The sequence below is a fragment of the Pelobates fuscus genome, chromosome 3 (assembly GCF_036172605.1).
Source record: "Pelobates fuscus isolate aPelFus1 chromosome 3, aPelFus1.pri, whole genome shotgun sequence".
Lineage (NCBI taxonomy): Eukaryota > Metazoa > Chordata > Amphibia > Anura > Pelobatidae > Pelobates > Pelobates fuscus.
Window position 1 is genome coordinate 98,226,687 of NC_086319.1, and position 144,179 is coordinate 98,370,865.

The 144,179-nt window shown below is 42.2% G+C and overlaps 1 pseudogene; it reads left to right on the forward strand.

The window, feature by feature from the left end:
- Nucleotides 1-3,770, forward strand: part of LOC134601642 (persulfide dioxygenase ETHE1, mitochondrial-like) — a 22,018-nt pseudogene extending 18,248 nt beyond the window's left edge.
- The last annotated feature ends 140,409 nt before the right edge of the window (nt 3,771-144,179 follow it).

Here is a 144,179-nt window from a genome sequence, read left to right on the forward strand (position 1 = left end):
ACACCCTGCCCTTGGGAGGTATAGTGCCAGGCAACAAGTCAATAGTACAATCGTAGGGTCTGTGAGGCGGTAATTTGTCAGCCTCTCTTTTATCAAAAACAGTCTTTAAAGATAAATACTGAGAGGGTATAGCCGTAGACAAAGGAGAAATGGTAGGAACATTAATAGAATTCACAGGCGTGACTTCAATAGTACATGACTCATGGCAGGCTTCACTCCATGATTTTATCTGCCCTGTCTCCCAGTCAAAAATGGGATTGTGGGCACGTAACCATGGATACCCTAACACCAACTGTGAAGAGGGAGAGGTGATGACCTGGAACCGAATGGTTTCATAGTGTAGAACCCCTGTGTACATGTGTAGTGGTGCAGTCTCGTGAGTAACAACTGGAGATATCAATGGTCTACCATCTATGGCCTCAACGGCCAAGGGTATCTCCTTCTCCCTGATGGGAATATTGTTTTTCTTTACAAAACCAGAGTCTATAAAATTCTCAGCTGCCCCAGAGTCAACCAGGGCGTATATATTTTCAACTATACAACTCTCTCCCATATGTAAAGAAACAGGGAGAAGCAGTCGGTTAGGAGGCAATGTAGGAGACTTAGAAATCACACCCAAGGCCAGTCCCCTATAAGGTCTTAGGTGCGAGAGTTTTCCGGGAGCAAAGGACACTCCTTTACCATATGGTCTCTCTTACCACAATATAGGCAGAGTCCCTCCCTTCTCCTATGTAATTTTTCATTATCAGAGAGTTTGGCAACCCCTAATTGCATGGGTTCCTCTTCAGATACTTTTACACTCTCCGGTGTATAAACTCTGGGGTGAATAGGTGTAACAAAACGTCTATTCCTGTTCTTGGTATAGAGCCTATCACGAATCCTATTATCTATATTGATTAGGTAGTCAATAAGGTCCTCTAAGGCAACAGGAAGCTCCTTAGCTGCTACCTCATCCAATATAGAGTCTGATAAGCCTTCCATGAAGGCAGTAGTTAACCCATTATTGGTCCAATCTACCTGTGAGGCAAGGGTACGAAACTGAATAGCGTAATCAGCCACAGATCTAGAACCCTGTTTAACCCTCATTAATGCTCTTGCGGCATTCTTAGACCTTTTCATAGTGTCAAAAGTTCTGCGAAAAGCTGTAAGGAAACTGTGACCATAGGTCCATTAGCCTCCCAAATAGGGTTTGCCCATTCAAGTGCTTTGTCGGTAAGTTGGTGCATAAAGAACCCAACTTTAGACCTCTCTGTGGGAAATGAACGTGGATACATCTCAAAATGAAACTCTATTTGGTTAATGAACCCTCTGCATGTCTTAGAATCCCCTCCATACCTAGGAGGAGGCGTTAAATGGGCCGTAGCATTAGGCACAGTCGATACTTCAGGAAGCAGAGGTGTAGGAGGGTTAGGTGCGGTTGCTGGAATGGTTCTAGCTAAGAGCGTCTGGAGAGCCTGAGCTATCTGATCCATACGGTGATCCTGCTCTACAAATCTAGCCTCATGGGATGCCATCTGTTGAACTAAATCTGCGGGGTCCATGGCCCTATCGTAATGTAACGAGTATATACCCCTACACGCAGGATCCAGCCAAACAGAAGACAGCACAGAGGAAAGATACGTCTACCGGACCTTAGAGTGGCCGGACTCGACGTAATAGGAGAAGTACAGAGTCAGGAACGATCCGAGGTCAAGGGCACAAAGAGACAGCGTAAACGAGAACTAGCCGGGGTCTGGTACACAGGAATCAGCAAGCCGGCAAACAGTACAGACAAGGATAAAGCGAAAACGAAGTCAGAATACAAAGCCAAGGTCAAATACGGAGAAACACAACTGAACACAACAAGCACTAAAGGGAACTGTAGCAGAAACCACGATAGGGCAAGGAACTAAGGGAAAAGGGTGAGTATAAGTAGCCTTCAAACTAATGTGATTGGCTCCTGTCACTTCCACACCCCCAACATGTAAGTGTATGGGGTGATTGGCATGACAGGAGCCAATGGGAGCTTTTTTGCAATTTAGGCTCCCACTGTCTCTTTAAGAGCGTGCCGAGACTCGCGGCGCGCTCTTAGCTGCAGGCGGGACACGTGACCGCATCTCGCGGTCACTGCCCGTCTTCCCGCTAGGAGAGTCGGATGAGCCGCGCGCGGCTCGTGCAGCCGCAGGCCCGCGCGCGGCTTGAAGAGAGGACCGCGGCCGGCCCCCGGATAAGGTAAGTAACGCTACAGAGGGTGACTGTCCATGGCAGGGTATGTGGAAGACCCAATTTGTTTTGTAATAGTTAAAATCGTGTATACACAATAACATGGTATTGACATATAAAAATAAAAAGGCAAAACAATATTTTAGTGACCATCTAATATGTAAGCAACAATGTCATATGAAGTAAACCATGGTTTTATTCATTTTTGTTGATTTGGGTACAGGTACATTATTCATTTTTTACAAATTAATCTCGAGATCTATATTAACATTTATAGGCTTGCTCAGGAAGCATTTTTATCTTTATACTAATACTTGTAATGTTTGTATTTTTGACTTTACCTGCTTAAATCCACTGCATTACATACACAGAAACAATGGTTATATGCACACAGTTTAAAAAGACGTAGCCGATTTGAATATTTTTTGTTGCCTTACAATTGACCAATGTATGATAAAGAGATAATTTTTTTTATCTATACATAATTTTAGCAGAATTGCTAGCAAATATTGACCGAGAGAATCATTCACAGCTGGACATTCCATCCATGACAGAGATGCATTATATTTGCAATTTTAATGGAAAAGTGTAAAAGGAAAGTGAACATGCAGTGTGCCTGCCTTTGATGTCTTGCATGACCTCGAGCATAGCAGAATGTGTAATGAACAAAAAACACATCTATAGTATATACAATGAATAAATATTTCAGAAAATTCTAAAGTTGTATATACTTTCATTATATTTGTTCTTGTTTAACCTTTTAAAGACAGAGGCAGTTGTCCAACTTCTGAACCAAAACAAAGCTTAGACTTTGTGCTCTATGTTTGCTCCACCAAAATGTAAAGAGTTGTATTCCTGATGCTGGGAGCAGGGCTAAGCTGGCTAGGACAGGTCAGGGCATACGCTGCAGGGGAAAAAAAAAAAAACCCTCCTCTTTAGACAGTTATTTGTGAACCTGTCAGTTGTACATACACTTGTCTTCTTGCTGACGAACAGACTAAAGAGGCCGTTCTGTCAGATCCAGTGCTGGAAACTGCATAACTAATCCAAGATCTAGGTCTAAAAATGATCTATGCAGCTAATACACATTGTCATGCAGATCACATCACATGGACCGGGTTATTGAAGAAGCTACTACCAGGGAGCATAAGCATAGCGGGACTATAGTGGACATCTACATACAGTAGGGTGACTAAATCAAGTTCTTGAATTTTTCCCTGGATGCACGAAACCCCCCCGATACACAGACGGCTACCTTACTTATGAGCTGATTGATAAGACTATGGCTTTCACCGGAGATGTACTCTTGATTTTAGGCTGCTGATGCGCATATTTCCAGAAGGACTGTCCAAATACTCTGTCACTCTATGCACAGCACTGTCTTCAATTTGCCTGCTCACGGCTATACAGGTCAAACAGTGACAACTATGGAGGAGAAGAGACTCAAACCCCGACTGACCAAGAGTGAGGCAAAGTTTGTGAATATTAGGAATAACCTGAATTAAAAGAAGACTGCACAGATAGATATTGCGGTGCCCGCACATTTGAAATGTGGCATTCACGCCTAGTGATGACATCACTACTTCAAGACGAAGTCACTGAAATTCTGTATGTAAAATAACATTACTGTGGCCTTCTGAATTTTACTGCAAAACATGAAGCATTTTAAATCTTTTATGATTTTTTTAAATGTCTTTAGTGGGTGGAGGGGGTAATTGAATTTGCTGCAGTACATTTTGGAAAAGTTGTATTTTAACTGTAACTTGGAGGACTGTAGCTAAAAAAACAAAAAAACCTTTATTAACTCAGTTGATTACAGTGTTGAAATCACTAGGTGCTGGGCCAGCTCTCCGCCTCCTCTGATCATCCGATGGGGTGACCTAATGCGCATTCGTGGTCAGCATTAAGCCCTCCCCATAAAAAGCATTGAATTAATGCTTTCCTGTGGTGATTTCACTGAAGCTGGATAACCTCATGCAAAGCGTAAGGACGTTCTGTATAATTTAGGGGACCCAGAGTCTGATAAACTCCTGAAAGCCTCTAGTGGCTGTCTGTTAAAACTAAAATTACAATGTTTTACATTGCAGGGCCAAGGGGCACAGAGATACTGCACCTAGACCACTTCAATGAGATGAAGTGGTCTGAGTGCTCATAAGGTCCCTTTAACCCCTTCCCGACCGCGGGCGTATCAGGTATGTCCAGCAAAAAACAGTCCTTAAGGACCATGGACGTACTGATACATCTGCGGCTAATGCTTCCAGCAGGTCTAATGGTATTGCAGCGATGCCTCGATGTCGAGGCATTGTGCAATACCTCTCCTTACTGCCGGGTGATCGGCAGTTAAGCAGAGCATCGGAAGCCATCAGGCAGGCTTCCGATGCTCTGCCTGTGTGCTGAGTGCCTTGAGGGGTCGAGGCACTCAGTGACGAAAGAAGAAAATAAAAAAAAATGTAATTAAATATTTTTATTAAACCTTATACCCCCTGTCCCCCCAAAGGCAGTTCATCATGGGGCTTCTGGGGGTTTCCCTAGCCTGCATCATCATAGAGGCAGGCTAGGGACATCCAATCAGAGCTTGCCCAATAATATTTATTATAACTATGATCCCCATTTGTCTGATCATGTCAATATTATTAAATATTGACTCTAATCATTGTGGATCTCCCTCCCTCTCTTCACTTGTGTTTTAGTGAGAGATGGAAAGAGATCTGTGTTTTAGGTAGAGAGATTTAGGTCGTTTTAGGTAGGGATTTGTAAAATTGTGAGACCCAAAGGCTCTTTTCAGAGCCATTAACCCCTATTTTGCCAGTGATCACTATAATCACTGGGTCTTGCAGAGCAGCACTTTTTTGCTGTCTGTGCATTTATTTATTTTTTAGGAGTTCATTTTTTTGTGTTTTTTTTTGACAGATCCCTAAGTAAAGTGATTGTGATCATGTCACACAGATCAGAGGTCATATAGAGCTGAAGAGGCGTATGCCATCCGGGTGTTAGAGTCTGACGTGTCTATGTCTGACTCCGATCCTGATTTTGACCTTGTCAGGTGTTCAGATACATCATCACTAGATACAGTGTCTGCTGCTAGTGATGTATCTGTGGCTGCTGTTCCTCCTGCCAGAAGGAGCTGGCAGTACTGCTGAGGAGTGCTTAGTGCCTCATCGCCAGAGGCCAGATATCCCACCCTTCACTGAAAATCCTGGCATCAATGTGAATGTCGCAGGATTCAGCCCTCAGCAGTTTATAGAGGTGTTTCTGGGCAATGATGTATTGGCGAACATTGTTGCCCAAACTAATTTATATGTCCATCAGTTCCGTGCTGCAAAGCAGCAAATGCTGAAGAAGCCCTCCATCTGCTCCTTCTGGAGCAGTAACCCCATCTGCTCTACCCGCATTTTCTCCCAATGAATGTTGAGGAAGAAGTATGAAATGATTCTACATTTCATATACTTTAGCGACAACAGCCTGTGCCCCCCCAGGGGGCATCCCCAGTTTGACAGGCTATATAAAATCTGCCCCCTGATTACCCACTTCGCTGCCAGGTTTGCAGAGGCTTATACACCTGGAAGTAATATCTGCGTGGATGAATCCCTGATGAAGTGTAAGGGAAGGCTGGAATTCAAGCAGTATATTCCTTCAAAGCGCTCCAGGTATGGTGTAAAGGTGTATAAGCTCTGTGATAACGTGACTGGGTATATTCAGGCCTTCCGGGTGTACGATGGGAAAGGATAGCCACCTTAACCTCCAAGTTGCCCAGAATATATGGGAACCAGTGGCAAGATTGTCTGGGACCTGATATTCCATGCCTAAAGTACAATGTGAGAGAAACTTACAAAAAAAATGACTACTCAAAAGTTTGACAAAGACTGGTGGTAGAATTAGTGCATGGGAAGTGTTAAAATACTACAATTTTAAATACCCTGGGGTGTCTACTTTTCAAAAATATATGGTTTGATGGGGATAAATTACATCGGCCAGCTTCAAAAATGTCCCAAATAGGACATGGGTGCTTGATGACCAGCTGTGAAAATTCCAAGTTGGAAAACTGGAATGCGCATGCTCCAAATAAGGTATTTTAGCCCCCAGAGTACTGACACACCTGTACATGGGTGGTGTCACTGTACTCAGGAGATGTTGCAGAACACATATTGGGGTGTCTTTTGGCAGTAAGCCTTAAAGTTCTCAGTACATGTATTCTTAAATTGTTATGCGTGTCAAAAAAAAAAAAATTGCCAATCATTATTTTTTTACATTTGGCATAGATTTGTGGTAAAATGGTTGCATAAAAAGAGCACGAAAAGAGTCAGAATACCCCAAGTTGTCTTCTTTTAAAAAATATATACATGTGAAGGGTTATTCAGGGATTCTTGACATATATCAGTGTTACTGTCATGACTACTAATGTGATCCAACACGCAAAACTATGTACCATCTACATAGAACAGAAAAATAGACAGAATGTAAACCGGTCCTTAGAATCGCAGGATTAATACGTTGAAAGACAGAATGATCAAGGGAAAGCAGAGGTCAAGGAAACCAGAAATACACAAGATCAATAAGAAAGCCAAGTCAGGGGAACCAGAGATTAGAATAGCCAAGGTCAGAATACTGGGAAATCTATAACAAGGACAAGAAAATGCGGTATCAGGAACCAGGAACGGAAACCACGACAGGGCAATGAGCTAGGGAAATTCAGGGGTTTGTGCTGGGATTGGTCAGAGCTTGACCCCATAACGTGCTTCGATGCCGCGACATCACAGGCACGTTTGCATGACCTTTGGAGTCGGAGCTATAAACATTGATTTATAGAAAAAAATAATTATTATACATCTACTGCTATATACAAGAGTTCCCAATTTTCAATAATTTGGACAGTTTCTTGCATCTGTACTTTTACCTTTTCTCTATGTTTTAAGTATTTTTATAGTTTGATCTGTTCTAAATGATAGTAAGATATTAATAATATATATATTTTTTTTGTCTTCTTCACTTAAGATAGATTTTGATGTATAGAATTATTTACTGTTGGCTATTGCATTTAGATGGATATGTAGGGTTTTTTTGCCTACTCTATATATCCTGTCAGTGAGGTACTATTTTTGGTCCTTTTTTGTACCTTAGATCAGTGTTTCCCAACCCAGTCCTCAAGGCACACCTACCAGTCCAGGATTTAAGGATTACCCAGTTTTGTCTAAGGTGTTTTTAGAAAAAAAAGAAAAAACACCTTAGACAAAACTTGGTAATCCTTAAATCCTGGACTGGTAGGTGTACCTTGAGGACTGGGTTGGGAAACACTGCCTTAGATTGTAAGGTTTGCCATAAATTGACTGGTACATACAACACTTAGATTTTTTTAATTTTTTTAAATATACATATAAAAATCCTCTCTTTCCATATAATATTTTTATTTTCACATATATTCAATGTTTGTGGCAAACTGAAGGTTATATATACAGATTGTAAGCATCTACTGTAACGAACAGATTGACACATGTAACTGCTATCAATATAGCTTTGGTGTTACAATGTGTCTCTGTTTCGGATGCTAATAAAGTTTTACACGCATCAATTCAGCCACGCATGCGCATCGTCATTTCCCGATAGATATTGGGGGCGGGCACATCTATATTGTGTTCCGGCAACAATTCTGACGGAAGCCGGTGTCCGTTGTGCGCATGCGCAAAAGCTGATTTGAGCGCGAAATTCAGAAGATAAGAAGAGACCCCGGAAGGAACAGAGGTTATCCACAGCTCCTGAGGAAGTCCCGAACAAAGCGGGACGAAATGCGTTGAGCCCTATTTACCATCCAGTCGACATCCAGAGACCACAACACCATCACCACTGACCAAGTTGCAAGTATATTTCCGCCCTGGAAGTTGCGACCAGGGGCTGTCTAGTCTATCTTTTACTGAGTTACTGGTCTATCTAGTGGTTGATGCAGGGCATTTGTTCCCAGGTCTTACAATAGGACTGTATATTGCTACCATCTCTGTACTGGATGTTATGTATCTTGTTTTTATATTATTCTTTTACATGGATTAATTGCACTGTGATGCATAATTTTAAACAAAAGTTTTAGACTTTAGAAAAACAGACTTTTCTAAAATTAGAATATGTGTAAAGGAGTCATTATCAGACTGGAGCAACTTAAATGCAATTTATATGGAGTCCAAAATAAATGGGATTATTTAAAAGCTGCACTACTGAAGGCAACAGAAAATTGCATTAGGCTTGTCAGTAAAAGCAAAAATTCAAGAAACCACTGTGGTACTCCACAGATGTGGCCAAAATAGTAAAAAACAAAACGTTAGCATTTAGTAATTGTAAAAAAACCCAGAGTGAGGAAGACAGAATGACCTATAAGATTAGGCAGAAAGAGGCCTAGCAAGTTATAAGAGCTTCCAAATCACACACAGAAGAGAAAATAGCACAGTCAGTAAAAAAGGGGGACAAAACTTTTTTTAGATACATAAATGAGAAAAGAAAAGTAAAACAAGGATTAGTTAGATTAAAAACAAAAGAAGGAAGGTATGTAGATGAGGATAAAGGTCTAGCTGACTGCCTCAATGAATATTTTTGTTCGGTATTTACAGCTGAAAATGAAGGAAAGGGATCTCTGTTAAAAATAGGGTAAATGAGTAATTTATTACACGTGAGTTTACAGAGGAAGAGGTTCTATTTCAACTGTCAAAAGTAAAGACAAATAAGTCAATGGGACCTGATGGAATACACCCAAAGCTATTAAAAGAGCTTAGTGGTGTACTAGCAAGACCATTAACAGATTTATTTAACCAATCATTGTTAACAGGAGTAGTCCCAGAAGATTGGAAGTTAGCGAATGTTGTGCCCATTCACAAGAAAGGTAATAGGGAGGAGTCGGGCAACTATAGGCCAGTAAGCCTTACTTCAGTAGTGGGGAAAGTGATGGAAACCATGTTAAAGGATAGGATTGTTGAACATCTAAAAACACATGGATTTCAAGATCAGAGACAACATGGGTTTACTTCAGGGAGATCATGCCAAACTAATCTTATTGATTTTTTTGATTGGGTAACTAAAATTATAGATCAGGGTGGTGCAGTAGACATTGCTTACCTAGATTTCAGTAAGGCTTTTGACACTGTTGCACATAGAAGGCTTATCAATAAACTGCAATCTTTGAGTTTGGATTCCAATATTGTTGAATGGGTAAGGCAGTGGCTGAGTGACAGGCAACAGAGGGTTGTAGTCAATGGAGTATATTCGAAGCTTGGGCTTGTCACCAGTGGGGTACCTCAGGGATCTGTACTTGGACCCATTCTCTTTAATATTTTTATTAGTGATATTGCAGAATGTCTTGATGGTAAGGTGTGTCTTTTTGCGGATGATACTAAGATATGTAACAGGGTTGATGTTCCAGGAGGGATAAGCCAAATGGCAAATGATTTAGGTAAACTAGAAAAATGGTCAGAGTTGTGGCAACTGACATTTAATGTGGATAAGTGCAAGATAATGCATCTTGGACGTAAAAACCCAAGGGCAGAGTACAGAATATTTGATAGAGTCCTAACCTCAACATCTGAGGAAAGGGATTTAGGGGTGATTATTTCTGATGACTTAAAGGTAGGCAGACAATGTAATAGAGCAGCAGGAAATGCTAGCAGAATGCTTGGTTGTATAGGGAGAGGTATTAGTAGTAGAAAGAGGGAAGTGCTCATGCCATTGTACAGAACACTGGTGAGACCTCACTTGGAGTACTGTACACAGTACTGGAGACCATATCTTCAGAAGGATATTGATACCTTAGAGAGAGTTCAAAGAAGGGCTACTAAACTGGTTCATGGATTGCAGGATAAAACTTACCAGGAAAGGTTAAAGGATCTTAACATGTATAGCTTGGTGGAAAGACGAGACAGGGGGATATGATAGAAACATTTAAATACATAAAGGGAATCAACACAGTAAAGGAGGAGACTATATTTAAAAGAAGAAAAACGACCAGAACCAGAGGACATAGTCTAAAATTAGAAGGACAAAGGTTTAAAAATAATATCAGGAAGTATTACTTTACTGAGAGGGTAGTGGATACATGGAATAGCCTTCCAGCTGAAGTGGTAGAGGTTAACACAGTAAAGGAGTTTAAGCATGCGTGGGATAGGCATAAGGCTATCCTAACTATAAGATAATGCCAGGGACTAATGAAAGTATTTAGAAAACTGGGCAGACTAGATGGGCCGAATGGTTCTTATCTGCCGTCACATTCTATGTTTATATGTTTCTATGTTTCTATAATACATTTCACTTTTTTAAAGAGATCTCTCTAGTTTATACTATTTCTGATTACCTACAGGACACTGTTTATCTCTTACGTTTAGCGCCCCCATTAGGTGGGATTTATTCCACCTTCTCCTTCTTTTCTACATGTTAACATTGGGCATTTCTAAACTCAAAATTTGTAAACTATTTAGCATGGGTGTTTTCCGGCGGTTGTAGATGTGTAACAGATTTTGGGGGTCAAAGTTCGAAAAAGTAGGCTTTTTAAATTTTTTTCATCATATTGTATAATTTTTTTTTTAGTAAATTATATGATATTATGAAAATAATGGTATCTTTAGAAAGACCATTTAATGTCGAGAAAAACAGTATATAATATGTGTGGGTACATTAAATGAGTAAGAGGAAAATTACAGCTAAACACAAACACTGCAGAAATGTAAAAAGAGCCCTGGTCCTTAACGCTAAGAAAAATTGAAAAGGGGTTAATTATATTCATACATATTATATATTTATTTTTAATGAACATAAATGTCCTTTTTTTTCCCATATCCTTAATTTATACTTAACAAAACATTCATTATAAATATAGTAATTATTTCACAGTAGGTTTTTAAACCCCTGCTATCGTATTCACTTGGGATTGAATTGAAACTTGATATGGATAATGTATATTTCTAGAATAGCAGACTCAATTAACTTCAATTAAGTTTATGTATAAGCTGAAGGTATTTATTTAGGACCTATACTTTTAATAATTTAGAAACGGCATTCTCTCAGGTTGGCAGTGAATGGATCACTAAATGCACCCAGACAATGTCATCTCAACAAAGTGGTCTGGGTGTAATGACCCTGTAGTTTTAACCCTTCAATGTAAAATATTGCAATTTTGTAGACAGTGCACTGTTTACAATGACAGGGTTGTCAGGGCTTACCTGAGTTGGGACTCCGGCAGGCAGAGATATATGCGCACCCTTGCAAGTAAACACAGGCAGAGGTGGTCAGGTCGGTGCACGGGGGCTGTGCAGGGTAAACTCCAAGTCGCGGTACAGGAACGGATAAAGCAGGAGAATAGTCGTGGGAAGCTAAAGGTCAGAGGATGCCAGAAATCAGAATAAATGAAACAACAAGCCAAGGTCAAGAGTAAACTGGAGAACACGAAACAGCAGTATGATCACCAGAGTCAAGGAACTGACATTGCCTTCTGGGAGATGTAGTGTTTTATACCTGGCTAACGAGACTATCCACAACAGGTGTACCAGGAGTAATTCCAATTTATGTCCAGCCCCCAGTGCTGGATACTTGACAGGGCAGGAATGAACTTCAAGGCTGAAAGCAAGAACCGAATGTGGTTTAGAGGCAGAGTACAATACCACAGGTTCAAGTCCCCTGTTGGGCTCTTCCAGGGCGACCATGTCTCGCTGTCTGTATGTTGTACCCCCTCTTTAAGAACGACCTCCGGGCATGACTAGGTTGTTTATCATTGTTTTCCAGATTGGAAGTACCTTCCTCCTCCGAGAGATCATTTTGTTCATTACACATTCTGCTATGCTCAAGGTCATGCAAGACATCAAAGGCAGGCACACTGCATGTTCACTTTCATCTGGCAGGGGGTACGTATTTCCATAGTCATCCAAACCATACGTACGGCCCTCCTCCAGAATAGAAGGAAACAGCACCAACTGCAACTTTTGCTATAACGGTTCTCACAGGAGAGGCATTCGCAGCTTTCAATGCTTTCTCAAACACTTTTAGATCCTGTTTGCATACAACTGTGCCATTTGAGGCATACGTGCAGTCAGGTGGTAGAACTTTCTTGGCCAGGCAGGAAGTGGTGATGGTGCTTGCTTGAACAGTAGTGTCTTCAGGAAGAGGTACAGATGTTTCTGGAGCAGGAGGTGGAGATTCTTCAGGGGTACTGGTAGCTGATTCTAGAGGAACACAGGTTATATCTACTACAGTAGTTTGGGTACCTTTTTGTGTCACAGAACGTGGCCTGGGCTGGCAGTAACCTTGGCGGATTCTTCGCTGTGTCGTCAGGATGACAGGATGGGAGCAGGCAGTGCCTACTTGAACAGTTTGAGGCAGAGGTGGGCAAGTGGGACAGAGGGAGATAAAGTGCCCTCTTTCTCCACAGTAGAAACAAAGCCCACAACCCCTCCTTCGGTCTCTCTTTGGATGACAATATAGTACGGATGAAGCTTATCTCCATGTGCTTCCCTTTTTCCTCTGGAGTCTCCCTCGAGACCGGATCATAAGGAGGCCTGACGTTGGCACAGGGTCTTGCTCTTCCTTGGAACCTGGGGTTTTCTGGGACACGGAACAGGCTTAGTACCAGTAGTCTTGCACTGCGAGTCCATAGCTGTCATGAATTACCCCTAGCTGTCAAGGACAGGACTATTAGGCAGTATCATCTGGTGTGCCCATGACTTGATCCCTCCAGACAGCAGGTTGATAGCCGCACGTACCATAATAAAGTCACTGGCATAGGTACGCGGCTTTAAGACAAATAATATTTCACAGACCTCCTTAAAGCACTGGAAGGATGTACGGCTACCGTCAAATCTTTCTGGCATAATGAGGAATGGTTCAGGATAACCAGGTTCCGGGGCTGGGTGTACTGCCCCTTTAAGAAACACTAATTCTCGCTGTAAGTCTGAAACAGTCTGGACCAGACTGTGCTGGGACAGGGGTGAGCACATCTCTGCGGACTCCATTGGTCAGTTCCTTATGTCAGGGCTTTCCTGAATTTGGAGTCCGGCAGGCAGATATATATATATACTCACCCTAGCAAGTAAACACAAGCAAAGGTGGTCAGGTAAGAATTCACCTGGCCTGTGAGTCGGTGCAAGGGGGCTGTGCAGGGTAAACTCGGATAAACTCGGATAAAGGGTAAACTCGGATAAAGCAGGAGAATAGTCGTGGGAAGCCAAAGGTCAGAGGATGCCAGAAATCAGAATAAACGAAACAACAAGCCAAGGTCAAGAGTAAACTGGAGAACACGAAACAGCAGTACGATCACCAGAGTCAAGGAACTGACATTGCCTTCTGGGAGATGCGGTGTTTTATACCTGGCTAACAAGTCTATCCACAACAGGTGTACCAGGAGTAATTGCAATTAATGTCCAGCCCCCAGTGCTGGATACTAGACAGGCTAGGAATGAACTTCCTGTTTGAAAGCAAGAGCTGAATGTGGTTCAGAGGCAGAGACACAAGACCTCAGGTTCAAGTCCCCTGTTGGGCTGTTCCAGGGTGACCACGTCTCGCTGTCTGTATGTTGCGGTGATAACTGTGACAAGGGTAAAGACACCTCTAGTGACTGTCTTCCAGCAAGCAATACTCTGTCATGTGACCAAATGCTGTTCAGAAGCATTGCATTTAATGCTTTCATTATAGAAGCTTTTGGTTGTAGGCGTGTGTAGCACTTGTGTCACCTGGATTGGAGAAGAGGCAGAGAGAGCTAAATCTGCTGAATAAGGTTGCGGGAGGCAGAGTGGAGAGTGGCACCAAGGGGGGAAAAGGGGTTTCTGCACTATGGGGAAAAAATACCTATTTTAAAAAATATATTTTTATTGGGGGCCCCAAATCTAACTATGGACTAGAACAGTGTAGCATTAGGAATATAGGTTTGTAGTCCTAATGCTAAAGTTTTTCTTTTAATAACTACAAGTGTCGTTTGCTATGTCCTATTTTAATGGATACATAGCTGGAATTTGCTGTTTCAATTAGGACATATTTCTGAACTGATAGTAATAGGAACATTATTTTTTAACAGTCTGTTCTGTGTGTGCTGTTTTTTTTTTATGTGTATCTCCCTTCCCACCCTCCTTGGCACCACGATACAAGCAGACATGTTACCTGGAGGGGGTCTTTGTAAAAATAATAATAAGACTCCAAATGTGACTGTAGCATGCATGCTTTAACTCTAACTTAAATAATTTACTAAAGCATTCCTCTCTTGCCCTTTGTTGTTCGTAAGCTATTTGTGTACAGTGCATATGACACATTGTGAAAAGTATTACCTTGGCACTCGCAGAATCCTTTGAATTCTACTGTTGACATGATCTGACATGTGTTTGAGTTAATGTGTTAAGATAATATCAGGTTAAATTGCTAGATGTGAGGATGAAAGTAAACTCTTATAACACTCTTTCCATATCCACGGAAACTAACTCTGTAGGGATTGTATTTCTCTATCGCGTATCTGATGGTGACTAATATGGTCGGGATGACCTGCACTAGAAAAAAAAAACAATTTCTTCTTTTTAAGACTAAAAATAAATTATAGATGACTAATTCCCAAATGATCGAAATGTAGTGGTAGGAAAGCTGTAAACATACCAGTTCTTTACAGTGTTACACAAAGTAAAAAAAAAAAAAAGTTGCCAGACATACTGAAAGGACACGCACAAGTGATAGCTAAATAATGGAAACACCATATGAAAAGTACTTTAACTCTGTGAGTAAATCACAGTTATACATATAGTTTGAAAGGTGATCCATATTAGCTTGATTGCCAATTAGCAGTATATGTCACCTATACAAGAACTCTGGCAATTAGGACTTTGAGTTCCATAGAGTCCAAATATTCTTTGTAGTTGTAACACCACATATACTGCAAAAGTATTTATTATGTCAAAGAGAATATTCACAAAAAATGCTAATACAATATGATTTACTTCATAATAATAAGAAAGAGTGAAGGGCATCTGGCCTATGTTTTCCCAATACTTTATGGCTTCTAAATCTATATGATATGCTGAGGAAATCCAGGCAGTCATATACTAATATCTCATTACAACAAATGCTTTTTCTTTAAATTTTATTTTTATTGCATTATAAAAAAATAAAAAATAAAAAACTTTTTTTTTGCCTAGAAAAATCTAAGAATATATAAACATATTTAGAAACATATTAGTGCAGTAACTTTAAGTTTACTTGAGGTCAAGGATCTTTGAGTCTTCGTCACCCAGGACATACTTGCAAACAAGAGAAATCTCAATGTATCTTTCCTGGTAAAATATTTTATAAATAAATAAATACATTTGTGAAGAAGTAGATACATATATTGCACATATTTATGTATGCGTAATACCTGGTGAATAATGCTATTTGATTTAGTATTTTTTAGTGTTTTACAAAAAAAATCTTGCTGTATAAAATGTGCTATAACATAAAGTAAAAATAATATAAGATTTATTATGCATGTCATACAGCAAGATTTATTTTATAAAACATTTAAATTACAGGATCAAAGGCAAGTTTTCTCCTATTGTATTTCTTGTCATGTCAGTTTTTAATAAAACACTGTTTTTTGGTTGGAGTAACTTTAAACATGCTAGCAGAACGTCAGCCATTTTGGCTTAATGTTGTTAAATATTGTTCTCTTTAGATTGTATATGCTATTGTCAGTATTGCCTGATGAGATAATAGACAAGTATATGTAAACCAATGTGACAATTTGAGGATGTTTCAATATGAGGGTAATAAGGTGCTGGATAATTGCTTAGGCGAATAGAAACACATAAGATAATTCTAGCATACATGGGGAGAAAATCGGTACAATAGTACATAGAATTTTCTTTTCAAAATGTACACATCAATATATGTTATTTATCTAAACTGATTTTCTGATATTTCAATTAATTATTCTGTAAATGCAGAGAAGGATTCAGATCCCATGGGGCCCCAGGTTACCAGTTTGGGGCCCTATCATCATTCCTCCCATAGGGATGGTTAATGGGGTCAAACAAATACATCTGTTCCGGGATCCTGTCTAAACCCTGGAACAAAGCAGCTGCCTAGGTTTAACTTATGCTCTGTATAAATGCATTTTGAGGGCTTATTTTCTGTCTGTAGACAACAATTAACCAATATTTTAATTTTGTTTTTCAATTATTTTTTTTCAAATTATGGTATCTGTCCATACTGACCTGAAAAATAAATGTAAAAACTATTATCCAGAATACAAAAAAATTCCAGATTCTAGTGGTTCCATTGGCTGTGAAGGAGTTAAAAATATGTTACTGTGAGCAAATAAAGCTAATTATTTTCATGTCATCTATTTCATGACTATAAACTATACATTTTTTGCCATGACTTTGCTTCCTGTGTATAGCATGTTGAAGTATTTTGGAGTTTCCAGGCAACTGAAGTTATAAGGCTTGGTAAAAACTACTGTTTGCCAACTGTTTCTGTTGCAGTATGAAATCTAATCCAAAAAGCCTCACTCACCCTCATTTATACTCTAGGAATGATAACATGCCCGTTGAGGAATATATTTCTCTGCCAGAAATCAATAGTCACTGATAAAATGCATGCACTTTTACTGAAAAGGTGAACTGACTGCTTGCAAACAGTAAAGTAAGTTTTAATGTGTCACATCATACCTACAGTAAGGAAGGTAATGGAGTGAATTGACTCCACCATTGCACTTTTAGCATTACATTATATTACATACATTATATTTGTATCTTTGTCCGAAATGCATGTTATATCTAATAACATTTACCAGAGGGGACTGAAATAACTTCCTGCTTATGAGCAGTGCTGTGGAGAGAAATAAAAAAATGGTATCGCCTTATACTTTTTTTCTACCCTGTGATCTGTGGTGTAGAGGGAAACACTCCAAAAGATAATGATATTCTAAGGACCAAAGAAATGTCTTGTCTTGGTTTTAACAGTAATTGACCAGAGTTTTCCCAAGCTCACAAAGGGTTGAACTTGAACAAGAAGGAACACAGATATATCAACAAACTGCATATTCACATCTTTCAAAGCTGATTTATTACTGCATTTGCACTGTCTAGCACTGTGTTTAGTTTCATACTCAGATATTGTAACAGCTTCCTTTAAACCAATAGTCATTGTTTCTATTATGCAGAGTGATTGCAGGTGTGCCTTGATATCTGAATGCCCCACAAAGTATAAGTAGAATTCGTTACAAAACTATAGCATTTTTATGAATGGTAAATGGGGTGATTGGCTGCAGCTGAAAATTAATATATACTACTCTCATCTTCTTCAAGGATGTCTCATTTATTTGCATTGATCAAGCCTATTTCAGGTGTTTGCCTTCACTACATGATACAGTGATAGTGTAGGCTAACTAGTGACTTAAAGGGGAACCGATACGTCCCTGGATTTTTAAAATTATGCTGACATATCCTTTATATTAAACAAATATGTATTTGTGAGTTGTGAAAAATAAAAGTAAATGTTGAAATACAAAACTCTTTTTCCTGAAACTGGGTGCCACCATCTTCGCTCCCTTTCGAACCTTGCTATTAGATCTATAAGTATATAGAAAGCATAAAGAAAAATGTCTCATTTTTATTTGCAATGGTTTTGTCTTATCTGAATAGGATTGTGATATAATTTGCTAAAATTAAAAGAAAATGGGATATCATCATCATGTAAAAAAAAAAAAAAAAGTTAATGGTAATTTTCTCTGTTTTATTCAATGGTGTATATTCCAGAAAAGTAACAATTCCTGTTGCTGGTGCAGGTAGAGATATTCATTTACTTTCATTACCCCAGGAAACGTTCATATCAATGAAGACAGATGGTTTGTATTACTGTGTTCTTATATGTTTATTTCTGGTCACTGACCATCCAGACAGAATAAATATAATATTTCAGAATGGTTTTGTTTTTTCTATCTAGTCTCTCCTTACAAGTCTCATTATCATCTCTTTTTCTGAAATATAGAGATGACTGCAGTAATAAAATGCCTACCACCAAAGTCTCAATCTTTTACATCTACAGAAGAATGTGTCTTAGTGCACTCTTTCAATTAAAGTGATGAATGACTGACCCATTAACATTTAATCATCTCACAGGCATCACTTTGAATAAACTATGATATTATCTTAGTAATGTCTCTACAGCAAGTTAAGCATGAATTATTTTATGGGTTTTCTCTTTTTTTCTTCAAACCCCAGAGGAGTTACAAAGATGCAAAATCCCAGTGCTAATAATTGATATAACTAGAAGGATTTGATGCCCAGAATAAGCTTCAGAGAGTTTGATTTATCTCTTTGATTGCCAATGCCATCTAAAGACGTTTAATGATAAAATTGGATGTTCTTAACCCTAAAGTGTTTAAGGAGCATTACAGCTAAAAGCCACTGGCCCCTCATGTATTCTACTCCGGAACAGTACATTCCAGCATGCGGGTGGACTAGGAGTTGTGTTCATGTGTCCCTTTGGTTTCCCTGGACCACAAGCATTCTGAAGTTGTGGGATGCAGCATTATACTATTACTACTGTTGGCTAAAAGCAGTGGAAAGTGCAATGGGATGTCTATCAACGGAGACTGCAGGAGTGAAGCAGCAGGTAAAAATTGTGTGGCCTTTGCACAGCAGTTTGTGGGTTTGTAGTTGCACCTTAGTAAATTATCTCATAGTTACATAGTTACATAGCTATACACTTGCGTCCAGCAAGTTCAGCCTTCCTCACATTTGTTTTTTGCTGTTGATCCAAAAGAAGGCAAAAAAGCCCAGTTTGAAGCACTTCCAATTTTGAAACAAACTAGGGAAAAAATTCCTTCTTGACCCCAGAATGGCAGTCAGATTTATCCTTGGAACAAGCAGCTATCACCCTACATTGAAAAATTATATCCTTGAATATTCTGTTTTTGCAAGTATGCATCTAGTTGCTGTTTGAACATCAGTATGGACTCTGATAAAACTACTTCTTCAGGCAGATAATTCACATCCTTATTGTTCTTACAGTAAAAAAACCTTTCCTTTGCCTTAGATGAAATCTTCTTTCTTCCAGTCTAAATGCATGACCTCGTGTCCTATGTAAAGTCCAGTTTGTGAATAGATTTCCACACAATGGTTTGTATTGGCCCTTAATATATTTGTATAATGTTATCATAACTCCTCTAAGTTTTTGAAGGCTTGCCTTGCTTTTCATTGATATTACATGTAGCTCCTGGCAAGGCCGGTGTCTATGAGCCCTGGGCATTTAGTTGTGTCCCTATTCATTTGTCTAATGAAACTCTTATAAAGGCTGCAGATAGGTTGCAGATAGATTGCAAGACATTTTATTTCATATTACCTCAAATATGCAGAAAAAAATACATCCATGTTTTATTCGGTGGTATATCTACTATAATGGTAAAGAGAAATCAGTGATAATAGAGCAGGGGTACCAAAAAAGGTAGATGCTCAGATTGTGTAGAAAAACTCCCATGATGTTTTGACATTCTAAAGACAGTCTAAATGCATGCAAAACATAGGAGTTGTAGTTCTACAACATCTGGGGATCTACCTATTGGGCACCCCTGACTGGGCAGTTCACTTTTTACAATAATGCATCGGATATTTTCAGCAGTTGTGTACCTTGATATGCAGTACTTTAACCCCTAAGGACACATGACATGTGTGACATGTCATGATTCCCTTTTATTCCAGAAGTTTGGTCCTTAAGGGGTTAAGTTCTGGCAACTGCATAGAAGAAAATATAATTATTAACCTTTTTAACATGAAGTCCTTGCCAGAAATGAACAAAAAGTTTCTACACTGAAAGAAACTTAATATGTTGTAAAAAAAAATAGCATGAACTCCTGCTGAATTTTAACATTTACCTTTCCTTTCTATTAAAGTGCTAGACAGTTTAAATCATGGTTCGTCAACCTGGTCCCTACCGCCCACTAGTGGGCGTTTCAGGATTCCAGGTAGGCGGTAGGGATTTCCAGGTTGATAGTGCGGGCGGGTGCGAGCCGGCGGTACCCGTGCGACTGGGTACCGCTGTGACCATTTGCGGCGCGGTAAACCGCCGGGGCCGCCTTCCAAAGTGTCCATCGGGTGGCCCATGCTGTCAGGGCCACCCGATGGATGCGGATTGTAAGGGGGCCCGGTCAGCGCTGGGCGCTTTAACAGCGCGACCGGGCCCCCTGTGATGACATCACAGAGCTGGGAGGAAGTGATTCCCCGGTCACTCCTCCCAGCTAAAATTGAGAGCCGCGCGGGAGGAAGCCAGAGTGGGAACTCTGACTCCCATCCACCTGAGCCACCACTGGACCCCAGGAAAAGTCACCCTCCTGCACCTTAAAGGTAGGAAACAGGAGGGTGACTTAAATATAATGTGTGTGTGCGCGCCTGTCCTGTGTGTGTGCGCGCCTGTCCTGTGTGTGTGCGCGCCTGTCCTGTGTGTGCGCGCCTGTCCTGTGTGTGTGCGCGCCTGTCCTGTGTGTGTGCGCACCTGTCCGTGTGTGTGTGTACGTGTGTGTACGTGTGTGTGTGCCTGTCTGTTATAGTGGACTATAGTAAGTGGGCTACCTAGCTCAGCCTTCCTACTGGGCATTGCTATAAGGAAGGTTAAAAAATAGAAAAAAAAGGGGAAAAAAAAGGTGGGGAGGGGAATTGAGGAGGGAGAGGAGATGAGCTGACGCACAAATGAGAAATCATATTATGCGCAAACAGAGAAGTAGTCTGAATATCACTGAAAGAGACTTTCGTTTGTTCCTTACGAAAATTGAACCAGATCTCATTAATCACTAGTAAAGGTAATTTCAATTTACTTTATTGTTTTCTCATTAAACTTTATAAAGTTAAAAACCTTATAAACCTGCATTAAGTAGAAATAAAAAGATAAATGTATGTACATTTATTTTTTTTAAAAAACACCCTCCTTTCTTAAAAATATTCTGCATTTGCGCGAAAACTGGTGGGCGGTAAGGAAATGTTTTCAACCAAAAAGATGCATTAGTGGGCGGTAGGTAGAAAAAGGTTGACTACCACTGGTTTAAATATTTAAGTACCTATTGATGCACACTGATTTTGCACACTGATTTTGCTTTTGCAGGACAAAAGAAGTGGAACTGTGTTTCAGAACTAAGGTCATGAATTCTGCAGAACACAAACTGAGACAATTTACTTTTATAGTCAGCCCAGGGCCGGATTAAGAGCCCAGTGGGCCTGGTGCTGATAATTATGATGGGCCTAATTACAAAATCTTATTGACCAAAAACACTAAAACAGTCCTACCTCCTAAGCGTCATGTATCTGATGGAGAAGATGCTGTAGGGAAACTCATAGGATGCAACTATGAGAAAACACATACCCTTTGCTAATCTCATGCTTTCATCTTTCAAGTAAACCCATACCCCCTAACAGCAGTGTCCAGTAAAGCAGGAAGTCTATGGATGCGGTAAAATGGTGGGCTACTGACACAAATCACCTAACCAGAATGGCTGAAAGGGCGAACATACACAAAAAGGGGGAATGTCTGTGTCCCTATGTCTCCCAGTCCCTTAGTGTTTGTGTCCTCATGTCTCCCAGTGTCCCTATGTCACTAGGGGACATTGAGAGACATTGGGACACTGGGAGACATGGGGACACAGATACTAGGGAACACTGGGAGACCTGGGAAATCTGAGACTCTTGGGGACACTGGGTGACAGACACGAGGGGACACGGGGAGACATGGGGCACTGAGCCACTGTGATATATAGGGGACACTGGAGACTTGATAAAAACCTGGGTACAGGTCAAAATGTTGCGGTGTCCAATAAACCTGCTTAAAGCTATCACAGTGAGTGCCTGAGATTTTTTTCTTTTATACTAGGGGAAACAGACACTACGGGCACAGAGACACTACGGGCACAGAGACACTATGGGCACAGAGACACTACGGGCACAGAGACACTACGGGCACATAGAGACATGGGGCACTGAGACACTGACATAGGGGACACTGATACATAGGGGACATTGGAGACTTGATAAAGACCTGGGTACAGGTCGAAACGTTGCGGTGTCCAATAAACCTGCCTAAATCTATCACAGTGAGTGCCTGAGATTTTTTCTTTTATACTAGGGGACACTGAGACACTAGGAGACATGGGGACACAGAGACATTGGGAGATTAGGGGACTTTGGGAGTCTAGGGAACACTGAGACACACTTAGAGACATGGGGACACTGGGAGACATGGGGCCACTGAGCCACTAGGGACAGTGGCTGGGAGACATGGGGACACAGACTAGGGGCCACTGGGAGACATGGGGTCACTGTGTCCCTAGTGTCTCAGGGTCATGGGCGTCCGAATGGGGGGGTAAAGGGGGGTACTTGCCCCCCCCCCCCCCCCCGGATTTTTCAGCTTGTGCTGCTATTTTTCATTTTAGTGTGAGAATACATTGCAATACCAGCGCTGGCCAGTAGGTGGCGCTGTGAATTGAGAAAGGCAAAAAGCTACAGCTAATCCCTGCCTCTCTCTCATGACTGAAACCGCAGGGGAGCAGCACAAAGGCAGCCTACAGAGCAGGTAAGTGAGGGATGGGGGGGTGGGGGAGACCGCATAGAGGAAGGTAAAGTAGAAGGAGCAGAAAGGTTCTGCAAGGGGCAGGAGGGGTCAGCAAGGAATAGAAAGGGGCAGCAAGAAGCAATAAGGGGTCGAAAGGTTTTCATGGAGCAGGAGGGTAAAGTAGAAGGAGCAGCAAGGAGCAGGAGGGGTCAGCAAGGAGCAGGAGGGGTCAGCAAGGAGTAGAAAGGGTCTGCAAGAGGCAGGAGGGGTCAGCAAGGAATAGGAAGGGGATGCAGGAAGGGGTAGGGACAGTCTGCAAGGAGCAGGAGGGGTCACCAAGGAGTAGGAAGAGGCAGCAAGGAGTAGGAAGAGGCAGCAAGGAGTAGGAAGAGGCAGTATGGAGCAGGAAGGGGCAGCAAGGAGTAGGAAGGGGCAGCAAGGAGTAGGAAGAGGCAGCAAGGAGTAGGAAGAGGGAACAGGAAACAATATCAGTGTTAATGTGTTCACTTTTATTTACTGAGTGTCAGGAAACACAGAGGGCCGCTGGGCAGGGGTGCCGCTGATTGGCTAAAACATTGTTGGCTAAAACATTTTTATGAATCGGGAACTAGCGATTGGCTTAGAGTGTCAGCTGACCACTCTAGCCAATCAGCGGCACCCATGCCCAACGTCAATCTGCACTTCCTGACACTCTGTTTCAGAAGTCGAATACCACTGAGCGACCTGGAGATCTGGAGCTGAAGGAAGCCTTTGGGGGTAAACCATTTGAGAGCAGTTTCACCCCTTCAAAGAAAGAGCACGCAGGGGCCTCTTTGCATCACAGCATTTTCATTTAGATAAAGTTGTTATGGTGACCAGAATGTTCCTTAATTTGATGAAAGGAACACTATAGTGTCAGGAATACAAACATATATTCCTGACACCATAGTTGTGAAAACGCTATTCATCCTTGCTTTATGTGAAAATGACTATGCTCCTTCCCTTTCATGACACTGTCAAAAAGGGGCCAAGCATGGATGTCATTACAATTATGCCCCCCCCCCCCCCCACGGAAAAATTCCTGCGGACGTCCATGCTCAGGGTCCCCATGTTCCCCAGTGTCCCAATGTATCAGCGTCCCCATGTCTCGGAGCTGCTGTCTGGACACTCTGTGCAGAGCTGCTCCCCCGCGGATCAGTGAGTAGAGAGAGGCAGGGAGGGAGATGCCGTAACTTCTTATCACTGCCTCTCTCCACACAAACAGCGACCCCTACTGGCCGGCGCTGGTATTGCAGAATAATCTATGTTTATACTGAGACAGACATTTGTGTTGCCGGTATTACTGCAATACCGGCACCAGCTAGGCAGCCTCAAATACCTGAGAAATACTTCTGAGAAATACCTGGAAACCCTAAGAAATACATGAGAAATATCTGGCAACCCTAAGAGTAGTGTGTAAAAAAAAAAAAAAAATGTAAAAAAAAAAAATTTTTTTTTTTTTTTTTTAAACCAATGGGCCTATTCCATGGGCCTGGGCCTGGAGCTGCAGCTCCATCAGCCCCTATGTTAATCCGGCCCTGAGTCAGCCACATATAATTTTGTGGAGTATCCCCTAGCTCAGGAAGTATCTGCAAGGTGAAGAGAAATTGCAAGTAATGTGACTTTTCTTAGTATAACTTCAGGTGGCACATGTTTTGTATTTTCATTTATTCTATTGTATTTCTTTTAACAAAGATTCTACAAATTTTTTTTTACAAGTAAACAGCTGTTTTATTTAATATTATTGATATAATACACAGGCATAATTATATTTAAATTCACTGACTGATAAATCCATTTATACTCAGTGATGTCATCAAGACTGATGTCATCACAACATGATCAGTCAGTTAACTGTAACATGTAACTTTTTTTAACCTCCTAAAATTGTATTACATTCTAATTAAATTAATGGCTGGATAAACATAAAATATGAAAAGAAAACAGGTTTGTACTTTTAATAGCATGGAAGTTTAGTAGATGCTGGAACTGAGGAGAACAAAATAGACAAAACAGATATTAAAACATGACACTCACGTGTTTGATTGATGAAAGTATCATTGTTTGTATTTTTTTTAACTTTAGATGGGAATCATTTTTGCCTCCTACAAACGCGGTATGTATGGGATGAATAGGGTGAGGCCAAGTGTTCGAATGAAAAAGAAATGTTGGTTTTGTCTAGTGATGGGTTTACAGTTTCTAGATAACTGACTTACAAAATCTCCATCTCTGCTATATCACCCTTAACCCCTTAAGGACCAAACTTCTGGAATAAAAGGGAATCATGACATGTCACACATGTCATGTGTCCTTAAGGGGTTAAAGGACCACTATGTTCAGACTGACGACTTCATCTTAATAACGTGGTCTGGGTGTAGTGACCCTGCCATTTTTCTCCCACAATGTAAAACTTTATTGTTTTGGAGTTACGGTATTGTGGAGTTAAACACACCTAGAGGTTGTCTTCCTTACTGTTACAATGTGGTGCTGCTTCCGGAACTAAAACTTAGTCAGGCTCTGGTCTTGGAAAATTGAATGTCCTCTGATGTTTCTCATGGAGAAGTAGTGGATTCAGTTCTTCTCCTAGAGAAGCATTTGATTGGCATAGCGCAGCGAATGCCCACATGCACATGTCGTCACATGCACATGTGTGATGACATTAAAAAGGTGTACCTGGCTGTTCAAGAGAGTCTGTCTTGGCTCTGGATTTCACATCAGCAGGGGCGGACTGAGAACCCTCAGGGCCCCCGGGCAAAATAAATCAAGGGCCCCCTTACAGGCCCCACCCATACTCCGCAGCAAGCGCCACCCATGTCCCGCCTCCATGCACCGCCTCCAGCCACACCCTACACAATCTTTAGACACAAGGAACAAAAGTGCAATAATCCCTTCAAGGCCCCAGTAGAGACTACAATTGAGGGCTAATGGGCCATGGAGGGGGGTCTTTCTAGCAGAGGCTATCTCAGTGTCCTTTAGAGAGTGTGTTAGAAAGAATCCCCTCCAGGCCCTATTAGAGACTACAATGGAGTCTAACAGGCTTGGAAGGGGGTCTTTCTAACAGAGGCCATCTCAGTGTCCCTGCTGGAAACAGTCGCCTCCAGGCCCCAGTAGAGACTACAATTGAGGGCTAATGGGCCATGGAGGGGGGGAGCATTCTAGCAGAGGCTATCTCAGTGTCCTTTAGAGAGTGTGTTAGAAAGAATTTCCTCCAGGTCCCATTAGAGACTACAATGGAGTCTAATGGGGCCTGGAGGGGGGTCTCTCCAACACTCTGGTTCCTATTCACAATATAGCAACACAACATAGCTGATACCTAGGCCAAGTTGGCTCCTCTTACCTTAATTACTGTTGCTGGCTGGCAGTCTGTGGGCTTGCTGGAAGGCTGTGGGCTTACTGGCTGCGGCTGGCAGGCTGTGGGCTTGCTGGCAGGCTGTGGGCTTGCTGGCTACTGCCGGCAGGCTGTGGGCTTGCTGGCTGCGGCTGTGGGCTTGCTGGAAGGCTGTGGGCTTACTGGCTGCGGCTGGCAGGCTGTGGCTTGCTGGCTGGCAGGCTGTGGCTTGCTGGCTGCGGTTGGCAGGCTGTGGGGTTGCTGGCTTTAAGCCTTACTGGTGGCCTGTAGGCTGGCTGGCTGTCTACTGGCCAGCCTGTGGGCTGGCTGGCCTGTGGGTTGGCTGGCTTGCTGGCTACTGGGGCACTCGTAGATTATTTAAAGAAATAATCCATGCACAATAACCACTACTACTCTGTGTAGTCGTTATGGTGCCAGGAGGGCCGGGCCCCCCTCCCAGAGTAAGTAGTCAAACCGTTTAAGAACAGTTTGACAACTTACCTGGGGTCTGCTGGGATATGAGGCTGTAGTAGGGTATAGGAGCAGTGGTGCAATGTGTAAGGGGTGCAGTCTGTGTGAAAGGTTCAGTGTGTGTGAGGGGGTGTAGTGTGTGAATGTGTAGGGTGTGTGGGGCAATGTGTGTACGAGGGGGCTGTGTATGTGTGTGGCAATGTTAGTATGGGGGGCTGTGTGTGTATGGGTGGGCAGTGTATGTGTGTGTGTGTGAGGCAATGTGTGTAAATGTGTATGGTGTGTGTGGGGGCAGTGTGTGTGTATGGTGTGTGTGGGGGCAGTGTGTGTGTATGGGGGGCAGTGTGTGAATGTGTATGGTGTGGGGGCAGTGTGTTTATGGGGCTAAAGTTCACTCTCACCACTGCGACCACCAGGAATACCTGGTGGTCACAGTGTTGAGAGTGAACTCTAGCCCGTAGCTCCAGGGCTAGAGTTTACTCTTGCAAGAGCCGTAACGTTGCCGTGGTAACCGCGGCAACGATCTGTGCTCGCGCAAGAAGGACCCAGAGGAGCTGCAGGCTGAGCTCCCGGGTCCTCTCTTCCTCCCTCCCCTGCCGGCTGCCCGCACGGTGCCTGCGGACAGGGGAGGGGGCAATTGCCCTCCTCTTACTCCCCCCTCCCCCTCTTTTTACCCCCCTCCCCCTCTTCTTACCCCCCTCCCCCTCTTCTTACCCCCTTCTTACTCCCACTCTCTTCTTACCCCCATTCTTACTCTCCCCTCTTCTTACTCCCCCCTCCCCCTCTCCTTACTCCCCCTTCTTACTCTCCCCATCTTCTTACTCCCCCTCCCCCTCTTCTTACTCCTCCCTCTTCTTACTCCCCCCTCCCCTCTTCTTACCCCCTTTACTCCCCCCCTCTCTTCTTAATCTCCCCTCTTCTTACCCCCTCCCCCTCTTCTTACTCCCCCCTTCCTCTTTTACTCCCCCTCCCCCTCTTCTTACTCCCCCCTCCCTTCTTACCCCCTCTCTCTCTTCTTACCCCTCCCTCTTCTTACCCCCCCCTCTCTTCTTACTCCTCCCTCTTCTTACTCCCCCTCTTCTTACTCCCCCTCTTCTTACTCCCCCTCTTCTTACCCCCTCCCCGCTCTTCTTACCCCCTCCCCGCTCTTCTTACCCCCTCCCCGCTCTTCTTACCCCCTCCCCGCTCTTCTTACCCCCTCCCCGCTCTTCTTACCCCCCTCCCCCCTCTTCTTACTCCCCCTTCCTCTTTTTACTCCCCCCTCCCCTCTTCTTACCCCCTTTACTCCCCCCCTCTCTTCTTAATCTCCCCTCTTCTTACCCCCTCCCCCTCTTCTTACTCTCCCCTCCCCCTCTTCTTACTCCCCCCTTCCTCTTTTACTCCCCCTCCCCTTACTCCCCCCTCCCTTCTTACCCCCTCTCTCTCTTCTTACCCCTCCCTCTTCTTACCCCCCCTCTCTTCTTACCCCCTCCCTCTCTCTTTAACAACCCCCCCTCTCTTTTAACCCCCCCTCCCTCTCTCTTTTTACCCCCCTCCCTCTCTCTTTTTACCCCCCCTCCCTCTCTCTTTTTACCCCCCCTCCCTCTCTCTTTTAACCCCCCCTCCCTCTCTCTTTTTACCCCCTCCCTCTCTCTTTTTACCCCCCCTCCCTCTCTCTTTTAACCCCCCCTCTCTCTTTTAACTCCCCCCTCTCTGTTTTAACTCCCCCCTCTCTCTTTTAACTCCCCCCCTCTCTCTTTTAACCTCCCCCCCCTCTCTCTTTTAACCTCCACCCCCCCCTTCTCTCTTTTAACTCCCCCCCCTCTCTCTTTTAACTACCCCCTCCCCGTAGCGTGGCCGAGAGGCTCTGCGTCCGCGGTGCCGACCTGATTGATAGGAAGGTGCACACACACTGAGTGTGCACCTTCCTGTCAGTCCGGCCGGGTACAGGAAACAGAAACTCCTGTTCCGCGCGGAACAGGAGTTTCTGTTTCCTGTACCCGGCCGGACTGACAGGAAGGTGCACACTCAGTGTGTGTGCACCTTCCTGTAACTCCGGCCGGCACCGCGGACGCAGAGCAGCTCGGCCACGCTACGGGGAGGGGAGGTGAGAAGCTGCAGCCGCCTGAGCGCTCTTAAGAGAGCGCTCAGGCGGCTGCAGCATTTAAAGGGGCGGCCGGGCCCCCTGAGGGCGGGCCCCCCTCCCGGCCGGGCCCTCGGACCATGTCCGAAGTGCCCGACCGGTCAGTCCGCCCCTGCACATCAGTAAAGCATTATCTTTTTTATAAATTAAATAAAGGTGATTCTGCAATCTAAATCACACTGCCCTGCTATTTGAGCCACATTTTTTGTTTCTTAAATTAGGATACTATAATGTTCCATTAATTGGCAGTAAATGGCATAAACAACTAGGACATATGTAAATTGCATCTGATTTCATTTAGTTTAGTTTTTTTCCACAATGACGTTAATTCAAGCTCTAATAGGCAATATTATGCAAATAAACCGCAACATGTTGATCAGAATATAATATTATCATTACATTAGAAGATAAGGTTATTTATAATTCTTAGGATTAATATCATGATCTTCTATTCCTTATGACGTCCAACCACATAATTGCTGTACAATATTCATGTTTTTCATAAAGATTATTTTCCACACTATTGTCAAATTTAATTTGGTACATGCTGCTTATTTTTATCTTGAAAGAAAAATATAAAATGTTATAATATTTTAATTAGACGCGTCTGATAAAAGAATGTAAACAATGGCCATAGCGCAGATTCAATTCTGAATAAATGCAAATGGCAATCTTAAGCTTTCAACACAATACTATTGTTTGCAAAATCCTAAGCATAGAAAAAAGAAAAAGTAATTTGCTGTTACTGCATCTGTAATATTTCAGCTTTAACCCCTTAAGGACACATGCCATGTGTGACATGTCATGATTCCCTTTTATTCCAGAAGTTTGGTCCTTAAGGGGTTAAAGTAATGTTCTAACGTTAGAAATACAAAAATGGGGGGGGGGGGGGAGACATGGCTTGGAGCCCGACAGCGGTGGTCGCATGTAAAATCGTCTCTGATACCTAAATCTGAGTCTTTAGACCCATGACGGTCCACACAAACACACATTTCAGGAGCCATGGAACAGCCTAAACCCAAGTGGCACGTGGAGAAGTCCAAAAAATCCCAATTCTTCGCTCCACGGGTGAGACAGAGCAAAGGTCCGACAGGCCACGATGCAAGCCAAGATGGTGCTGAAGAAGAGCTAGAAAACCAGCAGTCATCGATGGGCCCAGACACACAGCTCACGCAAGGGATAATGCAAACTATGTTGGATGAAATGTCCACAAAGCTGCTCCACAAGTTACAGTCCTCTATTAGCGATCTTAGAAAAGGTATGCAGGAGCTGGGGTCGAGAACTTCAAATGTGGGAGAAAAAAATGGCAGAATTTACAGACGCCCATAATGATTTAGCCACAGCAGTGGAAGAACTCAAAGCCCAAGTGGACACTTATTAAACCAAATTGTCTGACATTGAAGATAGGGCAAGACGGAATAACCTCCGAATCAGAGGTGTAGCCGAGACGGTAACCACGTCTGAGTTACAGGCCTACATCACCGATCTTCTCCAAACACTAACACCAGACCTGCCACGGGACCTACTCCTGCTAGATAGACTGCACAGAACAGTGAAACCAACATTTCTGCCACCTGAAACCCCAAGAGACGTATTGCTACGTATGCATTACTACCAGGAATAATTATTAAAGGGGTGCAAAGCCATAAAGCTCTGGCCAGAGAAGTACCATGGGATCAACATATTCTCAGGCCTCTCTGCGTACAACCTGAAGAGGCGCAGGGAATTCCAGCATATCACCTCACTACTCAGAGAACACCGCATCACTTACAGCTGGGGCTACCCAGTGAAATTACTTGTGCACCAAGAGGGGAAGATTGAAGTTATCCTTACACCAGCAGAGGGCCAGCGCACCCTAATAGAATGGAATATTGCCAAACTGCAAGGAACGGACCTACCAGAGGAACGGGCGAGAATCCCCACAGAATGGAAAAGGGCAAGATGGCATTAAGGACTGCACCGAGCGCCTCCTGTGTCATTGCAACTGGAGAGCAAGTATATCAGGGGTGTTTAGGAGGGCCACACTCTCCCTCACTAAGATCTCATGTTGAAAGCTTAGCTAGTGCTTATGATTACTGATGTACAAGTTAACAGTTACCATGACACGTTACTGCCACATTCTGCCTCACTAAGTATTCCAAAGAGCAAATTAGATTGTGGCTATAGCTAACACCAATTCAGTAGCAAAAATGAGCACATGTTACACTGGGTGTATTGAACGCACCGCTTTAGGCCAAACAATATAAAACATTTTATTTTTTTAAATGAATTAAAAAAAAAAAATCAACACATTATGTTGCCCCGTTGGCAACGAGATGCAGTTTGTACACCCTGCTACCCTTAGAGCACACAAGAAGAGAATATATGGCAGGTAGGACATAGTTGCAGAGTGGAAGGGTCTTATTGCCTTACCTGATCTTGATTTAATACAAGCCAAGCTTATCATACCTCTCACACTGATCACAATCTGTATTCCCATGTATCAATGTATAATTTTGTGTACCGCGATGCTATCTCTAACGGAAAAGGAAAATGAAGGACAGGCAAACCTTCCCCACCCATTCTAAACTGAAGACATAATCTGCTATACTTCAGAAGTGGGCTCTAGCCATAGACCCCTGGTTGCTCGCTCTTCAGAGAGAGGGTCTAACAGAGGGAGCCGAACCAGGCCAAAAAAACATCCGCTTCAACCAGGACGGTGCTGCTAGACAGTGCCCCACCACTCAAATGGCATATTTTTTAGATCCTTTGTTTCCCATTTCCCTTTTATGTTTATTCTTGTTCAAATGTTAGTAGGGTTATTGTGTATCCATGTTTATATTGTGCCAATATCCACTAACTCCTTGTGCACTGATGTGGGCATAGTGGGTAGCCCTTACCTGCACGGAGAGATGCACTCTTGGGTGCAAAGTACTGCACATACACACCATAACACAGCTGTAAGCTCACCGGTGGTCCTTATACCACACACACAGGGGGAAATCTCGCCTGGCTTGAAAAAACAAACTACTATTTCTAACCCATATGAACCCATACGACCCACATGAAAATATGCATACTTAACGCAAGACGCTTAAATATGCCTGTTAAGAGACACCTCTTATATAGAGAACTCAAATCATTGAATGTTGATGTGCTATGTTTATAAGAAACACATTTTAGAACTAACGACCACCCCCCTATCTTGCAAGTCGACTTTCCATTCCAATACCACGCAACATCCTCTGCAAAGTCTAAGGGTGCTTCTATCCTCATTAGCAAAAATGTAACCTTTCACCTCCATACCCAAGGAATAGACACATATGGGAGATATGTCATTGTGATTGGATCTATTAATGATATGCTATACGCAATAGCGAACATATATGTCCCTATCACTAACCAAATAAACTTCATCCATATGATTCTCGAGAGACTGACCTCTATTCAACAGGGAATAACTCTTCTCTGTGGTGACTTCAACCATGTCCTAGATCCAAAAATAGATATGACTCTCCCTAACACTAGCCCCAGATACAGGCCACTAAGGCAACAGTGTAGGGTACTGCAAAAACTCCTCATGGAACACCCTTATTATGAATACCACACATGTCAACCAAATCCTATATGCACTTTTCTCCCATACATAATACCTTCTCTCTTATTGACAGTTTCTTTATGCATGGCACGAACTTAAACCAATTAGACAAGTGCAAAATCCAACCTATCACATGGTCAGACCATGTGCCAGTGATGCTAAAATTAAAAAACCTATACGGCTACAAACACCGAAGCCCATGGAGAATCAGTGATTCTCTGCTCCAAGACCCCTCCTTCGTGAAACAATTGGAGGAGATGCTGCACCAATATTTCCGAGGTGACCAAACACAATCTGGCAGGTACACAAACCCGTCATAAGAGGGTTGCTCATACAGAGAGCTTCTATGCTCTGTAAAAAAGCACAAGCACAACTGACACAATGGCAGCAGGAACTGTACAATTTTAATGCACAGATCCAAATAAACCTATCTCTGACTTTGAAAGAACAGATATTGCAAACCACTAGAAATATACGTCAACTTGCCATAGACAAAATGGGTTGTCATCTGAAAAAACTGAAGGCTACGCAATATGCGCAGGGTAACAGGGCTAGCAGACTCTTCGCAACTAGACTAAAAACGAGACAACACACACAAAAGATAGCATCCCTCACGACGCAGGAAGGAACAAAAGTCTCTATACCAAGTGAAATTAGCAACAAATTCGCTAAATATTACTCAGACCTGTACAACCTGAAACACAACAAAGACACACACCAACCCAATGAGACAGATATCAATACATACTTACAGGACATACACTTACCAAGCTTAATGATGGAGAAACAGAGCGACCTCATGAGCCCTATAACGAACACATTTAAGTGGCTAGTGCTATTAAAGCACTGCCAACCGGCAAATCACCCGACCCTGATGGATTGGACAACTTTTATTATAAAAAATATCACACAGTTCTGGTGCCACACTTAGTTCAAGCTTTCACAGAAGCTACCACCTCAGAAAAGCTACACAGAGATATGCTGGTAGCACACATAGTCACGTTGCCAAAACTCGGCAAACCCCCCACATGCCCATAAAATTTCAGACCCTTATCACTACTGAATACAGATGCTAAATTATTAGCAAAAATTTACGCAACAAGATCCTACCACACATCATACATACTGACCAGATCGGCTTTGTGGTTGGAAGGCAGGGATCCGACAACATCTGCAGAGTCCTGGACATAATCTACAGCCTACAAAAAGAAAAAACGAGTGGCCTAGTACTCTCAATGGACGTGGAAAAGGCTTTTGACCACCTCCACTGGGGCTTCTTGGAGGCGGTACTGTCCAAATTTGGCATCCCAAGGAGATTCCAGGCAGCGGTTAAAGCATTATACAGCCAACCTACAGCACAAGTGCTAAATTCTGTTTGTTTGTCAGACCCGTTCCACTTAACCAGTAGGCCTCTCCTATATGTTATGGCACTGGAACCACTTGGGCAAAAAATAAAGTGTGACAATAGGCAACAAAGAGTACAAAGCAAATATGTTTGCGGATGACGTGTTGCTCACACTCACAAGTCTCCCTGCCAAATCAAAAGAAATCATGACATATGGAACACACTCCTATTACAAATTATATCTAACAAAGACACAAGCCATGTGGTTAGGACTACCTAACAGTACATTAGAATTATTACAGACTGACACCAGGTAGCATGACACTCAGAGCTGAACACGACCTTTACCAACGACCAATGGACCAGAGCATTTGTAGCACACAAATGTAGAATGAGCTGTGCTTCCCATCTAGAGACCAATGCGCACACTTCAATACAGATGGTAGATGGTGCCTGCCAGACTGTCTCGTATCTACCCAAATACCTCCAACCCATGCTTGAGATGCAACACCGGAACTGGCACTATGGACCATATATGGTGGGCATGTGAAAAAATACAGCCTTACTGGTGCATGATAGAGGAATTAGCACACATGATCACACCTACAATAAAAATAACACCGGAGGTGGGCTTGTTTTTCATATCATTCAACCGATTCCCCATTCCCTAAATCTTCTAATAGCTAGAGCTTGGAAAACAGACACGACACCTACGAAAGAGAGTGATAATTAAGGGAGAGAAAGTGGTGTGAAAAAGGCAACCGGATATACATAAAGTCACCTAAAATCCTACAGCACGTACAAATGTTTACTGTGCCTCTACCAAAACACATGTCAAGCTGTATATGTCAGACATGCCAAACCACTATATTGTTACCCTGGAAAATGTATTAGCATATGATGTTGTATGATGTTTCTGCTTCACCCTCTTCCTTTCTTTACCCCTGTATCAATAAAATTGTCAAAGAAAAAAAAACGAAAAAAAAGAAAGAAATACAAAATGTGTTCCCCTACCTTTTTAGATGATTAATTAGTGAGATAATTGGTGCGCAGTGCACCAAATGCACTTTCCCATAAAATTCAAAGCAGAGTTACTTACCTTAGTCCCACGACACATCTGTCTCTCCATGGCCACTACTCCTCATCAATGATGATGATCTCAACAAATCCATGGCTTCCCTATAGGAAATCAATTAATATTTACTGCATATGCAGGGCAATTGCCACAGTACACCAAATATGCATCTCTCTGTATTAGCACAATGCAGCTCTATGAGGACCATTCAGCCAATTCATGCAGAGCTTGAAAAGAAAAAAATTTTTAGGTTGGTAGAATTTCATGCATGTAGTAATTTTGTCCTCCAAAAAAAGATTTGGTGAAACAAATCAGATTAACAAAAAGGGCACAGAAATAGGTCAATCATAAATGTGATTGGCCAATCATTATAAGTGAATAAAATCAACATTTAGTGGGGCAAAGGTTTAGAGGTGCAAAGGTTTAAAAATAATATCCAGGAGTATTACTTTACTGAGATGGTAGTTGATGCATGGAATAGCCTTCCAGCTGAAATGGTAGTGTCATGCCTTAAGCCTCCCGATGTCTCCTCATGCTTCCGGGTTTGACGGAGCTTAGCCACACCCCCTTTGACGCGGTCTGCTACATAATGCAACCGCACCAGCTGATAGACGCTGGATTAGTGAAACGTGTACCGCGCCAAACTCACCGGCTCACATACCTCGCTGAGACGACCACTCGCTACTAGACCGGACTGGAGGAATATTCAAGTCCCCAACATCTCTCCTCATCACAGACAGATACCAGCACTCTCGGCAATCATTAACTGGCAGACAGCCACACACACAGGCAGACAGCCACACACACACACACACAAACATACACAGGCAGACAGTCACACACACAGGATGGCAGTCACACACAAACACACAGAGGCAAACAGCCACACACACACAGTCACACACACACTGGCAGACAGCCACACACACACAGACAGCCAGACACACACACACACACACAGACAGTCACACACACAGGCAGACAGCCACACACACAGTCAGACACACACTAACAGACACACACTAACAGACACAGACACACACTAACAGACACAGACACACACTAACAGACACACACACACTCACCCACCCACATTAACACATTTTTTAAAATTTATTTAAACACCGCACCCCCCCTCAGCCCCCTTACCTTTGCCGTGTGAGCTATGCGGGCGCAGGGCGCCCCCTGCTCCATGGCGCCCTGTGCGGCCGCACAGCTCGCACACCCCTAAGGCTGGCCCTGAGTGGGAGACACACTGGTGTGAAAAAAATCTACCATAGGCAACTGAACCAAAAAAGAGGAAAATAGTTGGGGAGCAAATAAGGTTTGATCAAACAGTGCTTTTTAATGAGTTACAGCATTTATGCCAAAATAGCCAAGTACAAAATAAATAAATAAATAAATGCAGCAGACATTTTTTTTTTTTTTGTTCAAACTTGTTATTTTTGCCTACACTTTGGCCTAAAGTTGATTCTGAACACAACTGAATAAATATAGACATAGCAAAATATTCATCATCCCAGAGTCATAATTTCTTGGGTTCTCAGGGATTGTCTGAGCCTAACATTGTTATTGCAAATACATCAATGGAAAAAGCTGGTGGTGCGATAAGCAAATTAGCCATTAAAAGAAAAGGCTAGATGCCTACTAAAATATTAAAACTCTTTAACTGCAAGAGGAAAGTGGCACGATGTTTTATTTTGAAATAATACCTTAAAGTGCTTAAGGAAGTAGCCCTAAATATTTAATACAGATGTTTTATGAAGATGTTACTTCACAGAAAAGCTCAAATGAAACATTTTGCAGCTCGATTCAATCACATATTAGGAAAGCTATTAAGTATCAGTAAGAACAGAATGATACATGGTGTGATATATGTCAGACAGTGGCGTACATACCGGGGTCGCAGGGGTCGCGGCTGCGACCGGGCCCGGCCCACCAGGGGGCCCGGCCGCCCTGCGACCCAGGTATGTACCCACAGGGCCAGCCTCTTCTCCTGGGGGCCCCAAGAGCCGGCCACCTCAGGGCCCCCCGAGGCTGGCCCTGCTGTCACCAGGCTGGCGGGCGCGCGAGGGAGCACTCTCCCCTGGGTGCTCCCTCTTCAGCTCCCTCGCGCGCCGCACTGAAACCGGAGCCGGAAAATGACGTCATCTTCCGTCTCCGGCTTCAGTACGCGGCGCGCGAGGGAGCTGAAGAGGGAGCACCCAGGGGAGAGTGCTCCCTCGCGCGCCCGCCAGCCTGGTGATAGCAGGACCAGCCAGCCGGGTGACACCACTGGACCCCAGGGAATCCCCTCAGCTCTCCCACAGGTAAGGAGGCTGAGGGGATTAAAAATAAACATTAGTGAGTGTGTGTTAGTGTGTATGTTAGTGAGTGTGTGTTAGTGTGAGTGTATCTTAGTGTGAGTGTATGTTAGTGAGTGTGTGAGTGTATGTTAGTGAGTGTGTGTTAGTGTGTGTGTGTGTGTGTGTGTGTGTGTTTGTGTGTGAGTGTATGTTAGTGTGTGTGTGAGTGTGTTAGTGTATGTTAGTGTGAGTGTATGTTAGTGAGTGTGTGTGAGTGTATGTTAGTGAGTGTGTGAGTGTATGTTAGTGAGTGTGTGTGTGTTAATGAGTGTGTGAGCGTGTGTTAGAGTGTGTGTGTGTGTTAGTGTTAGAGTGTGTGTGTTAGTATTAGAGTGTGTGTGTTAGTGTTAGTGTGTGTGTGTGTTAGTGTGCGTGTTAGTGTGTGTGTCTGTGTGCGTCTGTTAGTGAGTGTGTATGTATGTTTGTCACTGAGTGTGTGTCTGTCAGTTAATGTGTGTGTGTGTCTTAAGCACTTACCTTTCTCCAGCGCCGGACTCCCTTGGCGCTGGGGATCTCTCCGCCCCGATCCGCTTCTCAGCTCTGAATGCGCATTCGTGGCAAGAGCCACGCGCGCATTCAAACCGCCCCTAGGAAAGCATTACTCAATGCTTTCCTATGGACGTTCAGCGTCTTCTCACTGTGATTTTCACAGTGAGAATCGCAGAAAATCCTCTAGCGGCTGTCAATGAGAGCCTCTAGACTCTAGAGGCTGGATTAACCCTCAGTGAAACATAGCAGTTTCTCTGAAACTGCTATGTTTTCAGCTGCAGGGTTAAAACTAGAGAGACCTGGCACCCAGACCACTTCATTGAGCTGATGTGATCTGGGTGTCTGTAGTGGTCCTTTAAGTGTATGTGTTTATGCATGCACTGGCGTACATAACGTGGTCGCAGGGGTCGCAGCCCTGCGACCAGGTGCCCGCCGCCATGTGTTGCGGCCCCAGCCCGCGCAGAGTGGGGGGGGGGGGCCACGGATCAGTTTTCACACCGGGGCCCCATGGGTTGTGTGTACGCCACTGATCACTGATGTCAGATGTATAGGGAATATGCTGTATTTCGTAACACATGAGGGACTTGTGGTAAAATTTGAATACACACTAACATGTTGCAGTTCATTCCACAAACAGTACATTTCGGTAAATTGGTAAATACAATGAAACATATAACCAAATCAGGTAGGTTAAAATTGGTGAGATTAAGAATTGTTAATTCACTGCTACATGAGGTAAACATACTTGTTGATTAGGAGGGCAAAAAGTAGTTCTCGTTTTATACTTCCACCATTATGAAGTTGACCATGTTAAGTTGAACATCTACGAATCCACAGTCTAATTAAAGTCGGTATATTGTATATTATTGTATTACATGATAATATATTATTCAAGGTTAGTTTTCTACTTTGGATTATCTTAATACATTTTCAAATATTCAAAAATGTGTATACTTTTTAGCAAAGTTCATAACCTCTGTATGGTACATTAAACATATTATTATTTTCGATTCCGTGAGCAGAGGTACTATGCAACTAAGGCTAGCCTCAATCCGGATCCCTATGTACTGCATGCCAGAAGCTTGTCTCCACAAGAATGGAGATGAATAAGAAACTGCCAATCCTTCAATGGCTGTGTCACAAAGCAGATATATATATAATTGATTATTATCTCTTGTGAAATGTAAGGATCTGAAAGTAAAAGTCTCAAGGTGAATTTTGTGTCTTAGGTTAAAATAGCCAGATTGAAAATATAGCGGACATTAGGCCTAAAATGAGAAATTCACTATGAATTCCTAATAATTCAAACGGTAATGAATAACCCTGACGAGTATCTACTTAGTGTTTAGTAAAAATAACTAAAACGAAATGGTATAGTATTCATATAAGTATGCTGACCTGCAAAATTACAGCAAATATTTTAAGATATGAGTAAAAATTGTTATAATCGATTATTACAGTATAAGGCTGAGTACACCTTGACATATGATTCCTTATATAATATCATCATCACTTATAGTTAGTGAAATGTGTTTATGACATCAGTTATTCATTAATTACGTAGAGTATGTACAAATATATACGGTACATAAAAAATACATCAGTGTAATTGATGACACATGAAAAAAGTAAGTACATATGGGTTTATTTATTAAACCGTGAATTGCAATGACTGGAAACCTGAATTTGAAAATATTAAGTCGAAATAGCTTATCTGGAAAAAAAAATCTCCAACTGTTCTTCTTTCAGTCCAAATCCTACAGTCTCAGTTTGGCTATTTTGGTTTACATATGGTAAATTCAATTTTCACTTCAACACATTTCACTGCAAAGCAAATAAGACCCACTGGATTTTTACATGGTGTTTTTTTTTTTTTGTTTTTTGCACTTAATTGTGCACTTCTTTTTATACTGTTATTTTTTACATTCTCATATATGTTATATTTGGACTATAAAAAAAAATTGTCATCTGCTTTATCTGACTACACTTACATCACTTGCTATGACAATAGAGACAATCTGTATTATGACATTCAGATATAAATATATATAATGCGGACACAGTATGGGATTTAACAACACACTGCACATTTATTCAGCTCAGCCATCACACATAGAAGCTTGTGTGTGTGTCTGTGTGGCTCAGTCATTTCGGATTCTGAACTGACCTGATTACACTGACATTTTTAGACAGGGGAGAAAATTAAAGAAATGAGTTTTCATTATTTTGATTGCTACTGTAGAAACAGAATGGCAACATCTGTTAGTTCAGTTTCAGACGATTTAAGGTGGATCATATCACAGAGCAGGTTTCTCTATTTGTGATTAAATCTGTCAGGTAATGAGACCTGGACTATGATAATCTCCTTTTTTTTTATTTACTACAATGCAGTGTTTTCATTTTTTTATTTTTTTTTTGAGGGCAGTGGGAAGAGGTAGAGCAATGGGGATTAGATCCATCTGTCAAATACATGTTACAAGAGGCTTAACATGTCTGTAATCCTTCCAAATGAAAGGGATGATCTGAAGTGCCCAGTGAACATTAGCTCTAAAAGTAGATTTAAATTAAGGCTTCCATTGAATGTTGTGGAATGTTTTGAAGGAAAAGAAAATGAATCCGAACTTTTGATCAAACTCTAGCCTTTTAGGCATATTGTTGGCAGATCTGACATCCACACCTGACAGGTCTGCTTCGACTTGCATGATAAAAATAATAATGTAATTAAACTTATGTGTTATTGTATCAGATTTTGTCAGGGCTCAAAAAGATCCACGCAAAGGTAGAATCTTGGTTTCCTAGTCCAATCAGGATTAGATGGCTACATTGCAAGGTCTCTAAGATACAATTTGGCAGTGGTACACAAAGGAGTATATGTGTGAGAAAATTAGGGCACAGGCTAGGACTCTACATATACATAAAAAGATATCAGGACCAGTCACAGGAACAGAAGAAAAAAAATAGTTCATTTCAGATACGTTGATATGAATCCGACCTGAGTCAAAGGGAGTTAAAAGAGTAACAAGATCAGAAGATATGAATCAGATTAGGACCACTAATCTATGGACAAAATACTAGAGCCATTAAAAATCCATGAGCTCAAGTAAATGGAATATATACACAATGTCTGATCTCAAAGCATTTCAGGGAATAGTGTATTTCAGGAATATACAATGTGATGGGAGAGAGAAGTTGCCAACCAGCTATGCCAGCTTCATCTACAGTTATTCCAGCAGTACATTTACAAACAAATAAATGTAATGAAACAATAAATTTAAAACTAAATTTGTGCACATCAAAAGAAATTCGGTTTTTTTTTCAAATTGATACTGTTTGAATTTTCTCAGTTCTCAAAAATGACAAGGAAAGCCCTAAAATAAAGGGGAAAATGCAGATAGTGTCCATTTGACAAAAAAAAACAAACAAAAAAAAACAAAAAAAAAAATCCCAAACAAGTAATTAGTGATTCAAAGCTGGTATTAAGCGGCAGTAGTTTTACGAGCAGATTCAATTTGGTGATGACTTAGAGTATTAATGACAGCGGTCTAAATACAAGGCATAGAACAGTCACAGAAAAAGCGGACATCTCCGAGAAAGTACCCCTAAAGTTCCACAGATACAAAAAAAGAACCTGAGGAGCAGAAGACTCATGAAAGAGTCCCATCATCCAGTGCTGTAGTCAGATAGGCAACCGCAGTTAACATTTAGATTATCATCTAATTAAATAAATCCTACTTTGTTTTCTGAAGCATAAATAGAAACCACATCAACACATTACTCACAACCCACCATTGTTAGAGTCTATAAAGGGAGAGACATGACGAGTCAGACAAAATGTTACATTTAGCAACTGATTTGGAATATAAAGTTAAAGGACCACTCTAGGCACCCAGACCACTTCAGCTTAATGAAGTGGTCTGGGTGCCAGGTACCTCTAGGATTAACCCTTTTTTTTATAAACATAGCAGTTTCAGAGAAACTGCTATGTTTATAATGAGGGTTAATCCAGCCTCCAAATCCTCTAGTGGCTGTCTCACTGACAGCCGCTAGAGGCGCTTGCGTGATTCTCACTGTGAAAATCACAGTGAGAGCACGCAAGCGTCCATAGGAAAGCATTGTAAATGCTTTCCTATGCGACCGGCTGAATGCGAGTGCGGCTCCTGCCGCACATGCGCATTCAGCCGATGACGTCGCGATCAAGATGGAGAGGAGGAGGAAAGCTCCCCGCCCGGCGCTGGAAAAAGAGGTAAGTTTAACCCCTTCCTCTCTCCAGAGCCCGGCGGGAGGGGGTCCCTGAGGGTGGGGGCACCCTCAGGGTACTCTAGTGCCAGTAAAACGAGTATGTTTTCCTGGCACTAGAGTGGTCCTTTAAGAATGTTAAGACTGAATTTGAAATACAGTACTGAGTAGAATGTGACCAAGATTAATATTTGGGAACTGCCTGCTCCATATCTTTTAGGAGAGGAATACTCTAAATTTAAGACAAAGACTTTATAATGTAAAAGTTTAGTGTGCAAGCCACTGAAAATGTATGAAAATGCTGCCTAGGGATGCCCTTACACTTATTAATATTTTTTTTGCTTTTGTGTAAAGCCAGCTTAGTCCACAGTGCTTCACAATGTTATAAATCTGGAAATTTAACAATAAGTGAGACAATTACAAAATGTTACAAGAACAATATGTAAATGAAGTCCAGGCTCTAAAGAACTTCAATCTGATACAGACTAATTCCTTATGATACTCTAGTAATGAACTGCACATGGACTTTGAAAAATAAATACTTTGGAATGTACACGTTATGTTAATGTATTTTTTGTGAAAATTAATATTGTGCATTTGTAGCTCTAGACTTCTTTTAAATTGTGATTTGTTTCACTGATCCCGAAACTGTTAAACATAAATATAACGTGAAAATATTCAGCAGTGGTGTGATGAGTAAACTTAATGTGTTCTGGCAGTCATTATATACAACAGGTGAAAAAAATACCAAATGATATTGTCACACCAAGACATTTTGTCAGCTCTGCAAACTGCGTAAATATAAAGAAAATCAATAGTGGTGGATATTTTATTCTGCGAACCTGAGGGCAGTAACACTCACCTTGTAACCTTTGCTAAACAATTCAAAGAGAAAAACTACAATAACTGTCAGAACAACAACCAAGTAAATTGTATTACAGTTGCAACTGACAAAAGAACACCAGCTAGTACATAGTAAAAGAAAATATATCATTAAACATTATACAATGCAAATAAAATATACTGTGAAATATGGCATAGAGCTAGGAAGAAGCACATAAATAGTATCTCAAAACACAAAAATGAACACAATAAAATATTTTACTACTGAGCGTAAGAATGTGACGTTTCTTTGTGTAAATAGCAGAGAGGAGCAAAAGTAGAAAACTCAATGAAAGCACCTGGCGAAGGAATTAGAGTGCTACTGGGTCCAATATTTTTATATTGCATACAATTTCTTCAATTGCTGATAATTATAGGAAAAATAGTAACGTGTTGCCTTTTTAGTGGAGCAATGGAAGGAAACAAAGTATATATACAGGGTTGTTCACTTCTGTGTGAAGTATAGGGAAAAGTGGACTTACCTTGATAATTCAGTATGTAAAAGAATGAAATGACATGGCTTTTCACTAAAGTGATAAATCTTAAATAAATTCAAGGTGAATTGTTAATTACCAAAATAGCCAAATTGCAAAAAGTCAGCTAGACTTCTAGTTTGGCTATTTTGGCCATTTAACCTAAAATTCACTTTGAATTCAATTTAAATTCCCCTCACTTTAGTTTATACCTGTTGGACTTCCTTCCTCACACACTGCTGAAAGAATTGATTCCGCTGGAAACCTTAAAGTGATACTTTACGCACCCAGACCAGTGTTCATTTTGTTGACTAACAATTTGAGTCAGATTTTAGTCGACTAAACGTTGAGATTTAATCGACTAAAACTAGATTAAAACCAAAAAATTCAAATGAGTAAAATACAACTAAAACTAAAATGGCTTTTCAGTCAAAAGACTACACTGAACAAAATTATAAATGCAACACTTTTGTTTTTGCTCCCATTTTTCATGAGCTGAACTTGCTCCCATTTTTCATGAGCTGAACTTAAAGATCTCAGACTTTTTCTATGTAAACAAAAGGCCTATTTCTCTCAAATTTTCCGAGATAATCCATCCACCTCATAGGTGTGGCATATCAAGATACTGATTAGACCGCATGATTATTACACAGATGTGCCTTAGGCTGGCCACAATAAAAGGCCACTCTAAAATGTGCAGTTTTACTGTATTGGGCGGCCTGGGGAGTTCGGGGGGATCCGAAAAACAGTCAGTATCTGGTGTGACCACCATTTGCCTAACGCAGTGCAACACATCTTGCTTAGAGTTGATCAAGTTGTTGATTGTTGCCTGTCGAATGTTGGTCTGTTCCTCTTTAATGTCTGTGCAAAGTTGTTAGATATTGGCAGGACCTCAAACACGCTGTTGTATACGCTGATCCAGAGCATCCCAAACATGCTCAATGGGTGAAATGTCAGGTGAGTATCCTGGCCATGCAAGAACTGGGATGTTTTCAGCTTCCAGGAATTATGTACAGATCCTTGCAACATGGGGACGTGCATTATAATCATGGATGAATGGCCCAGCAATGGGTCTCAGGATCTCATCACAGTATCTTTGTTTTGGATTGAACAAAACCTACTTTTTGCTCTCAAAAAAGTATTGATCTATCTATATGTGGTGGATACACAGGGCACGCTACCTTTGGACACTTTTGGAATACATAAGGATACATATCCCCATCCTCCCAGACTCATACTGCACTATACTGAATGTGAACTCTAAACATATAAGCTTTACTTTACATTGTCTATGGTACCCTAGATTATTTATCCAAGGGGATTATCACAAAGCGCTGGCACTTTTTCTGTATAAACTTTTGGGGAATTTGGGGAAATTCTTTGCATGTTCAGCTGCTAGCATATGTAAACACAGTTTTAACTATTTATAGATAGTATCGTATTGAATGTGTGTTGGCGCTCTCTTGATTTTCTATATTTCTTCAAAAAAAAACCTGTTGCTTCACTTTTGATGCAGTATATCAAAAAGTCAGAGGTGTATTTGGAAAAACCCTAAACCAAAATAAATTCATAATTTTCTCCTTACTTAGGAATCAACATATAATTATGAGAATAAACTAATATGCCCAATACGCAAAAGTAAAAATAAAGAAAACCCTAAGGCATATTACCAGGCCTTAGAACAACCAAATTTAACTTATAAAAAGAAAAGTACAAGACAGGCTGAGGTCAAGAATACAGATATTATGTAAATGGTATGTAAGCCAAAGGTCAAGGAATATAGAAGTCAGAATAGTCAGGAGCCAAGCCAAAGTTCAAGGGATGCAGAGATCAGAATAGTCAGTAAGAAAGCCAAGATCAAAATACACACGCTCTCAAATAACCAGAATGGAAACAATGACAGGGCACAGAGAAATAAAGAAAAGTTTAAATAGCCTAAGGTGCTCCTTGATTGGCTGCAGGGAGAGCATGTGACAGTGAAAGTGTGTGTGACGTCATACACACGTTCCCATAGTTAGGCACTCAAAGGGTTAAGTAAGAATCTTAGAAGGTTCTTACGTGCAGCGACCGGCGTCTCTAATGATTACAGACCCGGCCGCTGTGTGAGGGGAGGACTGCCTGTCAGTGGACAGCAGGCATCGCAGGAGGTGGTAAGTGATCGGCGGTATTCCCGTTACCACGTGGGAATGCCGCCGCAAAGAGATGTGCCCGCTGGGTCCCAGTCCTCTCCGGGGCAGGAGCGGACCCGCTGGCGCTTTAAGACAGGGTAAGTATTCAGCGGCATTCCCCTTGCGATGTGGGAATGCCGCTGTGACGAGACGAGCCCGCTGGGACCCATACCGCTCTCTGGCAGGAGCAGACCCGTTGGGTAGCGCGACAATAATGTTCCATACATCCGGCAAGGGTAGGCAACCTTTGGCACTCCAGATGTTGTCCCATAATGCTCTTACAGCCAAAATGCTGGCAATGCATCTGGGGAGATGTAGTCCACAACATCTGGAGTGCCAAAGGTTGATATAAATAGGAGCAATTAATCCAGAACATAAGATAACTTAGCAACTTACAAAATTACTTACATGTTGGCAATTGACACTGCCAACATGCAAGAGCAGTTGAGTAAAAAAAGCAGCTGTATTTTAAACACATACACCTCCACACATTCCAGAAATAGGCTTTACCATACCAATACAAATAAAAAAATAGTGTGCTATCTCCTCCTTCTGTGTTTTCAATGTAGGTACTACCAATACAGGACATTGATAGACAAGGTAAGCATTTCATGTATTGTCAATAAAAATATATTTTTGTAATGCCAAGCATCATTGAGCAAAACTGTAATTGTGCTTTTAGGTGTCTTAGAGACAAAGAGGAAAAAAGGACACAGCTTGAATATGATCCCAGGCAGATTTATTAAGGTATGCAAGGCACTATATCCCTCAATGTATTTTCCTGAGATTATATGCAATTGATACCCCTCCAAAATAAGCGATAAAACAGAAAAAGACTGGGCATTAATTGCATATAATCTCAGGAAAATACATTGAGGGATATAGTGCCCTGTATACCTTAATAAATCTGCCTGGGATCTTATCCAAGTTGTGCCCTTTTTCCTCCTTGACACTAAGACACCTGTTTTTCTGTTTTATCGATTACCTTGGAGTGGAGCCTCTCTAGACTGGTACAAATCAGATTTCTCTTATGTTGATGTGTGCCTTCTCATTCCTATAGAATTAGTGACAGTGAGGTTCATGATTGAGGGATAAAGTCTACTTGCTGAGGAACATTGCCAGCTTAGGACTTGCAATAGCATTAGAAGTCATAGCCACCTTTAATAGATAAGAAAAATTGTTATAATGTGTAGTACTTGGGCTTAATGAAAAAAACAAAAGAATATCATCGACCAGATGTGCAAAATGCAGCAGCCACACTTTAAACCAAACGGTATTATTCAGAGCATATAGTGCATATTTAACATTCTCTCCATGGACTGCCTCTGAAATGATCTCTTAAAAATCTATTTTCAGAAAGGTTTGTTGACCTTCAAAGCCTTTTATAATTAGGTTCTATATACTTAAAAGAGCTTCTGTCACCCTGCATTTCTTTTTTCGGCAGTAAAACTAGTTTCCTTCAGTGCCCTGAGTACAAAACTAGAATCCCATGCTATTATCCATGTTTCAAATTTTTATTCTCTGGCCAATTCAGGCAGAGGATTTCAAAATATTATATAGTATAACCCATGTCCTCATGGAGCCAGTTATTTATATATATCTGGATTTAATATCTATGTTCACCCTTTAGATAACTATTCATTTCTTTTATAATCTCTCACATTTCCATATACTTATATACGAAACTGTGCTGTAGAAATTTCTATTTTAAATATTAATATATTGCTACCTAGTTTGACACATCTGGAAGAAGGTCAATGCAATTGTACATTGTTTCCTCAAGATTGGTGCCCAATGTAAAACTTAAATGTAAAATGAGTTGAATTACAAAATATGTTGTCTAGCAAGCCTGAAATGTAAATTGTCCACTTAATTCAGCTATCTACTAATGGAAATTTGAATACAAATCCAGAAATGTGATCATCCTTCACCAAGTTTTTTGCCCTTAACCCTATCTCCATTATGATTTACCCCAAAACAGTGCCTCTAAATGTCAGCTACCCAATCCCATGCTTCCAGTATATGGCCCAGCCTCAAGTGCATAATATTTAAGAAAATATATCATTTATAAATATTTATAATATTTAAATAACACTATATTTGCTTTCATTCCTTCCACGAGCCCACATTCAAAGAAGCATTACTATGCCACAGGGTCCTAGGATTGAAACCCTTTGTTCATTCTTCACATACGAGTGGTGAATGGGGCTGAGCAAATACTTGGTTCCAGGACCTTTGTTTTATCCCTGGACCCATACAGCTGCCTAACGCCAGTTTGTGGTTAATCATGCTCAGCCCATATTCTCTTTTTTTGTTTTATACCTTATGCCATATATTTCTGCATTTCATTCCATATTTCATATAATTCCAAATTGCATTTCATAATTCTATTTGCCATGTCATTTCATTCCACGTTCAAATATGCAAAGTTATTATATCCCATAATTAGGTATGCTGTTATTTTCATTTCACCCCATGATCTTGTATGCCGTATCATTCTAATTTCCCATAACAAGTACACAGGGATATGAAGAAATAAAAAAAATTAAAAAAAGATGATAAATTAAGAAAATCAGAAATAGGTCAGAGGTGAAGATGACTCTTCTCAGCAATCTATGAAGTTTAATATATAGAAAAACATAACCACAATGTGTTGGAGGTGTCAGAAGTTATGATTGATAACCATAAATTAACTGACTACCCCGGATTCCTGATTGATGCTAATTTAGATGCGCAATAGCAAGGAATATTGTAAACAAATACATATATATATATATATATATATATATATATATATATTCATTAACTATAAAATTCACCGCAAAGACTTAAAAAAATAATAATATCAGTGATCAATAAGGCAACTAGTATAATAACATGCAGTAAACATCCATAGGCAATCCTTCACATCAGGCAGCTAAACAAGTGTACATTTCACAAGCATCTCATTAAAACAGGCAACACATGATTTCTCTCAGCAGATGTTTAAAACTTAATTCTGTACTAAGCATTAGTCATGATGAAATGATACACTGTTACACACTGGGCAGATGACGATGATTGTTCTAAAGAAGTAAGAAAACCTCATCCTTATCTCCCTGCCAAACATTGTTTCCATATATGAGGCAAAATCATGAAATTAGTATATTCGCTCTAGTCATGACAAAATTGGAATTAGAGACTGTATATACTATTGTTAGGAGACTCTCTTTAATCACATTTTGAGTAATCAAATTAATGATTTAGTCTGATATATGCTTTGAATTAACTAATTATGGATTGGAAGTAAATTAATACTTTTAAAATTAAATTTAAAGTTAAGATTTCTTCATCACCACTTGCTATGGAAAAGCAGTAGCAACCGGTGAGGTTTTAAGATGGTGATTCCACCAGAATTTTAATCCTCCTTAAACAGTATAGAGATATTCATACAATACACAGAGCTTAACATAATACTGTGTAGCTCATACAATAAAACAAGTTGGGCACAAAATAAAGATAAAAATAAAATATAAAGAGCTGAGCACAGTACAGAGATAACCATACTACGAACAGAGCTGAGATTATAATATACAGATATGGCCACAATACAAAGATACCAATACAAGACACAGAGCTGGGTAGACCAATACTACAAATAGAGCTAAAATACAGAGAAATAACAAACAGAGATGGACACAATAAAGAAATTATCATAACTATCCCAGGATCACTATGATGGATTGCACAGGGCTGCAATACAGAAATCACCTGTACATGTCTCTGTAAAATGCTTTAGTTAGAACTCTCTTTCTCTCTCTCTCTCTCTCTCTCTCTCTCAGTTCTCCTGCTATGATAACTTTAGCTTTCTATTCAATTCTGTTGCTGTCATTAAAGGGACACTATAGTCACCAGAACAACTACAGCCTTCTGGCATTTGTATGCGGGACACAGTCACCTCCAAGTGGACTCTCCTCTTGCAGTGTTGCAAAGTAGGCAGCAGATTCAGCGTCTCCATGCTCTGCATGGGGACACAGAATTTTCCTCATATAGATGCATTGATTCAATGCATCTCTATGAGGAGGTGCTGATTGGCCAAAACGGCATTTGCCCCCCCCCCCCCCCCCCTTGCCGATTTTAGCTGATCCAATGCTTTAACCATGGGAAAGCATTGAATTGTCTAAAAATTGGCAATTGTGATAATGTCACCAAGGGGGCGGGGCCAGTGCCAGGGCCAGTGCCGGTGGACCCGTGCGGCCCTGGAAATAAGGTGAGTTTTATTAACGTTTAAGGGGCTAAGGGGGGGGGGCACCTAAATGGTGGGTTTTGCACTATAGGGTCAGGAATACAGATTTGTGTTCCTGACCCTATAGTGTTCCTTTAAATATGTCAGCTACATGTTAACTCTCAGCACACAGTGTACATAAGGTTAAATCAACACTATACTGATACACTCCAACCATTTTAGATTTTCCTGATTTACAGTGTGCACAGAGTTAAAGCAGCATGATACTGACTGACTACATGTTACCTTTGCAGCAGGCAATATAATTAATATGCAGTGGTAATACAGAGCGAAACAGTAGCTGTCATGGTTAACAAAATCTAAATGTTTAAAGATCAAAAGAGATTGACATCAGATCAGTCCTCAGAGTCACAGCCCCAGTCCTGTACCTCCACAGCTTTTCAACTAGTGACAGTTTAAGTGACAGTTTAAGTGTCTAGGGTCTAAGCTAAAGAGTGACTAAGCACTTTAACAAAGTGTGTGTATATATATATATTAAAGGAACACTATAGTTTCCTGAATACAAACATGTATTCCTGATTCTATAGTGCTAAAAATCTAATTTAACCCCTTAAGGACACATGACATGTCTGACACGTCATGATTCCCTTTTATTCCAGAAGTTTGGTCCTTAAGGGGTTAAAGAAAAATATCCATTACCAAACATAGATTGGGTGTTAGTTTAAAAAGTCATCTCCTCAATTTAATACTAAGGTTTCACAGACCCAATACATATTTTATTTCTGCTTCTTTAAACCCTTAAGGACAGACGGCGGATATATTCTGTCATGATTCCCTTTTATTCCAGAAGTTGTGTCATTAAGGGGTTAATATATTTTACCTTGCTATCTGCAAAAAAACAAAGCTGAAACTTAAATGTCTCTTTACTCTGGCACCAATACAGTTTTTGTTTTTTTTCTTACCTGGCAAACATCGAAAATGGCCTGCCTGGCAGCATATGGCTAGTGGGATCTCATGCATAGTCCACCTAGCCATAGAAGATTGTTTTGTTTTACTCACACAAAATACAATATTTCAGCGGACATTCCTTCTGGCAATAAATATGTATATAAATGAAGTAAATAAAGTCCTGATCTCTTCCACATTCTTCCTAAATATGTTTAGGAATGACATTGGTTTGCTAAATCATGTAGAATCGTTCTTTCAATGACTCACAGTTATAAGGCTGGGCAGATTACTTATGTTTTTTTTTTTATCATTTTTATTTAGTATTTACAGATAATAGGAATGCATGACATTGACTAAGGTGAATGAATGAAACATTTCACAAGGTTTTTTTTTTTGTTTTTAATGGAAACAATTACATTCTCCTTAAGACTATATTCTGGATTTTTATCTCTATTACTCTGAGTCATTATTAGACTCTCCATTGGATTTAAAGAACTGAATTGCATTGGAATACACTATACAAGTCAATGCCAGACCAATCACAGAACTCAAATCCTTCACTGGATCATCAAGGAGAAAAATCCCACCCAATCAGGAATGACAGACAAGAGGAACGAGGATTTTATATATTTAAATATATTTTTCATGTAAAAAATAAAAAATTATGTGCATAACAGTGGTTTGTATGTTTCTACACCCGTTTTATGTATATACTGCACTTGCAGTTTAAATGAATGCCTACTATTTATGAAGATTACTAATCAGATATAACTGTTATCTGTGATTGCAGCTACAGAAACATTAGATGGCCACCTAATTCATGCATCTCCAAATGACATGGATCAGTATAATGAGGCAAATGAAAAACTGCCCTATAAATGTAAAATAGTTATTTTTTCCTCAGCAATTCTTCTTGACAGGTTTTTGACACATCTGTAACAGAATAGTTGAAGTGACTGCAAGATACTCCTAGAGATGAGAGAAACACAAATATTAATGAGGCATTTTACGGTAATTCACTCGACACTCAGAAATGTTCCAAATGTATTTTATTAATACTAAATAATTCAGATTCCCAAATGAGTGTTTTCAAAATCCCATTTCATAGAAAATTGGCCCATGCTTTGATTGACCTGATCTCACACGCAGATTTATCTTGTTCTCTTAACACGGAATTATTCTTTGAATATGATCCCATATATATATATATATATATATATATATGTACAGACGCATGTATGTGCAAAATGCCAGGAACCAAATACACATTTAGAAAAAAATGGACATTGCAACATTCACAAATATGGTAGATATGAACCCAGAATATTCCAATCAACGTTTACTTTAATGCAAAGCCTAATCTAATATGTGAGACACTTCAAGCCAAACAATTATTTCTCTCTCCTTTTTATGTTGCTTTATTATTGTATATTATATTCCTTTTTTATATTTTTCAATTTTCACTTTCAATTTTCAAGATTAGAAGAACTATTTATTGTTAAATGCTGTGTCACGTTTTTGGTTATGGGGCTGTAGTTTTCAGTGATGTAATGACACAATAACTTTTTGTAATTATTATTATTATTATAACTAAATCATATGTCCTTATTGTACAGTATATATATATATATATATATATATATATATATATATATATATATATATATATATATCTTTTCACAGGCTGTAAAATGGCATAATTGAGAGGTTTGTGCAGTAGATAAATGGAAAACAAAATGAGGGTGTGAAGATAGGATTAAAAAATAAAAGTACATCACAATAACAATAACAATAACATCAGGAGGGTTTAGGACATAACATCATTTTGTTCAAGAAAAACAGTGCTTTCATTTCACATCAAATATTTATATATGGAACACAATTTAATATGTATAAAATCTAAAAAGTGTGAGAATTAAGACATTGTTATTTTCTGAATAGCCTTTTAACTGTAAATTCCATAATAATGTTAGCTTCCCCTGCAATTAGACATACATATTTGTTTGCTGTGATATCCCACAAGTACAACAATGCCCCATGTTTCATGGTGTTTCGCAAAGTTACTGGGTCAAAAAACGAGCTTTTAAGTTTCAGTTATTACACATTTGCCAGAGTGGTTTGCTGGGCCTATGCTGTCTTTGAGACCGTATTGGCAGCCCAGAAATGAAATTTATCCCCATCATGGCGTACCATTTACAAAAGTAGACACCCAGGGTATTAAAAATGGGGTATGTCCAGTCTTTTTTAATCTTAGTCACAAACCCTGGCCAAAGTTATAATAAAAAAAACTCATATTTGTTTTCAAAAAGTATTAAAAAGAAAGAAGGAATACAGCACTCTTGCTGGCGTCCTGGTGCTACCAGGCCTAGGGCTGGCTATTCCCATTGTAATAGTAGAAAAAGTTGTGGTCCAGGCACTCGAGGCTTAATTTTGCAGCAGATTATTATTGGAAAAAGTGCAACAGTTCGATCTCCAAGAGATCTTTCTCAAGCTTTTTGTTGCACTTTTTCCAATAAAATCTGCTGCAAAATTAACCCTTGAGTGCCTGGACCACAACTTTTTCTACTATATTTGTGTTCAGTGATGTTGTGATGGAATTCCAGTAAAAGAAAAGTTTAGTAGGCCAAGATTGACATGTGGCATATGTAGGTACATGTGTTTGTAGTATCAGTTAGTTAGTTACAAGTAGCTAAGATACTGTCATCAATGTACTGAGCATGTGCAGGAATGCAGGAACGGAAATCACACTCCCTTCTCCTTTCTTCGGGTGAGCCACGTGGTTAGACCGGATGAGCAAGTCTAGACTCTGTCCATTGATTGGTTAAGGGTATGTGTGGGTGTAGCTATTTGTGGGAGCAGCTATAGTGCTATATAAGGAATGTACTCCATGTGTTCAGGGCTCAGATCTGTTGTGGAACATTAGTCCATCTGAGACCCGATCGGTACGTGAATAAAGGCCTCTTACTTCCTGAATACCTGTGTCCATCTCTCTGTGTTTGGCTTCTGCACGCTTCCACGGTTACAATGTCTCATGAGTACAAGAGTATCCTTGTGTTTTTTTATGGTGTTTTGGAGACCTACAGGGTCAAATATAGGGCTTGCAAATTAAATGCTCTGAAGATTATGCATGTCTCTCAAATTATAATTAATAAATTCACATAATTATGTAAACATAATACTTAAATATACATGTGGGGTTACAATTATGTATAAACTACATATAATATATATATATATAGTGTATGTCAGGATACACTTATATGCCCAACATGCAGAACTTGATGAAATGAAAGAAAACCTTTAAGGAGTATTACCGGGCCTTAGAACGGCCGGATTTAACTTATAAAAAGACAGGCTGAGGTCAGGAATACAGAGTATATGTAAACAGTAGGTAAGCCAAAGGTCAAGGAATACACAAGTCAGAATAGTCAGTAAGAAAGCGATGGTCAAACTACACAAGAAACAATACCAGAAACGCTCTCTCTGATAACCAGAATGGAAACCACTACAGGGCACTGAGAAATGAACAAAAAAGGTTTAAATAGCCTAAGATACTCCTTGATTGGCTGCAGAGGAGCATGTGACAGTGGAACTTGTGTGTGTGATGTCACACACACACTATCCCAGTAGTTACGCACTAATGGGGTTAATTAAGAACCTTAAGAGGTCTCTAATGTTTTCAGACCCGGCCGCTGTGAGAGGAGAGGAGTGCCTGTCAGAGGCCAGCGGGCACTGCAGGAGAAGGTAAGTACTCGGCAGCATTCACATTGCCATGTGGGAAATGCTGCTGCAACAGAATGCAGTCTGGGTCTGGCAGGAGCTGACCCAGCGGGTGCTGTGTCTAGGGGTAAATACTCTGTGTCTTTCCCCTTGCAATGTGGGAATGCCTCCACAATGAGACAAGCCCGCCAGGTCCAAGACCACTCGCTGGCAGGAGCGGACCCAGCAGGCGGTGTGACAATGTAAAATTACAGATGATTATATCAGCATCACTGGACCAATACGGCTACAATCTCTACTACAATATACACACACACATATATATTATATATAACCTCATCATCAGTGTGTATTATGATATGCATCTTGACTCCTCCAGGAATCTTCTTTACTGGAGCACTGAAGAAGATTCCTAAAGGTGTCGAAATGCGTATGCTGTATCGTTTTTTACTGTGGAACTATTTTCTCTCCTTTGTTGTTTTATTTTTGCGTTGCTTACTATGTCCCTATAGATTCTATTTGTAATAACATTTTTTAGACTTACTTTGGAGCTTCGTTTCTTAGTTTCTACTTTTTAACCATAGCCTTTATAGGCAGCCTGGAGCTTCTAATAGAGAGCCTGACACGGCTCTACACTGTGTGAGTTGTATGGGGACACACACACACACACACACACTATGTATTGGTTTTATATTTTGCAGATTATTCTGCTTAGCCTGAGTACCATCATAAGTATATGTGTGCATTCACCTGGAGTATACCACTTTGTTTGTCTTCTCCTAATTAAAACATAGTATAGGAATCAAAAACTATGTACATACATATATTAATACATAAAAAAATATTTATACTAAAAGTATGAAATAATTATATATTTCTTTATTGCATTACTCGTATTTTCCTCTTCCTTAACACACTGGAAAAAATTAATAAAGTGAAGAAAAAAAAAAATATTAAAAAAAAAAATTATAAAGCATTGCAATCTAATTCTTAATTTAATCCATTAGGATTTAAGGTGTCTTAAATACTTCTAGATCCAACAGTGCCATTTGAGGCATACGTGCAGTCACGTGGTAGAACTTTTTTGGCAAGGCAGGAAGTGGTGCTTGCTTGAACAGAAGTGTCATTAAGAGGAGGTACAGATGTTTCTGGAGCAGGAGGTGGAGATTCCTCAGGGGTACTGGTTGCAGGTTCTTGAGGGACACTGGTAACATTGACTGTAGTAGTTTGGGTACCCTTTTGTGTCACAGGACTGGCAGTTTCCAGGCTGTCTTGCCCGGATGACAGGATAAGTCCATATGGTACCAGACAAAAGTGATCTTGGCCTAGGTGGACGAGTTGGGCAGAGAGAGATGAAATGCCCTCTTTTCCCCACAGTATAGGCATAGGCCATGGGCTCTCCTGCGGTCTTTTTCCTTAGGAGGCAATCTAGTTCTAGTAAATCCAATCTCCATGGGTTCCTCCATGTCCAGTGGAGTTTCATGGCTAGCTTGAGTATAAACAGGGTCACAAGGCGGGTCCCTGAAGGTGGGTTTATGCTGCAACATGATGGGGACTTGGTAGGAGTCCTTTTCTTTAGGTAACCGAGATCTGCGGGTATAAGGAGCAGGCTTGGGGGTAGCTTTCCTGGAGGTAACGCACTGAGAGTCCATTGCCGTCATGAATGACTCCCAGCTGTCCAAGACAGTGCTTTGTTCCTGCAGCTTCTGGTGTGCCCACACCTTAATCCGCCCGGTACACAGGTTAATAGCAGAGAGGACTTTGATAGGGTCAGTGGCGTAGGTTCTAGGCTTAAGGGCAAAAAGGAGTTCACAATCCAGTCTGAATGCTGTGTAGGAGGAACGGGAACCATCAAATCTGTCAGGCATCACAACAAACGGCTCTGGAAAAGCAGGTTCTGGGACTAGGCGTACTGTGCCTTTAAGAAATAAAACTTCTTGCTGCAGCTCCAAAACAGTCTGGGTCAGGCTGGACACTTGCTGAGCAAGGCAGGGGAGCATTTTACATATCTCTGCGGACTCCATAATGGTCAGTTCATTCTGTAACAGCTTACCTTTGTTGGGAGTCTGTAGCGCAGATATATGCTCACCCTTGCAATTAAACACAGGCCAAGGTGGTCAGGTAAGAACTCACCTGGCCTGTGAGTCTGTGCACAGGGGCTGTGCAGGTTAATGCTCCAAGTCGCAGTACAGAAACGGATAAACCAGGAGAATAGTCGTGGGTAAGCCAGAGGTCAGTGGGTGCCAGAAATCAGGATAAGCGAGTAGAGAGCCGAGGTCAGAGGATGCCAGAAGTCAGGGTACAACGAAATAACAATCCAAGGTCAGGAGCACACTGGAACACAAAACAGCAATACTTGAACCAGAGTCAATGAACTGACACTGCCCTCAGGGAGAGGCAGTGTCTTATACCTGGCTGATTAGTGATTAGCCACAGGTGTGCTGAGAATGTTGGAGCAGCCACAGAATAATGTCCAGCCCCCAGTGCTGGATACAAGGCAATATTAACTTCAGGCAATTTCTAGAGCTGTGTAGTGGCTCAGAGGCAGGAGAGCAGGTCCAGGATTGCAGAGTACCCAGGTTCAAGTCCCTCATCGGGCACTTCTGGAGTGACCTCGTCTGGATGTTGCGGTGAGAACCGTGACACCCAGCAACCTCCTGAATTTATCTTGGGTTCTAAAATACTCTCCCTCCAATCCTTTGGGGTCTGAATGATTTACTCCTTGCACACGATCAATAACTGGAACATCCAATCCAAGGAGCCTTGTCTTGTATATATGCACTGAGATAATTTCGTTAGGTTGTCCATATAGTGGTTTGAATGCTTCCATACAGCAGAAGTCCAGTAAGCAATATGCCAGTATAATAGCGGAGGAAGATAGTTACAGAGTTTATCAAGGACAATGTTGAATACTGGGAGATCTGTCTAAAATAGGGTAGAAACACAGCAGAGCCACAGCTAATCTATGTATGTTTTTGGCATGCAAGCCATGAAGTCTGTCTTAGAAGAATGTCAGCAACCCAAGTCAAAGTCAGGCACCAGTAAAACACAGTAACAGTTCGCCTTGGAGAAAATGAAGTTGAAAGACAATGAGAATGCACAGATGAAACAAAAACAAAAACAAAACAGATTTAGACTCAGTAATCAAGCAATAATTAGATGGAGATCTACAGTAAAATAGGGGAATGATGGGTGTGTTTGTCGAATAAGATGAACTCTTACTTATGTAGACTGTCTGACACGCTGTTAGACATTTGTATTTTGTTCGACTCAATTTTCATAATCTAGGCATTGTATTATTAAAATTTGCAATGACATTTTGTGGATTATTTCTTAAGAAATAACTTGCTGTTGTAAATGTATTTTATTATATTGTGCAGGCTGTGTTTTCATTTTTATTTTAATAACTTTTTAAGAATAAAAAAATCTAAAATGCTGTAGAAAAAAACAAATTATAAAATACTAAGAGTAACAGTATTTCTTACATGTCTACCATGGCATGCCATTTTTAAGCCTTATATACTTAAGACATGTATATAGTACTTGATTACATATTTTTACGTGAAGCATTGACGCATTGATCATATTTTTCAAAAACATATATGTAAATTTGTCATCTAGCATTACTATATATAGGATTATATTTCAATTAAATATATATATAAATTATATTTAATTTAAATAAAAGATTGCGGATAAACAAAACAAACATGGCCACAATAGAAATGTCTTCCTTTTGACTACTTTAAGGAATAAAGACATTTTCTTACTTACACACTAGAGAAAAAGGGAGGAATATGTATCAAGCATCCCATTTAATGTATTTATTATTTAATAAAAACAATCACAAACTGTGAAGGTTTCAAAATGCCCAACAGACAAGCTGTGTATGAGAGGCCTCACCAAACACAGTCCAGATTTCAATAAATTTACAATGCAGTCAAAATTAATATTTAATTTTTTTTTCTTTTATAAAATAATGAAAAGTGACAGTGCTGCTTTAACCCGTTAAGGACCAAACTTCTGGAATCAAAGGGAACCATGACATGTCACACATGTCATGTGTCCTTAAGGGGTTAAAAAGAGGATAATGCTACATATACTTTACCGCAAAAATGTACAGCTGTGAAACCCAATCAAGAGAATGAAGCATCTTCCAGTTTCCATTATCGTTCTACTGATAGAACAATGCCACGTCAACATCACATATAGCCACACGCACTCTTGAAAATCTATGTACATGATGTTTGATGTATACGTATAAAAAATTAAATGGAATAGTAGCACTACTGATTAATAGCTATACAATAAAAAATGTGTAACTTTTGATTAATATTTATTTTTTTGCCGCCTTCTCCATTTTAACTGTTCATAAAAGGGAATATCCTGTCCCATGTCACATTCTATAAAACATAATCTATGAAACTCTCAAAGGGAAGAGATTATGGATTTGAAAGATTGTTTTATTTGTTTTTGGTTTTTTTTATGTAAAGTTCCTGTTCAGTAAGATATTTAACATTTGTTATACTTAGAATGAACACCTTGGCATTTACATCAATTATTGAAACTGGTTTTAAGGATAAATATGTACCGTATTTTTCGCTCCATAAGACGCACCTGACCATAAGACGCACCTAGTTTTTTTGAGGAGGAAAACAAGAAAAAAAATATTCTGAATCAAATGTTGTACTAAACTATTTAATAAACTACCAGTATAAACTACCAGTATATCAGAATAATATTTCAACCATGTAAAGTGAACAGTGGCATTAAGAACCATCATCACTGTCATTAACAAATGAAGAGAGACTTTAAGGTTTGAGTACTCTTCTAGTCTTCTGTGAACCCCAAGAACTCATCATTGCTAGAGTCAGAATTTAGGAAGCTCAGTTGCTCACAATCACTGACATCACTTTCTTCGCTATCTTCATATAAGATATCATCTTCATTTCCATCCAAAGCATTGCTAATGCCACATTTTTTGAATGACTGGACAACGATTTCCTCCTTCACAGAGTGCCATGAAGTTTTCACCCATTCACAAACTTGAGTGATAGTGGGCCTCTTCATTCATCCAGCAGGTGTCAGATCATGATTGCCAGCAGCCATCCATTTGTTCCACTCTTCTCGCATAAAGACCTTAAATGGTTTGTTGATGGAAACGTCGAGAGGTTGCAACTGGCTGGTAAGACCTCCAGGAATTACAGCTAGATGAGTCTTCACTTCTTTAAAGCACTTTTTTGTAGTTTCACTAATATGTGCTCTAAACTGGTCAAGTACTAATAAGGCAGTTTTTTTCAGAAGCCCTCCAGGACGTTTGGACCACACTTTTTCAATCCATACTCTCATTCCATTTTCGTCCATCCATCCTTTCTCATGAACATGAACAACAACTCTTGGAATCGCTTCTTTTGGAAACGTTTTCCTTTTGAAAATCAACATGGGTGGCAATTTGGTGCCATCTGGACAGCAAGACAACACAACCGTGTAATGGGTTTTCTCATGTCCGGAGGTTTTCACGGTGATTGTTTTGGCACCTTTCAGATCAACAGTCCTATTAGATGGCACATCAAAGGTTAGCGGGACTTCATCCATATTCCCAATCTGGCCAATTTCATACCCATTTTTCTTCCTAGCATCAATGACAAATTTATGAAAAGAAAGAATCTTAGATTCATATTCTTTTGGCATTTTTTGCGCAATTCTGGTTTTGGTGCGCATAGCAAGGCCACATCGCTTCATAAATCTGTAGCATCACGATAGTGATCCAATAAAATCGTGAATGCCTTTCTCCACAGCAATGCGTTTGCCTTCATATATTATCATTTTTGTAGAGACTGAGAAGCCATTATTCCGGTGATTTGTGATCCATTCTTTCATGGCCACGTCTAACTGTGGCCACTTTGCAGCATGTACACGAAGAGTGTGCTTACATTTATCCACTTTTTGCAGCTGATCCTCCTGTTTCCTCCACTCTCTTATCATTTTTTCAGTTGGAGGTGGCCCAAAATGTCTCTCCGCTGCTCTGTTTCCATGCTCCTTAGCATACTTTACTACCTCTAGTTTAAAAGGAATCTTATATGCTAGTCTTTTTCTGCTTGATCATCCTTGTATGTAGAATGGGGGAAGGTTTCTGCAAGAAAATACAGTGATGAAGGAACTGTCAGTAATGTACCGTATCTCCAATGTGTACCACTGAGCGCTGACCGTACCTTTAAATAATGGCATCATAGCAAACATATGTAGTACCGTAAGTGATATCAGTACCCATCATCCATCACATGCTTTGCCTAATGACTTCAGAATGTACCCGGTAACATGGTCTACATATAATGCTCAGCTCATTACCATTTTAAATCAAGAAATATTCCGTTTAATGGGAACGGGAACACATAATGTCTGTCATTCATTCCTTACACACATGAAAGATCTATAAAATTCCACAAGGAAAATAAATGTGCAAATTCAACTTGCACTTTTCAGAGAACTGCCCCATTAATCTGATCCCTGACAATTTAAATAAAATGAATATTATATTCAATATATATTAATAATGTACGGTAATTACCGTACATGTTGTAATATGTTGTAATATATTACAACATTTTGTGGGAATATAATTAGCCATAGCTGATTAAACATACAGTGGGTTTTGATCACTGCTAACAGTGCTGTTGAAGTGTGGAAAGCTAGGTGGCGATAGATCTCTTACCTCAAATTCCAGCAAGACCACTGCTGTTGAAGTGAGGGAAGCTAGGTGGCGATAGATCCCGGCAAGACCACTGCTGTTGAAGTGAGGGAAGCTAGGTGGCGATAGATCCCGGCAAGACCACTGCTGTTGAAGTGAGGTAAGCTAGGTGGCGGTAGATCCCGGCTACGAGCGAGTGGGGAAGAAGCACGGCGCCGGACAGACGCAATACCGGAACCCCAGGAGCCTCCTCTCTGCCGCACGGAACCCCAGGAGCCTCCTCTCTGCCGCACGGAACCCCAGGAGCCTCCTCTCTGCCGCACGGAACCCCAGGAGCCTCCTCTCTGCCGCACGATCCACTTTTCATCCCTGCACTCCAGCGTTTTGACTCAAGGTACCACACATTCGCTCCATAAGACGCACATACATTTCCCCTCACTTTTGAGGGGAAAAAATTGCGTGTTATGGAGCGAAAAATACGGTAATTGTTTGCAAATATTGCTTTACAATGCAGATGGTAAAAGTGCATTTTTTTAATTCTGCAAGACTTCTTGAACATGACAACATACAAGCTTTTCTTCTTTTCAGTTTAATGGATTGCTGTACTGAATTTCCTGTTTAGAATTTAGAATATGACAAACGTAATTGTGACCCAACCATACACATGCTGTTACACTTGAGACATCAAGTACATATCAAGAAGGCTGTTTCTATTTCTGGAAACAAACCTCATTCCTCCTAGGACGCTTACATGTTTTCATTTTGTGCTTACCATTTGCAATTTTATTTCTTCATTCCCTCCTCAGAGTAAATGTAATGGGTATTCTTTATACTCTAATCATTCTACATATTTAGCATGAAGCTACAATGGAAAGACCATTAAATCCATAACATTATCGTTCATATGTATATTTATTTCTACTTTTATACCTCTACAAGTAAATCTTTAAATGGTGCCATTACATTTTTTTGCCATTTTATTGTCATTGTCAGGTCAGACCATGTGTATACTTTACATGTGTAATGCCCTATTTGACTTACTTTTCAACATTTTATTTCAACATTACTCCCATATGTCTAGTCTCCATTAAGTTTCCTTTCTCAATTACACCTAAATTAAAGTGTCCCTCTTTGTCCATGTTGGGAGGAATGTGTACCACGGTACTTTGTTCTAAAAGCATTGTTTGCACTTTAAGAGGGAGTGTAAATGGTACGAGCTTGCATTAATGAATTCACAAGTTTTTCACTTGCAGTGAATAGCGCAAGGTGGGAGGCACAGTGACAAACTGCATAGGCTCAGAACTGTCTCTAAAATTCATACATTAACATTAACATGATCATATCATTAACATTTTTATTGCTACAAATGTGACCAGGCCAGCACACTATAAACTCTGCTATCAGAGTTAACACCACTGATAGCAGAGGAAGCTCCACTCACTAACAGTATCTCTCCATCTGTGCATAGTATAAGGAGGACTGATCAAGGAAAGTTGCATGGACACAGGCCATCACTGCTCTAACATCATCACCACCAATGATGGAGGGGGAAATGTAGAAATTACATAGAGATGCTTTGCAAATACTGATGGTGTTAATTCACCAATACTTGTTGCCATGTCAGATCATTAACAATAAAAATAAAACAGCTGGTTAGTCACTGTCTGCAAACAGGAGTCTGTAGGATACCACTGCTGTATTTGAAGCTTAACATAGAGTGCTACAAAATGGTCTTTAAAATGATATGAATTCCAATTCGTCCTTTGGCATTATGGCACTCTAACCTGCAACATCCAACTGGTTAAGTAAATTGTATCCAGAGATATTATGCATGTATAGTGAAGGTTTAATACCTAGATAAAAACATTATTAATGTGTTTGGTTTTTTTTTTCTACTTTTTAGAGAGTTTATACAAAGTTAGTTGCCTTTTTTTCACAATTATGTAAAAGTTTTATATTTTGCAGGGCCTTACAACTGCAGATACCGAGTTACTTTGATTTCCATTTTAGTGTTTACGTGAGTGGTCAAACATGTTTTTGACTTTTTTTTCATTTAATTTTTTTAAATGAGTTAGAGCACAGTAAAAGTAACTGTTAGGGCGCGGAGCGAGTTGGATGCATTCTGCTCGAGCTCTGGTCTGAACTGCTGAATTTGGAAAATATCTGCACATTCTATCATACCCATGAACCAAGATAGGGTAGAAGTCTAAAAAGTAACCTGATATATTGGGATATATACATTTCTGCATCAGTCCACAAGGCCCGAGGAAAGCCTGCCTGCTGATTTATCCACATTTGTACAGATACCTAAAGTTACTCAGAAGCCATCTACACTAGGGAATACTGCCCCTTCAAGTAAAGTTGATATTATGGCTTTTCTGCATGATATTAGGGCAATGTTCCAAGAAGACATGGTGGTGGTGTGCGAGGAGATGTCCATTTTTACTGGCATAATTGTTGTAGTGGATGAAGATTTGGTAACTACAAGGGTGGTGCAGACAACTACTGATGCAGCTCTTAAATCCATACAGAAAAACGGTAATCAGTCAGACGGCAAACAAGGCAGGAAAGTGTTAAAGATAAACTCAGAGTCAGGAATGAAGCCAAGGTCAATACCAGAATAAACACAATAGATCAAGGAACACACTAAAGTGTACTGAAACAGAAACCACGATAGGGCAAAGTGGATAGGGCTAGGGAAGTTAAATATCCTTTAATTAATATTTGATTGGCCCTCGTCATGCCTATGCCTCCAAAACGTGCATGTGTGGGGGTGCCGGAATGATGTTGGCCAATGGGTGCCTGAACCCCCTTGTGGCTCCCACTGACCCTTTAAGAGCGTGCTCGTGAAGCGAGCCTCGCTCCTAGTGCCAGGAGGGCCACATGGCGGCTCACTGTGGTCAGTGCACGCAGCCCGTTCAGAAGAGGAGATCGATTGTGTGGAGGCAGGAGCTGAGGACCCTGGCTATCCCCTGGATAAGGTAAGTACCGAAACAATGGCTAATTTGGATGACAGGCCCCATTTAAGAAATGTGCAGGGGGGGTCCCTGAATCCATTACAGCAGAAGAACTACCTCAAAAAAAACAGATGGATCCTCTCTTCCCTGTTGCCACTGAAACGGGAAAACATAGTTATGTTGGATTATTGGTTTTGTCTGCCAAATACCTTCAGGGTGAAACGTTAATACCCAATATGCAGAGTGAAAATCACAAGTACAATAGAGACAGGTAGAAAGTCCCTAAACCGGTCCTTAGAATGGCCAGAATAATAGAAACTACAAGAAATGCCAGAAACAAGCCAAGGTCAAAGGAAGCTAGAAATACACAATAGCGAGGAACGTAGCCGAGTCAGGGAAACCAGAAATCAGAATAGTCAAGAGCAAGCCGGGTCTTCTGGTGGAATCAATTAATCATCTACTGGAGACGTCTTCACTACTTGAAAAAAATAGGGCTACCAGAGGATCAATGTCAGCAGTGACCCATCCGTTGTGGTCTGTAAACTGAATTAGATCCTTTGTGCCCAGAACAGCCACACCAAGATCCACTGAACCAAAACATGAACGGCACAATGATTGCTTTAAAAGTACTTTAATAACAGTGATACTTAGATCTTTTACTTTATAGTGAAATATCTTTTAATTTAAGTTTTGTTTTACTTTATGCCTAGCTCTGTACACTGAAACTTAGTTTGGAATATGCAGTGCGATTCTCTCTATAAACTAAACATGCCAATAGATGTATACATGCCTACATATTTAATATAGCATGTGTTACTAGCAGATTGTACCCATTGAAGTTTGTCGACTTCTTGTTTGCTTACCTATAGACCCCACTGGCAAGGATTATCATTTTTATTACCAACATAGTGGCACATTTAAGCATTCTATATATTTTTTTTATCAAAAATGTGCAGTTAGTTGATACTTGTATTTGATACACAATGTGCGGCATACTGTCTGTATGTACAATTGATTTATTTCTTTGTCTAGAGATTTCATTCGTCTCTGTGGAACCTTTCTATGCATGTTCATGAATATTTAAGTCTGTAAGTCTCAAAATCTATGCAAAAAAAAAAAAAATACAACTGAAATTCCTATTAGAAATAAAAAAGTAACTGTTAATACATATTCATCTAAGGTATTTTTCTTTCTTTTTTTTTTTTGGTCAAAAAGTACAGTTCAGATCCCAAGCTACCCCTTTACTTTTTATATTGTGTTTCATGCTATTTTTTCAGCTTCACAATTATTTAAAGTTTTCCAAATGCCATGATACAATAAAAGAAAAAGTTATGTTCATCAATAAAGCAAAGAAGTCAGTAAAACATTATATTCAGAGAATAACGAAAAGGGGGGGAAAGGAAGACAACATGTAAACGTATAAATACTTTTATAATATTATTTTATGCTACATCTAAATTGCAGGGAAACCCTGAACCATATAGCACACTAATACCATTTAAAGATGTGTGTGAAACAAATTCCATTGCGTATTCTGTTTAATTACATTTTATAAGACATAAAATGTACTTAGAAGTTGGGTAGAGCTGGAGTGTTTGAGTCAGGAGATGAAGGAGCTGATTAATCACAATCCATTTTTATAGCTCTGATTTATCACTTTCATTGGTTGTACTAGTTAAAAATCCTATGAGAAGCAAATCTCGTTGGACTCATAAACAGCTCATTGCTTCAGCTCCGTGGAACACATGGAATCTAGAAGTATTTCACAAATAGACGACTTCAGTACTTAAAAATTAAGGGATGAGTCACTCCTTGGAATAATGAAAAAAGTTCCAAGCACAGCAACATTTCGACCATTAATGTCAAGATGTCCTAAAGCTTGTGATTAATTATTACCATTTAGTGTTCTCCTTCTGTGCTTATTTCTGCCTGTTTTATGTCCATATCCCATTGTTTTCGTTGAAATAGCACATCTAGACTTGGCTGTATAGTAATAATATGATCAAGGACAGTTACAAGTGTATTGCCATAGGGGATAATAGTCAATGCCATTTATTTACCTTATGTGACAAAGGGCAGTGTTTTTTTTTCCCTTGGCAGGAAATTGACTTGAGTTGTGTACTTAACATTTCTATATTACTCTCACAGCTGTAGTGTTGGATTTGGCATACATTCAATGTGCTATAAAAAGCAAACGGGGAGCAATTATTTAGTTTTATCTTTTACTGCAGCATCTTGTAAATATAAAGAGGGTCCAAATTAAACATGTATAAACTATTTTAAGAATGTGCAATACAATAGAGCATATCCCAGTTTAGAAATGGAAAATGTGTTATAATTTGGCAACATAATCTACATTATTTCATGTATCACACATAGGCATTTATTTACAGTATGTAAAGCTTAAATTGCAGGGAAAATGAAAAAAAAATGACACACACACACACACACACACACACACACATATATATATATATGTATATATATATATATATATATATATATATATATATATATATATAGGTCATTCTGGTTTTCTGAGTTTAGCTAAAATCCAATATTTCTCCTGAGGTACTATAATGGAAAATAAAACATATGACCCATCCACTTGAACCTATCAGTCTTTTGTCATGTCCCCTTTTGGGATTGCAAATGACACTTTTGGGATTGCTTAAAGAGACACTCTATGCAATGTAGTCGCTTCAACTCATTAAAGTGGTTATAGTATCTGAAGTCCCCTAGCACCAATCTTCTGTTCAGTGTTAAACTGCATTTACATTGGTTTAACTCTAAACAAATGTCACTGCAGTCTATCCTCTCTTTGCTGTTCTATGTCATGAGGCAGCATAAGAACAAGCATTACAGGCAGTGTCAATTGACCCCTCTCAGCCTATCACAGCTGTCCATTGCTGATATAAATAGGTATGGCTTAAAATCTCTGCCTTAGCCATACTTCTAGCAGGTGGCCAGGGACCCTTATTAAGCATTAAACTGTTCAATAATGGTTTAACAATGAATGTGGGAGACGCACCAGGGATGCCCAGGCACTGTAAACAGTTATATGAGAAGAAATGGTTATAATGCCTAGTGTGTGTTCAGGCAACACAGTAAAGGAGGAGATAATGTTTAAAAGAAGAAAAACTATCACAACAAGAGGATATAGTCTTAAATTAGAGGGGCAAAGATGTAAAAATATCAGGAAGTATTACTTTACTTAGAGCGTAGTGGATGCAGAAAATAGCCTTCCAGCTGAAATGGTAGAGGTTAACACAGTGAAGGAGTTTAAGCATGCGTGGCATAGGCAGAAGGCTATCCTAGATATAAGATAAGACCAGGGACTAATGAAAGTATTTAGAAAATTGGGCAGACTAGATGGGCCGAATGGTTCTTATCTGCCGTCACATTCTACTTTTCTGTGTTTCTATGCGATGCAGAGGGATGGAATGTTTATTTATTTTTTTTGCCAGGTGAAAACCAAACTGCAGCAGGGATGATAATAGTTCAAGTAATTTGACAAGTAACTTGCAGTATTGATAGCTTATCGTGATTTGCAAAACTATATATTTTTTTATTTATTTTATATTATTTATATTTTTGCAAATATTTATTTACTGTAAATTTTGAGGGTAATGACTATGTCCAGTTGACAATTTTCTTGGTGTTTTTTATTTTAATACCAAGAACAGATATTTAAACTACAAGCACTGTTGTGCATTTTATATTTGCAGTATTTATTCTATGCATAGAAAATATATCCGAAGTTTACGCTCTGACTGAAGATAGCTATTGAGTAATTTATACATGATTATGAGTACCTGTGGCTTTAGAAGATCTGTGTTGGGATAACCTTTATATACATATATAAATCAGCTAATTTTCTGCACTATTAAAAAGGATCATGCTATGCTTATCCCATTAAGCCTTTGAGAAAGTGTGACTTTATCTAGGACACCGCTCAATGTCATGACAAATGCATAAAGCTTACCCCAGCTCTACTCAGAGCAATTGATTTTCTACAAATATTCTAAACGTCCCTCACGTTTAGCTTCTCTTTTCAAAAGTGTTTAGGGGACTTATACATGTTCTAAGGACTTTTTTTCCCACTGCTGCACTCTTACTGTCCTCATAGTATTAAGGATTTAATTCTGTGATTACATACCTTTACTGTACTATTGAATGTGTTATAATTGATTAAATGATCTATAATGGTCATGTCTTCATCACTGTGTTTGTATAGATTTTGTATATCGATTTTAACCACGTTCTTAACCCCTTCACTACAGAGTGCTGTTTGATTGGAAAAAATATTAGCATAACATGTATTTGAACTAAGGGATACATATCATAATACAGCAAATTTGTATATAAATTGCTTTGCACAAAAACTTAAAAATGTAAATCATATACATTTACACATTTTTTTATTTTTCTATTGTTTATTCATCCTTCATAAACTTATTTGGAAATGAAAAGCTTAGACATTATACAGGGTAATTAAATTTGTCATTACTTGATGTTGGCAGGCAGGCATTCCCTCCAGTGGCCATTGGAGTAACTAACCTCCTTTTGTTTAAATATACATCGGGATTAAGGAGAGAGCACAGGTAACTTTTATTTTTTTCTTTGGTTTTTACTAATACTTCACCCAGGGTCAGAAATGCTACTATGAAAGACAAAACACAGTTTTTTGTTTTTTTTTTACATACAGTAGATTTGACAAATATAAATAGAATGGTAAAATACCTTGCTTATAGGTATTTGCCAGGATCCGAAAGGTATTACTGATAGTACATTTTACGAAAAATAATGTCTGCATTTGAGCATAATGCCCACATGCAGCAAATACAGCTAAATAATACATTTCCTTTTTTTTTTTTTTATAAATTCTTTATTTATTTCCATGTTTTGTTTTTTTTCCCCCCGGTTTCGAGGTGTGGGTAGGGGTACATAAAATAAATGGTGTCAGTTGGGGAGTACAACATATTTACATTGCGAGTCAGAATTGTTCAGAAATGTGTTTTTCTCATAGCAATAACAATGCGGAGAAAATTGTTATATACATAGATTAGAATAATTTATGTGGGGGGGGGGCGTGGCCAGCGACCACATGAAGTAGTCGCACGGGAAGAGAGCTCCGCAACCACCGAGCCCATAGCAACATTAAATGAACTGTAACCGCAAAGAAAAACATACCTACCGGGAGCTGCAACCTCTCTGACACCCATGGCACCGTCAAACAACTTAAAATAACGGATCCGATCCGTCCTAACAAAAAAGAGCGCCCGCGGCAAAAACAAAATGGTGCCGAACCGCACACATACACGCCAGACACAGATAATACAACGGACGGGGAAACCATTCAAATGCACCAAGATGAAGCCCCTGTCACCAACAACAGCCTGCATATTATGCTGCAAGTATTAAAGGAGTCTCTGAGGACGGATTTCAGACAAATCACCAAGGAAATCCAAGGGGATATACAGGAATTAGGAGATCGCACAAACCGATTGGAAAATAAAATGGAGGAACTCTGCTCAGCCCATAACGACGTAGTAGACCAACTGCAAAAGATAGAAGAAGAAGAAGAAGAACAAGCAAATATGAAATTAAAAGTATCTGATATGGAAGACAAGGCACGGAGAAACAACCGCCGTTTCCGGGGCATAACGGACACGATTTCCACAGAAGCCCTTCCATAATACCTACTAACCATGTGCGCCACTTTAGCACCACAGCTTGAGGCCGCGGCCTGGACATTAGATAGAGTGCATAGGCTCCCCAGACCGGCCAGATTTACGGCAGACAAGCCAAAAGATGTGATAGCCCGCTTCCACTACTATAAATCAAAGGAGACAATTCTAACCTCAACAAGGAAAATGGACCAACTACCAGATCCGTATCACAGAATCAGTATATACGCCGATCTATCTGCAACAACCATGGCAAAATGAAGAGAGTTTATAAACGTCACTAAGACTCTACGTAACCACCAAGTTCCATACAGATGGGGATATCCAACCAAACTGCTGACATTGTACAGAGGCAGAACAGAAGCGATCCTGGAACCAGAAGTCGGTATGGCGAAACTCAAGGAATGGGGACTACACCACAACATGGGTCACAACTCCCCTCAGAAAACACAGCCGAAAAAGATGAGAGCTGAATGGTCCATGATAGGATCCTCTCGGAGGTCGAACGCGCAACCCGAGGACTGAATGCATAGGCCTAACACAGCTCTCCGGAACCACTAGAGCCACTTAAGTATCACCCATAAATGTTTAAACCCTGTTACATTTGACTTTACCATGTGCGTTAGAGAAAGTAGAATAAATTGATAAATGTTACTGGCAAAAAGAGCTAATAACCAATGATTACTTAAAGGTTTTAAGGGCTGTAAAGGTGGCATTGTGATGCATATGATTGCATGGGAACACGAAAATAATCATAGCTTAGTTGTCTGATATCGCCAGCTAACATCACTGCATTATGTAGAATTATTATAAAAGGCGAATAGCAAATAATTGTTTAACTGTTTTAAACGCTCTGAATGTTGTATTATGATGCACGCAACCGCCTGTGTACACGAGGCCACCCATAGCCTAGAAGCCTGATACGCATTATTGGCAACAAAGGCAAATAGCAAATAATTACTCAAATGTTTAAATGCTATTAATGCTGTACTGCGTGGCACATAGCCGCATGCGAAAGCGAAAGCTAACTATAAATTAAGCACATGACACTGTCAGCTAGCACTCACGCTCTACATAGAGTTAATGGGACAGGTCTACCGAACAGTATGTAGCTGTCTGATAGATGGAACACTCACACGCAACACCCAGGTCCGGTCTTTGAATTGTCTATGTAACACTAGCAATACCGCCAAACACAGATGAAAATCCAAAGGCTACGATATGACACACACTATCTCAGGGCAACGTAAGCATTCCAGGACGACATCAGTGTGCTAGTGTCGCCTATCAATAATGACAAATGCTAGGACAGTGACATAAGCTCCCGGAGATACTTGGTTTCTACGTGATGGTTCTGCGGGCTGTGAACGGGCTGACGAATGCCAAAACACTCTTATAGAAGGAAATCAGACTCCCACAGATTAGGAAGGCTCAATAGAGTGACTTTTTAATAAAGGCTAAAAGTCGGTGGTTACTCACACCCCACCCCCCACTGCCCAAATTATGAGAGAGAAAGTCTCCCACACGAGGCAGACTTCACCCCTGCAGTGTATGCAGGACTGTTTAAGTTTCTCCCCCCCCCAAGTTTACCCTATATGTTTAATTTTATGTTAATAAGTATGATGATACTCTTAAAAGCCAGGAAAAACATTATGTCCCAACCGCATAAATTATGTGACACGCGAGTCCGCAAGGTAATGCCCAATACCACCCAACCACGAGTTAACAGCACCAATTTATTAGAGCCGCAGAAACCCGCATTTTGTTGCACACATTCTGCCAAGAGGATATGTAACACCACAACCATGCTGCGGGTAAGGTGGTGGCGGAATTTACATAGGCAAATCACTCACTCCATCCACAATGACGGGAGTGACATTTAAAATATTTCCTCTAAATGTAAAGGGACTGAATAGCCCACATAAGAGACACCTAGCGGTCCAAACTATGAATAAATAAAAGGCTGCTATTATATGTCTCCAAGAAACTCATTTCTGTGTTCGCAAACCTCCCCAACTCCACTCAAATCAATAACCCCAGGCATGCCATGCATACTCACCTCACAGGTCCAGGAGAGTTGCCATCTTCTTTCATAGGGATTGGGTGTTCCAGGAAACTAGGAGACATACAGACACAACAGGACGACTTCTAATTTTAGTTGGAAGCCTCAACGGCATGCAGGTTACAATAGTGTCACTCTATGCACCAAACGAAGCCCAAATCCCATTCATTCGAAAAGCCATGAAACAAATAGACACCATAAAACAAGGCCATACAATAATTTGCGGGGACTTTAACTGCACACTTGATCCGGATTTAGATATCAAAAGGGAACACAACAAGCCACCTACCTCACACGCCATCTCTAATTGCACTGAATTCAGCAAAGTCCTATTTACTACCAATCTCTATGATGCCTGGAGATCCATATATCCAAAAGAGAAAGATTATACATACCTGTCGCAAGTACATAGAACTTACACTAGAATCGATCTCTGCCTGGTTGACAAAGCCACCCTGGCCAATATTGATGAGGCACAGATAGGACAGAGAACATGGTCAGACCATGCCCAGCTGACTATCACCTTTCGGACTCTATATCAGGCAAGGGGCAGAGGCAAATGGAGACTCAATGAGGACATACTTGACAATACACAGGTACTAGATATAATACTAAAGGAAGCACCTGAATATTTTACAAATAACATGACAGACTCCATTCCAATCCAAACTATATGGACGGCACATAAAGCAACTATGCGTGGTGTATTTATTAGAGAAGGGTCAAAACGAAAAAAGCAAGTAAATGAAACCTATAGAACATTACAGCAAGAATTACAGACTCTAGAAACACTAAATAAATTCAACCCGACTAAAACGATAACCACACAAATTAATGAGATTCAGAAAAAAATAAAAGCCCTATATCTTGTAACCACTGAGAGATGGATAAGAACTCTTAAAATTAGGCACTACACGTATGGCAATAAAGCAGGCAAAGTATTAGCCAATAGACTCAAAACTAAACAATTAAAATCTAAAATTCCGTACATAGACTCCCCCACGAAGGGCAAACTGTACAACCCCATCAGATATTGTTAACACATTAACTACAATAAGCTGTACAATCTGAAAAATGATCCCGATCTACCACAACCAAACGTTACAGACATTGAGGCCTGTTTAAAAGATTTATCCCTGCCCCGACTAATGCCACAAGCGAGCGAACAACTAGATAACCCATTTACAGAGGATGAAATCCGCAAGGCCATACTATCCCTGCCCAAACATAAAGCACCTGGACCAGACGGTTACCTAACTACTATTACTACAAATTAGAGGCATCACTAACACCCCATCTCACCGCACTATTCAACGCAATAAAACAATCAGGAGACCTCCCAATGGAGATGTTAGAGGCCCATGTAGTTACTCTTCCCAAACCAGGCAAACCGCCCACACAATGCGAAAATCTCTGACCCATTTCCCTGCTTAACGCAGATATAAAACTTTATGCTAAAATCTGGGCAACAAGGCTAAAGATTAATTTGCCGGAACTGGTTTCAGAAGAACAGGCGGGATTTGTCCCGGGTAGGAAAGCTGGTGATAACACCAGACACTTCATAAATCTAATTAATTGGGCCAAAACAAGCTGCCAAGCAGGCACAGTTCTGGTGCTCGATGCCGAAAAGGCGTTTGACTGCCTGAGCTGGGACTATATGGGAACAACACTGCTCAAAATGGGTTTCACGCGACAAACCCTAAGGGGCATAATGGCACTATACAAATCCCCATCAGCGAGAGTCTTTAAAGCGGCACTGTCATGCCGAATTCCGTTTTTTTTTTAACCCCCCTCCCGCCTCAACTACATCCAATCGACCCCCTAGTCATCCCCAAATGCCCCTATGCCCCCCACATTACCTATTTTTTATTCTTTATTTTCTGCCCCGATCTATATTCAGGGCGCCGCCATCTTTGTGTGGGTAGGTGAAGTCCCTGTGGGACACGTCATCTACCCACACTACACAGACTGTGAGATTCCCGCACATGCCCAGTGAAACACCTGGACATGCGAACGGGAATTTCACCTATTCATTCATTCATCAGACAGACGAATGAATGAATAGAAAAAATCAGACGAACAAACTAACACTGTGTATCAGTGTTAGTTTGTTCGTTCGGTTTATTACAAGGAGGGAGCTACCGGCGTGCAGCTCCCTCCTTGCATTATGTAAAGACAGAAGCGGCAGGGAGCAGTGCTCCCCACCACTTCATTAGCCCCCCAGGTCCTCCCCTCACTCTATGGGGGTCAATATGACCCCCATAATAGCACAAGGGAGATTCAAATCTCCCCAATGCCCCTACTCGCTATATCGCGAGTAGGGGCATGTCCACTAAACAGTGAGCAGCCTGTGGCTGCTCACTGTAAAAAAAAAAAAAAAGGGTAATAAGGGGGGGACGGGGGACCTACTGTCCTCCCCCGCCGGCCCCCACCCCTGGACGGCGGGTGGGGGCCATAATGGGAATGAGGGGGGACCTACTGTCCTCCCCTCAGGCCCCCACCCCTGGGCGGCGGGTGGGGGCCATAATAGTAATAAGGGGGGGGGGGACCTACTGTCCCCCCCCCCGGCCCCCACCCCTGGGCGGCGGGTGGGGGCCATAATAGTAATAAGGGGGGGGGACGGGACCTACTGTCCTCCCCCCCCCGGCCCCCACCCCTGGGCGGCGGGTGGGGGCCATAACAGTAACAAGGGGGGGGGGGACCTACTGTCCTCCCCCCCGGCCCCCACCCCTGGCCGGCGGGTGGGGGCCATAATAGTAATAAGGGGGGGGGGATCTACTGTCCTCCCCCCCCCCCCGGCCCCCACCCCTGGGCGGCGGGTGGGGGCCATAACGATAATGGGGGGGGACCTACTGTCCTCCCCCCGCCCCCACCCCTGGGCGGCGGGTGGGGGCACTAAGTAAATTCCCCCCCCCCCCCCCCATCAAGGTGACTAGGGGTGCCCAAGCCCCTAGTCACCCACCCCCCAACCAAATAAAAAATGCCCCTACCTACCCCCCTCACCCTAAAAAATAGTGAGGGGGGAATAAAATTGCTAACCTGTAAAGTAAAATTAAACTTACCATTCGACTTCTGTGAAAGTTCCAAAGAATTTTCCCACGCTTGTAAAATGACACAGAGCACTGTGATTGGATGGATTTCAAGCCATCCAATCACAGTGCTCTGTGTCATTTTACAAGCGTGGGAAAATTCCAAAGAACTTTCCCACGCTTGTAAAATGACAAAGAGCACTCTGATTGGCTTAAACCCACCAATCAGAGTGTTCTTAGGCTAATTGCAGGGCGGGGCAAGGCTTTATAAGCCTTGCCCCGCCCTGCGGAGCTCAGTCTGCGCGGAGCCCTCCATGGGTGAAGATGGATTATTTTTTTTGTGCGCTCGGGTTTTTTCTTTTTCGTCGGGTTTTTTTTTTGCGCTCGGGTTTTTTATTTTATTTTTAGTTCGACGGCTATGATGGTTTTTTATTTGGCCTTTTTTGGGGCTGAAAAATGAAGATTTTAGAAAAAAGAAGACGTCGAATGGTAAGTTTAATTTTACTTTACAGGTTAGCAATTTTATTCCCCCCTCACTATTTTTTAGGGTGAGGGGGGTAGGTAGGGGCATTTTTTATTTGGGTGGGGGGTGGGTGACTAGGGGCTTGGGCACCCCTAGTCACCTTGATGGGGGGGGGGGGGATTTACTTAGTGCCCCCACCCGCCGCCCAGGGGTGGGGGCCGGGGGGGGGGCAGTAGGTCCCCCCCCCTTATTACTATGATGGCCCCCACCCGCCGCCCAGGGGTGGGGGCCGGGGGGGGGAGGACAGTAGGTCCCCCCCCCCTATTACTATTATGGCCCCCACCCGCCGGCCAGGGGTGGGGGCCGGGGGGGAGGACAGTAGGTCCCCCCCCCTTGTTACTGTTATGGCCCCCACCCGCCGCCCAGGGGTGGGGGCCTGGGGGGGGGGAGGACAGTAGGTCCCCCCCCCCCTATTACTACTATGGCCCCCACCCGCCGGCCAGGGGTGGGGGCCGGGGGGGAGGACAGTAGGTCCCCCCCCCTACTACTATTATGGCCCCCACCCGCCGCCCAGGGGTGGGGGCCGGGGGGGGGAGGACAGTAGGTCCCCCCCCCTCTTATTACCATTATGGCCCCCACCCGCCGGCCAGGGGTGGGGGCCGGGGGGGAGGACAGTAGGTCCCCCCCCCCCACTACGATTATGGCCCCCACCCACCGCTCAGGGGTGGGGGCCGGGGGGGGGGGGACAATAGGTCTCCCTCCCTTATTTTACTTAACGGCCCCCACCCGTCATTTAGGGGTGGGGGGCAATATTTTTTTATTTTTTTTTCTACAGTGAGCAGCCACAGGCTGCTCACTGCTTACTAGACATGCCCCTACTCGCGGTATAGCGAGTAGGGGCATATTATTTACTAATACCAAGTCATTTTTACTTGGTGTTAGTAAATTTGGCTGAAAGACCAGTTTAGGTCTTTCAGCCTTTTAGTAGATAGCTCCCTGATACCGTGGGAATTAGGGAGTTATCTACTAAGCGGCTGCAAGATGCAGCCACAGCAATGAATAGGATCGGAGTTTCATTCATTTGAATGAAATTCCGATCCGAACAAAGTACCGAATTGCATCCTAACACCAATGGAGAAACAGTGCTCATTCTGTTAGGATGCAATTCGGCAGTTTTGCCGGCGTTCTGTCTAAGTGACAGGACTTTCGGCAATACTGACAGGAAGCATTGTGGGAACAGGGAGGAAAGCTAGGGATCATGGGAAAATTGCTCTGACCAGCGGAAATGAAGCACACTTTGCTCCTCCGCTGGTCAGAGCTGGTCAAGCGGAGGAATCCCATAAGACAAAGAGTCCCTACTTTGTCTTATGGTTTTAAAGAAAACTAAAGAAGAATGGAAGAAATCAATAACAGATCCCGAGAGAGGGTGAGAAGAGGAAGAGATTGAGGAAAGGTAAGTTCGGCATGACAGTGCCGCTTTAACTCAGGCTTCGTCGCAGACAAATTTCTAATCAGCAATGGTACTCGCCAAGGATGCCCACTATCTCCACTTTTATTTATACTGTGCTTAGAACCACTCCTTCTCCACATTAAAAACCACAAAGGAATAGAGGGCATTGACACTCCGGTAGGTGTCCAAAAACTAGCGCTTTTCGCTGATGACGTGCTCCTGCTCATTACAAACCCCATACAATCGATCCCGAACCTGATGAATCTACTCCTATTATACGGACATACTTCTTACTATAAAAATAACCTTTAAAAAAGCACAAGCGTTACCGATAGGTGTACCTGCACATATTCTCCAGCTTCTCAAATCACAACACCCCTTTGACTGGAGGAAAACCTCTCTAAATATTTAGGAATTAACTTGACTAAATCGACCTCCCAATTAGTCCACGAAAATCACACACCACTCACCCTACAAACACAACTGGATGCATGGCAAGACCTGGAGATCTTGTGGTTGGGGAGAGTGAATACAATTAAGATAATGGCACTTCCCCACGTCCTGTACTTGTTCCGCACTATACCCATAGCACTAGGAGCCAAATTGCTAAATAAGTTTCAAACCCTTTTTAATGCATACATTTGGAAGAAGAAAAAACCCTAGGAAGTGGGCAAGGACCCTTATAGGAGAAAATAACATTCTATATTTTGCCCCGATACACGCAATCTCTGAACTATCAGAAAACATCAATATGGAAACATGGCACCAAAAAGGTATCACACTAATAATGCAGTTGTACACGGGAAAAGGCCTAAAATCCTTCCCAGACCTTCAGATGGAGTTTACTTTACCCTCCAGAGATATATTTACATACATTAGACTAAAACATATCCTTCACACGTTACAAATCAGACATTGTGAAGCTTCCCAGCTCACACACTTTCGGTCTATGCTGCATAGGTAAACGGCTGCAAATGAAACATCTCTCCCTTTGCTAAAGAGCACTGAGTGATATAGATCCACTAAGCAAACACAAATACATAGCACAATGGGAGGCCGACCTCAACATCAATATTCCCACTCCACTTTGGCTACAAGCTATGCAGACAACAAAAAAAGCATCCAACAGCCTATCCCATTGGGAAGCATATAGCAAGATACTAATGAGATGGTACTTAGTGCCGACCAGGCTTGCAACCATGTACCCATCAGTCTCACAAACGTGCTGGAGATATGAGCTCCATAAAGGAAACATACAACATATATTTTGGGAATGCCTATTACTAGAGGGGTTCTGGCAAACAATAAGTAAAGCTATAAGACTAGTATCAAATCACCAGATACCATTCACGCCAGAATGCTACTTGCTCCATCTGTCACCTTAGCTACTCTCAGACAGGAATAACCACGTTATTATAAACATACTAACAGCAGCGAAAACTAGCATTGCCACCCACTGGAGAAGCACACACATCCCATCACCCATGGAGGTTTGGAATAGACTCGAAACCATAGCAGACTTTGAACAGATGGCATACAGACTGAATGGACAAACAGACACATACACCAAAAGATGGACGAGCTGGCAAACGCACAACATAGAAGTGAAAACCCTCATGCGAGCACCCTAGGCAAAAACAGACCACCTTGCACAAAGCAAACATGTAGATAGAATAAAGATGCTGTTACGTTTACTCCCAGGCTAGCTGGAAGCTGGACCGTTTGGAAAGTCTAGATCCCAGTTTAGAAAGAGAGAGAAGCCGCTTTGTCTCGATATCCAGAAGGATCCTGTAAATGTAGAACAATCCCACTAGCTATTTTACAGCTAGGATACTCTTTCCCACAAAACGAGTCGAGGCTGCGATTTGAAGGTCAAACAAGAACCGATTTTAATGGCACACAGGGATAGGTATTTATGCAAAATCTCAGGTCCAGGGAAAGCCCCCTCTGGACCTGATGGGATACAGGGATAACATAATGCATCAACCAATGAGAGTACAATGTATAGTTTGAATTTGATACCGCTCAGCTTGGAGATAATGAACCCAATGGTTACAGTAATATAATTATCTCCAAGCGCCCAAAACCCACGTTTATTTTCCACATAGAAAACACATTAAAAATACATAACTTCAACAGTTTCATAGATATTTCGGCACTTTCACCACTCATTTAATAGCTCTGGTTCGTATGCACTAATCTACCGAATAGCGACTCAAACCCACGAACCCGTAGCTGTATTCCGTCGAAAGAAAGTCAGTTCGTGTATTTGGGTCTGTGACGAGACCAATCTCGCCACATTGCATTGGAGGAGCCTGGTTGCCCGCCTGCTACCGTTGGACTATGGACCAGACTGTAAAAGACTTATTTTCCCTGCAGAAAGGCTTATTTGTGCCTTTTCTGCCGGGGTGTTCGGTAGATTTTGGAGTGCTGCCACACTCCAGATTGAGTGTGGTCCCCGTTCGTGCCTCTTTCGGTAGTTTAACCATCGGTAGATAAGGCACGAACGGATATATACTGGGGCCGTCAATTAGCCTGCGGTTAACCCCAAACCACAACTCCCTGGGTAAGCAATTTATGGCACACGCTCCCAGTCGGGTGGTTGATCGTTCGTGAGTTGGAGAGGTGACCGGGGTTAAGTGGCGGCACACACCAGGAGCTGGGTGGTCGGTTGTTCGTTTGACAAACCGGGGTATTTATAGTCCATTCGGGGAAACAATGTAATATTCACGTACCGAAGCCAAAGTATCATAACATAGTCAATATAAACCATGGTGAATAACAGTTTTGTAACAGTGCTCCCTTTTTGTGGAACACTCTGGCAGACACTGTCTGACCCCTTTTCGGGGCAGACTAAGGCTGTCCAGACTGCTGGTTATGCTGGGCTGAGGTCTGTTTGTCTGGACAACCCGTCGGCGTTGCCATTCTGTTTCCCAGGTCTGTAGGTAATGGTGAAGTTAAAGGGTTGCAACGATAAACTCCACCGTAAAAGTCTGCCATTATCCACAGAGACCCAGTTTAGCCACACCAACGGGTTATGGTCTGTAACCAGAGTGAACTCTTGTCCATACAAATAGGGAGTCAATTTCTTTAGTGCCCACACCAAAGCCAAACATTCTTTTCCTACCGCTGCATAGCTGACTTTGCGTGGCAGGAGCTTACGACTGATGTAGGCAACTGGGTGCTCCCCTCCGTCTTCTCCTACTTGGCTGAGGACAGCTCCCAGCCCGAACATGAAAGCGTCTGTATGGACGATAAGACGTTTGTTAAGGGCTGGGGCTGCCAAGACAGGAGCGTTTACAAGAGCGTTTTTGAGAGCCTGAAAAGCCGTTTCACAGTGGGGAGACCACAGGACCTGTCGAGGTAAGTTTTTCTTGGTCAGGTCAGTCAAGGGTTTGGCAAGTGTGCTGTAGTCAGGTCTGTAGTACCCTGCAGTGCCCAGGAAGGCTAGGACCTGAGTCATCCAGGAGCCATCCAGGAGCCTATCCAGGAGCCTATCTACCAAGCGCTGGAATGTAGCTGGGGCATTCTTCATCCCGAATGGCATTACCTTAAAATGGTATAAGCCGAACGGGGTGACGAATGCCGACTTGGGGATAGCCTCCTGGTCCAGGGGAATCTGCCAGTAACCCTTGCAGAGGTCGATGGTGGTCAGATAATTTCCCCTGGCTATACGATCATAGTGATGGGCATAGGGTAAGCGTCCGTCACTGTCTTTTCATTGAGCCTCCGATAGTCTACGCAAAACCCAGGTTGTACCATCTTTCTTGGACACCAGGACCACTGGTGAAGCCCAGGGACTATCGGAGGGCTCAATTACCCTGAGTTGGAGCATCTCATCGATCTCTTTCTTTATTCCCGTCCTAACTGCCTCGGGGATTCGGTAAGGAGCCTGGCGTAAGGGAGCTTGTCCCGGGGTATCTACCTGGTGGGTGGTTAAGGTAGTGTACCTTGGCTTCTGGGAACAAGTGGGGCTTTTGGACTGCAGGAGTTGGTTAAGCTGCTCCCTTTTAGTGGGGCTAAGTCGGTCCCCTATCTTGACCTGAGCTACTATATCTGTGTGGGGACTCTTTTCTAACAGATCTGGGATGGGTAGACTGTTGGGGTCTTCCTGAGGGGGACAGCATACGGCTGTCACGTTCTCTGGTCGCTCAAGATATTCCTTGATCATTCACATGGAACGTCTTTCTAAGATTGCTGTTATGGCAGCCACTATCTGATAGGGGTCCTGCCAGGACGCTTGCAATTTGTTTGTCTTAACTGGCTTAAGCACTAACACCTTTTGCCCTATGGTAAAGATTCTCTTTCGTGCCCCCCGATCGTACCATACCTTCTGTCTTCTCTGGGCCGATTGGAGGTTAGCCTGTATTGATTTGGCTAATTGCTCCATCCGGTCCCTGAGTTCCAACACTTACGGCACAATGGGGACACCGTCAGTCTCCATCTCTCCCTCCCAGTGCTCTCAGATCAGGTTTAGGGGTCCCCGCACCTTTCTTCCGAAGAGCAACTCGAAGGGAGAGAACCATGTTGTTTCCTGGGGCACCTCCCGATAAGCAAATAGGAGGTGCGGCAGAAAGTGTTCCCAGTCTCGGTATTCCTGAGTAAACATTTGAGCATTTGTTTGAGGGTCCCATTGAACCTCTCACAAAGCCTGTTCGTCTGGGGAGGGGGTATGGAGAGCTCAGGGGGGACTTAATCTTGCAAACCTGCCAGAGTTGCTGAGTCTATTCGGCAGTAAATTGGGTGCCTCGGTCGGACAGGATTTCTTTCGGAAATCCTACCCGGGAGAACACCTGAACCAGCGCATTCGCTACCGTATCCGCTTGGATGTTGGATAGGGCGATGGCTTCCGGGTACCTGGTAGCATAGTCCACTACGGTAAGAATGTAGCGCTTACTGGAGGGACTAGGGGTAGCCAGAGGTCCCACTAGGTCGATGGCAACCCTGCTGAAGGGTTCCTCTACAATGGGCATATTTACTAGATGCGATTTTGGGTGATCGCCTCTCCTCCCTACTCGTTGACACACATCGCAGGTATTACAATAAGTTCTAACATCAGCGTGTACCCCTGGCCAAAAGAACGTGTGAGTAATGCGGTGTAGTGTGCGGGTTAGAGCTAGGTGACCTGCCAATGGGATGTCGTGTCCTATCTTGAGTATTTCTCAACGGTATTTGTGGGGCACTACCAGCTGTCGCCTATGCTGCCCCTTTTTCTCCGTCAAGCGATATAGCTTTCCTTTTTCCCATAAAAAGGTTTCGTTATCTGACCCGTCCCCTCCGGTCTCTGCTCGTTCCCAGTACTTTTGTAATGTCGGGTCAGTCTTAGACTCTGTCTCGAAAGCATCTGGGGTGTCCCAGGGTATGGGACCTAAAGGGTCAGTCAAGGTCGGGGTAGGTCTTACCTGTGTCTCCCGCACTGGTGAGGGTTCTCGCTCCGTCCGGGCTTGGGCTCAAGTAGTCACTGGATTCGCCTCATTGTTGTATAATGGAGCTTAAGCAGAAGTCATGGGGCCCAAATCGTTGCCCAGTAGTACTTTGGCAGGTAAATTGTCCATTATGCCCATGTTCACGGCCCCTTTCCCCGCTCCCCAATCAAGATGTACTTTAGCGGTCTAACGGCCACAGTCTGTCCTGATCGCTTGTGCTCCAGCACCAAATGGCTCTGGACCAGTGTAATGGTAGCCCCCGTGTCTCTTAAACCCTCAGTAGATCGACCCTCGAGCCATACCTTCTGCCGATGGTGCTGGCGGTTATCCTAAGCAGCATATACAGGATCTGCTTCGTGGAGTAGTCCCAAATATTCCTCCATAGGGGCCTCTTGGTTAACACAGAGTGCCCGGGCAGGACGAGATGACCCAGAGGGGTAATTATAATTCAGGGTGGTCTGGTGTGCATTAAGGGGGCAGCTTGCCATGAGGTGTCCTGGTTGCTTGCATCGGTAGCAGGTCGGTCTGGGACGATCAGAGTTGTTATTCGGTGGTCCTGAGTACCGTACGGGCCCCACGGGCACCGGGGCTCAGAATTCGGTACGTGGCGACGTACGGTAAATATCCTTGTGTTCGACCCGTGCTGGAGTTCGGTAGTTTGTGGGTTCGTGTAGACGGGAGTTGTAATGTTCATCGGCCAATTTGGCTGCTTCTTCTAAGGTGGAAGGTCGTCTGTCTCGCAGCCATTCCTTCCCCTGCTGCTCCATGCCATTATAAAAATGTTCTAAGAGAAATAACTGTAAAATTTCCTCACCGGTCACAGCTTTACTTCCACTCATCCAGTGATTTGCGCTCTACGCATTCGGTGCGCCCATTCCATATGTGTATCGTTAGGCTTCTTTTTCGTGCTACGAAATTGTCGGCGATACGTGTCAGGAGTTACAGCGTACTGCCGCAACAGTGTTTCTTTGACCAGCGCATACTGTGTTACTTCCTCAGTGCCCAGAGTCCGAAATGCTTCCAGGGCTCGCCCGGATAGTTTCCCAGACAATATTGTGGGCCACTCTCTGTTGGGAATCTGGTGCAGGGCACATTGCCTTTCGAAGTCCGCCAAATATTCATCGATTCCTGTCTCGCTCTCTAGGAAGGGTCTAAAAGTCGCATAGGGTATCTATGTGTTTTCGACAGGAACGATTACCTGCGGTGCTTCGGCATTGCAGTGTGCGGTCACTAGGCTGAGTTTGTGGGCTCTAGCTTTCCGTATATCCTCGTCCGCTTCTGCCATCAGCTGCTGCACCAGTTCCATAGGTGGGTTCAGCCCATATAGCGAGAGCCTCTCCCGAACAATCCTGGTCTTTTTGTCACTACTCGTGGTCGGGGGTTCTGCCATCGTGAAGCTCTGATCCAGTTCGGTTAATTCTGCGATCAGCTCCCTTCTCGGACGGTTGCTGGTGTTCCCCCCTCTGCTTTCGAGTAAATCCTTTAGGGTTGTACGCTTCAATTTGTCGTAAGCGCTCTCCATCCGTTCGGTACCTCTCTTAGGAAATCCAGGACAATCCTGCCGCTGCCACCACATGTTACGGTTACACCCAGGCTAGCTGGAAGCTGGACCGCTTGGAAAGTCTAGATCCCAGTTTAGAGAGAGAGAGAAGCCGCTTTGTCTCGATATCCAGAAGGATCTTGTAAATGTAGAACAATCCCACTAGGTATTTTACAGCTAGGATACTCTTTCCCCACAAAACGAGTCGAGGCTGCGATTTGAAGGTCAAACAAGAACTGATTTTAACCCCTTAAGGACACATGACATGTGTGACATGTCATGATTCCCTTTTATTCCAGAAGTTTGGTCCTTAAGGGGTTAATGGCACACAGGGATCGGTATTTATGCAAAATCTCAGGTCCAGGGAAAGCTCCCTCTGGACCTGATGGGATACAGGGATAACATAATGCATCAACCAATGAGAGTACAATGTATTATTTGAATTTGATACCGCCCAGCTTGGAGATAATGAACCCAACGGTTACAGTAATATAATTATCTCTAAGCGCCCAAAACCCACGTTTATTTTCCACATAGAAAACACATTAAAAATACATAACTTCAACAGTTTCATAGATATTTCGGCACTTTCACCACTCATTTTATAGCTCTGGTCCGTATTCACTAATCTACCGAATAGCGACTCAAACCCACGAACCCGTAGCTGTATTCCGTCGAAAGAAAGTCAGTTCGTATATTTGGGTTGCAGGCTGAAAATGGCGGCCATTTTTTTATGTGCAACAATAGGCAGCGGGACCTTGGCACCAACTCGTGGAACTAATACCGTCCAGAGTTGGGCCCGAATCCCCGCTCTCTGCCTGGATGTGGTCGCTGTTTGGTATCCGAAATTAGCCCTCCGTGAAGGGCCACTTAGTCTGTGGTTAACCGCAACGTTCTATGTTCTAATAGCTACACACTCCAGATTGAGGGTGGTCCCCGTTCGTGCCTCTTTCGGTAGTTTAACCATCGGTAGATAAGGCACGAACGGATATATACTGGGGCCGTCAATTAGCCTGCGGTTAACCACAAACCGCAACTCCCTGGGTGAGCAATTTATGGCACACGTTCCCAGCCGGATGGTCGACCGTTCGTGAGTTGGAGAGGTGACCGGGGTTAAGTGGCGGCACACGCCAGGAGCTGGGTAGTCGGTTGTTCGTTTGACAAACCAGGGTATTTATAGTCCATTCGGGGAAACGATGTAATATTCATGTACCGAAGCCAAAGTATCATAACATAGTCAATATAATCCAGGGTGAATAACAGTTTTGTAACAGATGCTAGGGATAAATAAACTTGAAACACACATATCCTCTACGTCTCCACCACCTTCGCGGTCACCAAGTGTCACTGACTTCCTGACGAAACATATATTTGTTTTCCCCTACATACCCAGTTACAATCTCGAATACCCCACCCCAACACCATAAACTACAGTGTGCCGCACATGAGCATACCCAGGTACATGAAATAGGCTAACCAACACACCAGCAACAAGGCAGGAATAGATAAAATTAGATAAATTATGTCAATATGTTCAATAAGATGTTGTGACAATTATCGTCTCATGTATATTACTAACCGCATGTGAGCCCTACTTCTACTGACTGTAAATTGAAACTGCAATCTGTTTTGGAATATGTATGTACCTGCCCCCCCCCTCCCCTTTTTTTTCTGTGTCCCCATTGTCCTTATTTACTAACTGAAACAATAAAAACTAAACATGGAAAAAAATAATTATTTATGTTGTAACTAGTGAATTATTTATGTTGTAACGGTTCGCTGGCGAATATTTCCTGGCGAACATAGCGTGTTAGCGTTCGCCACGGCTGGCGAACATATGATTCGCCCCTATTCGTCATCATTGAGTAAACTTTGACCCTGTGCCTCACAGTCAGCAGACACATTCCAGCCAATCAGCAGCAGACCCTCCCTTCCAGACCCTCCCACCTTCTGTACAGCATCCATTCTAAAGCTGCATTCTTAGTGAGACAGCCGGGGTGACCGGGGTGCTAGGACAGCCTCTGGGGAGCTGGGAATTTTTTTTCCATGTTACTGGACGCTCATGCATCCTTTTGAGGAGGTGACAAACCTAGTCAGTCGCACCGAAGGCACCATCAGCGACATCATAACATTTGTTTTCTTCCTGGAGCGTGCCCTGCGAAGAGTGCTGATTCAGGCCGTAGATGAGCGTGAAGAGGAAGAGGAATAGTTGTGGTCACCATCACCACCAGAAACAGCCTTATCAGCATCGCTTGCTGGACCTGCGGCAACGCTGGAAGAGGATTGTGAGGAAGAGGAGTCAGAGGAGGAATGTGGCTTTGAGGAGGATGAGGAAGACCAACCACAACAGGCATCCCAGGGTGCTCGTTGTCACCTATCTGGTACCCGTGGTGTTGTACGTGGCTGGGGGGGAAGAACATACCTTCATTGACATCACTGAGGAGGAGGAATGGGAAATGAGTAGCTCGGCATCCAACCTTGTGCAAATGGGGTCTTTCATGCTGTCATGCCTGTTGAGGGACCCTCGTCTAAAAAGGCTGAAGGAGAACGACCTGTACTGGGTGTCGACGCTACTAAACCCCCGGTATAAGCAGAAAGTGGCGGAAATTTTACCGAATTACAAGTCGGAAAGGATGCAGCATTTGCAAAATAAATTAAAAAGTATGCTTTACACAGCGTATAAGGGTGATGTCACAGCACAACGGGAATCTAACAGGGGAAGAGGTGGAAGTCATCCTCCTCCTCCCACGACCACGCCGGCAAGGACAGGACACTTTAAAGACGTGTTGTTGATGGAGGACATGAGGAGCTTTTTAAGTCCTACGCATCACCACAGCCCTTCGGGATCCACCCTCAGAGAACGACTCGACCGACAGGTAGCAGACTACCTCGCCTTAACTGCAGATATCGACACTCTGAGGAGCGATGAAACCCTTGACTACTGGGTGTGCAGGCCTGAGCTATCCCAATTTGCGATAGAACTTCTGGCCGGCCCCGCTTCAAGTGTCCTGTCAGAAAGGACCTTCAGTGCAGCAGGAGGTATTGTCACTGAGAAGAGAAGTCGCTTGGTCAAAAAAGTCTAGATTACCTCACCTTTATTAAGATAAATGAGGGATGGATCCCGAAGGGACTGACACTGGGCGATACATTCGACTAAAAAAGGCCTGATGAGATGAGCTGCCTTGGGCTAAAAAATAGTCCACACGCTGCTGTATTTTAGCTCTGAATGCCGGTTGACTTGCGTGACTTATCCGCCACCAACTAGGGTTCAAGCCGCAATGTTTTAGGGCACTTTCTGCCTGGGAAACAAAAATCTATTTTTATGGCCGCTGCTAAAGCAGCGGCTGCAACAATACCTAATTTTTCAGGCATGTGTACACTGTGGCTTCAAAAACCAAATAAAAAAAAGGCACATAGTGACCCTATGTTGGGGGAACAGTCCTTATTCTGCTCTGTGTCAGTGTGTATCAGGGATCATTAGTATAGGTGTCAATCCATATCTGCCAACTGACCCTATGTAGGGGGAACAGTCTCTATTCTGCTCTGTGGCAGTGTGTATCAGGGATCCTTAGGATAGGTGTCAATCCATACCTGCCAAGTGACCCTATGTAGGGGGAACAGTCTCTATTCTGCTCTGTGTCAGTGTGTATCAGGGATCCTTAGGATAGGTGTCAATCCATATCTGCCAAGTAGCCTTATGTAGGGGGAACAGTCTCTATTCTGATCTGTGTCAGTGTGTATCAGGGGCTTTGAGGACAGGTGTCAATCCATATCTGCCAAGTGACCCTATGTAGGGGTAACAGTCTCTATTCTGCTCTGTGTCAGTGTGTATCAGGGATCCTTAGGATAGGTGTCACTCCATATCTGCCAAGTGACCCTATGTAGGGGGAACAGTCTCTATTCTGCTCTGTGTCAGTGTGTATCAGGGGCTTTGAGGACAGTTGTCAATCCATATTTGCCAAGTGACCCTATGTAGGAGGAACAGTCCCTATTCTGCTCTGTGTCAGTGTGTATCATGGTCTCTGAGGACAGGTGTCAATCCATATCTGCCAAGTGACCCTATATAGGGGGAACAGTCTCTATTCTTCTCTGTGTCAGTGTGTATCAGGGATCCTTAGGATAGGTGTCAATCCATATCTGCCAAGTGACCCTATGTAGGAGGAACAGTCCCTTTTCTGCTCTGTGTCAGTGTGTATCAGGGATCATTAGGATAGGTGTCAATCCATATCTGCCAAGTGGCCCTATGTAGGGGAAACAGTCTCTATTCTGCTCTGTGTCAGTGTGTATCAGGGATCCTTAAGATAGGTGTCAATCCAAATCTGCCAAGTGACCCTATGTAGGAGGAACAGTCCCTATTCTTCTCTGTGTCAGTGTGTATCAGGGATCCATAGGATAGGTGTCAATCCATATCTGCCAAGTGACCCTATGTAGGGGGATCAGTCTCTATTCTGCTCTGTGTCAATGTGTTTCAGGGATCCTTAGGATAGGTGTCAATCCATATTTGCCAAGTGACCCTATGTAGGAGGAACAGTCCCTATTCTGCTCTGTGTCAGTGTGTATCATGGTCTCTGAGGACAGGTGTCAATCCATATCTGCCAAGTGACCCTATGTAGGAGGAACAGTCCCTATTCTGCTCTGTGTCAGTGTGTATCAGGGATCCTTAGGATAGGTGTCAATCCATATCTGCCAAGTGACCCTATGTAGGGGGAACAGTCTCTATTCTGCTCTGTGGCAGTGTGTATCAGGGATCCTTAGGATAGGTGTCAATCCATACCTGCCAAGTGACCCAATGTAGGGGGAACAGTCTCTATTCTGCTCTGTGTCAGTGTGTATCAGGGATCCTTAGGATAGGTGTCAATCCATATCTGCCAAGTTGCCCTATGTAGGGGGAACAGTCTCTATTCTGATCTGTGTCAGTGTGTATCAGGGGCTTTGAGGACAGGTGTCAATCCATATCTGCCAAGTGACCCTATGTAGGGGTAACAGTCTCTATTCTGCTCTGTGTCAGTGTGTATCAGGGATCCTTAGGATAGGTGTCACTCCATGTCTGCCAAGTGACCCGATGTAGGGGGAACAGTCTATATTCTGCTCTGTGTCAGTGTGTTTCAGGGATCCTTAGGATAGGTGTCAATCCATATTTGCCAAGTAACCCTATGTAGGAGGAACAGTCCCTATTCTGCTCTGTGTCAGTGTGTATCATGGTCTCTGAGGACAGGTGTCAATCCATATCTGCCAAGTGACCCTATGTAGGGAGAACAGTCTCTATTCTGCTCTGTGTCAGTGTGTATCAGGGATCCTTAGGATAGGTGTCAATCCATATCTGCCAAGTGACCCTATGTAGGGGGAACAGTCTCTATTCTGCTCTGTGTCAGTGTGTATCAGGGATCCTTAGGATAGGTGTCAATCCATATCTGCCAAGTGACCCTATGTAGGGGGAACAGTCTCTATTCTGCTCTGTGTCAGTGTGTATCAGGGATCCTTAGGATAGGTGTCAATCCATATCTGCCAAGTGACCCTATGTAGGGGGACAGTCCCTATTCTGCTCTTTGTCAGTGTGTATCAGGGATCCTTAGGATAGGTGTCAATCCATATCTGCCAAGTGACCCTATGTAGGGGGAACAGTCCCTATTCTGCTCTGTGTCAGTGTGTATCATGGTCTCTGAGGACAGGTGTCAATCCATATCTGCCAAGTGACCCTATGTAGGGAGAACAGTCTCTATTCTGCTCTGTGTCAGTGTGTATCAGGGATCCTTAGGATAGGTGTCAATCCATATCTGTCAAGTGACCCTATGTAGGGGGAACAGTCTCTATTCTGCTCTGTGTCAGTGTGTATCATGGTCTCTGAGGACAGGTGTCAATCCATATCTGCCAAGTGACCCTATGTAGGGAGAACAGTCTCTATTCTGCTCTGTGTCAGTGTGTATCAGGGATCCTTAGGATAGGTGTCAATCCATATCTGCCAAGTGACCCTATGTAGGGGGAACAGTCTCTATTCTGCTCTGTGTCAGTGTGTATCATGGTCTCTGAGGACAGGTGTCAATCCATATCTGCCAAGTGACCCTATGTAGGGAGAACAGTCTCTATTCTGCTCTGTGTCAGTGTGTATCAGGGATCCTTAGGATAGGTGTCAATCCATATCTGTCAAGTGACCCTATGTAGGGGGAACAGTCTCTATTCTGCTCTGTGTCAGTGTGTATCAGGGATCCTTAGGATAGGTGTCAATCAATATCTGCCAAGTGACCCTATGTAGGGGGAACAGTCTCTATTCTGCTCTGTGTCAGTGTGTATCAGGGATCCTTAGGATATGTGTCAATCCATATCTGCCAAGTGACCCTATGTAGGGGGACAGTCCCTATTCTGCTCTGTGTCAGTGTGTATCAGGGATCCTTAGGATAGGTGTCAATCCATATCTGCCAAGTGACCCTATGTAGGGGGAACAGTCCCTATTCTGCTCTGTGTCAGTGTGTATCAGGGATCCTTAGGATAGGTGTCAATCCATATCTGCCAAGTGACCCTATGTAGGGGGAATAGTCCCTATTCTGCACTGTGTCAGTGTGTATCAGGGTCTCTGAGGACTGGTGTCAATCCATATGACAAAGTGTCAATATGTCATATGTCAGGTGTCAATCCATATCCATTGTGATTTAGGAATGTTAGGTGATTTCTGCCCTTTATGTATTAAAACCAGACTCTGCATCAACTGTGTAATTTTCCATGGGAGTTTTGCCATGGATCCCCCTCCGGCATGCCACAGTCCAGGTGTTAGTCCCCTTGAAACAACTTTTCCATCACTTTTGTGGCCAGAAAGAGTCCCTGTGGGTTTAAAAATGTGCCTGCCCATTGAAGTCTATGGCGGTTCGCCCGGTTCGCCGGTTTGCCGGTTCGCGAACGTTTGCGGAAATTCCCGTTCGCCGTTCGCGAACCGAAAAATTTGTGTTCGCGACATCACTACAGAAGAGCTACAGTAGCTAAAATTGTTAAAAAACGTAATGCTGGCATTGATAGAAAGGTGTCAGAACACACAGTGCATCACAGTTTGCTGCATATGGGGCTGCACAGCTGCAAAAATGCAAAAACTGAAGCTGTGTCCTTAAGGGGTTAAAATGTATGGATCCATGATTTCATAGTGAAATGGTTGGTGGCTCCAGACTCCTGAATAACGGTTTTACACTATAAAGGTTGATACATTCTAAATAAATTACTATTTGGCTAGAGTTAGAACAAAATTAATGAGCCTACATTGCAGGGCTTATCTTTGTTCACAGTGCTGTATTGGCAATTCTACTCGCAGATTCTGGTACATTTTTCTGTTAATTTTATACACTGCAATGATTTTTTTTTTTCTGGTTGTAAGTCTGAGGAATAAAATATATATAGAAAGGTATGTGACATTACGCACTCCATTCTGAAAACTGAGTAGGTCATTTCAGGATAAGTTAATCAACATTACCAAATTAAAATATAAATTAAATTTGTTTTAAGTTGGCATTCAATGTTTACAGAATGCTACTTTTATTGAATATGGTTAGAAAAAAAAGAAAAAAATCACATGTAACTAGAACAGTGTGTCAACTTTTTAGGTGTTTAAAAAAAATAAAAATAAAAAAATAATAATTATTCTTTATTTTAAAGACATGACAACAATACAGCACCGAAATGGAGGAAAATGAAAGATTTTCAAGGCATTTCAAACAAACCATGAAACATACAGTGCAGAATGGGGACGGGATATGGGAGATCAGTGGAAGCCCACTGCAACATATCTGAGATAGACCACCTATGAGGGATTTCATAATCAGGTACAAATATAGTCTAGACAAGCTCTATGGGATAGGAAAGGGTGTCATTGACAGTAGTTGTCACTTTATCCAGGATGTAATCATCTTCTATCTTAGCAACAATGTCCCTGATTGCTAAGATGGAATCCCTTAGTCAAGCTGCACCTAAGGGCCTATAGGCTGCTCATGATTTATTGAACTTTTTGGGGGATTGTATAGGAAACCCTACTATTTGGTTGGAGTGCAAAAAGGGACAATGGGTCTAACTCAACCGGCCTCTGAACAACGGCTGCCAGAAGTTCTCTAACCATCCTCCAATAGGGGATTACACTTGGACTTGGTCATTGTATTCAGTACTTAGGTGGTAATGCACTAATAAACATGAAGTGCTAAATATTAGCAAATAGAAAAGACACAGGAAGCTTGGAAAAGGCCAAGGCATAGGGCTGAATGAGCAACCGGATGTAAACTGTGAAAGTAAGACCCTAAATGTGGAGGAATGCCAAGGAAAGGGGACTGAGTGTGTGTACAATACATATATGTTGTGTATGTCAGCCATTCTGCCAGAGAAATGATGTATACAGTGTGAGGATATATAACAGCAAGTAATTCACAAAGAAATTAAAGATGACAGACATACAGGGAGTGCAGAATTATTAGGCAAGTTGTATTTTTGAGGATTAATTTTATTATTGAACAACAACCATGTTCTCAATGAACCCAAAAAACTCATTAATATCAAAGCTGAATATTTTTGGAAGTAGTTTTTAGTTTGTTTTAAGTTATAGCTATTTTAGGGGGATATCTGTGTGTGCAGGTGACTATTACTGTGCATAATTATTAGGCAACTTAACAAAAAACAAATATATACCCATTTCAATTATTTATTTTTACCAGTGAAACCAATATAACATCTCAACATTCACAAATATACATTTCTGACATTCGCAAACATAACAAAAACAAATCAGTGACCAATATAGCCACCTTTCTTTGCAAGGACACTCAAAAGCCTGCCATCCATGGATTCTGTCAGTGTTTTGATCTGTTCACCATCAACATTGCATGCAGCAGCAACCACAGCCTCCTAGACAGTGTTCAGAGAGGTGTACTGTTTTCCCTCCTTGTAAATCTCACATTTGATGATGGACCACAGGTTCTCAATGGGGTTCAGATCAGGTGAACAAGGAGGCCATGTCATTAGATTTTCTTCTTTTATACCCTTTCTTGCCAGCCACGCTGTGGAGTACTTGGACGCGTGTGATGGAGCATTGTCCTGCATGAAAATCATGTTTTTCTTGAAGGATGCAGACTTCTTCCTGTACCACTGCTTGAAGAAGGTGTCTTCCAGAAACTGGGAGTTGAGCTTAACTCCATCCTCAACCCGAAAAGGCCCCACAAGCTCATCTTTGATGATACCAGCCCAAACCAGTACTCCACCTCCACCTTGCTGGCGTCTGAGTCGGACTGGAGCTCTCTGCCCTTTACCAATCCATCCATCTGGTCCATCAAGACTCACTCTCATTTCATCCATAAAACCTTAGAAAAATCAGTCTTGAGATATTTCTTGGCCCAGTCTTGACGTTTTAGCTTGTGTGTCTTGTTCAGTGGTGGTCGTCTTTCAGCCTTTCTTACCTTGGCCATGTCTCTGAGTATTGCACACCTTGTGCTTTCGGGCACTCCAGTGATGTTATGGCCAAACTGGTGGCAAGTGGCATCTTGGCAGCTGCACGCTTGACTTTTCTCAGTTCATGGGCAGTTATTTTGCGCCTTGGTTTCTCCACATGCTTCTTGCGACCCTGTTGACTATTTTGAATGAAACGCTTGATTGTTCGATGATCACGCTTCAGAAGCTTTGCAATTTTAAGAGTGCTGCATCCCTCTGCAAGATATCTCAGTATTTTTGACTTTTCTGAGCCTGTCAAGTCTTTCTTTTGACCCATTTTGCCAAAGGAAAGGAGGTTGCCTAATAATTATGCACACCTGATATAGGGTGTTGATGTCATTAGACCACACCCCTTCTCATTACAGAGATGCACATCACCTAATATGCTTAATTGGTAGTAGGCTTTCGAGCCTATACAGCTTGGAGTAAGACGACATGCATAAAGAGGATGATGTGGTCAAAATACTCATTTGCCTAATAATTCTGCACACAGTGTAAGAGGTAAAGAGAGTTTACAATCTGGGTCTAAAATATGTATGTGTATATTAAAACCTTCTTGCACACCAAGGCAAGTCTAAGAGATAGAAGCAGAAGAGTAAAGTAATGTGAAGGTGCCACAAGTTTTTAGTCTATAAAATATAAATAATGCATAAATGTTACCTAGTAGCATTCCAGAAGTGTTACATTAATTTCCTCTGATAAACAGTCACTGCCTTCACCAGTCTCTACTGCAGCAGCAATGATGCTTGCATAATAATGCAACAAAGTAAAAGACTTTAAATGCATTAACCCCTTAAGGACTGAGCCGATTGTACACGTTGTGATCAAAACAAGACGTAAACAAAACCTGGCATTTGCACTGTCTGTTCAGGCGTTATTTGCCTCTTTCATATTAAATGCATCCCCCTTATTATATATAATTTTATTCAGGGGAAACAGGGCTTTCATTGAACATCAAATATTTAGCTATGAAATAATTTAATATAAATAGAATATACAAAAAAGGGAGAAAATAAGAATTTTTTAAAAAAGTTTTAATTCTACGTGACATTCTAACTGTGAATGTCATAATACTGTTTGCTTATACTGCAATAAAATACACATATTTGTATTCAGCGATGTCTCACATGTAAAACAGTACTCCCTATGTACAGGTTTTATGGTGTTTTGGGAAGTTACAGGGTCAAATATAGCATGTAACATTTTTTCACTTTGAAATTTGCCAGATTAGTTACATTGCCTTTGAGACCGTATGGTAGCCCAGGAATGAGAATTACCCCCATGATGGCATGCCATTTGCAATAGTAGACAACCCAATGGGGTATGTCCAGTCTTTTTTAGTAGCCTTGGTCACAAACACTAGCCAAAGTTAACGTTAATATTTGTTTGTGTGTGAAAAATGCAAAAAACTAATTTGAATGCCAATTTGGCCAGTGTTTGTGACTAAGTGGCTACTAAAAAAAGACTGGACATACCCCATTTGCAATACCTTGGGTTGTCTTTTTTATATTGCAAATGGTATGCCATCATGGGGGTAATTTTCATTCCTGGGCTCCCATACGGTCTCAAAGGCAATGTAACCAATCGGGCAAATTTCAATGTGAAAAAACTGAAATGCAAGCCTTATATTTGACTCTGTAACTTTTGAAAACACCATAAAACCTGTACATGAGGGGTATTGTTATACTCGGGAGACTTTGCTGAACACAAATATTTGTGTTTCAAAACAGTAAAAAGTATCACAGCAATAATATTGTCAGTGTAAGTGCCGTTTTTGTGTGAAAAATTTGAAAACCATCACTTTCTCTGACGATATCATGGTTGTAATACATTTTACTGTTTTGAAACAATAATATTTGTGTTCAGTGAAGTCTCCCGAGTGAAAAGGTAGCCCCCACGTACAGGTTTAATGGTGTCTTGGAGAGTTATAGGGTTAAATAAAGTGCTAGCAAATTAAATTCCCTATACTTTCGGCCTGGGTTGTCAGGCAGGTCCCGCAAATTGTAATTAATAAAATAACCTAATTATGTAACAATATTACATAAATATATACGTAGAATTAATATATTGAAATTGAAAAAGTCCAGATAGGACTGAAACGTCGACACTTTCTTGTAATATTTGATGCTTCAATAAACAAGCACGATTAGAAATACTATGGAGTCCTGTGAGTGCACTTCAACAAGGTTATATATATATATATATATATATATATATATATATATATATATATATATATAATGCAATCTCAGGTCTTTTTAAACAAATACATTTATATTTATTTAAATAAAGGTATTACATATCATCCGACCGACTTTTCGACCCGTTCAAGTCTTTCTCAAGATCAATGTGCCTTCATAAATAGTCAATATATAGCAAATATATATGTGTACTCACCAATCGTGAAAAGACTCCCTCAATCCCTCCGTGTGTACCCGGAAGTGAATACCCGCGATCACGTGACATCTTCTAAGTGCAAGGTGCTGCCTACCAAGAAAAATATATACTTTAAAAACATATCATAAATACAAAAAGAGGACAAAATGGATAGGCATTGTTGTTAATCATAATATATATTACAAGGCATTGTGCTGTCATATTTAACAGTTCTAAGATGGGCACCCATACTATAATACCCATAATAAGTTAGTTGATTAGTTAGTTAGAGATAGAGAGCAAGAGAGAGCACTGCCACTAACTGAACAGCTAATAGGGTTTAACTCATAATAAATAATATATAAGGACAAATAATGTATGTACACATGAAAATATTGGCAGATTGTATTCTATTTTTGAGGCAAGCTAGAAACAATTCTTCAATAATTTTAAAAAAATATAACTCCCTTTATCATTTTAACATTTTGTCATTTTATCATATTATAATAAGCATGAGGGGCATGGGAGAAGGGAGAGCAATGTTGTCCCATTAGGGATAAGCTATATTAAAAGAGAACATCTGATGAGGATATGAATGAACAATGTAAATAATTCATATATTAGACTATTAACCATATGTGGACATGCACATAGCCCAGAGGCAGGGAAATAATATATAAAGAAAATATACAAATCAAAGAAACATAGAGAATACTATATTTTCATTGAGTCCCTTGGGTGCAACCGTGTCAAGTCGATGTATCCATTGTGCCTCGCGTTGTAACAACATTTTGGATCTATCACCTTCTCTGGGCATCAGAGGGATGTGATCAATGGCAATAAACCATAAGGTTTATTGCCATTGATCTTGGATTGAGGTCAAGTCGAAACCCCATTATAATTCTTTTTTATATATTTACTAAACAGTTGTAGATATGGTTCATTTACAACTAATTTGCACAACATAGCAAGAAATAACAGAGTTTTCAATTTAGTTTTCTAACTCTAACTTACATTTTGCTCAAGATTAATATAAGGCATTGGAACTGACATTCATATTGTAAGTAACATTTTCTTAATGACACCTGGCATGGCTCAGGTCATCTAAATGCAAATTGGTGACAACAGACTCTTTAGCTCTGTACAATTGGTAAATAAGGCAAGTCATTAATGGTTACAAAGCATGTTTGACACAAAAGGTTTAGCACAATCAAACCTAGTATAAAGGTTTGGTTGTGAAAGATGAATTTTAATTAACGTTCAAACACAATAAATAGACAGAAAGACAGATCAATATTTTTGTCTTAATAAAACCATGCATGAGTCATGCACACTATGTCTTGCTTTGAACATCTTAAACCAAATAGTGTTCAATACGGTTTGCTATTTATCACATATGTATAAGACTTTCTTTAAGTAAGTTAGTTTCTTGCAAATTTTGTCAAAAGTTAAAATAGTTTCCAAACCAAAGAGGAAACTAGTGTTTTCAGAAAAACTGTGTACAACATTTGAAATAGCAGTGTATATGACAAGGGTTTAAGAACCATTAATATCGGCTAAGGATTGATTGACAGCAGAATTATTTTTTTTCTTTTTTTATTACATGTTTCTTATTCACCGTGTAAGGTATCAAAAAAATCATAAAATAAATTAAAGAGTTTCCATCATGTCTGAAAATTGGAAAGGCTTGCTATGTTAACGAATAACTCTGCTTGATTTATTGAGACATTAGGTTTAGTGCTCATTGCTAAATTCCTGGCCCCATTGTACTTCTACGTAGCCAAAATTGAGCATTAAGTTGCTTATTTACTAAAATGGAAATTGCCAAAGTAGAAAAGCTGAAAAAACAGCCACCTTTGAGAATTTCACCCTTTACAGTCCTATGTCGGAATATATCCAACAAAATATTTTACCTTTTGTGCTCCACTTTTGGATTTTCCCTTGAGAGTACCACTGATCCTCTGCCAAATGTGCAAATGTGCGCTCTCCCCACCTCGGGGACAATCAGACATTGGATGCAAGAGGTAAAATATTTTGTCAGATATATTCCGACATAGGACCGCAAATAGTTAATTGTGCAATTCCCTTGTAATTTCTCCACAGTTCCTGCCTGTTAATATTGATGAACCATGAATGCTGCATTCATGTTTGGGTACTTAAAGGGGAACTGGCACTATTGAGGAAATTAAACCATTTATTTAAAAATACTGAAAATCACTTCTCATTTCCAAGGATTTTAAATATTATTTTTATTACTATATATATCTAATACATATTGGTACCATCGTCTGCAATGTCTGCTTGTTTTTTTTGTTTTTTTTATTTTTTTTATTTTTTCTCCCTCTCCCCCCTTCAGAAAGATATTTACGACCCTCTGCAAGAATGTTGTCTATTTTCTATCAAACCTGTCTTATCTGCACTCATGTCGCTTTAACCACTGTATCACAACTCAACTTTGAATTCCATGTGTCGTCTTGCTCAGAAATGCTTCAGACTTGAGAAAGGGAGGTTCTCCCGAAAGCTTGTCATTAAAAAATTCTGTTAGTTCAATAAAAAAAGGTATTACAAGATACAAATTGTATCTGTTTTTTACATACACATCACTGGACTGATACGGCTACAATCTCTACTATAATATTTATTTGTGAGGTGTAATATTGTATATGTATGTATTTGTAAGTTGTGAAAAATAAACTTAAAAATAGAAATTCACACTTCTTTATCTTTATTTTTAACGTAGTGCCTCTATCTTAACTGTTTGTCAATAATTGTACCCAAACAACTGTATTGAGATGAAGTGGTCTATGTGCCTTGAGTGATCATTTAAAATACATGAAATTCAGTTATTTTTAAATTTCATTTTTAGTTTGTATTGTAGTTTCATTTATATACTTTTAAAAGCCAGGTCAGTAAATGTAAAAAAGGATAACAGAGCAGCACATTGGGTGGTTGGATACTAATGTAATCAAAACTGCTATTTGGCCTAGGAGTAAAAATGTTGCATAATCCTGTGGATTAACAGATGAATTATGTAAATTAAATCAAATCATTACTAAAGTTGGACGATATTACGCAAAAAAAAAATGTTTGCTTTGCTAGACATCTGCAGACAGAACATTTATTTCTAAAATAATTAAAAGTATTAAATAAAAAATTTTTCCTTTTTATTAGAATGTTTTAAATTGTGTAGAATCATTTGAATAAACCATTCCTAAGTAATATAGAGTTCATAAAATGAAGGGTAAAATATAACATAAAACCTTGCATTTTTGCTAGGAAACAAAATAACAATTCACTATAGCCCTATTTTGATGATTTTGTTTTGTCTAGCTAAGTTCCAGTAATATTTTTGAAAATCATCTTTAGAATAATCTGAGAACTTGTGTTAAATATAATTACTAATAAAACTGTGTTTTAATGTTTCTACATTGGCAAGCCTATTAATAGACATGTACAATATTTTACTCATCGTGGTTAATGGGAAAAAAGCACCATGTGTCCTAGCTGAAAATAAGCCGGGCTCTCATGATGGAACCTCTCGGTAAATATTTCAGGGAATTTACAGCTACAATAGACACAATATGGTGCTTGCATCAGGGCTAAATCAAGTGACTATCTAGTGATATTACCATTAGATAAAGTTGGAGCATGTGGAATACATTATTCTTTGGGCCTCTTTCAGAGGCTTGGGAGCCTCAGAATCCGCACAGTATTTTAGCTATTTCTACTACTTCACTCTTCTGGACATAAATCTCAGATATCCCACTTGGAGTCGGCTAGAGCCATACTCCAAACTTGAGGTTACAGACACGAAATGCTCCAATCATAACTGCTATTGTCTTCATTTTTAATATCCTTTCTACCTCCTCTTTCAGTGCACAGTATATGTCTAATGTTCCTTTTTTTATATTATAGTTACAGAATATTGCCATACCCATCCCCACTGCAATCTTCTGTTCCTTGTCCACCACCACAATGTTGGACAGGTCGTCCAGGACTTGCTTTTCTGTCTGGTAATTGGAGTCCCACAGGATCTGAGCCATCATTCTCACTGTCATTCTCATCTACCCTCATCTATGCTTTTCCTCCAGTCTGGACTTAAGCAGGTCCAGCCCATACTCTATTCAGGTGTTTCAGAACACAATTCCGGAAACTTGGTTGTGCCTCACAAGGTATGCTGTTTCTGCGAACATCTTGCACTTGGTTAGTATGTGCTGGATTGTCTCCAAGGTCTGTTTGCACAGTCTACACCTTGGGTCCTGTCTGGTATGGTAGACCCCCACTTATATTGATCTGGGGCTGAATACGTGTTCCTGTACTAGTAGGAATCCATTACCATTTGACATGTGTCATGCAATGTAGGAGCAATACATATTGTGATAGGTTATTTTTGCTAGTTTGTAATAACAGTATAGTGGTTTTTATCAGCAGGTTGTGCTAAATCAAGAAAATCAAAAATGAAAGAATAGCAGAGTTGTATTATTTTTCCAATTCAGCTCTTTTGTGCTATAATTTGCACATCCTTCAATAACGCTCCATAATTACCAATTTAGTGGAAAAACTCAATTTTTCTTTAACATAGAAAATTCAATCTTTCTTTACCTTTATTAAGCCACTGTTGTAAATGGACAATACATAAAATGTGTCGTGTCAAAATATGTATCATTTTTCTTTCATAGATGGCATAGTATTCACATTTGCATTTTAGTTAAAAGTTAATTTACATGTTAGCTAAGAGTTAATACATTTTTACTATCTTCATACACAAGTCTTAGTGTATATAGTTTATGGCAAGTTAAAAAAAAAGACAGTTCCTTTACTGGAGTAAAGATATGCATTTCATCAAAACATAATTGATTTTTTGACAACTGCTATTGTATTGTATATGATAGTGCATCTGTGATGTCACACAAGCTCTGTTAAGGCTGTTCACCTGTCAAAGGTATATTGTACAAAATAGCTAGAAATTTTCCAATCAATCTAGAAAAATGAGTGCATGATTGTCATTTATGAAGTACATTTCAAAAGTAAACTCCAAAAATAGCTATTGAGATAATGTTGCCTTGAAAAGCACAAATCTTAACTATGAAAGATAATCCTATAAACATTGTTGGATATGGTATTGTTAAACTGTTAAAGCAATGCCGTTTTTCAGTGTAATCCTCGAGATTAAAATTCTTTTAATGCCATTTACAGGCACTCCAGAGAGATTAACTGTGATTCATCTAACAATAGATCATACATAAAGAGAGCATGACATTTACTGTCAGTCAAAAAGTATTTTTATTTTGATATTATTCTAGTACACGGTTAAGATTTTGTAGTTTTTTTTCAGCCATGTGGAAATGTCGGCATTTAGTGTCCCTATAGTGTTGCTTTAAGAAAAACCCAAGTCTGTATACCCCTGTTTTCACTATTATGACAAAAGTATGGCAAAAGTACATTGTAAAATGCAAGATGCTAACCAGTTTCACAGATCTCAGCTATAAGACATATCCTGGGTACCCAAGGTAGTACGGTGCACTCCAAATTGTAGTTATTTAAAAAAAAACAAAATTGCAAACTTTAGATTTAAATAGCTGATATGAAAAACAAAAAGTCTGAACCAAGCCATAATTATACTTTACCTATTTTAACTTACATTTTGAAACGTGTTTTCAAAATAACTACAATTTGGAATACACCACAATTTAGTGTTTAGCAAAAAAAAAAAAAAAAAAAAACACTATGTTTGGGGCTTGGTCACTCAGACCTGGAAAATTCAAATGTGTCATAGTTTTGGGACATTCATTTATTCGTCTGATACATGAATAGATAACATATACTAAATTGGAATAACATTATTTAATATTTGCGCAATAATTTACAATGAAGGGGCTCTGGGTTCTCCCATTGAGGGGCTAATTATAGGAGCAGAATTGCAATTTTTGTAAATATTAAAGAAATATGTAGGAAAAAAATAAAAAACTAGTATAAATCTAGAATTATAATAAAAATATTTGTTTTGCTAAGTTTTATATGCTCTATGATGCATATAGAACTCTCTACTGACTTTCCTCTTTTTTTCCCCATTTAAAAATGCATTCATTAGGACAGGAACATATCTCATGTATGTGTTCTAGTGTTCTAATACATTCCAATATATAGTACCATTCTGTACTGGGAACAAGACAATTTTGTTTTATGTTCTCTTGCATATTGTAAAAATGATTTCAAATGTATGAATTATCTGGGGGCAGGGCCTGACCGCTGAACCGAACGGTCGCAGGGAAAAGCTACTCCTGCAGTAATTGGCAAAATTGCAAAAATCGAAAAAAAATCAGCCTCAAACGGCGCACAAATGACTCAAAAGGGTCACTAACGGAGAGACGAAACCGAGGGGCACAGGCTGACATCAAATAATCAACTCAACTGGCAAGAATTAATGGAGAGACACCTGCGGCCTGCACGCATGGTCTGCGTGGGGAATGCGTCCGCTCCCCCGCAGCCCTCTACGGCTGAACACAGGTCGATAAGCCTTCTTTCCTCCCCTTATGGAGCGGTGGGGGTTATCCTGGTCCCAGGAGTGCCCAACCGGATCGCGGGCCAGCAACCTCAGACGGAGCTCGCCGACCCCAAAATGCGGTGAAAGCCACTGTAACGCCCAACACTATAAAGGGACATGACACCCAGGCACGCCAAGTCATGAGACAAGCATCAGAGGTATGCGCACTGTCACGGCTGCTTACACACTCCTGCCATCAAGGCGCGTCCTACAGCAGGAAGCAAACACGCAAATGACGCCACCGAAAACGACGGCACCCGCCAGCAAACAAGCCCATACCAGCTATGCCCGCACGCAAGTACAAACAAACCTCACCCAAGCTCACCTCCCAACGCTGCAGCAACGATGGCTCAGAAAGAAGCAAGCAACCCAACCCACACAGCACCGGGACCGGGAGGACCACATGGCGGGCCTGAAAAGCGGACCATATCAAGGCCAGCCTGCAGAGCGTCACCACACGCAAGCACAGCCCAACCTAATATCGAGTCAAGCTCAGAGACCACACTCACGGCCCAATGGAGACGGAACCCAGCAGAGAAGCTCCCCACGTCATCCTACAGCATGTCTCCACTTGTATGCACAGCTAACCCGACATTGAGACTTTCACGACGGGGCCATGCGCTCCCCCAGCAGGGAATCGGCTGACCGGGGAGAGACGCTGCAGAAACTATTAACCCTGGTACTGAACACTCCAAGAGACCGCTACTAATGATACATGTGTGCATTTCTTTGTTTCTTTTTCTGCCTTAGATTGCTTTTCCTTTTATTTCTATGGTGGGTCCCACATAGGCAAATGGTGGGCCACACACAGGGTTTCACATACTCCTGCTCTGAGACGAAAATAGTTCAGCTCAACCCAACATTCCATCCATAAAAGCCCACCTACCCCTGCACCTTTCACCGGCCTGCTCGTGCCCGGATGGGCCAACCTGATAACTTGGGTACCGCTCTAACATACACACCACACCTGCACAAGATTTCACAATCCCCCCACACATGTCTAGCCTGACCGAACAACTTGCCCGTTTGCATGGCGGGGGCATACCCACTACTTTACTGATGAGGGCTAAGCCCTGTGGTGTTAATGCCTCTCCTTTCACATAACTCGTACCTAGTTTAATTTTATACAAACCCCAGTGTCTAGACAGATTATTGTATGTTAGATGTCTATGCTACAATCCAGATCTAGATAGATTTACCAAACTTGTTCCTAATCCTGTCGTTATACTTTAAAAAAAATAAAAAAATAAAAATTGGTGCATGATTTTCTCAACGGTTTATAGCATGTCAGTTATGTACCTAGAGTCTCTTACTGTTTGAAAGTAATGCATGTACTTCTCAACATTTTCTTATTTAAAAATTGTGCATGTAATCTTTAATACCACTCTGTTATAATCAATGAAAATAGGCATGAGGATTGCCATCAGGGTACCCCACGCATGTTGCAATATCGTTATGCACTGCAAAAAAATAAATTTTTTAAAAAACATGTATGAATTATCTAGAGTCTAAAATATAATAAATGGAATAAGGCAAGTACAAGCCACTCCAAGTTATAAAACTAATTGTACTCTTTCCCCTTAAGTCATAAATCAAACCAGAATCAACAAAAACTACTTTTAGGAGACTAACTAAACAGAGGCATTTCCTTTCTAACAGTACTAGCTAGCTATCTAAGCTGGTTACCAGACACAAAACAATAATTCAACAGCACAAAGGTTTAACATGCTGGCTCAGTTTCACACTCTCTCTGTGTCTGTGGTTAGCAGCACTAGTGAGAATCTCACGAGGCCAAATAGAGCTGGGCAGTGTTCAGGGTCAGACTGGGCCACCAGGATACTGGGAAATGTTCCAGTGGGCCAGCATACCGTCAGCGCCGGTGCAACCATAAGGCGGCATAGGCACAGGAAGCTGAAACTGCTACAAGTAATAACCCTAAAAGCCAGGAAATATTAATTTTTCATACACTTATGTACCTGCCCTTAATCAACCATCATTGACTCATGTACTTGCCCCCAGTGACATTGTCAGAGTATATAAATTATATTTAAGAAGTAATCAGAGGACATGATTTTTCAATTATTAGTAAGTTACAAATAAGTGCTTTAATTTTTAGTCCTAAGAGTCTGTTTGATACTGTTACAAGCTAATTTGCATTAATTAATTTTTATGATGGAGAAGTTAATGTTTCAATGTCTTATCCCTTTGTATTAAGACTATAGTTTTATCTTTTTATATCACCAAGCTGTCATGCCTATAAATTTAATTGAGTAATCTAAAACAGTCATGTAGCAGCAAAAAACAGCTTATTTCTATAGTATTTGTAATATATTATATTTGAATTTTCTGTCTTAGGATTCATATATAAGAAGTTCTAAAAAGTAAAATGTTCACTGAGGCTTAAAGGAACACTCCAAACATCTAAAGGGCTTGAGCTTCCTGAAGTGCCTTATGTGTGAAGAGGGTTCTTTATTTCCATTTTACAAAGTGTGTAGATTTCAAAAGAAATTGGCACTTTTATAAATTAACCTTTTTACACCCCTTTGACTGTCTGTCAGACAACCATTCCTGTTACTTCCTGGAAGTTTAACTCAGGGGAGCAAAACTCAAGCAGGCAATTTTACCACATGACAGGAGGCTTCCTACTTTGCATATAACTCTCTTTACTAACTCCACATAGCAGTAAAGAAAAGTGAAAACAATAACCAATCAAAATGCAATAGGAGGTATAGTATTCACAGTGATGAGGCTCCTCCCCCTCTTTCTTTACTGCTCCATCAGCAGACAGGTCAGAGTTTCAGCTCTTCCCTTTTCATTAATGTTTATTTGGCTATGTACATTTATTTAATTTGTGCCATCTGCTCTTATTCAATTTGTGTTTTATTACTGTTTTATTTCAATGTCTTCTGTTTTATTGGGGGAGTTTGCCTATGTGTAATTTTTATATTGTTTTGCTACACACAGGGACTCCAGTCCCTGCATTCACTGTGTCCCATTATCTCTGGGGCTCTGTTGTTCTCCCGCTTTGCGGCGAGTTTTACCGACCGATCCGCCGACCCCATCGGCGGATCGCTCACCTCTTGCTTCCCAGGGGTAACGCTCACCCCCACCGGCCACCCCCTACCTCACGGCGTCTCGCCCACGTGCATTCTGCCCAGCACTCACGGGGATTTCCTCCCGGCGCCTGCGGTGGCCATCTTGGATCTCGCGTCTCAAGTGTGGATAAGGCAGGGGTCACCAGTTCAGTGGACTGGAGTCTGTATGTTAAAGCACTATAGGGCTTACTACCCTGTGCATTTGGGGTGAGGCCCCTGATATTCTGCTGCTTATGAGGTGTGAATTATACATCCTCCATATACCTGGGTGTGGCCCAGTGACAAAATCCCAATAATACCCTGCTGGGGTTACAGGTACTGCTGGTACCACATGCATAGCTATTTAAAACAGTTTTGCACCCTGCTGGGGTATTTGGTACCGCTGCACGTAATTATTATCTACCCTGCTGGGGTTGGACTGGTACTGCTGGTACCATCACAATACAGACTGACCCCTAGCCCAACCTGCCCTGTGCCAAGTATACTATTTGTGATCACTATAACAACTATGGATATATCCAAGGGCGCTACGGATTTCCAAATAATGATCAATGAGGCTATTGCTGCCTCGATGGAGAAGGCTCTCTCCAGGGTTATGACCAGCACAAAAACCACGCTAAGGTCCAACACCAGGACTACGATTCCGAGACTTCGGAATCACACGCACAAGCCGACACCCGGTCACTGGAAGGGCGAAAAGGGGACCGACAACCCTAACAAAGGCAAGACCCCTGTCAAACGTAGTTCTGATACGGGGGTTATTCAAAGAGTACCAGAGTTTGGCAATTCAAAAAGAGAACTCTGTGTTCATGTGTATGTATGCTTGTATGTAGCTGTGACAAAATGGCTTTTGTCACTGGGTTTGCATGTGACAAACTGCCCTGCCCCCCTGTCTCTTGGAGGAGCCGGATTGCTAGCCTCTTACCCTGGGATGCTGGCCCGTTAAGTCATGGGGTCTTAAGGCACTTGGGACAGAGCCCTCTGTCTCTGGATCACATCGTTCGCCTTACTTGCTTGGATTGTACATTTCCCCTGTTACACTCGTATGTGGGTTCGTGCAGTTTAACTTCCATTACAGCTGGACTAAGGCTGTTCGTACCGACGAACAAACTGCCGAAGGGCCGACCACCCGGTCTGCGGAGTGTACTGCTTGTTAGCCACCCAGAAGCTGCGGTTAACCGCAGCTTAATTGTCAAATGCCTGGGTGGCCGGCGTTCGTTTGCCGAACACGTGGCGGCGGCCATTTTAAATCGACGAATACTCAGCGGTAGTTTGTCGTCGACACTCTGGAACTCTTTTCGGGTACATTTGCATGGATAGCTGGTGAACTTAAACTTTACTCGACGTTATTGAGAACTGTGTTCGTGGGATCTGAGCGCTATTCGCCTATAATATGCGCTCAGATCCAAGCTATTTGGGGGGGTGTGGAACATGTGGACTTCGTTCAGCGAAACATGAGTTATTGATTTTAATACAGTTTTGTTAAAAGGTAAAAAGCACATGTTTCTCTCTGCCCGGAGATAATTAGGTTCTCTGCAACCACTTAAGTTGATTATCTCCAGGATAGAGAGGATGGGTAAGTTAATTATCTGCAGGATAGAGAGGAGGGGTTACACCCTTCCTGTGGGTGTGTGTAATATTTGTAAAGTACAGTGATTGGTTCTGTATATTCTGTTTCAGTCTTCCACAAGGTCCCATGTGGGAGTGTCCTTGCTGGAAGACCATCATAAAAGGGCTGAGTTTGGCCATCAATAAACACATTCGTTTTACCCCTTCATGAAGTCTCGACTCATGTTTGGGGAATTGGGAGCTATAATCACTACTTCACTCTTTTCAGCTTGGATTTCGGGAGACGCTACAAGGATCAGCGCTGCATGGATAGCAGGATCCTTTACAGTAGCAGTGTGACACTATTTGCAAACATCCCAGCAATTAAACAAGACAACATGCAAACACACCCCTACATTTAAATACAAACATTACATGTAAACAAATTCCATATTTATACACCAATGCAAAAATGTAAACACTAATTTAAAAGCCAACACTACATACAAACACACCCATGCAATCAAATGCAAACATTACAAACACACCTCTGTGTGAAAAAGCTAAAATTATATACAAACAACTCATCATTCAAACACCAACACTACATACAAAAACACCCATACATTTAAAAGCCAACACTACACACAAGTATTCCACTGCATTCCAATGGCAACAGTACATACAAATACACTCCTACATGCATACGCATACTCTGTACATAAACATGCTTACATCCAAACGTACAAACAGCTCACAAAAGCAACCCTGTAAGGAAGAGCAAATGGTAAATCACCATCTGGCACAGCATCGTGGGAGTTATACAATAGATAGGGATCTACCTTTTGGGCACTCTTACATTAGACAGGCTCCAAACAAAAATTCTTGCACTAGTACTGCCTCTACATTAGTTCCACCACTGATGGAAGTGGTAAGTGTTCCTTGAGTCCTGAGACAACATCTCTGGATCCAGGTTCTCCATGACAGTCGGCAAGGAGAAATTAAACAAACTTTTAACCTTAAATCAGGGCTGTCCAACCTGTGGTCCCCCAGATGTTGCTGAACTACAACTCCCATGATTCCCTGGCTATCTGTTTCATTGAAAGACTCATGGGAGTTGTCGTTCAGCAACATCTGGGGGGCCGCAGGTTGGACAGGCCTGCCTTAAATGATCAGCCTTAATGTTGCATTAGATACCTTCCTAAGCCTTCTCCCTCAGTCCTCCGATCCTCTACACACTCTAATACCCCACTTTTAAAAACAATTCTCCCACATTTCCACTTTACTCATTTAAGACACTTAAACTATTTGATGGAGTTCCTTTCTATTTCTATAACCAAAAATTCTTACTCCTGTCTCAACTTTATATTCAATTAGGATAAACATTTTATAACCAAGCCTACATTTTATAATCATCCACTATTTTATATGATACCACCGAAACCCAAACTTATCTCTGAGGACCAATATCAAATTGTGCCCACAACAACTAGATATATCTATTAAACGTGTGATGGTAAAAAACATAATTTAAAAAGTGTGTCTAGGGAGATTCAGGATTTGTCCATGTGGCATTTCAGTGCAGATTAATTTTGCCAATTCAACTGTTTCAGAAAAAAATATCACTTCTCACCAAATCTTTGAATAAAAATAACATTTAGTGGCTAATCATATTAATCTTTTTTTGAGCGTCATGGATGGAACTCCAATTCACAAATCAAACAAAACTGTTTTATGTATTGTTCATTCAGTTTGTTTCATGATTCATTTATATAGCATTTTGGTGTTCTATATTATGGATGAACGCCAATTGCCCATAGTTTAGATCAATTGTGATTTAGGAGAAATTGAATACACACATTTGGCTATCACTTTCCCCTTCTCCATTATTTTCTCTCCTCTTATTGTATTTATGTAATTCCACCAGTGGGTATTTCATTCTTCTTTTCCCTCTAACATTTCCCATAATTTTGGCTCTCAGGCCTTACTTTCTTTGATTTGCCCCAGGTCCGAAAACTCTGTTACTGGGATCCCTAAAAACCCACACAGCACACTGTTCCAAAAGGAAGCTTTATTTTTACTTGGGGCTAGCCCATATGCTCATTACATATAATTTATGGTGACAACTCAATAAAAATCAAAGAATCAAATCTCATTAGACAACATACAGGGACTTAATAATAATACAATTATATATTTATAAAGGAGTGGGAAAGACCATAATTAACACAAAGTATCTCTCCTTCCCTGCAGAATTAGCAATATGCAAATATACCTGAATATGAGAATTAGCAAGCCTTGCTATTCAGGTAGTGCATATAGCTATTGCTAACAACAGACGGTGCTGTAAAGGCTCCACAGCCAAATCCACCTTGTTGGTAGCAAGCATCAGAAGTATAAGAGAGCACACAAAACACTTAACCACAACCAATTATATTATGCACACCTTGCATCAATAATGGACACAGGGTGACTAAAACATAAGTACAATTTAGGAACCTTTGTAAAGTGTCCTTCTGCTCCCAGTGATGGTGTCAAACGTCACATAATGTAACCCCCAACTTGTACCTAGTTTCATATATAAAAATAAATGTTTGAAATAGCTAAACATCCTGTTGTAGGGTGGTCTGTATTTCTGACCAGAACTGGCATATAGCTAGATGTGTAGCATATTTCCTGTGCCGCTTCCGCATCGCCGTTACTCTCCGGGCAGATGTGGGCGAGGTGAGCAGACCTGAAATACCATCATTTCCAGACCTTTCTGCTAGTCTCCCAGTGGCCTTTGCCTTTTGCCACACTTCAGCCAGGAATGATTGGTTAAATTTCTCCTGCCACTTTTTGAGATATGGAGGCTTCTTGCTTGGTACTGAGTTAATTAGTGCTTGGTAATATAGGGACAGAGATTTCTGGCTTGTCCATGAGCCTGCGCATCCTAGCGATACAAACCATACGTCAGTATGAAGAAATGACGCACAAAATACAGGGGACACTGGAGAAATTCACGGAGGTATGGCCTGGATGGGACAGTCACTATGGAAAGTCCAGCAATGAACCTGGCGCAGGCTGAGTGAACCCTTCCCCTCATCCCATTTTCCTGTTTATTATATCTGCCACAAGTTACTGCTAATTACCTAGCACCTGACAAGTCTGTATGATTTAACAATACTACAAGTCATTATGTGATCTCTACAATTTTCATATCCGTACAATCACATTGTAGCCCCAAGGAGCCAAAGCGCAGCTTAGCGGAGGAGGGCCTTGACAGGGGTTAGGAGGCGGGCTTAGGAGGAGCCGGCCAGGACTGGGTGGTTGTGGGTAATAGGGCTGGTCTACTTAAATAGGCAGCCATTTTAGGCAGAGCACATTTAATTTCTTACCTAGCCGAGTTTGTGTGCACCCTGGTGTTCACTGCTTTTCTGGGTGAGGTTTTCCCCTTTTTGTCTCCTCTGCAGGGCCATGGAAGACGTGGAGAGGTTGCTGGCTGGAATCCGGACGGCGGCGCTGCGACAGGACGCCAACTGGACCAGATCCTGACGGCGGCGGCGGAGAGGGATGGCGGCGGAGAGAGGCCACAACGGGCCAGGAGGCCCCCGCGGCGTCTGAGTCCTGGATCGGGACTGGAGGATGGAGGTGTCGGCGGAATGGAGGCCGCGGGCGGAAGCGGCACGTACAGCAGGCCCGCGGACCCCGTGGTTGAGGCCCCGCCTCCCCCGGCGCGGCCCGGGCCTAGGCGAGGTGCTTCCCGGCGGGTGGCGGCTGCGGAGGCTGACGGTGCGCACCCCGGACCGGGTAGAGTGGCACCCGGCGTGCGGAGGCGTGCGGCTGAAGAACGGCCCTCCCCAGGGCCTGGCCCGTCTGGGATGCAGCCCGGGAGGGCACCCACTACACTGGAAGCCGGGAAGGACGGGGCCCAGGGCAGGACGGCCCGGAGAGGGCCCCTGGCGAGCCGGAAGCAGCAGACAAGTGCTGGGGATCCTCAAGGGGCCCCCCATGATGTGGCTGGCATTAAGGGTACTCGGGGGAAGAACAGGGCCCAGGCTGTAGGGGAAAAGGGGGGTCGGGCTTCCCCTAAGAGACTGGTAGTGGGGGAGGGGGGGCCGGTTAGCCGAGGGCAGAAGGTGGCAGGGGGTGGTCGGGCTGTTTTGGCACAGGGGTCCAGTGGTAGGGTGGCCGGAGAAGGGGAGGTAGGGGAGGAAGGCAGGCAGAGGGCTCTTCCCCCTGGTAGGTCAGGGGGTTTGTCTAGGAGGGCTGGACAGGGGGTAGTGGGGGTTCGGGGGGGGAAGCGTAGGGGCAGTTTTTCAGGGCGCAGTGGGGGTGAGGAGGGTGGGGCCCTTAGTAGTTCAGGGGCTGAGAGGGGGGGGCGTAGGCGGGGTCGGCCCAGTGTTAGGTCGGGTTCCGGGTCTAGCAGTGGGAGTCCCTCCCCAGTTAGGTGCGCTAGGGCCGGTAGGCATTTCGAGAGGCGGCGTCGTCGATCTTCATCTAGTGGGTCTGCGGGAGGTGGGGGGGGTCCCCCAGGCATGGTCGACGGGGGCAGGTTTTAGGTGGTGTCAGTAGGAGTCGTAGCCCGCGGGGTGTGGCCCCTGGGAAGCAGCGACAGGACAGCGGGTGCCGGGAGGCCTTGGTGGTCGGCAGGCGCTCCCTGGGTCGGGACGGGAGGGCTGCTGGGGAACAGTGCACCCTGCCCAGGACTTCTTCTCCTCGTTTCAGGTCACGGAGCCGCTCTTCATCAGTGTTCAGGAGGCACCGGGTGAGCTCCCCGGTTGGCGGGACTTCAGTGGACGTTGCCATTCGTGGAAGCACAGCAGTTCCCATCGCAGCTCCGAGCGCTTCCGGTTCTGGGGGCTTGGCCGGTGAGTCCAACGGATCATTGCACTCAGACACACTAATACAAACACTACAATCACTGCTCCACTCATTGGGGGCGGGGGGTGATTCAGGGGTGAGCGTTGGGCAGGTGTGGGCACAGGGGGTAGCGGCTAGTGGGCCTGGGGCGGGGCACCCGGCGGCGCCGGCACACAGTGTAGAGGCAGGGGCCGCACCCGGCCCTGGAGATGCTGGGAACGAGCGGGCGGAACTGACTGGGGGGGTGTCGGATGCGGCAAGGCAGCACGCATACGTCTCGTTTGCCGGCCCGCTCGGGGTCCACCTTAAACAGGAGGTGAAAGACAAGATCTGGAAGGGGGAGTACTTAGAGATCTTCTCTCTCCTTCCCTTGGAGGAATTTATTGACCTCAAGGAGGAAGATAAAAAAGATGAGAAGAAGGAGGAAGAGGAGAAGCGGAAGAAGTATCGCAAGATACCGAAATCCTTTGGGAACTGGTTAAGGGCGTTTTGCGTCTTGGCCAGCGTGATAGGGGAAAAGTCACCGGGCGTCTGCTCTTCCCTATTCTGCTACTTGGACGGGATTTGGGAGGCATACCGCACCTATGGCGGGCTGGCATGGTGGCGGTATGACGAGCAGTTCCGACAGCGGTTGGCGGCTAATCCGGGTATGAGGTGGGACCAGATGGACCTGCCTCTCTGGATGAAGCTGATGATGGCGCAGAAAGCGCAGCCCTTTCAGCATGTGGCTGGCGCGAAAGGACAGTCCGCCTCGTCGGCCACCTCGCAAAAGGGACTCTGCTGGCTGTTCAATGAAGGCCAATGCAAATGGGGTGCTTCCTGCCGATTTAAGCATGAATGCTCCGGCTGCGGGGGGGCACATGGGCTGCAGCGCTGCTTCAAGAAAGGTAAGTCCGGGGGATCGGGAGCCGGGTCCGCGGTTGGCGGTGGAGGGGCTTCCGCTGCCCAGGGGACTAACCCCAGTGAGGCTAGACGCGATGGAGCCATGGCTAAGCCGCTACGGTAATAGGGCGGACGCCGAGCTCCTCAGGGCCGGGTTCGGGCAGGGTTTCTATATCCCGTTCCAGGCTAGAGAGAGCATGGGGCACCCGCGCAACCTGAAATCGGTGGCGGAATTTCCAGGGGTGGTGCGGGACAAGCTGGGTAAGGAAGTTATGTTGGGTAGGATGGCTGGGCCGTTTCCGGTACCGCCGATGGAGGGCCTTCGGGTCTCCCCTCTTGGTGTGGTCCCTAAGAAGGAGCCCGGGAAGTTTCGGCTCATTCACCACCTGTCGTACCCTAAGGGCGGGTCAGTTAACGATGACATTGATAAGGAGCTGTGCTCGGTCTCTTATGCATCATTCGACCAGGCGGTCGAGCTGGTGAAGAAGGCTGGGCGTGGGGCTTTTATGGCAAAGGTTGACATTGAAGCGGCTTTTCGGCTGCTCCCTGTCCACCTGGCGTGTCATCACCTGCTGGGGTGTTTTTTCGAAGGGGGCTACTATGTGGATTTGTGCCTCCCCATGGGATGCTCCATTTCTTGCTCCTATTTCGAAAAGTTTAGTTCTTTTCTTGAATGGGTGGTGCGGGTTGAGGCCGGGGACAGGGCGGTGGTACATTACTTGGATGATTTTTTCTGTGTGGGGCCGGCTGGCTCCCCGGCTTGCCTGCACCTGCTGAGGACCATCGAATGGGTGGCTGGCCGATTTGGGGTGCCGCTAGCGGCGGAGAAGACGGAGGGCCCGACCGGGTGCCTTAGCTTCTTGGGTTTGGAGATCGATTCCGAGCTGGGGGAATGCCGTCTGCCGCTGTCCAAATTGGAGGCGCTACGGTCCAAAGTGGGTGAGGTGCGGCAGGCGCGTAAGGTGACGCTCCGGCAACTGCAGTCGTTGATCGGGATGCTCAACTTCGCCTGCCGGGTGATCCCTATGGGTAGGGTGTTTAGCCGCAGCTTGTCAGCGGCTACGGCTGGGGCCCGGTCTCCACACCATTTCATACGGGTATCCTCGTCCATGCGGGCTGACTTGGGCGTGTGGGACACCTTCTTGAGGGATTTCAACGGGACGGTGTTCTTCCGACGGGAAGGCGTGTCGACAGCCGAGCTAGAGCTGTTTACTGACGCGTCGGGCAGCGTGGGGTTTGGGGCCTACTTCGGCGGGCAATGGTGCGCAGAAAAGTGGCCGGTGGCGTGGGGGCAGAGCCCCCTCATGCGTAACTTGGCCTTTCTGGAGCTGTTCCCGTTGGTGGTGGCGTTGGCCTTGTGGGGGGCTAGCTTGCGGGACCGGAAAGTGGTCTTCTTCTCGGACAACATGTCCGTGGTGCATGCGGTTAACAACCTGTCCGCAGCGTCTAGGCCAGTGGTGGCGTTGTTGCGGCGATTTGTCTTGCTGTGCATGTCCCTTAATGTGGTCTTTCGCGCGCGACATGTACCAGGGTACCTGAACGAGGTGGCTGATGCTTTGTCTCGTTTTCAGTGGTCCAGGTTCCGGACGGTGGCCCCGGAGGCGCTGGACGTGGGCCTGGCGTGCCCGGACGAGATGTGGCAGTTAGGAGCGTCATGCTTGGAGGTCTTGTGAAGGCGTCGCTCGCACCGGCCACCTGGGCCGCCTACAGTAAGGTCTGGGGTGCATGGGAGCGTTCCTGGGACGGGCTGGGGAGGCGAGCGTCAGGGGAGCCGCCGCTGGACGCCTTCCTGTGGTTCATCTTCCATTTGTTGGCAAGCGGTGCGTCTCCGGCGGTAGTGGACAGGACCATGGCGGCAATGGCCTTTTGGTTCAAGCTCCGTGGGGGGGAGGACCTTACAAAAACTTTTGTTATACGGCAGGCTCTTAAGGGCTACCGAAGGGGACGTAGGGCGCCGGACACTAGGCGCCCGGTGTCGGTACGGGTACTGGGGGGTCTGATTCGGGCCTTGCCTGACATCTGCTTCGATGGGTTTGAAGTGGCTCTGTTTACGGCGGCATTCCTCCTGGCCTTTTTCGGGGCCTTCAGGATTGGTGAGTTGGTGAGTGCCTCACGGTCAGCTTCAGGGGGCATACAGGCAGCGGGGGTTCGCGTACTTGAGGGAAAGTTGGTGGTGCACCTGGCCAGGTCTAAAACTGACGTGAAAGGGGCAGGCAGGGACGTGACCCTGGGCTCCCTGCCGGGTTCGGCCTTGTGTCCAGTGGCTGCGGTGGTGCACTACTTGGAGCGGAGGCCGATAGTGGACAGGTCGTTCTTGGTGCATGCGGACGGCTCGTCGCTATCCCGCTTCCAGTTCACTAAAGTTTTCCGGAAGGGCTTGGTACGACTGGGGTTGAGTGCGAGCGCCTACGGCACCCACTCATTTCGCATCGGAGCAGCCACAGAAGCTGCGCGCCTGGGACTGGGGGACGACCTGCTCAAGAGGATTGGGAGATGGGAGTCTGTCAGGTTTCGCTCTTATGTTCGTTTAGGCTTATTGGAGTGCTAGCTAGGGCGCTAGTGGGGGGAGTGGGCACTCTGTTGGGCCCGGGGGGTATTTATACTGTTCCTTTTCCTCCTTCCCCAGGTCGTGTTGCTTGGATCGTGGGCCATTCCTTCGTCTTCTGGGCCGCCAGGAGGGCTGCAGCTCGAGCGAAAGGCCAGCAGGTGGGCTTTCCAAAGGACCAGTTGACAATACAATGGCTTGGGTACAGGGGATATTGCTGGAGGGATATATGCGGGGTGGTGTTGCGGAAGGTGGCAAGCGGGGTAAGGCCCGACATGTTGGTACTACATGCGGGGGGCAACGACTTGGGCCTCATTCCGCAGCGGAGGCTAGTGAAGTGGATGAAGCAGGACCTTAACAGGCTGGTTGATCTGCTTCCCGGGGTCATGTTGGTATGGTCGGAAATGGTCCCGCGGCTGCGCTGGAGGCACGCCCGGGACTACGCGGCTTTGGATAGATGCAGGGGCAAAGTTAATAGTTTGATGGCTAGCTTTGTGAGGAAGTTGGGGGGAGTTGTGGTGAGACACGTGGAACTGGAAGGTGGTTTGCCAGGGTACTATCGCCCGGACGGCGTTCACCTGTCAGCGGTGGGCTGGGACCTGCTGAACCTGGGGCTGCAGGAGGGGATGCAAAAGGCACTCTTTCTCCGGGGTGGGGGAGCTCAGACAGCTTAAGGGGTCAAGGTCTGAGCCCGTGGCGGGTTAGGGAGCCGAGGAGGAGGAAATAGGCTCCCATGAGGAACGTCACGGACATGGAAATTGTGGTCACTGGTGGTTGGTAGGTTTCGAGTCCTGGAGGTGGCTCAGAACCTGGTGGGGTAGGGGTATCCGGGTATACCCCTACCGTGGTTATTTATGGTTGGCACTTAAATGGTTATGTTGGAATAAGGTTGAAAATTGTTAAAGATATATTTATGTGTTGGTATGTTGGGGGTCATTGCCCGTTATATTAAAAGAAGGATGTGGTTGCGAGGGCGGAGTATGGGGGCAATGACCCATATTTATATGTTAAATTATTATTATTATATTTATGATTGTTATTATTGATGATAACTTATTATTATTAAACAAATGGTTATAATGGTTAATAAAAGCTGTGGACAATTTTACCCATATACCCTAGTGTCAGTGTCTTATTGGGTTAGGGATGTGGGGTTTTTGTCCTAGGTTACGACTGCCCATATGGCGACTATACACCTGTCATGTAGCCCCAAGGAGCCAAAGCGCAGCTTAGCGGAGGAGGGCCTTGACAGGGGTTTGGAGGCGGGCTTAGGAGGAGCCGGCCAGGACTGGGTGGTTGTGGGTAATAGGGCTGGTCTACTTAAATAGGCAGCCATTTTAGGCAGAGCACATTTAATTTCTTACCTAGCCGAGTTTGTCCCGCCCACCCTCCCTTGGGTTTTTTAAGATCACTAATGGTTTCCCGTTTTGTCACAGCGGCGGGTTAGGGAGCCGAGAAGGAGGAAATAGGCTCCCATGAGGAACGTCACGGACATGGAAATTGTGGTCACTGGTGGTTGGTAGGTTTCGAGTCCTGGAGGTGGCTCAGAACCTGGTGGGGTAGGGGTATCCGGGTATACCCCTACCGTGGTTATTTATGGTTGGCACTTAAATGGTTATGTTGGAATAAGGTTGAAAATTGTTAAAGATATATTTATGTGTTGGTATGTTGGGGGTCACTGCCCGTTATATTAAAAGAAGGATGCGGTTGCGAGGGCGGAGTATGGGGGCAATGACCCATATTTATATGTTAAATTATTATTATTATATTTATGATTGTTATTATTGATGATAACTTATTATTATTAAACAAATGGTTATAATGGTTAATAAAAGCTGTGGACAATTTTACCCATATACCCTAGTGTCAGTGTCTTATTGGGTTAGGGATGTGGGGTTTTTGTCCTAGGTTACGACTGCCCATATGGCGACTATACACCTGTCATGATGCTTTACAGCCTGTGTATAGGCGAAGAGTTTCTGGTGACTTATGCTACTTTTGTAATTCATTAAAAAAATAGTTAAACTTCCTACTGGAGCTTACATGTGACAGGCTGCCACATTAGAACTGCTTTAAAAAAATGATTGAATGACATACTTGAATGTCTAAAATAGATAAAGATGATCAATATCTGTCTGTTGAAGAATGTTATGCAGTGAGATTATTGCTGTGTATTCAAATGGAAAGGGAATAAAATAGCAGTAATCACCCTGTTATTTTATAACCGCAGACAGCTGCTGTGTGCAGTCAGATAAAGTATGGTTTATGTAAAAGAAATAATATTGTCTTTCTCCAAGACAATTATTTCTTTAGAGGATTTATTTATGTTTCATATCTCGTCTCATTCAGAAAGTAAGGTAAGTAATGGAAACCACCAATTTTGCAAGTTTTTGATTCTGTATAGAGCCGTATACCCTGGATTAATGACAACAGATAGCAAAATCAAGTCTCACAGAAACACAAGTAGTGTCTCCTATTGATAGTAGAGATATATGTCTATGGTAGAATAGCAGCGGTGTATTAAATACCTTTCAAAGGCTTTCCTTTTCAGATAAATAGAGTCTAGAGTAATGGACCACAAACACATTCATCATGGAATAGAGAGGAGAACACATTGGTGAAGTTATTCTAATTGGAATAGTTGTAAATCCACCTTAGATCATATGGTTCTTTTTATGATAAAGAAAAAAAAAGGACTCAATTTAATATTTTTGGATAAGCTTTCCAAATTATTTAATGTGTTTGGATAAACTTTTAAAATTAAGTTTTCAATATATTAAAATACCCAAAAATATATATTGTATAAAAAGAAACACTACACATACAGATTCATAACTACCATAACTACCATGACCAATTCTAAAAGCTGGTTGTGGTGGTTGGTGGCTACTCAACTCCCAGTTTTTGTACTTATTCATTTTCAAGATGTAATGATATTTCTGTGAAGCAGAGGACTCCTGGCAATTACTTTTATGTAGGGTTGGACCTTTAATTGACTTAAACAGGCCTATGATTCTCAAATACCCCTCCAAGGATCTATATCTAATCAAGGGAAGAAAAGAGAACTTATTTTACTTCATGAGTTGTGAAAGGACCAGTGAGAGGTGACAGGGCAAAAATTGATAATCTCGTATTTATAATTGCTATAATGACAAATATGACCAAGCAAGGAAAGCTGGTTTTGTGTATATTTTGGCCTGGGATGATATTGTTCATTGTGCTGGATTCAGGAAAGGTCTGGCCAGAGAGGGAAGTACACATTTGCAAAATAAACTCACGGCCTCCAGCAGGTGCATATCTAGCGTCAAAATAGACCTAATGCTTCAGCCCAAAACTTGGTTACACCTCACCAAAGCCCCACACCCTGCATTTCTTAACACTAGCAAATATACACCCCTCCCCCCCATTCCTTCACACTCAAAGATACTTAAGGACACAGGCTCACACATAAAGGCACACACACATGCGTAGACACACACTCCCATTTAAATATTTACAGATATGCACATTCACAGATGCAAACATGATGCCATAGACGCACAAATACATGCCATGACGCACAAACACAATCATGCACACTCGGGAACAGTTCACATACTCAGGCACATTCAAGTATATACAGGTGCAGACAAGCACACACAGACAGTTGTGTACTGTCACAGAAAGGTACACACACAGACAGACATGTAAGAATGTACACACATATAAGAATATGAAGACACACATATACAAGCACAAAAAGCCACAAAAAAACAAACACACTCACTATAAAAAAACAACAACCTTGCACTGGTGCTGAGGGGAAGGTGGGTATCATGGTTTGCATGGGAGTTTATGGCAGCATCACATTCTTTGTGTATCTATTAAACTGTGCTGCCCAAATTTGTTCCGAATCCCTTTGGCCTATATGGCAGCCCAGAGCACCGAATTGCTAATAGACTGCTATTTGCTGTATTGTGTGCTCTAGGAGTCTTGCAACTCCCTGAACTCATGTAGTATACTGTGCAGTGAGAGCAGCACAGAACTAGCAATCCTGTGCAATGCTCTGTCTTTTTCCAATGGAGCCAAAGAGATTTAGGGATCCACATTGGGGGGTAGGAGGTTGATACAGAATTGCCTCCAATAGTATGACTTACACAACATAAGGAAACATGCACAGAGATCCATGCATACGAGATTCAGCTCAAAGTACTCATGGCAAGACGAAGACATTGTACTTCCTGGGTCTAAGGATGAAATGGTGTCACCATTTTATCACCAAAACCACACCCACCAAAACAAGCACACATCCATCACCCATTATGTTATGCAGTGTGTGTAGTGAATGCAGGGTCTGTCTGTGTTATAGTGGATGCAGAGTGTGTATTGTATGCAGCGTGTGTTTGTGTATTATGGATGTAGAGTGTGTGATTATGAGGTGGATGCAGTGTCTGTGTGGTGAATGCATTGTGTGTGTGTGTGTGTGTGTATAGTAGATGCAGAGTATGTGTGTAGAGAATGTAATGTGTGCAGTGGATGCAGTGTGTGTACTAAATATATTGTGTGTGTGTGTGTATGTGTGTGTACAGTAGATGCAGAGTGTGTGGCTATAGTGGATGCAACAGCAGTATGTATGTAGATGCATGTAGTGTCTGTGTAGGCATAACGCTATCATAGCTATAAAATTGCTATAAAATAAGGCAGTACTCGCCTTATATAGCATAAGGCTATCCTAGCTATAAAATTGCTATAAAATAAGGCAGTACTCGCTATATATATCAGTAGAACAGCTTATAGAGCACTGTGTTGCTTGCAAGTCCTGGATAAAGTTTAAATCAGGCTAAGGGAGAGATACTATGTTCAAATGGGCCTACAATAAAACTAAGGAATGGGGAAGAAGCATATGTGGACATTTGAGATATATATTGTGACAAAATGGCTTTTGTCACTGGGTCTGCATGTGACAAACTGCCCTGCCCCCCTATCTCTTGGATGAGCCGGATTGCTAGCCTCTTACCCTGGGATGCTGGCCCTTTAGGTCATGGGGTCTTAAGGCACTTGGGACAGAGCCCTCTGTCTCTGGATCACATCATTCGCCTTACTTGCTTGGATTGTATATTTCCCCTGTTACACTCGTATGTGGGTTCGTGCAGTTTAACTTCCATTACAGCTGGTGAACTTAAACTTTACTAGACGTTATTGAGAACTGTGTTCGTGGGATCTGAGCGCTATTCGCCTATAATATGCGCTCAGATCCAAGCTATCTGGGGGGGGTGTGGAACATGGGGACTTCGTTTAGAGAAACATGAGATATTGATTTTAATACAGTTTTGTTAAAAGGTAAAAAGCACATGTTTCTCTCTGCCCGGAGATAATTAGGTTCTCTGCAACCACTTAAGTTAATTATCTCCAGGATAGAGAGGAGGGGAAAGTTAATTATCTCCAGGATACAGAGGAGGGGTTACACTCTTCCTGTGGGTGTGTATAAGAATTGTACTGTATACTGATTGGTTCTGCATATTTTGTTACAGTCTTCCACAAGGTCCCATGTGGCAGTTTCCTTGCTGGGAGACCATCATAAAAGGGCTGATTTTGGCCATCAATAAACACATTTGTTTTACCCCTTCATGAAGTCTCGACTCATGCTTGGGGAATTGGGAGCTATAATCACTACTTCACTCTTTTCAGCTTGGATTTCGGGACACGCTACAAGGATCAGAGCTGCACGGATAGCAGGATCCTTTACACTGGTGGCAAGCGGCGGGATTTTCTCCCGAATGGATATACAGAACCGAATCAAATAGTGAATAGCATCCTAGCGACACCGGTACCATGGATTTATAATTAGGGCAACGCTAGTATTCGTACAGTGCCCCTGGATACAGCAGCATGGAATCAGCTAGACAGCGTTCCATGAGGAGGAGCACCCGGATTACAGGGATGCAGCCCGGAAAGGCATATGGCACGAGGCCATGGAGGACATGCAGCGACAACGGAGCGAGAGTCTCCCCAGCGAGGAGCAGAGGTTGCGAATGCGATTGGCGCTGCGAAAGCCTCTGCTAGGGGAGCAGCCCCTGAAGGAGTGGGTGTCGGAGCTCGAGACCCTGGTATGGCAGGAGACCTGGTTAGAGGACGCATACCAGGCACTATGGTGGGACACAGTGCAGCAGGCTTCCTGGACGAATACCACAGACCCGAGGGTGAGGATTACAATGGCCCTGGTCTATCATGGGAGTCCTTTGACGAAATGGATTTTGGAAGCATGGGAGAGTCCAGATTCTGGGACCTTATGGACTACAGGGGAGACCTACATGATTGGCCTCCCAAAAGAGGGGTGAGAGCAGATCTAACATTCCTGGTCAGAAGGGAGTGGGAGCTGGAGCAAGACTACCAACATCTGCTCAGCTTGATCCACTCACAGCCTAACCTGCAGCACTACCACTGGCAAGACCCGGCTGAGGTACACCCTGCTCCGCTACCAGCTGCAGAGGTAGGGGACCTCATAGACTGGTCCGGGGAGGATCCACAGTCGGCAGGTGGAGATGGGACCGAGGTCTCTTCACCGGTCCTGCAGGGATTTGGGAGCCTAGTCTCCATTCCCCAGCGGCAGTGTGTCCAGCAGGGAATAGAGAGCCCAGTCTCCTTTCCCCAGCAGCAGGACACTGTATTAGGAGTAGAGACCGTCGGTCTCCAGCAGCAGAGCTGTGCAGCCAAAGGGGAGACAGTCGGTCTCCAGCAGCAGAGCTGTACAGCTAAACGCGAGGCAGTCGGTCTCCAGCAGCAGAGCTGTGCAGCTAAAGGGGAGACAGTCGGTCTCCAGCAGCAGAGCTGTGCAGCCAAAGGGGAGACAGTCGGTCTTCAGCAGCAGAGCTGTACAGCTAAAGGGAAGACAGTCGGTCTCCAGCAGCAGAGCTGTGCAGCTAAAGGGGAGACAGTCGGTCTCCAGCAGCAGAGCTGTGCAGAAAAAGGGGAGACATTCGGTCTCCAGCAGCAGAGCGTGCAGCCAAAGGGGAGACAGTCGGTCTCCAGCAGCAGAGCTGTACAGCTAAAGGGGAGACAGTCGGTCTCCAGCAGCAGAGCTGTATAGAAAAAGCGGAGACAGTCGGTCTCCAGCAGCAGGGCTGTGCAGCTAAAGGGGAGACAGTCGGTCTCCAGCAACCAGGCTTCAACCAGACTACTCCCGTAGTAGTGCTGGTACCAGGGCAGAGTACCGCTGGTCTCTGCCCACTCAGCCACCCACCAAGGCAGCCTACCAGTCCCACACACAGCCGTGGTGAGGCACCTGGACATGGACAAGTTTTTCCCTCACTCAGGTGTAGAAACCAGTTATTGTGGGGGGGCTGTACTGCTGTTTCTGTTTTGTGGGTGGGCTGCTGGACTAACAAGGGCACTGACCGGCAGGAGGTCAGATACCCTGTTAGCCCGTTTGGAAAAGGGGAGATGTGTGACAAAATGGATTTTGTCACTGGGTCTGCATGTGACAAACTGCCCTGCCCCCCTATCTCTTGGAGGAGCCGGATTGCTAGCCTCTTACCCTGGGATGCTGGCCCTTTAGGTCATGGGGTCTTAAGGCACTTGGGACAGAGCCCTCTGTCTCTGGATCACATCATTCGCCTTACTTGCTTGGATTGTACATTTCCCCTGTTACACTCGTATGTGGGTTCGTGCAGTTTAACTTCCATTACAGCTGGTGAACTTTAACTTTACTCGACGTTATTGAGAACTGTGTTCGTGGGATCTGAGCGCTATTCACCTATAATATGCGCTCAGATCCAAGCTATCTGGGGGTGTGTGGAACATGGGGACTCCGTTTAGAGAAACATGAGATATTGATTTTAATACAGGTTTGTTAAAAGGTAAAAAGCACATGTTTCTCTCTGCCCGGAGATAATTAGGTTCTCTGCAACCACTTAAGTTAATTATCTCCAGGATAGAGAGGAGGGGAAGTTAATTATCTCCAGGATACAGAGGAGGGGTTACACTCTTCCTGTGGGTGTGTATAAGAATTGTACTGTATACTGATTGGTTCTGCATATTTTGTTACAGTCTTCCACAAGGTCCCATGTGGGAGTTTCCTTGCTGGAAGACCATCATAAAAGGGCTGATTTTGGCCATCAATAAACACATTAGTTTTACCCCTTCATGAAGTCTCGACTCATGTTTGGGGAATTGGGAGCTATAATCACTACTTCACTCTTTTCAGCTTGGATTTCGGGAGACGCTACAAGGATCAGAGCTGCACGGATAGCAGGATCCTTTACATATATATATATATATATTTATATATATATATATATATATATATATATATATATATATATATATATACCGTATATACTCGAGTATAAGCCGACCCGAATATAAGCCCCTAATTTTACCCCAAAAAACTGGGAAAACTTATTGACTCGAGTATAAGAGTGGGAAATGCAGCAGTTACTGGTAAATTTCTAAATAAAATTAGATCCTAAAAAAATTATATTAATTGAATATTTATTTACAGTGTGTGTGTGTATATAATGAATGCAGTGTGTGTATGAGTACCGTGTGTGTATGAGTGCAGTGTGTGTGTATGAGTGCAGTGTGTGTGTGTGAGTGCAGTGTGTGTGTATGAGTGCAGTGTGTGGGATGCAGTGTGTGTGTGGGATGCAGTGTGTGTGTGTATATGGATGAAGTGTGAGTGTGTGTAAGAGTGCAGTGTGAGTGTGTGTATGAGTGCAGTGTGAGTGTGTGTATGAGTGCAGTATGTGTGTGTGTATGAGTGCAGTGTGTGTGTGTGATGCAGTGTGTGTTTGTGTTGCAGAGCCTTGGTGGGGGTGGGCATTTTTATTATTTTTTTAAAATTATTATTTGAATTTTTTTTGTTATAATATTATTATTAATTATTATTATTATTTAATATTTTATTTATTATTTTATTTTATTAATATTTTTTTACGTCCCCCCTCCCTGCTTGATACATGGCAGGGAGGGGGCTCTCACTCCCTGGTGGTCCAGTGGCATTGTCAGTTCAGTGGGGGGGTGAGGGGGGCTGGCAGAGAGCACTTACCTCTCCTGCAGCTCCTGTCAGCTCCCTCCTCCTCCGCGCCGGTCTGTGCAGCTTCTCTGTCAGCTCCCAGTGTAAGTATCGCGAGAGCCGCACTATGACCCCGCGGCTCTAGCGAGACTTACACTGGGATCTGACAGAGGTGCTGAAAGGACCGGCACAGAGGAGAAGGGAGCTGACAGGAGCTGCAGGAGAGGTAAGTAAACGCTCTGCAGCCCCCACAGCCCCCAGTCTGTATTATGGCAATGTAAATTGCCATAATACAGACAATTGACTTGAGTATAAGCCGAGTTGGGGTTTTTCAGCACAAATAATGTGCTGAAAAACTCGGCTTATACTCGAGTATATACGGATATATATATATATATATATATATATATATATATATATCTCAAATCAAAAACCCTTGCACTCCGACTAAAGGGTTATTACCTGGTGCCAAGTCACAAAAATAGTAAGTAAAAAAGAATACCAGCACTCTGGGCTTTCCAATGATTTCTTCTTTATTGATAGTTAAGCCAGGTCAATGTTTCAGCTCCCGATTGGAGCTTTTATCAGGACACACAAAAAAATATACTACACAGTGAGAGGCTTTATATAGGACTAGTATCCAATACACACTCACCAAATCAGCTGTTCTCCATTCCGTTCGATGATCAGCGTGTTCCCGGTGCCACTGCACATGTGAGCTATTGCAAGGGTTACCTTCATGTCAGAGGTTTCAGCAAAGACCAATCCCCATGTTCTGGCTACGTCACGTTACCAAGGGAACCTGTGATGCTTCGTGGCTATTGGTTATGCATCCATGCACTGTTGCCATAGGGAATGTACCTCCTCTCAACTGAGGTTGATCCGCCCTCTATACTATATTTGGGATGACTCAACTTTGTTCTCCTTAGTGTGAATTAATAGTTGCGGATTTTGCAATTACTGTCAGGATTCTGATATAGAACTTCTGATCCTGTCTCCTGCAAACATCCTGTATCCTGTGAAGTCTGACCTGAAAACATCCTGTATCCTGACTCCTGAAACCATCCTGTATCCTGGCTCCTGAAAACATCCAGACCCTCTATTGAGATTCCATGTGTCCCGTCGCTGGAATCCTCCTGAACTCTTATCTTCAACTACTGCATCTCTGTAAAATCCTGTAAGCAACCTGTACCATATTATACTGGAATCTACTTACCTGTCTCAACTGCTGCAACACTGCATGATCTTGTAAGCAACCTGTATTTCATTATACTGGAATCTACTTACCTGTCTCAACTGCTGCAACTGTGCATAATCCTTTAAGTAACCTGTACTATGTTACACTGAAAGTACTTACCAGCTTTAACCATTTCAACCCTGTATCATCCTGAACCTGGCTGCAGTGTGACATTCCACAAACTATTAATCTACTTGGAAATAACTTCAAACCTACTTGTATATAAAATACTTTATTTATTAACTTCAAGATATCCTGTTTGGGGCATATTGCCTTTGTTCTGTTTTAACTCTCAAAGTAACCTTTTAATGGCATATTGCCTTAATCCTTTCCTTCAAGTAAATTGTTATGTCTAAAAAGACAAAGTTTCAACCAATAACCCTGGCAATCGTCTCCTCTCTGACCAGCACAGGAACATGACAATTACTATGTAACAGATATTGTATCAGTTTATTTAGATGCAATCCCTTCTCTGATCGGTGTGGTCCGGTAACCATGGGAACGCAAACAGACCCACGTCATGAGGAGGGCAGATCAACTGTCCTGTTGCATATGGCAGTAGAACAGCTGGTAGAGCACTGTGTTGCTTGCAAGTCCTGGATAAATTTTAAATCAGGGTAAGGGAGAGAGATGTATTATGTTCAGACGGGCCTGCAATAAAACTAAGGAATGGGGAGGAAGCATATGAGGATGTAGCGAAAGCCACTTCGCCACTGTGTTTTGGAGGGGCTGCTTGCCCGCCTCTTACCGTGTGACTACGGTCCCTGGGCGATTTGGCCCTTTATGCACGGTATTTGGGCATACTGTGTTTTATCGTGCGGCTACTGGCCCTTTAAGCACAGTGAATGGACTTTTATTGTACTGTGCTGGCCTTTTAAAAACAGTGTATGGACATACTGAAACTTTTTGGACACTTCCTCTTCCCCTCCCCCGGATCCATTGTTCTCCAGCAGGGTGTTGTCCCAGGGACAAGGAAAAGCCATGCTTGCAAGTGAAAACAAAGGACTTCGACCTAACCGTTAAACCCCTGAACCTATTCAAGTGAATTTTGGATATGTTTGTCCCCAAGTTATACTGGTTAAAATAATATAAGTTTTATGTATGTACGATGTTAACTCACAAAGTTATAAAAATGTATAAAAAGTGTAACTTTTCAGCTTGGAGATAATTGAGTAGATACAGTAATTGACTCAATTATCTCCTAAGCAGAGGGGAGGAATATGCTGGGTGTGTTTCTATTGTCCCATTGTGTCTGATTGGCTGCTGTACTTGCATTGTATGTGTTGTAATGTGTTTATTGGTTGTTCTGCAAAACCCTGTGAGCAGTACTAGGTTTTGTGGATTGTGAATAAAAAGGGCTGCAAGCTAGCAGCCAGAGAGTTCTATTTTTACCCTCAACTTGAGTCCTGTCTCTTATTGGGGGAATCTGCTACAAGGGATTGCTATGCTAGGCATATTCCCTTGCTATAATCACTGAGCTCTTGTAAGAGCTTGTTCCTGCTTCGTTCTGAAGGGAGATAGCTGCAGCCTGCGGTGCTTATGGTGTCTGGTGGAGTGCTTGGAGTCCTCTGGAAGCGCTAGGAGCATCTTTCAACGGAGGTACCCAGTCGGGGTGCCAGGCGATCCGTTACAGAGGACATTTGAAGTAAGGGTCATTCAAGCAAAAACAAAAGGGAAAGATCAAAAATCAGAGGTTGTTTTATATATATATATATATATATTATAATTTTACATGAATACCAGCACTCCAAGGATTTCCAAGGATTTTTCTTTATTACTCATATTCCATAAAGGTCGGTCAACATTTCAGTTCCCTACAGGAACTTTCAACAGGACAGCATAAAAACATAGCAGTAAATGACTAGCTTTATATAGGACAGCTAACAAGCTTCCACTTGTCTCACTCCATTAGTCTCACTCTTGTCTCACTCCATTAGGTGTGCAGGTAAGTGGAAGCTAGATTGATCAGTCCAGCCTAAGAGCGCTAGTGTGGGGGGATCCCTCCCCTCTGCAATTCGGTTATACACTCCAATAGCATTTCCCAGCAGCATCATGTTCCCTAGTAGACCAATGATGCTATATCGCCATTGCTTCCTAGATCACGTATGGGTGCTTGTGGGAGGCATACTCCAAGTAACTGCAGGAAGTCCGCCTACCAGTTGATTCACGATACACTTTGTCACCATGTCAACTAAAGGAGAACGAGCAGGAGAAGAGGCCTAGGAGACAGATATGCATGAAAATTATACACTTAAACATAAGACTCCTTTTTATCTATGAAAAGGCCTTTAAAAATCAGGATAATGTGACTACAATATATAAAACAAGTTTGCATAAGTCACTGCAAGTGAACAAATAGTTTTGAACAATTCTTTTAAAAAAGGCAAGCGTGCTTAATGTCTGATTGTGGTAATGTGATAAGTGCCAAGAGAGTAGTAGTGTTTATAAAATTGACTCCATAATTTGTGCAAAAATGCTTAGGGACCTGAGTGAAGATATTAAAGTGATATTGTGCATATTAAAGTGCCCTAATTAAAATATATCCAATATAGATATTAAAGTGAATCTGAAGATAATAGGTTACATAGTTACTTAGTTACATAGCTGAAAAGAGACTTGCGTCCATCAATTTCAGCCTTCCTCACATATGTTTTTGCTGTTGATCCAGACAGGTATCTGTAAGGAGATGCTAACGACTAATACATACTAAGAAAGTTGGTAAAACATTAATAGTAAATACAAAAAATTGAAAATTACATACCAAAATTAAAATCATTTTCAAACAAGCTCATCAGGTATATAAGTAGTTCATATAGTATAAACATTAAAGATTTCATAACTACGGTTAAACGAGTCATAAAAAGGGTGTCAGGATCCTATCCTGACAACCAGGAATATATTTCTTTTTCTTCTATTTTATTTTATTGCAATACCAGTTTTCCACCATAAGTGGCCTTCCTAACCACTTAATGTCTGATTGTGGTAATGTTGATGAAGGATTTCACCTTCATCAACCTCACCTGCCTGAACTAGTGAGATTGCTACAAAATGCTACTCCCTGCTCAAGACAGGGCCTTTACAATGAAATTGTTGATCATCCTGAAAGACTTCAGTTCCTGGCTCCTGTAATAGTTCCTATGAACTTACCTTCTCTGCTACTTATTTTCGTTCTCCCTATAATTAATTTTTTAGGATTTCCTGTTCCTTTATTATGTCGAAACTCACCAATAAAGCCTCTAATGTTAACTCTGGCCAAAGTCTCTTACCTGACCTGCTCAAGATCATGACAAAGGGTATGAAGGAACATTTTTCACTAAGGCCTTTGGGGGACAGAGTACTTTGTTCTAAAATCCAAAATGTTTCCTGTTGTAACAATAGTTTGCTGTCCGCAGGTAAATGAAAGAGCAAGTGTAGGAAATATCAATAAAACATGGCTTTTATTAGATACATAGTTAAAATGGGAGGTTAGCGAAACTAAATAAACAAAACTGTATCAAGAACAGGGAAATCAAACAGAATATTAAAAGAAAGTCGCTCAAATATCACATATGGAGGTGTGAGGAGTATGTAAGTGGTAGACCAATTAAGGTGCAATCATATATTGGTCACAATCAACCACTAAATATCCTAAATATCTGTGGAGTGATATCTCGCAGCAACAGTACACTCTGATGTTAACATAGAAACATAGAATGTGACGGCAGATAAGAACCATTCGGCCCATCTAGTCTGCCCAATTTTCAAAATACTTTTAATTAGTCACTGGCCTTATCTTAAGTCTAGGATAGTCTTATCCCTATCCCATGCATGCTTTAACTTCCTCACTGTGTTAACCTCTACAACTTCAGCTGGAAGGCTATTCCATGCATCCACTACCCTCTCCGTAAAGTAATCCTTCCTGAAATTATTTTTAAACCTTTGCCCCTCTAATTTAAGACCATGTCCTCTTGTTGTGGTAGTTTTCTTCTTTTAAATATAGTCTCATCCTTTACTGTTTTGATTCCTTTTATGTATTTAAATGTTTCTATCATATCCCCCCTGTCTCGTCTTTCCTCCTAGCTATATATATTATAGCTTTATAGCTATATATGTTAAGATCCTTTTACCTTTCCAGGTAAATTGTATCTTGCAATCCATGAACCAGCTTAGTAGCCTTTCTCTGGACTCTTTCTAAAGTATCAATATCCTTCTGAAGATACGGTCTCCAGTACTGCGTACAATACTCCAAGTGAGGTCTCACCAGTGTTCTGTACAATGGTATGAGCACTTTGTTCTTTCTACTGCTAATGCCTCTCCCTATACAACCAAGCATTCTGCTAGCATTTCCTGCTGCTCTATTACATTGTCTTCTTACCTTTGTCATCTGAAATAATTACTCCTAAATCCCTTTCCTCAGATGTGGAGGTTAGTAGGGTATCAAATATTATATACTCTGCCTTTGGGTTTTTACGTCCAAGATGCATTATGCCCCTAAGGGAGAGTACGTAACTAATAAGTCAATCGTGGAAAAACTGTTCCTGTAAACCAATGGTAGTCAACCTTTTTCTACCTGTCGCCCACTGCTGCATCTTTCTTGATGGAAAAATGTCCTTACCGCCCACCAGTTTTCGCGCAAGTGTGGAATATTTTTTAGAAAGGAGGGTGTTTTTTAAAAAAAAATAAATGTACGTACATTTATCTTTTTATTTCTACTTAATGCATGTTTATAATGTTTTTAACTTTATAAAGTTTAATAAGAAAACAATAAAGTAAATTGAAATTACCTTTACTAGTGATTAATGAGATCCTTGAGGTTGATGCTGCGAGACTAAATGATTGATGTCTGGTTCGATTTTCGTAAGGAACAAACGAAGGTCTCCTCTTTCGTTGATATTCAGACTTCTCTGTTTGCGCATAATATGATTTTTCATCTGTGCGTCAGCTCATCTCCTCTTTCTCCTCAATTCCCCTCCCCACTTTTTTTTCCCCTTTGTTCTATTTTTTAACCTTCCATATAGCAATGCCCAGTAGGAAAGCTGAGCTAGGTAGCCCACTTACTATAGCCCACTATAACAGACAGGCACACATACATACATACAGACACACACACACAAGACACACATACAGACACACACACAAAAGACACACATACAAAGACACATACATACAACAGACAGGCACACATGCACACATGCAAGACACACACATACAGCCACACACTCAAAGACACACACACAAAGACACACACACAAAGACACACACACAAAGACACACACACAAAGACACACACACAAAGACAAACATACAAAGACACACATACAAAGACACACATACAAAGACACACACAGGCACACACACAAGAAACACGAGACACATACAAACAAACAGACAGGCACACATACAGACACACACAAGACCCATACATACAAACAGACAGGCACACAGACACACACACACACACAGACATGCACACACACACACACATACAGACACACATACAAAGACACACACAAGTCACACATACAAAGACACATACATTCAGAGACATGCACACAACAAATACATACAAAGACAAGACACACATACATACACACATATATACAGACACACACACACACACACAAGACATACATACATACACATACAGACAGACACACACACAAGACATAGAAAGACACACACAAGACATACATACAAAGACACATAAACACAAACAAACACACACAAAATATTTAAGTCACCCTCCTGTTTCCTACCTTTTAGGTGCAGGAGGGTGACTTCCCCTGTGTCCAGTGGTGGCACAGGTTGATGGGATTCAGAGTTCCTACTCTGACTCCCTGGTCTTCCTCCCGTGCGGCTCTCAGTGTTAGCTGGGAGGAGTGATGTGCAGTCACTTCCTCCCAGCGTGTGTAAATGGCAGGGGTACCGCCGGCTCACACCCGCCCTCCCGCCGACCCAATCTCTGAAATTGAGGAAATCCCTACCGCCCACCTGGAATCCTGAAACGCCCACTAGTGGGCGGTAGGGACCAGGTTGACGACCCATGCTGTAAACACTCTATATTGGCCGAGCATAAGGCTAGAAAACCAGAGATGTAAAACAGCAAGGGGGGCTTATTGCCTAAACGATCACAAAGGATCAAGTTACAAAATCGCCCTTTACATGTAAATTCATTGGAAATCCCCAATAGATGTACCGAATCTGGGCTAATTGCCCAACTAAATCACCAATAGCACAAGATAGACAAGCTGACTAATAAAAAACGTTAGACCAAAGAGACAACGGTAATCCCTAATCTCTGCCTTCGAGGGCTCCTAACAGTCTAGTTATAGTAAAAATACTCTAGTCTAACTGTCTGTAGAAAATTGATGAAGAAGGACTGGTAAAGAATAGTAATCAAAAGTTGGTACGGCCATACCCAACTTGGCGCTAAACCGCCCGATATAGTAATACTAAGCAACCCCTATTATGCAATAGATAACTGCACCTAAACCTGGTAGCCTCCTGTATTTGTACGGTTAATGGCAATGAGTAAATGAAATAAGTGATAATGATCGATATGTCTGAGGCAGGAGTAGCTTCTCCGGAGTGAGGTGTCTAACTGAGCCAAGACGCGCGTTTCGCCGGCTCTTCAAGTGGGAATTGAATCCTGGCAGTTACAGGTTTAAATAGCACGCTCTTAGTTATGATAGGTTGGTAAGTATGCTAATCATGATGTCATATATGGCACAAACTAATTAATGAAAGAGACGGAATAAATACTTATCAGTACGATAATTAAAGTGTATGTAAATACAGAGACCATAATAGCAAATTGTAGCCAAAATGGGCTAAAGTAAAGTATCACTGAAAAGAATGCCCAATTTGTAGTGGCAGCAAGAAAATAAATGTAATAAAAAGCAATACACAAAGTATAGATGTCAACCTTTACCCTGATGACATTCCCAATACAGATGTCTAGGCTACATAGTTACAATTAACTCCTAATGTTATGTGCCGTGTAGAAAGGTCATCAAAGATATCCAGAATTAGTGATTTTAATAATGATGACTGCCTAGTCTCTGTCATGTATATAGAATAACTCTCAGCTCCCAAAGCAAGATAGAAAAAAATGGGGGGGGGGGGTGAGGGGGGGGACAATACTATCATCTGACAAGGGAGGGGGGATGTATAAACCTCCAAATTAGAATGGTACATGCATAGTAGGAAAAACTGAAGCTAGTGCCAAGTTTGGGCATAATCCACTTAGAACACAACTTGTCTAGGGAAGGAAAGAAATTAAGGTATAAGTCATAACACGAGCAAACAAAAATTATGTAAATAACATAAATTAATAGATATGATACTTAAAACATCTTATGAGAATGTATGTATTGGTGAAAATGAAAATGTGTATGTACACATATGTGAATATGTATATATATGAATAGGGGGATCTATAGTTATTTACCGTACCTGAATCTTAATTGTGAATAAAAGGAGTATAATTGAATTCTTTTTAAGTCCCAATGGTGCAAGTGTCTTAAATGCATAAATCCATTGAGATTCTTTTTGTAGTAACCGTCTATTAAAATTGCCTTTTCTGGAATTGAGAGTCAGTTTTTCTATTGCCTGAAATCTGAGGTTCTCCACTCTCATCATGAAAATTGATGATGTGTCTCGCTACTGGTGTAGGTGGCATAACATTATTGATAGATCCAATATGTTGCCGTATCCTGCGTCGAAATTGCTGGAAGGTCTTGTCAATATACTGAGCACCACAACTACAGGTGAGGTAGATAATCCGGGTGGTACTACAAATGATCAATGCATTGGTATGTACCATGATGTTGGACTGGGTTGATTTGACAGATTCGAAGAGCAAGATATACTGAGAAGCCTTATAATGGCCACATCTATAGGTGTCGTTCGTCTGGGTTAGCCAGTTGGACTTAGGTGGAATGGGTTATGTACAAGAAGATTTTGTAGATTGGAAGACCAGCGAGCCATGAGGGACAGGTGGTCTGGTAATGTTTGTTGTAAAATGGAGTTGTGCAGGAGTATGGGCCAGTTTTTAGACAAAATGTTGGACAAAGTAGTTCATCCGCTGTCATTGGTTGCTATACACCTTGGTGTAGTTTAATTGTCGTCTTTCCTAACGGATCAAAGACTTGAAAGTCTGAGAGGCTTGTTGGTACGCTCTTTTGAGGAGTTTGTTTGGGTAGACTTAAAGCGTAATTTAAGGACCTGGCATTCCTAATAAAAGGTGGTTTCCTGCCCCACCCAACATGGAGAATAGACTAAGCTTTCCTTCATAGATGCGTTTGACTTTCCCAAGATGGCCGCTCATCTATTCTGGATCACAGTAGTTACGTGTGCGTTTGACCTTTCTAAAAATGCCACGTACATAAATACTCAAATAATACACAAAGCTGAGCAGAATACAGAGGTGCTCATACAATAAAATAATCTTGGAAAAACATGAAGATATCTGTAAAATAAATAGATCTGAATACAATACAGAGATAACCATACCACAAACAGAGCCGAGAAAAAAATGGAGTTATAATACACAGAACATGACACAATACAAAGATAAACGACAAAGTAAAAAGGAAAAGTGGCACTAAAATCCAATATAAAAACCACAAATAAAACCAGTGCAACTGTAAAATCACCCAAGTGCTTTGTCACTAAAACACTTAATATGTATGTAAAAATGGGAATATGAATAAGGTGATTGCGCACACAATGGTATAAAATATTCTTGATATTTTGTAGCAGGTAAATGCTATGCATTGTGAACATAAAAAAATGGGGAGGGGGTGGGGGGGACCACCATGCTGCAAAGTCACATAACAGAGAAGCTCCTGAAACTTCTTAGGTTTTCAGCTCATAAAACCTGAAAAGATACCCACCTGACAACTGGAAGCTGTGGCACAGTGCAAGAAGGCATCCTAGCTCTGAGGTGAGGCTTGCTGACCGGTTTTAGTCCCTTGGAGGGCGTGCTCTCCGTCGTCCATGATGGTGATCACTCGGACGGTGAGTGAGGTGGACGGCCGCTGCCCCACTATCCCGCCTAACAGTGCCATGCCAGAAGCATGAAGCGAAGCATGAAGCGGAGTGGAGCTGGCCCCGTTCCCCCCCTATGGACCGGAAGTGATCCCGGTCCACACCCTGGGGCCCCAAGAGGTGCAAAAACACCGGCATACAGAGCTGTGGCAGTGTCCACCCGAGGCTCAGAGGCCGCACCCAAAATGGCGGAGACCGCATGGCGAACTACCAGAAGAGAGACCAACGATCCCATCGCACCGGCACGTAGCCAGCACAAGCCAAATAAATAACTACAGGTGCCCACTAAGAAGCAACTCAGAACCCAGGCTCCGAGCCAGGTCAGGGAGGAAGAACCTGAGACGCATTAAGCCACCGTATGCAGCTCTACAGAGATCAACGGAGGCTTACTCCCGCACACCTACCATCAAGCCCACCCAAGAGCATGACCTACAGTACAAGACACTGCTCCGGCATTGCAACTATGCCTGCTATACTTACCTAACTGCCGTGAGAGGACCACAATGTTCGGGCCGACTACTTACAGCTGAGGTGCTGAAACTATGGAGCAGCAAGGCCGGGAAGATCCACATCCTGTCCATGGTGGGAATCGGTTAAACCGCAGGCTAAACATAAGGGGACTGCCACTCTGACATCTGCCGTAACTACAACCACTGTACCGCATCCCACACAACCGCTTTTAAGCTTTAGTCTGAACGCACACGGTCACGGGTGGGCATCTTAACAGCGAATGGGCCATCAGGGGGGTGATTTTGTCAGATATACACACACCTGTCTGGGAATCTACCTTACTGGTAATTTCAAGCAGTATAATAAGCTATCCCCAGACAGGAAGACTAGCATAATAAGCATATTGAAGCATCTGCCTACTCAGAGATAACTACTTCATTCACTAAGCATCTTATACACTTCTATTAACATGGTCAATACATAAGCCTATACACTTTCTTACACACATGCGCTGACCTACACAACTCTATTATTTACTCATATTAAATTTAAAAAATGTGCACGTGCATGTAGCTGTACATGTGAACAATTGTCCTTATATACCCTCACCTATTACCAAAACCAATGCAGGTGTGTTAATTACGCTAAAAAAAAAACCTTTCGCCTCACCCAACATGGAGAATAGACTATGCTTTAAGATGTGTGGCATTCTTGGAAAGGTCAAACGCACACGTGACTACTGTGATCCAAAATAGATGTGCGGCCATCTTGGGAAGGTGAAACGCATCTATAAAGGAAAGCTTAGTCTATTCTCCATGTTGGGTGGGGCGGGAAACCGCAGTACACAGTCCATATATGGACAGGGGTGCGTTTTTAGCTTAATTAACACACCTGACATTTGTTCATATGTACAGCTACATGCACCTGAGGAACTATGCCAGCATAGTTTAGAGTAGACTTATATAGGCTCTAAATATAGATAAATAGACTCTAAATATAAAAAAATATTTAAAAAAAATTCACAATGCACAGCATTTACCTGTTACAAAATATCAAGAATATGTTATACCATTGTGTGCGCGATCACCTTATTCATAGTCCCATTTTTACGTACATAGCACTTGGGTGATTTTACAGTTGCACTGGGTATAATTTGTGTTTTTTATATTGGATTTTAGTGCCACTTTTCCTTTTTACTTTGTCATTTATCTTTGTATTGTGTCATGTTCTGTGTATTACACCCTGTACCAAATTATTATGCAAATTATATTTTTCTCATTTACCTAAATAATTGATGTAATTAACAGTCAGCATAATTCTCATGTTATCAACTATTAAGAGTACAATTCAAATGTTATTGAACAAACCTCCTAATGATAACAGTATTTTTTGAAAACATAAAAAACTTACAATGCACTGTTCCAAATTATTACGCACAGTTTCAAAACACTTTATAGGTTGTAAAGAACTGAAAATTGTCATTTGTTGTGTTTGCAGCATATTTACTGAAATCAAAAGCTATTTCAATCAAACTTATAACAACATTTCAACTTTTTAAACATTTTAACAGGTCACGTTACATTTTAACATAGGACCCCTTATTTGATAGCAGCTTCACAAGTCTTGCTTCAATTGAACTTGTGAGTTTGTGGACAGTTTCAGCTTGAATTTGTTTGCAAAATGTCAGAATAGCCTCCCAGAGCTGCTGTTTGGATGTAAACTGCCTCCCACCCTCATAGATCTTTTGCTTCAGGATGCTCCAAAGGTTCTCAATAGGATTGAGGTTAGGGGAGGATAAAGGCCACACCATGACTTTCTCTCCTTTTATCCCCATAGCAGCCATTGATGCAGAGGTATTATTTGCAGCATGAGATGATGCATTGGCATGCATGAAGATGATGTTATTACAGAAAGCATAGTTCTTCCTTCTGTACCAGGGAAGAAAGTGGTCAGTCAGAAACTCCACATACTTTGCAGGGGTCATCTTTACACCTTCAGGGACCCTAAAGGGGTCAACCAGCTCTCTTCCCATGACTCCGGCCCAAAACATGACTCCACCACCGCCTTACTGACGTTGCAGCCTTGTTGGAACAGGGTGGCCATCCACCAACCATCCTCTACTCAATTGTTATGGACCATCCAGGGTTGCACGGCACTCATCAGTGAACAGGAATAGGCTTATGTATTGACCATGTTAATAGAAGTGTATAAGATGCTTAGTGAATGAAGTAGTTATCTCTGAGTAGGCAGACGCCTCAATATGCTTATTATGCTAGTCTTCCTGTCTGGGGATAGCTTATTATACTGCTTGAAATTACCAGTAAGGTAGATTCCCAGACAGGTGTGTGTATATCTGACAAAATCACCCCCCTGGTGGCCCATTCGCTGTTAAGATGCCCACCCGTGACCGTGTGCGTTCAGACTAAAGCTTAAAAGCGGTTGTGTGGGATGCGGTACGGTGGTTGTAGTTACGGCAGATGTCAGAGTGGCAGTCCCCTTATGTTTAGCCTGCGGTTTAACCGATTCCCACCATGGACAGGATGTGGATCTTCCCGGCCTTGCTGCTCCATAGTTTCAGCACCTCAGCTGTAAGTAGTCGGCCCGAACATTGTGGTCCTCTCACGGCAGTTAGGTAAGTATAGCAGGCATAGTTGCAACGCCGGAGCAGTGTATTGTACTGTAGGTCATGCTCTTGGGTGGGCTTGGTGGTAGGTGTGTGGGAGTAAGCCTCTGTTGATCTCTGTAGAGCTGCATACGGTGGCTTAATGCGTCTCAGGTTCTTCCTCCCTGACCTGGCTCGGAGCCTGGGTTCTGAGTTGCTTCTTAGTGGGCACCTGTAGGTATTTATTTGGCTTGTGCTGGCTACGTGCCGGTGCGATGGGATCGTTGGTCTCTCTTCTGGTAGTTCGCCATGCGGTCTCCGCCATTTTGGGTGCGGCCTCTGAGCCTCGGGTGGACACTGCCACAGCTCTGTATGCCGGTGTTTTTGCACCTCTTGGGGCCCCAGGGTGTGGACCGGGATCACTTCCGGTCCATAGGGGGAGAACGGGGCCAGCTCCACTCCGCTTCATGCTTCGCTTCATGCTTCTGGCATGGCACTGTTAGGCGGGATAGTGGGGCAGCGGCCGTCCACCTCACTCACCGTCCGAGTGATCACCATCATGGACGACGGAGAGTATGCCCTCCAAGGGACTAAAACCGGTCAGCAAGCCTCACCTCAGAGCTAGGATGCCTTCTTGCACTGTGCCACAGCTTCCAGTTGTCAGGTGGGTATCTTTTCAGTTTTTATGAGCTGAAAACCTAAGAAGTTTCAGGAGCTTCTCTGTTATGCGACTTTGCAGCATGGTGGTCCCCCCCACCCCCTCCCCATTTTTTTATGTTCACAATGCATAGCATTTACCAGGGTTGCACGGCACTCATCAGTGAACAGGACTATTTGAAAATTAGTCTTCATGTATTGTTCTGCCCAATGCAGCCGTTTCTGCTTGTGAGCATTGGTTAGTGGTGGCCGAATAGAAGGTTTATGCAGAGTTGCAAGACTCTGGAGGACTCTATACCTTGATGACCGTGGGACTCCAGAGGCACCAGCAGCTTCAAATATCTGTTTGCTGCTATGTAATGGTATTTTAGCAGCTGGTCTCTTGATTCGATGCATGGATCTGGCAGAAATCTTCCTCAATGTGCCTTTATCTGCACGAACCCGTCTGTGCTCTGAATCATCCACAAATATCTTAATAATGTTTTCATACTGTCAGGGCTCCACGGGCGGCTGTAAGGGGAGGCTGCAATCCACTTGCAGCACTCACCCTCAGTCCTTCGCGGTCTCCCCTTCCCCTACCTGTCGGCGAGCGGCGTCCTCACAGCTTTATGCGCCGCTCGCGTCCTCCTCCTCGCCTCCCAGTGGCAGCATGTATAACGCTGCACGCTGGGAGCCCACGCATTTATGCGAACGCCGGGGTCAGTCACGTGACCCGGCGTTAAAGCCACAGTACCATAATCACAGTGGGAGGTGTAAATATCTCCCACGTGTGATTGTTAATTCTGATTGGAAGTTATCCAATCAGAATTAAGCACAGGATTTATATACTTACCTTTCCTGTCTCTCAGTGCCCTGTTGTAGTCTTGTGATACCTGTATTGCAGTCTGCTCATGTTTCTCTCTGGTTACCGATTATTTGGCTTGTTATTCCGATTTTCCTGTATTCTCCATTCCTTTGACCTCGGCTTGTTTCTCGTTCTCCTGTTTTCTGGCTCCCTTTACTTGGCTTGTCTCCTGACTATTCTTAGTGTGCTTAACCCGGCCATTCTAAGGACCGGTATTGCACCCTTTACTTTCTGTGACCTGTTAGCGTGTTAGGTTCCCGAATAGTGACACATACCTCGTCCAAGGCATTGAACTATTTCACTCTTTTCGGCAGCAGAGAGATCCTTTTTCTTCCCCATATTGCATGAAAATGGTGCTCTGCTTAATAATGTGGAACACCCTCCTTTAGTAGTTTTTCCTTAAATTGGGCTCACCTGGCAATCTAATTATCACAGAAGTCCGAGATTGTTTTCAGTGATCAAAAGAACCCTGAGACACAATGCCATCCATGAGTTAAACTGAAAAACAAAATATTTAATCTTTGTGACACTTAAATAGAATTTGCATAATAATTTGGAACAGGGTGTATAACTCTATTTTTTTTTCTCAGCTTTGTTTGTGGTATGGTTATCTCTGTATTGTACTCAGATCTATTTATTTTATAGAGATCTATATGTTGTGCCAAGTTTATTTTATTGTGTGAGCATTATTATATGAGTATTTATGTACTGTACTGGGGGAGGAGTCTGGCGCCCAAACATTTTAAAACTTCACCAGTCGCCACTTGTTCTTATGGTAAAAAGAAAAACAACCACAAAAATGCCTTACTTTGCTTTGCTATTAAAAAGTTATTAGTGGTCCAGTTAATTGAATTGTTATGAACATTTTAATTTAAATAAAACATATGAAATATGTATAATGTTTTTCTAGTTCAGTGACATTTATAGTTATTTTTGACACGTTTAATTACAGGGATATTCAGACCGCTTCCATAGTGCTGTAAAATTATCTAGCAAACGACTTTTCAATCTAAATGTGACCTGATTTTGTCAGAAAATTTACATAATTATGAAATAAAATAAAAATGCTATGACCTGCATTTATATATGCAAATGATGTTGGTCCCCGTAAGTCATGTTTTAGTGATAATGTTAAAATATCTCACCAAATGAAAATTAAATTTTCAGGTGATATTGCATATTTCAGGCAGTGCTGCAGTTGAAGGTGCTAAAGATTGTTTTCTTGGCTTATAAAATGTAATAAAGATTGAAAGGTTATATAATTGGATCATGCTCAGATTTTCAATGTGTCAACCTGCATCCCTGATCTAATGCCATTCCTATCGAAGTAGTATTTCATTTAATATACATATTTTAATGATTCAGATCTGTGTATTTTATATCTATGATTCAATCAGATTGCTTTGCAGATAAAAAAATGTGCATATACTAAGCTGCCATAGAGCGCTATATCTAATTTTTTTGTATTATATAAGCAGGGATAGTCCAACACACTCTTCCACTTGAATGGCTTCCTGCTATGCTAGGCAATATTTACATTAGAAGAACAATGCAATTATAAACCCCATACTGCTTTAATAAAGTAAATCTGGCTGTGAGCCCAGTCAAACAGATGGCATTGCAGATTATATCTGAATGCCAGAGGAAGGCACAGGGAGCTTTGTATCTATTCAAAACAAGATTTTAAGGAGAATGAGACTCTTCCCTCATTCCTTTTGGCTTTAATTCCTCTGTGGGTATGACCAAAATCAGCACCGTGATTTCAGCAACAAATGAAAGCATATTGCTGAACTGCTTTAACCTCTACAGTAATTATCACAGTATTATCATAATCCATTATGTAACCCAGTGCCAATGAACAAGATCGACGATATAAAACATGTGTTTCGAGATTCAGCCAAGGAAAAGAAAAAAAAATGGCTTGCTATACAAAGAAGGATGCAGTCAAAGATGAACAAACTCGATCAGGTTAAGCCAAGCTCATATACCGCAGAAAACAACTGATTTGAATTGATCATGCTTGATTGATTAAACATAAGAATACATATGGTAACAACGGACAACAAACAAACTAAAAAAAGAATAATTACACCCTTCACTTGCCTTCTTAAAATGAACAGCAGAAATAAATACACTCATACATTCTATCTTGCATCAGAATTGTTCATTCGTAGAGAGATGAATTTAGATAAATTGTATGTAGAGGGGATATACTTTATATGTTTTGCACTTATTTTTTTTTTTAATTATTATATATTGTTTTGATGTATTTATTAGTATAATTAATATTAATATTAGATATCTTCAAGGAGAACTCTTAGTCCATTAAGTTTTAAATTTTCAGATAAAAAACATTTTTGGTTTTCCCAACAGATCACCAACTCGAATACAAAACAAATCATTCAGTTCTATTAATGCCAAATCAGATATATTTGACATTTTGAAAATGTGATGTTACTCAGTCCCATTAAATTTACTCTTTTCTAAAAAGCCTGAGCCACAGAGATGTAGCTGTTGCTAATGATCACCCTGGGAACATCAAAATGACTATGGCATTATGGGTTCCCCGTGGAGTCTCAACCTCTTCTATTATCTAATGGCTGCTAAAGTGTGGCATTTTGCCAGTGGACTTTCATCCTGCTGGTCATATAAAAACATTATAAAGGCACATGCACCAGCTTGTATCCTTCTTTATGAACAATTCACTGCATAAGCATTCCATCCTAGGTTTAGGGACGATAGGCACACTAAAGCATTCCGGTACACTGATGCTTCAGTCTTAGTGGTTAGTGCATAATTGTGTAATTTTAAATATTTTTGGGGTATTGATTTTGACTTATCTGATGTCATCTTCTATTTCTGTTCACACTTGGCTTATTTAAATGGATCCTACTACTTTTAAATGTATATTCTAACCTCAGAGAAATTTAGTCATTAAAGGTAGTGGTATGGTTGCCATGCCCTGTTAGCTTTAGTCTGCATGAACACCAATATTTTTGCTGTTTAAATACAGAGGTATTGTCACTCTAAAAGCCAACAGAGGAGCTTTAGCAGAAATAGCCTAGTAAAACTCAGCTATTTCAATAAAATGGTGTTATATAGATCAAATGATCTATAGAAGGCAGGCCAGCAGTAAAGATAGTGGTGCAGCATGTAAGGAAAGGTAAGTAAATGTACTTTTAATCCTGGTGAAAGGGTGGACTAGGACAATATAGTTTTAGTAATGCACATTTATATTCATATCTCTCTAGTGTTCATTTAAACACATCTCAACTAGGAACTTGCAATAGCAATGCATTTTGCCCCAGAACTTTGAATTACATGTGATCATTAAGTAATTCTGTACTAATGTCAGACAAAAACACTCTAGGAATTGATCTTTGGTTGTACGTGTCTGTCCTAACCAAATCATCATCTCTTTTTTTGATCCTACAAAGAACATTTCCAAGGTTTCCTGACAAACAAGTAAACCTATTTTAGGTATCACATAATTTTCTAGACTCTGGATAAAATTGCAGAAAGGGTAGATTTTGTATTATAGAAATTCATGTGACATGATGAGCTCTTAGTTAATTATTGTGCAGTCATTATCCATAGATGGGCAGCAGGCACACTTGTTAGATAAAAAGGTTAATATAATATCATGGGTAGGAATTACCACATTGACTAGCAAATAAGTCCATTCTAAGTAAAAAGAGTAAAGTTAACCCAAAATAGAGCTGAGGTCCACATCTAAGATTAAAGTATCAATGCACAATCCCAAGCTTTACGAATAATTAAAGAATAAATTGATCATAAAGTCGATGTCTGTTAAAAGGAATACGTAGATATTGGGTATCCTCAAAAAAAAGTGGTTATATGGCCAATTCTAGGTCGCGAAGTTGTGAGAAAAAAAAAGGGAAGCATGTAGCTATGCACACTATTGTCATGGCTTAACCTCTTTAACCCCTTAAGGACCAAACTTCTGGAATAAAAGGGAATCATGACATGTCACACATGTCATGTGTCCTTAAGGGGTTAACTGTGCTACTTGCCATACCAGCTCTTGTCACAATCTGGGCACTCTGCTTCAGCCTCAGTGCCATGTGGTTAATACGATGTCTTCCATGGCAGCCATACTGTGGCTGATGCCAACCACATTACCAGACTATTCTGTAGACACACGCACTGAAATACGCTTAAGATATATTAGAGGGTGGCTAACAGGGCATGCTACTGACACTGGTGGTGCATAAGGGGTAAACATTTGTTTTACCTTTTTAAGAATACTTTTGGCACTTTATCATTGTTAAGATGTTCCTGTGCCTTATTGAGCATATGCTACATTATTTGAATTGTTTACTGAAGGAATTTCTTGGCACTTTGCCTCTTTCACCCACTTTTAGACTATGCAACCAATAGTTTTCCTAAATGTTTTTCTGAAGTCTTTCTGGCGGTGTTCTGCTACACCCTATAAGCTTATTCTTAGATACTGAGCTTCTCCAGCCTAATCTTGACAACTGGAAACAAGAAATCGCTCAGGACCTGAGTGGGGAAAAAATAAGTAGAAAAATGAAGACACAAACTGAAATGTTAAACCAGACCAGCAGGTTTATTCATCAAAGTGAAAATTCTAAGTAAAGTCAAAGTAGAATTCAAGTTTCAGACCAAAGTAGCCAAACTGAGAGCATAGCTGACTTACAGAATACTGGCCTTAGATTTGAAATTCGCTTTGGATTCACTATGAAAAAAATATACAAAGTGCAATTTCAGAGAAACAAAGATACATTCCTTCTTGTATTGTGCTAGCAAACAAGAAGGGATTGCTCTAGTCCACCATAAGCAACAGCATCAAAGTGCTATATCATAATCCAGAAGGGATGTTGACACAGTCCAAAAATTGAAAACTCTAGAGATCAGAGGGATTAAATTATGAATATGATGTACCATCCTGTTTATATATATATATATATATATATATATATATATATATTTTTTTTTTTTATTATTGTAATTGTGTGTTTATTTATTTTTGGTGCTGGTTCATTGTCAAGCAGCAGAATTGAGTAATTTGGAGTAATTTGAGTGAAAGAAATCTATCACATCAAAGAAAAACCCAGTGGAGCGCTGAACTTAGAGTCCAAATTTATCAGATTTCTAGGAAAAGGAGACAAATGAACACAATAAGGTGCAGTATATGAATAATATAAATAATATGGGAATCTATATGTAACAAACTCACATGGCTTGGAGCCTAGGGGGGGGGGATAGGCTCAAGTCACACATTTATAGATACGAAACTTCTTCTATGATACTTGAAAAAAGAGAAAAGAGAGTGGAACGAATTCCTAGTGTATTATCTTCAATACATGTAAATCAATACAAATGGTGCAAGTACTTGCTCACCTTATTGAGAGCCAAATTGACTGGGCTCTCAGTATAAAAAGCACAGTGCCTTTAAGAGGGCACAGCTCTACTTTGGAAGCAGGAAAATGCAGGAGCTCATAGGACTTGGTATAAATTTTAAACAATTTGTACAAAAAATTTAAAATAATAATATATAAAATTCAAATACCATCTATAGATAGTCTGTATAAAAGTCCTGGCCGCCCAAGACGGCTTTCTCAATCGGATGCCTGCTTTTCGTTAGCTTCCTGTATTTTACTGGTGGAGTCCTG